This window comes from Lampetra planeri, chromosome 2, assembly GCF_965212315.1.
Source record: "Lampetra planeri chromosome 2, kcLamPlan1.2.h2, whole genome shotgun sequence".
Lineage (NCBI taxonomy): Eukaryota > Metazoa > Chordata > Hyperoartia > Petromyzontiformes > Petromyzontidae > Lampetra > Lampetra planeri.
Window position 1 is genome coordinate 34,921,446 of NC_136108.1, and position 103,770 is coordinate 35,025,215.

Below are 103,770 nucleotides of genomic sequence, written 5' to 3' on the forward strand. Positions count from 1 at the left end.
ATGCCGGAAGATTAACTCGAACCGACCAGCTCTGGATTGCAAGCTGTGGGAGCTAACCATGAACATCATGGCATCATTCCGCTGATATAATTACAGATGCAGATCTATAGCCAGCTCGAAGCAGAAAACCAATAAAAGCGAATGTCGTTTGCTTTGCGGCAAAGATAGGGTACAAGAGTGACCATGTCATTTTGGCGCTGTAATGATTGCCATTGTATGATCTGGTGGTGCTTTGCAGCAGATGTTTTAAACTGTAAACCAACTTTGAAACCCCATCCCCTTTCGAGGAAACAATGCTGGTAGGGAAAGCACTGCGAGTTGCATCTTCAGTGGGTCTGCCACCTGCTCTGGAAATGTGGTGCCTTGTTTATGGCACAAATATTTTGCCTTCTGCCATAGCTAGTTTCTAGCCCCAAGAAGACACGAGCTCTTACCATATGAAGTGCTTTGTTGAATAAGCTGCCGTAGCAAGTGGTGTGTGGAAATGCCATGTTTTTTTTAAGGCGACGCTGTCTCAAAAGTGGTTGGCTGATGTGACGTTTAATACTGGTAGAAACCTGGTTACACCAGCCCACGGGATTATTGTGTCCGTCCGTCGTGTAGGGAGGGGCTGGGTGGGGAGGGAGGGGCTGGGAGGGGATGGGTGGGGAGAGGCTGGGTGGGGAGGGGCTGGGTGGGGAGGGGCTGTTCACTCCGTGGTGTCCTTATAAAACTCAACGTTTTACCGACTCACGCCGGCTTGTGCCTGCCCTCCCAGTCGGCCATATTTGCGGAATACACCACGCCGCCGTTGACCCTGGCCATTGACCGAGCAACCCAACGTTCCTACCAGCTCCCTCCACAGGAATGTGTTTTATTGTTGGCCTTAGTCGGGGCCAAACTATCCCCACGGTGGAGAATGATGCTTTGTGCCCTTGGGACACAAAGCATCAGTGGAGAATGAAGACTATGCAGCACTGATGGTCCTAACAGCGATGAAGCTGGTCTATCTACAGTTGTCTTAAATAAATGCCTTTTACTATTGTGGCATCAAATTCCCTGTGGAGGGAATGTCTGTCCATCTGCAGTGACAAACACCACAACAAAAACAAAACAGGTGCGATGGCACAACCGCGTATGCGCGAACATTTTGTCGAGGCAGGTGCACGATAGGTCGCGTTTGCGGTTAAGTCACGTGTACTGTTTAGGAATAACAAAGGCAAATTCTTGCTGCAGAAATACACACTTTGGATAGAAGTGAGAAGAGCTCAATGAATGTGCAGGTAAAGCTGATATACATGTCAAGTGTTTATTTGGTGAATGGTATCATTAACTTAGTGGCAACAATTCCACGTGGGTCGAGATTGAAACATATAGCAGGCTGGAGTAATTTTGGACGTGCCCATGACGGGTAATATATCAACGTGTCTTAAAAATAACGTGTTGATAACTGCGTACCGCCGGTTGTATAACACTGGTCAACACATTTTTTTCTGGCATAAGGTATTCCAACGGGTTTTAATGTAATTTTGGGGTGCTGATTCCAAATCTGGCATCAGTTTTTGTCTATCACAGCAGGTTTTTGAGATATCAAATATTGCATTTTCAATAAAAGCTGCAGAAGAAAAATATAAAATAAATGTAGATATCTACCCGGAGTACCGTAAGGGGGCCCTGCGCTAGCTCGGCTCGGATGCGCCAGTGGAAAAAATGTGGGGGGGGGGGGGGTGAAGCATTGGAAACACGCTGACTCCTCGTAGTCGCTTTGTGTAGCGGGCGCGTCTGCTGCACCTGGGACGAGGGCGAGGGCTGTCATTGTTGTATTGTTTCTGTAAACGGACATCTGCTGGGCAAATAATAAAGTTACACAAACGCATTTCATAAATCAACCGCCTTGGGTTGTTTATTTACGGAACCGCACGACAGACTCGGCCGCTTCAAGTTCTGCTTTGGCTGGGAAGGAAGCTTTAGTGTCTCAAGTTGCGTGTTTGTGTTGCTTACCCTGGGGGAAGTTGTTCGCTGTTGTTGTTGTTGAGCTTACTTAAACTAAGGTCTTACTTTTAACAAAAAATAAGCCCAATGGTCTCATTGAACTATTGCTTTCATTGCAAAAAAAAGTAATCCATAATTTATGACGGTCCTTCTGCTCGCAGTGGCGTGACCAAGTAATTGATGGCCTGTGCCTTTGCCTGTACTGTAAGTTGTGGTCTATTTGGTGGCACAATCGTTTAACGCACTGCACCGTGAACCAAGCAAGGATAGTCCGATTTCCCGTCACGACTAACATCAGTTGCGAGAAGACATTCGATCTGATACGGCTGCCCCCTATTCAACAACTCACACTAACCAGCGTGGTGAAGTATGGTCGAACAACCCCCATGCACGACACTGCGTGGAGATGCCTTCATCCAGCAGTGGATTGAAAGGATTGGACGGAAATCTGTATGGACCTGTACGAATCATTGCTTATTGTTGGTTATGAGTCGATCCAGGCTTGCACATTGCAAAGTAGAATCCCATCGCACTGTCCCTGGATTACCACTATAATCTATTTTTTTATTTGACCAGGTAATGTCCACTGGACCATGTAGTTCTTTTTCAAAAGCGACCTGGCCACAAGTGATAGTTCAACAAAGTGGCTTTTCGCGTGGAAATGTATCACAGCCAAACACTAAACGCGTGTTTCTAAATGTGGTGGAACACGCCACCACGTTGTGAGAGAGAGAACACGCAAACTCCAAATACACAGCAGCAGGCGTCAGGGTTGGGATCGAACCCACGACCTCCTGCATACCAGGCGAGGTAGTCAACATCTCCTAGCCACCGCGTCAACACCCGCAATGTGTGCCCCGTGTTGGTCAGATGGTGGAAGATCTGCGAGGTGAGACGCGCAGCTAAGGGCTGCTGCGTGGCGCCGTGGTGGGCAGCAGAGGGCAGTGCAGCATCACCCATTCGTGTAGTCCTGGTGGACCTCATCCAGCAGTGGATTAGCCCCGTATCATGGGGGGGGGGTTAACCCCCCACACTCACTTCCCGCATACACAGGGGGTGAGTGGCCAGAGTAGAAGTCACTAGAGATAGAAGCAGACCACATCGGGGACTCATGTTGTTTAGCGTTTGACAATTGTTTAAAAAAAAATTGCACTGAGTTTGTATTCCCCCCCCCACCTTATTTAAATACGGTCACGCTGCAGGACTGATCGTAGCTACGTTTAAATAATTAAATGAAACAAGACAAAGATCCCCCGTATGGAATTGAATAGACTGTTGAGGCAAGTGCTGTTCGCGAGCACCTGGAACGGCACGCGATGGGGCGGGGTGGCCAACACCACGCACAGCCACCTTTGTCTCCCCAGTGCCGATGCCTTACGCACCACACCAGGTACTCATTTAAGGCTGAGTCGACCTAGGTTGAATTAAGAACTCACACGCACAGACAGCGCGCGCGGCGTGTTTGTGTGTGGAGGAGGCTCGTGAAGGACGCTGCTACTGGGTGGTTGGAGGCAGTCGCCCTCCAACAACAACGGAGGGCGGAGGAACGACGCTCACAACAACGAGCGGAGCGCCGGGTGGCTAAAGCACAGCAAGTTGGCACAGTAGGGGGCACAGGTGGTGCATCAGCCATTCATCTCAGTTCAGTCGACCCGTGGCACCTGCTGGGTCTGCCCCGTGACCTCCAGCCGGCGGGCGTTCGACACTCCACGTGGCCTCAACGTGCACATAGTCTGGCACAAGCGTCGTGGTGACGTCACCGCCACTTAGTGGCGAATTGCGCTTGTTGTTAGTGCGTGCGTGTGTGCGTGCGTGTGTGCGTGCGTGCGCGTGTGTGTGCGTGTGTGCGTGCGTGTGCGTGTGTGTGCGCGTGTGTGTGCGTGCTTGTGTGTGCATGCGTGCGTGTGCGTGTGTGTGCGCGTGTGTGTGTGTGCGTGTTTGTGCGGGTGCATGCGTGTGTGCGCGTGTGTGTGTGTGTGCGCGTGTGTGTGCGTGTGCGTGTGTGCGCGTGTGTGTGAGCGCGTGTGTGAGCGCGTGTGTGTGTGTGTGCGGGTTTGTGCATGTGTGTGTGTGTGCGTGTGTGTGCGCGCTCCGATCTGTGAGCGGGGAAGGGAGTCTGGCACATCAGATGCTGGGTGGGTGTGGAGGGGTCACACGGCTAGCAACCCCCAACAGCATCTTAGGGGGTCCGTGCTGGGGGGGGGTGGTGGGTGGGTGGGGGTCCCACTGGGGGACCCCATCCCTCACCCCCCCCCCCCCGTTTCTCCCCCCCCTCTCCCCTCGCCTCTCATCGATTGTGAAAGGAGTGACGTGGGAGGTCGTCACGTGGCCACACTTTTAGAAACTTTTTCGGAAGTTTCTGCGGCGAGTTGCGTGCAGCCGGAAAAAAAAATAAACTTCACTTTTTTTTCTCCCTGTTCTAGTCCCCATTCTGCTTCTTCTTCTAGTTTATATATACACACATTACGCAGTATAGTTATATTATTTTATATTAGTTCGTAAAAAAACACACGCAAGTGGAACATACAAACAACAAAGTAAAGATCAGCCTACGCCGGTTAGTGCCTTCGTAAGTGTGTTATATGCTGCTGCTGCTGTGTGTGTGTTGTGTGTGCGCGCTTCTTGGCTTGGGGTGATTGACGTTGTTGGGTGGTCAATGTTGCTCTGGGAGGGGGGGGGGGGTTGCTCGTGCCGTCGTAGTTGCTCGCTTCAACTTCGTGAAGTTGTAAGCGCCTCCGATGAGCGCCGTTGGCTACGTACGGTGCGAAAGAAGTTCAACGTTCACACGCGTGCGGCGGGAACGTCCGCGAACCGTTAGAGTAACGGGCAGGCGAGATCTGATAAGATTATCAGCTCTTGTGCAATGTCTCTATAAGCCTTCGAGTATACAGTATTACCATACCGTATATATACTCATAACAATATATACACGGTACACACTCCAGTATTTAAATAATATTATATGCATTACGGTATAAATACACAACAGTTTACTTACTTCCGTATATACACTACAGTCTGTGTATAACCTAGAGTTTTTACACGACAGTATATAAACTACAGTTTATATATCTATCCGACAGGAACTATTACAATACACATTATACAGAATATACTCTTGAGTAGTATATTACCATACCGTACACAAACACACACTTCAGCATGTACCCTACAGTACATACAGGATACCACACCAAACTCTGCGCATTGCAGTTATCGATTGAAGCAAATAGCTCATTTCAGTCACGATATATCCACCGCTGGATGAAGGCAGTGGCCATCCCTTCACACGTCTGCGATGTTAACCATCCACCTTCCGCACCCGCTCAACACGGAGCCGGGTCAGATCCATCGCTCCATCTCCCTCGAATTCCGCGTCCTGCCTTACGACGATGCCCTCGATATCCACGCGCTCTGTAGACGGCGGCTGTCACGAGCATCAAACGGCGCGCGTGGCGAGCGTAGAGAAGAGGCACCGATAGCGTGGGGAGAAGTCACAGGGAGTAGCGGCCACACGACGACCCGTTTGTGAATCCACTCTCTCACTCTCTGTCTCTCACTCTCTCTGGGGCACTCACCCGCACGTGTCTCGTTCTCTGACTTGCGTCTTCCCGAGCGCACTGCTCTACTTTAAAAAAAGTATCTTTCCCTAACCTCCCCACACCACCATCATCATCGTCGCTTCTTTTTCCAAGCCTATTTTGCTCTTTCCCGAACACATTACCCTACCCAAGAATGTAATCGACCCCTTTCTCCGTTCAAGAAGGGCATCAGCTGCTGTATGTGTTTTAAACTTCTTTCGCACCGTACGTAGCCAACCGTGATAATCGGAAGTGCGGGGGAAAGACAACAAACTAAACATTAAACGCAGTTCTAAAGACACGAGTTTTCAAGCTGGATCTAAAAGTGCATATCTCCAGTTGCTTCCTAATATCGGAAGAGCGTTCCAGACGGCCGCAGCAAAAATGCACCTTCGTTCAACGGTGCACTTTGTTGCTGACCGCTTGGCGTTTTGGTCCTGTGCTCAGCAACCCGCGGTATCCTTCACTTGGCCCTGGGCCAAATGACCGGGGTGGGGTGGGTTGCTCCCCAATCCGGTCAGACCTCGCAAGCCAAGCAGATGTCAAGCCTGGACAATGCTGTGAGTGAGTGGCCACGTCGAGCAGGAGAAAACGCTGGGGCGCTCTTGGCATTGTGGGCAGCAGAGGAATGCATTGCTCTTCTGTACTCTCAACGTTTACCAACCTGCACTGACCAGTGTCGTGAAGTACGGTCATGGGCAATGGATTCCCCAATGGGCTGTACTTATTTATATGTTGGGATTTGTTTGGGATTCCGTCCACGTGTGTGCGTGATATGTGTTCAACCGAAGATGGCAAGTGACACGTGGATAATTTTGCGAAGTTGAATGAACTCAAAACCACGGGAAGTATTTTGCTCGCTGATACATAAAAATAAATACTCAACAGGTTCGTCAATAACACTGTGGTGAAGAGGACACCATACAATAGGTAACGTTTCGAGTAATCGCCATTCTTCATGGCAGGGAGATAAAGAATGAGGGGACGAGTGTATGCGTGGTGAACACTTCCAATGCAGGTGTTTCAGAATCAGAATCTGTATGCATACTGGAGGGATCCATTGAGCCATGAGAGATGCCCACCATGGGGCCCCTGGTAGACACACTCGGCCTTAATCAACGTCTTGGCGGACAGGCCATCAAGGAAGTGGGTTGTGTCAGCCACTTGAGATGGCAGCTGCGTTAGAAAGCTCTAGAATTCCAAAGTGCGGAGAGGGAGCAAGGGGGCGAGCGGTTTGGTGCCAGTGGTTAGCGCACTGCTTGCTCACGGAACCCCACGATTACAAGAACCGAGTTAGATTCCCGGCCACGGCGGTTACACGAGTGGCGAGTGAGGTATGGTCAACATCACTCCCACGACCCCGCACAACGTGGCAAGGCCTTCATACAGCAGTGGATTGACAAATGGACTGTTTAGTAATAATACTTACAGGTTGCACTGTACAGGTATATTGTTATAGATACCGTGATGTATTGGAGGCACGTAAGGGGCCATCCATTTAGTCCGTACGCATGGATGGGGTGGTTAACCCAAATGCGTATACACTTGCGTATGGGGGGGTCTACTGACAATGTCCGCATAGAAAACGGGGGGGGGGGGGGGGAGGGCGGGTTGAAGCCTCTATAATAATTTGTCTACATTGGCCTTCAAATGAGCCACAGTTCAGTGTCTTCAGCTGTGAGACAACAAGTACTGCCGGAGAAGTGGGACTGTGGGAGAGGTGTCACTCGTGTGCCACCGTGCCCCTGACTGCAGCTATCACGCAGCTCAGCAAAATAAGTGGCCAAGGTACGCAACTTAATTCTTTAATGCAGCCGACGGTGGACTATCTGTTTGCTTAAACACGTTCATATTATTAATCCTTGATCGTTTCTGCGTGGATTAAATATCGGCCGTTCTATGGGATTCGGGGGGGGGGGTGTAAAAAGTCCGCGTGCGTACAGGGAGGGGGGGGGGGTCAAGTTTTGACAGATTTTTGAGAACCTACTCAATGGATGGCCCCTTACAGTACCCTACTGGAGATCTGTGAAAAAGAGCTTCATAGCTCATCGGAGTCCTCCCGGATAAATACAGAATCTGATGTACCTACCCGGCACACCACATATATTATACCTCTGATTAGCACGGTTTGCTACGTACGGTGCGAAAGAAGTTGAAAACACTCTACAGTGCACACCTCTCGCTCCGATTGTGGCTACCAAGTTACGTGCCACCTTTAGTTTTTCCAGTCGATGCCAGGCGACCCGAAAATAAAAATTGAGCCGTGGTTTTTGTTTGTGTTTTACCCTCAATTTGGGTCTCGTCGGCGCGTTCCGCACGGCTCGTTGTCGGCCGTGGGGTGAGAAAGAGGGGGCGGGAAGGACCTCGTCCAAGACATTTTCAGAAGGGGAAGGGGTTGGTGGTGAGGGTGGTGGTTAGGGGAGTTTTATAAAGACACAAGGGCCCCTGGGTTCGGGACAGATAGCAGATGCGGGGGCCCTGCAATGGGCCATTGTCATGCAAAGCCGAGAGCGATGTCCTTGCAAGGCGAGGGAGTCGATTTGGGACCGCAAAAGCGACCGCCTGAAAACTCACAGCGGGGTTTTGTTTTTGTTGTTGTGGGGGGTTTTCTTTTCTGGCGTTCCCTCGTTCATTTTGGTCCAGGGCTCATCAACATCAGAATCGTTCGATCCACTGCTGGACGAAGGCCCTCTCCAAAGAATCCGTCTCCGACGTCTCCCCCATGTGGAACGATTCCCACCCTCCCCCCGGTCTCGCCTCTCTCCGGCAGGCGCACCTCGCGCCGATTGCCACCGCTCCATCTCCTCAGCAGATGGTCCCGTTGGAGGACGCGTTCCACTCCTTTGACTGCCACTCCGTAACTACTCTTGACCGCCGTCACCCCAGGGGAAAGCGCCGTGGCTTTATGGCGCCGATATATTTAGACGTGGAATTCCGGATTTGTTGATGAAAATAAAAGTTCGTGTTTATATGATTGTCGTGTTCGCACGAGAGCTGGTCTCGTGTCGCTGTTATGTCACGAATGGATATCTGTCGATGACACGATTGTGCAATCGTTATTGCCACGGCAGACCGGTTATTACGCAACAAATTAGCGTATGATTACATAACCAGGCATGGATTTACGTTTTGTTCATCTCTACAAATCTGTAGGTTAAAAACTGAAACCGTTACGCACCGCACGCGCCTGATGATTGGTAAACACGCTGAACACACAACAATTTCAACATCCCTCAATAGCACTGTGGCCTTTAAACCAAACAACATATACGGCAACGTTTCGGGCAATAGCCCTTGTTCATAGCACACCACGTGCTGTATTGTACAAAAAAACGTATTCAAGCTAACAGCACTCGGGTCGTGTCGAGCAATCATGGGGCGCGTGAAGCGCGTGCAGGCGATGTACAACGTTACCGTATTTGCTTGGAGTCTGGTGAAACAAAGGCTTTTGGGTGCAGCAAGGCCGTAATTATAATATATATTGGGGTGGACACATCCCCCCCAATATTCAAATATGCTCAAAATGTCCCCCCCCCAATATATTGCTATAAACATATGTATAATTGCTATGCTATGTAAATAAAAACAAAAATTTGCTAAACTTTGGCCACAATATCTGGACTTGTCTTCACATAAATCAACGCATAGATTTATGTTTATATTATTGTGGTTATGGTTGTTCTTTATTAATCCATAATCTCTGCCATTACATACAATGAAACAATAAATGGTAAAAAAGTTAAAACAGAGCAATGTAATACAATACACTATTAGACATTATTGTAAAAAATAAATAAAAAGTCCATTCCATGTGTTAGTGAATTTTTAAATATTTTTGGCAGAAAATTCGTTTTCAAATGTCGATATTTTTCTGGATTGGGACCCCCAGACACCCTCCCTGGAAGATTTGGTCCACCCCAATGTTGACTCCAAGGCTCCGCGGCCTTGGGGTGCAGTACCGCATTGAATGAACACGTGATTGCACGCGCGGCGCAACACGTGACCCTGCCAAGTCACGCCGCCCATGGTGGCCATGTCAGTCCACTGCTGGATGAGTGGTGTGCGGGGGGTCGTACTTTACCACGCCGCGTTCGTAAAACCGCGTAGAGCAGCACAGAGAGGCGAGAGCACAGAGGTACATCGCTACAATTTTATTTTGACCGCGCTGTCGTTCTGCTGCCTCCCAATGACCGCGTCGGCAACCACCACCACCACGTGGCAGCTGCTGCTTCGAGGCCTCCGCTCACGGTAAAAGTACAAATCGCATTACAGCACCGCTCGGCTGGCAACACGGAACAAAGCGATTCAAACAAATTAACATTCCTGGCCACGGCTAACATCGGTGGGGCAAGTCATATCGGACACGGTGATGTCCTTCCCCCGAACCCTTCAACAACCCGTTACTGCTGGCGAGCTTGGCCAAGTAAGGTCAAGCAACTCCTACCCCCCATCATCACACTACGGCGTGGGGGAGGGGAATGTCTGGAGTTCATTTTGTGTTGTACAGCAAAGCGACGGTGCTTATAAACGCACGTGGCCTCCTCCATTCAATGAACACGAGGGGACGTCTCAGCCAAGGTTGGGGGTCTCGCAACCTTCGCAACAACGTTGCCGGGACCCTTTTACCCTCATCCAGGTGGCCCATGCTGATCAGATTGGCCTTGGACGTAAGAGTGGGTCCCTTTCTGTTGTGAACAGAGGCGAGCGAACCGTGTAACCGAAACTGGCCACTTCAAGTTGGATGCAGATGGGCCCTCTTTAGTCAGGGTGGTGGGGTGGGGGCCCAAGTTGTGGACATGCTCGGGGTTATCCATTGTTGGGTCCATTCTTATGTCATGGAAGGCGATGGGGGCAGTGCTTTTCTGTTCGTGTCGAAGTTGGTGAAGACTTGAGCGGGCGACCAGGGGCAGCGGCGTTGTGAATCCGTGGCCCGTGGATGGAGAGCGACAATTCGCACACACAGCAACAACAACAAGCGCCATTCGCCACTAAGTGGCGTTGACGTCACCACGACGCTTGTGCCAGGCCAAGTGCACCTTGAGGCCACGTGAAGTGTCGAACGCCCGCTGGCAGGAGGTCACGGGGCAGACCCAGCAGGTGCCACGGGTCGACTGACCGAGATGACTGGCTGATGCACCACCTGTGCCCCCTACTGTGCCAACTTGCTGTGCTTTAGCCACCCGGCGCAGACTGCGCACACAGACTCACAGACACGGCCATAGACGCCGTTCTGATCCACGTGGAGACCAAGAGACTCGCATAGCTACTCACAGACTCGCACACAGAGATCGGGGACTTGAAAAAGCCACTTATTTCGTCTGCTGGGGAGTTCATCAGCAACGTTGACATGCTGGTGTTGAGGTTGGTGTGTGAGCCAGTGGTAATAGTAGCCTGGTCGGGTAGAGAACTTTGAAGTTGGCACAACATGCCTCCGTTTGGGTATTCAGATAGGGAAATACTGTGGAGGCAGCATAGTTTGTAGAAAACAGAAGCATCGAGATAATGCCCACTTTACAAATTGTTATTGCCTCCGTACAGTGTTAGACAAAGACAACAGTTTAAAAGCCATCGCGTGCTATTGCACGTTTTTGAATGAATGACTAATACACCAAGTTAATACATAAAGTTAATTAAATTTGTGACACTGGTGGTGGCGTCTGAGTTCGATTTCCAAGTGATAAAATATCTCAACTATTTGTAGGATTCGCCTCTTGACCGCCTGTAGCTAATCAGCCTATGGTGGTGTGAAGTACTGTGGTTCAAACTAAACTTCCGTGACACTGCGTTGGCGAGGAAGGCCAACAGTAGATTGCCAGCCGTGTTAAAACATTCGTTTTTATTCAGTGTGGGTGTGTGTGCACGGCTGTGGTTTGCACACGCACGCACACACACGCTCACTCAACGTGAAAAACTTTCAAACAAAAAAAAGTTTGCCAAACCTTTTGGCAAGGCGCTCGTGTTGGCAGCACAAAGATCCCCCGTATAGCCTTAACAGACTGTAGGGGCAAGTACTGTTATAGCGAGCACCTATGAAGGCCGGAACGGTACACGAGGGGGTGGGTGGCCAGCACCACGCCCGACCGCCTTTGTCTCTCTAGCGGTGATGTTTACACACCGCACCAGGTACTTATTTGAGGCTGAGTCGACCTAGGGGAGACCCAGGACCGGTTCAGATAATCGTCACTGGTGTTTGCCGTGAGCGGGAATCGAACCCGGGTCGCCAGGTTCGTAGTGCAGCGCGCTAACCGCTACACTACCGCTCCTCACCCTGGCAGCACACACACGCACACACACGTGCGTGTGTGTGCGTGTGTGTAGGTGTAGTGGGACGTTTACTCAACTCCCGTGCGGTTTAACTGAGTGTGGGAGGAACTGCAAAGTTTGCCTTATCCGTTGGGCGCACATGGCACGGGCGATTGAGCCAGCCAGCAGGCCCCTGATAGGAGATCGCGCTCACGGTTCCTGCTCACTCCGATTGCAGCTCCTCGAGAAAACCCTGGCTCCAGTTTTCACCCCAAGCAGGGAACTTGACGCCACCCTGGAACGCAGCGTGCCTCGTGACTTGCCCACAACTGGAGGCAGCCGCACCTTCATTTGACCCCAGGATGGATGGGTAGGGGTCCCACGGTGGTGACAGTTTAACTCCATCGCCTGGTATGCAGGGGGTCGTGGGTTCCATCTCGACCCTGACGCCTCTATGTTTTGATTTTGCACGTCTCTCTCTCCCTGTGGTCGCGTGGATTTTTTTCCTCCAGTTTTTCCCTCCACTTCAGGAACACGCGCTTAGAGTGTTTGGCCGCTCTAAATGTGAAATGTCCACATGAGGATACGCCACTTTGTTGTGCAATCATTTGTGGCCAGGTCGCTTCTGAAAAAAGTGCTTCATAGCTCAGTTGGGATTTATCTGATAAAATAAAAATGTTCATTTTTAGATGAAACAGTCTGGAAGACCCGAATCCTCAAAGTGAGTGGAACAATCAATGAAAGAAGTTCATGGGAATAGTAACCATGGTGATAGCGATAGAAGAGTGATGGAGAGAGTACGTGGGAAGTGAAGGGGTAAGTGAGTGAGCAGATGGGTGAGTGAGTTTGTGAGTGAAATTCTTTCGAATGGTAACCATGGTAGTAGCTATAAATCGTGATAAGATCGTGTGGATGGCTGAGTGAGTGGATCAAGTGAGTGGATGAGTGAGTGAATGGATGGGCGAGTTGATCAGTGAGTGAGCGGAGGAGTGGGTTGGTGAGTGACATTCATAAAGTTTGGCTTGCATGCTTGCTGGGGCCGTTTGTAGGAGTGGTTTCCGCAGCTTGAGCGAGGTGCAGCGATACAGTTTCTCTCTTTGAGGAAGTAAACGAGGATAAAGTTGAAGTTCAGCGCTAAAGTTTTGCCCCGTGGTTTCGTGACTTTCAATTTGAATCCGCTCACCGATCAACTTGCTCACCTTCCACTCACTGATCCACTCACTGATCCACTCGCTCATCTACCTACTCACTGATCCACTCACTGATCCACTCACTCATCTACCTACTCACTGATCCACTGACTGATCCACTCACTCATCTACCTACTCACTGATCCACTCACTGATCCACTCGCTCATCTACCTACTCACTGATCCACTCACTGATCCACTCACTCATCTACCTACTCACTGATCCACTCACTCATCTACCTACTCACTGATCCACTGACTGATCCACTCACTCATCTACCTACTCACTGATCCACTGACTGATCCACTCAGTCATCTACCTACTCACTGATCCACTGACTGATCCACTCACTCATCTACCTACTCACTGATCCACTCACTGATCCACTCGCTCATCTACCTACTCACTGATCCACTCACTGATCCACTCACTCATCTACCTACTCACTGATCCACTCACTCATCTACCTACTCACTGATCCACTCACTGATCCACTCACTCATCTACCTACTCACTGATCCACTCACTGATCCACTCACTCATCTACCTACTCACTGATCCACTCACTGATCCACTCACTCATCTACCTACTCACTGATCCACTCACTGATCCACTCACTCATCTACCTACTCACTGATCCACTCACTGATCCACTCACTCATCTACCTACTCACTGATCCACTGACTGATCCACTCACTCATCTACCTACTCACTGATCCACTCACTCATCTACCTACTCACTGATCCACTCACTGATCCACTCACTCATCTACCTACTCACTGATCCACTGACTGATCCACTCACTCATCTACCTACTCACTGATCCACTCACTGATCCACTCACTCATCTACCTACTCACTGATCCACTCACTGATCCACTCGCTCACCACATTTATTCAATCGCCGTTACAATGGTTACCATTCCCATGAATTTCACTCACCACCTCACGCACTCACTCAACCCGTCACTTCTATACTTCCACGTGGTTAGCCGCAGGGGTGAGAAAACGCGGTGTGTTGAGCGAGCATATTCAGTCTGAAGATGCTGCTCCGGTGGCTTGTTTATAGCACGGATTGGCAATCCAGAGGTCACCGGTTGGATTCCGTCTCCTGGCTCGACGAGTTTCTAAAGTTCTCCCCCACCGCCGCTGTCCGCTGCAAATGGGCCAATCGCAGTTGGTTGATCCGCAGGTCACGTTTGGTGGGATGAAGTGTGGGGGATACTCCCACCGCTCTCGATACGTCTCGCCGATGTGGAAGCGTAGGCCAAAACTACCCACGAGAGGAGCTCTGTAGAGCTCCCTGTGGTGGAGGGATGCACGGTGACCCATTGTCTGCTCACGCTCTCAGACCTGCACCTTTTTCATCCAGAAAAACAAACAAACTCAGCCCCATCTGATGAAGCCCAAAGCGGTTTGAGTGAAGTGTCGTCGCCGCGCGTCGATTACGAAATTCGGTCGTGAGGACGTCTTGAGACGTCTTGAGACGTCCTCTGGCGAGGAGGTGGAGCAGCTTTGTCGGTCAGCACGTGATGAGTTGATGAGTTGATGATGACGTCACCATGCTGCTGCTGCTGCTCTATTTAAGACTGGGAGCCAGAGCAGAGCCTCACCATTCTGGCGAATTGCCCGATGATGCTGGATGCAATTACCAGCGAAACGTCGTACTCAAAAATTGTAAATGTTGTGGTTTCACGCTTCAACACACCGGTGGGCTAAAGCAGTGAACTATTTGTCTTTTGTCAACGTGACACTTTTTTGCTGATTGGCCGTGTCGGGTGGTGGAGGGTTACGACACATTTATAAATAACGCGATCTAAACCCAAAAACGTTGATTATGTGATCGATACGTCGGCGCTTACCAATAAGGCGTCTGGACACGTCACAATCACGTCGGGTGGTGGAGAGTTAATGACAAGCACCACCACCGCGTGGCCTCACCCCAAAACAAATACGCATCGTCGCACTGGCTGCGAAAACCTACGTTTTAAGTAAATGCAGAATTTGTATTACTAAAGTTTACCCTTTCGCGAGAGTGTGCGTTTTGCTGCGTGGATAATGCAAGCGCGCTGTTCTTAACGCCGAATGGAAAGTCACCGCAGACCTGCGGAAACATTTCTGCAAGATGACAGCGTTTACAAAAAACAATGCTTTTCGCAGAGCTTATCCCAACATTCAGTGTGCTCTAGATGTTCCCGTGATAAAATTGAGGTGCGTTTTAGTTTGTGGTGTGTTACTTGTGTAAATCTTGGGGCATGCAGGCTATTCATTTGAAGCTGTGTAGAGCTAACAGACAACACGAAAATAGTTTTGGGGGACAAAATAAACAAACAAATGTCTCACATCTTTTCTTCTCGCATGTGCCGCTGGACGGGAGGTGCGTGGGCAGGTTTTGGCGACGCCATCGGCATCAACCGCCCCAGCTTGCCGGGTGTGGCTCGTAAGGGGTTTCCCGCCTTTCCAGGAGGTTACGGGACGTCTGGAGTGGCCTCAGTTTTTTTGCAAGGGGCCTCAGTAATTGACCACAAAAATAAAAGTGGTAGATTCACATCTTTCGTTGGTTTAAACGGCCTAATGGCCAAATCATTCCAGCTCCACTCGTGACCCACAATTGCAGGGCTGGAACTGCCCACTGCTATTATTTCTGTGTGTGTGTGCGTGTATGTGCGAATCCTTTGCAAACACGCGCGGTGAAATATTTAGCACGGTTGGGTTGACATCGTTACGGAGTTTCGTGAGCGGTCTCCACTGTTGCGGTTATTCGCGAGTCCAGCGACCAAGGGGTGAGACCTCAGGCCAGACAGTGGTGGGAGGCCGTCGGGGTAGATTGTGGAGGTCGCCGCGTGTGCAGTGCAGCAGCTGCTGCTGTGGGATATGGCGGAGGGGAGAACGCGTTGGCGAGGAGGTGCGGAGAAGGTGGCATCGCCGGCTTTGGCCGTGATGGTGTCCTGATCCTGTGATTTGTTCGTGGTACAATCAAGCGAACCCACTTCTGAAAATCTACTTGCGAGTGTGGATGGGGGTGTGCGCAAGCAGTTGCTCGTGCATGGTTGGCTACGTACGGTGCAAAAGAAGTTCAATGTACATATATGTTAGCGTCTACATGAATGTGCAAACTATCAAGGCTACAGCAACACATTCCTGCGGAGGGAGCTAGTAGGAACGTTGGGTTGCTCGGTCAATGGCCAGGGTCAACGGTGGCGTGGTGTATTCCGCAAATATGCCCGACTGTGAGGGCGGGCACAAGCCGGCGTGAGTAGGTTTAACGTTGAGTTTTATAAGGGCACTATGGGGTGACCAGCCCCTCCCCACCTAGCCCCACCCCTCCCACTCCCCACCCAGCCCCACCCTCCCCACCAAGCCCCTCCCCACCCTCCCCACCCTCCCCTCCCCACCCAGCCCCACCCTCCCCACCCAGCCCCTCCCTGCACGACGGACGGACACAATAATCTCCTGTGGGCTGGTGTAACCAGGAGGTTCCTACCAGTATGATTTATTGGTAAGCAATACCACTTTCAATGGTCCAGAAGAGCCGTTGTATTCATCATACCCGGGTAACACAACATTATCATTAGCATTGTTGTGGAAAATTACAATTCACAAAGTAGATGAGCAGGCAGTTCCTCTCCTTCAAAGAGTCTATCTCTCTCTGCACAAAAAATAAAAGTACTTTTAACACAGCCCATCGACCCCACGGCCTTCTGGGAGTACGTGATGTCAGCAGCATTGATAGAAGTAAAACTGAACCGTTTTTGACATACAGTGTCTCATCAACAGTCAGGCTTTCGTAAATAATTGCAGGTGAACTGCCAGATGTTCTAGGCCAGGTCCCTGTCGTTAAGATACGGCTCCCTTTTTTGGTTATCTGGATGAGGTCCACCGCTCCTTGTGTTTGTAACTGCACTTGTCGACACAGCGCAGCGATCGAAGTTCACAGTTTGCGCTGCGTTTTTCTGTTTAAAGAGATATTGGAGGGAATTTAAAAAACACCCCAGTGCTTCGAGCGGCACCTCTCTTTGCCGTCCGTAGCAGCGAGCAGTCGGACGCCGTCAGCTTCCGCAGCGCCCACTCGTGAAGCCGGCGGTGCCCCACAAGCCTCGGTTCCCGGTCGTTGCCGGACACTTCACAGGCGCGCAGCGACCCGTCACCTTGGAACGCTCTCGTGAACGCCGTTGCCGTGCCGCGTGTGGTGCCGACGAACCCTGATCAAAAAACAAACAAACATATTACTCTTCTTGGTTCTTTCGGTAAAGTCACGTAATAAAAATAAAACATAATAAAATATTTTATGATGTTTTATTTTTATTGTTTTATTACCTCCCTAAAATATTTTATGTTTTATTTTTATTATTTTATTACCTCCCTTCTACGTGACTTTACTGAAAAAACCAAGAAGATGAATCCCTGCAGTCACGAAAGCTTTAAATCGAAACATATTACTGATTTAATGCTTTTGTGACTGCAGGGATTCATATTCTTGGTTCTTTCGGTAAAGTCACGTAGAAGGGATTATTGTTTCCCTTCTACGTGACTTTACCGAAATAACCAAGAATATGAAACGGATTACTATTATATTTTGGTGAGGCCGCTTCTGCTGCCGCTGCGTTGACGGTGCGCAAGCGCCGCAAACACAACGAACTCGACGCGTTTGTCACTAGCGGTGAACGTGGCCTCGCAAGTGACGACATGCGACGGACGGCGTTTCGGGCAATGGCCCTTTCTCCGTTGCGCACGAGTGGCGATTGAATGTACGCCGAGCTGATCTTGACCTTACCGTTCTTTAGTTAAGTGAAGTCTACTCAACTACCGGCTACCGACTCACGACTCGGCCTACAGGTAAATTGCGCGCCACTGTGTGCTTGCAAAGTTGCCGTCAGCAGCATAATCAGAATTTCCGCCACCTTTGCAAAGGGGAGCCAAACGGGGACTCAAAAAAATAAAAAAACCACGTCGGTTTTGTGTAGAATCAGAATCTTTTTTTATACTGGAGGAATCCTTAGATGTCTGGAAGGGGCGGGTCAGAAAGTTACAACAATAAACAATTCGACAACACGATAGGAGTGAAAATTATAGGAAAGGTCAGCAAATCACTTAAACAAAAAAAAATCCCACTGAGCTATCAGCTTCTTTTTCAGAAGCGACCCGGCCACAAATGACAGCTCAACGAAGCGGCTTACCGCGTGGAAATTGATAGCAGCCAAATAATCGAAGTAACGTTCCTTGAACTTCTTTCGCGTCTCTTGGCCGTATCTACGAAGGGCCGCGGATCGTGGTGTGTGGACACCCAACGACTCCCGCGGTCGTAGCCGCCCCGACCCCCCGCCCGGCAGACTTGATCTCCGTTGACTTTGAGACTCCAGTGGCTGGAGTTGAACGTCGTCGTCGTCGTCGTCGTGGTTCGATCGTAGCTCTTCAGATGTGGCGTGATGTCACCGCAAACAGGCAGAGTTACAAAGTGTTTTGAGACCCCGGAAAAAAACTCAAAATTCGGCCGAACCACTCACGACGCGCACCACGCAGCTGCGTGGCGTGCACAATGAGACGGCATCACTCTCGGCCATAAGCCACCAAAAAAATAGATAAACGCAGCGCAGTCCATATGTCTGTGCCGGCAGCTGCAGATCGGCGTGCAGATGCAGTGGCGCGGAGTGTGATTGGCATTACCCTCTGATTTCACTTTACAATTCATTCGTACGTGAAAGTTTACTTTTAAATCTAGATTGGGCACCGCGTGAGCCTTTTTGTACGTCCCGCACTGGCCCACCCGCCATAGTGGTCCGTGGTATCCTGGCGGTTAGCGAACTGCTCCTCGAACCCCACAAGCCGAGTTCGATTCCTGCTCACGGCTGGATTGCTTCCGTGGCAAAGTATCTGAAAGTTTTCTGCACCTCCCCTAGGTTGACACGGCCTACAATGGGCACCTGTGTGAACGAAGCACTGGGGAGACGAAGGCCGGTCGGCCGTGGTTCCGGCCACACCAGTGCATCGTGCACTGCCCCGGCCATCGAAGATGCTCGCCATCGAAGATGCTCGCCAACGTTACTCGCCCATAAACATCCTCTACGGCGGAACGGGGGATCTTTGTCTTTGTATGAATGTGGCAACCGTCCCGATCGGTACGAAACCAAAGCAGTTAATCAGCTCACAAACAACGCCGTCGTCGAATGGGTGAAGAACCCAGGCGTCGATTTATAACTTTTGTTGCAGTTCCAAAAGGCAGTCGCTTATCTCCGCAACGCACCTTACGAAATAGAAAGGACAAAACCATTTACATTTTATTGACTTTTCCCAGCACATCTGTGTCGACTACACGGGGGATCTGTGTCTTTGTCTCTGTCCCATGCCGGCACAAGCATGTAACCCGGGCGTTTGTCATCGGTGTTCGCTAACAAGTGCTTGCCCCAACAATCTGCGTAGGCTACGCAGGGGATCTTTGTCTTTGGTTTTTTTTTGTCCCATGGAAGTGCGAGCGAGCCAGCGAACCAGCGAGCAGCCCCGGCGCTTGTCCCTTGCACGAGAAACCATGGCAGCTGCCCACGGTTGCCAGGGGCGGCCCGTCTCTCGCGCCACTCCAGGCTCGTTGCCTTCCACGAGCGCCGGCGAGAGGGATCCGCGAGGTCGCAGTGCATGGGCGGATGCGTTTTTTTTCTCTCTTTCCCCCAACCCACTCGTGGCCGTTAATGAGCGCTAGACAATGCCGGGTGACGTTCCAGGAGCGCTGGTCGTGGCGTCGTCGCCTCTCTCTCCCTCGTGTTGCGGGGGTCACGACCTCCGCCCTAGGTGGTGTCCCACGCACGCGGCGGCGGCGGCGATGACGACGACGGCGCTCCCCGTTCCTCGATCGTGACGGACACACAGCGCTTGATGGAGCGGGTTGAGAGAGAGGCGGCGGTGTCCAAGGGAATAACTATTAAAAACTGTTTTATTTTACCAGGAGAGGCTTATCAAATACTGGAAATGCACGTGGATTCTAAATGCGGATGGAAAAACCGGAGGACCCGGAAAAAATTCCACGCGACCACGGGGTGAACTTGGGATTGAACCCACGCCCTCCAGTATACCAGGCGAGGTAGTTAACATCTCACCGTCGTTACACATTCTGCGCAACGTTATATTCTACAGCGGATAAAGCTGTAGAATACACGACGGCAGCTGACACAGGTTCCAACATCTCACCGCCTCTCTTCATCCGTAGATGGTTACACATCTGTGCCATTGTTGTCTTTGGGGGTCGAGCACTTGGGTTGGTCATGTGGCCTTCACCGACAAGCTGCGGGTAAGCTAGAGAGGGACTTCATCTGTACCTGGAGTTCATCTGTACCTTACCCCTGAGCGTGTGTCGATAACCACCTATGAAAATCCGATTGAACGCAAGTACTACAGTATAGAACTAAAAACATGTGCTGGTGTAAATACGACGTTGCGTGAAAGGTTATTCGAGTGCTGATGTTGCTGATCTAACATTAGGGACGCGCGTGGAGTGAAACTATTGAACCAGCCGTATCAAGTGGAATCTCGCTGCTTGGGACGCGTTCTAAGTGCTGGATGTCGTTCAATATCCATTACCGATAGCCACAAGCCGGCAGCAGGGTTTAGAGTGACGGGTGAGTTTGATTTACTTCTTCCTGCGCGTTTACCGGTTGTGCCGCGTGTAGTTCGGCACGGTGCCCCACATTTCGCGCCACCTTCCTCACCAGTCGGGAAGTTCGCTCGGTTTCTCGAAGAAGCTTGCCGACGCGCGGCGCGGCTCGAAAACGCCTCGGAGAGAGATGCGGCACAACGACCGTGAAGACCGCAGGTCCGCGCGACGCAGTGAAGCGTCCGGAACGGCGCCCACCGTCCCGGGGCGGCATCGCCACAGCTGAGTTGAACCTGCCGAAGAAGCTCGCAGCGATCGGGAATCGTGCTCAGGTGACCAAGTTCGTGGTGCAGCACGTGAACTTCTGTGCCACCGCTACCCCCGTCGCGCAAACGCAAAGGTCCCCTTGCGTAGCCTTGAACAGACTGTTGGGGCAAGTGCTATGAAGGCCGGCACGGAACACGAGGGGGTGGGGTGGTCAGCGCCATGCCCGGCCGCCTTTGTATCCCCAGTGCTGATGTTTACACACTGTACCAGGTACTCATTTGAGGCTGAGTCGACTCAGGGAAGGCCCGGGAATGGTTCAAACATATTCGCCACTGTTATTGATCGTGAGCGGGAAATCGAACATGGGTAGCCGGGTTCGTAGCGCACTGTGCTAACTGCTACGCCACCGCTCCTCTGCTACGTACGCGCACACGCGCGCGCGTGATACAACCAGAAACGATGCGAAACGACCCAAACGATGTCATTGCAAAGTTAGAAGTTTCCAAAGGGATTAAAAAACCACGCGCACACACACACACTCAGGCATGCGCGCACACATGCATACGTACACCGGCAAACCCAAAGCAAGTTAGTCTGTGCCAGATGGGGAGTTCATTAGGGAGAGCGCGAGTCTGCAGACAAGAGTCTGGCTTTAGAATAAAAGGCGCGGCGGCCGGCATTATGATGGGGGCTGCGAGGACACAGACACGTTCTGTCGGCCTGCCATCTGGCCCCCCTGACGGCGCCGCATAGCGAGGAGAGGAGTTCCCCTTTTACAAATGTCCTTTTGAACTTGCAAACCCCCTCGCCTCTGCGCCTTCTCACACAACAAAGGGAGCTGAGAGTTCACCGATGAATAATTCGGATCGCTGGAAAGTTGTTGTTGTTGCTACGACTTCTGAAAGTGAGCAGATTTTACACGTATGATGTGAAGCTAAACTCCCATGTAAGTTTCCGTGGGCACGCTGCTGCTGTGTAGCTTCACGCCGCGCTTTCCCGTCGTGTCTGGCATCCATAATAGAGGTTTTTTTTGGGTTAGATCGCGTAAATATAAATGTGTCGTTAAACCCTCCACCACCCGATGGTGCCAGTTGTAATTACTGGCGAAACGTCGTGCTCAGATTGTAAATGTTGTGGATTTCCTCTCCAACACACAACCGGTGTGCTGTACTAGTGACGAATTGGCCACGTTCTGTTTACGTGACAAACCTTACTAGTTGGCTGTGTCGGGTGGTGGCGGGTTTAACGACACATTTATATATTTACGCGATCTAACCCAGAAAACCCCTCTTATGGATGATATTGGTCGCGAAAGCCTACTACGTGTTGAACTGTATCTTGCATCGTTTGCCATTATTGTCCGACGTTTCGCCCCACGCACCGAGAGTTCCTTCAGTGACTGAGTCCTTCATAACAACAACAACAACCAGCCGCTGGCATGAAAGCCTCCCGACACCGCATCCGTCATCGGGGGGCTGTTTGACCATACTTCACCGCGCTGGTCAGCACGAGGCTGTCGTTTGACGTGGTCGGGAATCTCAAGTCATCGGATTTAATTCGTAGCAGTAACGGCGACGTTTTTGCCAAAGTTTCTAAAGCTTGTTCTGCTCCGTTAGCGGTGAGTTTTGTTGTTGGGGGCGAGTGAGAGCGGTGTTAACGCGGGAGATGGAGCGCCCTCTGCCAGCGCGATCTGCAGCGCGACGAGGAACCAAGACAACAGTGAGGGAGGGACATGCCGGGAGAAACGGGCGGCGTTTAGTTTCCTGACGCACTTAGCCGCCGCGCGTGCAGTTCGTCTTCAAGCTGAGAGTCGTCAGCGCTTGTACAATGTACAAGGACCATCGCCCCAAATGTATCCTCATACACATACACACACGGAGTGTATATGTATTTTGTATGAGAGCAGTCTTGTAATTGTCCCTATAATTAGATGAAATTAAAAATACTCAGCACATTCGTCAATATGTGAAAGAGGGGACGATGTATAATTGGCGCACCTTTGGGCAGGTTCCCTTCTTCATCTCTCTGCTATGGAGAAGATCCCTTGCCTAAAACGTAGCCTCTTATATATATTTTTTCCCCTTTTCAATACGTTGAGCTTTTGTTTTTTTGTGCTTGTCCACCACTGCTTGTTTCACGAAAGGGGTCCGCATTGTGGGTTGAGGGTTGAGTGCATTTTGAATAAAATAAAAACATTGACACCACGGCCGGTCGTGGTGAAGGGAGGTATCGTCAGAATCGGTCGCACCTTAGCGACAGCAGTGCCGCACATACAGTATGTGTGTTGAACTTCATTTGCACCGTACGTAGCCGAGCATGCTGATCTGAGGTGCGGGGGAAGGAACTCCTGGGGAGAGGTGCTGACATTAAACCCAGCTTTTCATAAATGCGTACGCTCCACATCTCCCTAAATGCACCCGCTCATCCAAGCACTGGTGAGTGTTTGAATGGGGGACCGCCCCGAAGGCTTGCCAGGCGTCGTGGGTCTGCCGAGGCCTGGCCAAGGTGGTGGCGGTGCTGAGGCTGCCGCCCCGCTGGTGCCCCCCAGTCCCCGGGTTCTCCAGTGTCCTCCCACAAGAAGCCGAGCTCTCGGTATTCACGACGGCCCGTCGAGCAACGTGCCCGGGGCTGCAGGACCCTCCCGACATCAACAACTAAAAGAGGCTTGAGACCCATCGAGGCTTTCCGGGGGATCAACAAATAATGGTCGCGAGCACGACGGCGTTCCACGGAGAACAAGTCCACGGAGCGATTCATTACAGAAGCAAAACAAATGCGGCTGCCTCCGCCGCGCCTCGTGCGGAATGCCTCGTGCGTAGCCGAAGAGCGCGCGGCGCAACGGCGGACTGGTCGCCGGGGGGTGGGGGGGGGGGCGGCTGCGGATTTAACATTTTGAGCCGCGACACGGAGATCGGCACGCGCAATCAAAAACATAGTTGGCTTTAGCCCCCCCCACCTTCCCGCAGCGAAAGCCTCGTCCTGCAGATAAGAGCTCGCGAAAAATTACCGGGCTCGTCACGGTTTAGCGGCTCCGCACCGTAACCCGGGACGTGCAAAATATGGGACGGTAATCCTTAAAATACAAAACGTTTACTTTGCCCTGCTGAATCGAGTTCGAATAATCCCGCAGTCTATATTCAAGCGTTATTGTTGTCTGACACAGGTTAATTTTCTCCCTCTCTCTGCCCGCCTCCCTCCCTCGCACCCCCCCCACCCCCCCCCCGCTTATAAATGGCAGCGTTACTGGCCGAGGGCGCAATCAACCATTGCGACCTGCGGGATAATGCACTGCTTTTCTAAAGAGCCACATTTGTGTGAGTGCATCAATCAAAGTCTCGGTGCGGGCCCCCATCCAGCATTTAAATGAGCGACTCGTGTTGTCTGTAGCGTCGCTGATAACATTTACAGCGGCTGCTTTGCTTGCTTGCTTCTTCTTTTTCTCGCTCTGCGTCTCTATGTCTCCCGCTCCCCCCTCGCATTCGCGGGAGGCTTACATCTGCCGCTGACACGGATGGCTTTGACTTTTTCGCGAAACAATATCCGTCAAAAAATGTCGCGTTCATCATTTGCCATTTGAGCAGAGCAGAAAAAAATAAAAGAACCCAACTCCCTTTGCAGTTACGCCTCAAACACGCGTGACAACAGTTTTGAGGCCGGAATAATTTATGGCTACCAAAAAAAAATAACGCAGCCGCCTCGGAATATAAAACGGTTTCCTAGAAAGCGGATAATTGGCGTCGGGGAGCTGTGCGTTTACGGCGAGAAAAATTTGGGCCTCGGCTGCCAGGTTTGGCCGCGAAGCGACGAGGGCCACGGGACCGGAATGATGTCATCTTGGGAGCGGCGGGGCTGGCACGAATAGGATTGCTTCCTTCGCTGAAAAGGGCCCCAGTGAATGGGCACCTTCCGTCTTTGTCGAGCTGTGAAAAAGCGTTGGCAGAGCGACAGAAAAGCCGGGGTCAACGCGGGCCCTTTATTGGCCTGTCTCATTCACCGGGGCCCCGGCCACCTCGGCCGGCCCGGTGGTGGTGGTGCCGTCGCTTTCAACGGGCGCCGGCGCGCCCCCCCCCCGCCCCGACCACCCCCCCCACCCGCCACCTCTCTTGTGTGGGCCCGATGTGAGGCCGCACTCTGCTAAAAGTGGGGTCTAGAGATGCTCAATCATGTAAATTACTGTAATTTACCGCAAGTCAATTCTGACTTCATTAATGTCCCATGGCTTATTTGTACACATTTCAGTTACGCCTTTCCAATTCCCGCCTTTGCCGCAAATAATGCGTCGCCGGTGTCCTGACAAAGTGGTGAGTGATTAGGTTCTAACAAAAAAAATAGCGAATTCAGTTTGTTTGCCCGGAGAACAAAAGCTATATTTATTTGCATTACCAAATTAAATCCGCCTGAATTAGCTGGGCCCCGGCTGCTTTTTTGATGAACTCCATGCAATTAAAAGTCGCTATTATTATTGTTGCTGTCTGTCCCGACTCTCTCAAGTAACTACTGAAATTAATTACGCAGGGGAAAAAAACCATAGCATTTGAAGAAAACATCATCAGTCATGATCATTCCACTGCTGGATGAAGGCCTCCCCAAGTCATCGGCGTCTATCTTGCGCCCTCACATGACGCGATTTCACCGCTCCGTCTCTTCGGCTGCCACTGTTGTTGACCATCGGACGTCATCCCTTTTGATGACGTTTTCAGCGCAAGCCCATTCACTTTCATTGAATGTGTGAATGACCATGTTTCTAAGCCATATGTCATAATTCTTACACGGTTAGGTGAAATTTCGCCGTCAGTTTAAGGTTTCAATTTGCATCTCTCCAACATTTTATCTTTGATTAAATAAAATCCCTTTCGCTGGGACATAAAGGCTTGGTGCGATATGAACGGAATGCAATTTGCTGTGGCTGCTCTGTGTATACGAGGAATTTCCTTGGCCCAGTGTTCAACCACAATAGGTAAAGGTGCAGCCCTGCAATTGCTTGCCGATACCACGACTGGCGGAAGGGGCCTCCACTAGAGGGCGTTCTAGAGAGCCCCTCTCTCGAGTGCCTCTACAGAAGGTACTTGGCCTACTCCTCCACGCTGGCCAGACGTCTTGGAAGAGGTGGAAGGACCCACACTTTACCCCACCACACTACGACCTACTAGCTAACCCAGCCACCGTCATGCGCTCCTCTCTGCGACCCGTGTTCAATTCCCTCCCCGTCGTCTCTTCCCCCCCCCGAGCACTCGTTTGCGTCCTCGCTCAAATTCGAAGAAGACGTGACGAACTCTCCTCGGTTTGACTTGTCGATGGCGCCCTCGCCCGCTTGTCCCGCGAGCCGGTGCCTCCGTTGTCCGGCGCCGGGACGCACACTCGGCCCGCTGGCACCACCGGTGTCATCCGCCAACGGCGTGCCCCTCCGCGCCCCCCCCCGTTGATCGGACCGCCCCCCCCCCTCCCCCCCGGCGAATCGGGAGGCGAATCCACCGGTTGGCCGCGGCGGCGGCGGCGTCGAGAGGGGTCGAGCGCGTGTTGGTGTTTGCGGGCGCTATCGTCCCGCAGATGGTAACGACGTGAGAACGCTCCCCTGCTTTGCTTCGTCAAAAGCTGCGTGCCCCCCCCCCCCGCCCGCTCCCCCCGCCCGCCTCTCGCTCCCAAGCCGTGCATTGTTTATCGGAGCGTTTGGGGCGAGTCGCGGGGGGGGGGGGGGCGGCTGCGGGGTTAGAACGCTGCGGACGAACAAAGGCGAAACTCACTTCTTCTGGGAGTGATCTCCCCCCCGCCACAGACGCCCCCACACCCTTGGCGGCCCTCGCCTGCTTGCCATGGCTGCCTTATCTTATTGTTGCAGGCTCTCGTGTCATAAAGCCGTGCGGCGGTGTGAACAACCAAAGAACGGGGGGCCGAAAGGCACCGCCCGAACTGTTGCGCTTCTACTCGGCATTATCGAGCAAACTGCGAGCTTTCCTGCTCGCGATTATCCACCCGGTTGATGGGCCGGTGTCGGCTGCGTGCGCGTGTGTGCGTGTGTGTGTGCGTGTGTGCGTGTGTGTGTGCGTGTGTGTGTGCGTGCGTGTGTGCGTGTGCGTGCGTGTGTGCGTACCGAGGACAAAAATGTAAATGTTGGTGAGCAGCTAAAATAAGCGCTTGTTGTGCGATAGCCGTTGCCGTCGTCGCAGCCAGAGGAAGCTTGCAATCGGCGACGTTGTCTGCGACTGCATCGCTCGCCTCCGCTTCTGTTCACGAGGTCGTTGCTGTAATTGGGGTCATCGCTGCGTGTGGCTGCCGCCAGGAATCCTGCCCTGTGGAGGCAGCGAGCGAGGGTTGGTGGATCACCGCACAAATGTTGCCTAATTCCCTTCCCGTAGGTGTCGAGGAGGAGCCGTGAACCTGGCTCGGTCAGGAGAAGGCGGTGCAGCAAAAATGTGGGCTAATGTCATCTGTCCCATCTGTTCCATCTGTCCCATCTGTATGAGATAGAATGCCACACGAGTGGTTTTTCTCTGGGTGTTCCGGTACCTTCCTGTATGTCAACACAACATTTTGGCTGATGACATCGTACGCGGTACGAGTACGCGGTACGACTACGGTACGGCGTGGTCAAAGTTGACGTGATTATAAAACGCATCGATGGAGAGAGATTTACGGTTTCAGACGCACGTATTTCGCACACGCGTCAGAGACGTCGGTGATTCTTGGTATCATCACAAAGTGGATTTTTGACTTGGGTATAGTATGCTAACCAGTTAGGAATTGCGTAACTAATTTGTCCACCTTTCTTGATACGGGCAAACAACTCTGAAAAATACCGCAGTGTCGGATGTACTCATTAAAACTTATATATTTTTTTTATCTACGCTGGGAAGGAGATGGTGCACACAATTTTGATTGTTTGTCAAAAACCACCGACTTCTTCCAAAAAGAATCCCTATTATCTAAAACAATAGATGTTGATATTGAAATGTTGGCTGCAGGGTCGCCTTATTTGTAAAACTACCCGAGACATTTTGTTCTCATCGTGTTCCGTGTGCCGCTGAAAGTGAGCAACGCGCCAACAACGCAACTCCAACGCGGATAATCCTTGGAAAGCCGAATAGAGTTCACGAGAAGTCACAAAAACACCTCGTGAAAGACCGGACGACGCTGAAGATCCCTGGCTTCGATCCTTTGTGAAGCTGCTGGACCACAATCCACTGCAGCCGCAGATGCGGATTACTGATGATGATGATGTTTATACAAAAATGTAACATTTAAATCTCTTCGGAGACCCAAGAGGGAGCTCGAAATTGCAGGGCTGCACCTTTAATTACAGTAATTGTTAATTAATTCCTTGTTTCACCCTGAATACAGACTTATAAATTTATGTTTAGTTTATGCAAAAAAGTCAGATTGTTGAGCAAATGATTCCCAATGTTGTGCCACATTGCCCTTTATTATGCACAGTTTATTCATATCTCATGAGCAGCGCTATGAATAGTTGCCGACATTGGGTGTTCGCAGGTGCAAAATGCCACTTTGATAACACAACATACTGATGATACAACATCTGAAAAACACGAAATATTCATAACACGAAATATGAATTCACCTTCACATATTTGTCCCTCCACTTAAATATAATCGGCCACACGGCATTCTGGGAGTGCATCATTGAACTGGGTCGCATACTTAGCAGAGAGGAGGATCCTTGCCAGGTCACCGGCATGGCTCAAGCAAGCAAGCGTGACTGCTGATGAGACATTGAATGTCGAAACTTGTCCACAAACTGTTCTTGTACTGAGCCGGTGCTTCTCAAAAATAATGCACTCCCACGGATAGCCGCGTGGCTGATGTGGTGTACATTTGTTTTGTATTTTGTATGTGGAGGGACAGATAATGCGAAAGGAAGCGTTGTTGTCTGTTTATTTTGCTAATTCAATGCCCCCTTGATTTTTCAATTCCTCGACTGCTTCAAACGTGTAGTTGCCATGCTCTGCACCGGAGAGAGAACGTTGTGTTTACCTTTAAATTATATTTTACAATTATAATTAACCAAAAATATTGCTTTTGAGATGTAAAATACCCCATTTCAGGGTTCGGTCCCAAGGAGACGGAGCTCCATTCAACTGCAATCATTTAATGAAACGTGACTTTGTTTTTGTCACTCAAGGAACGTTCCAATTGTCTTTGTTTCGCGTGTGTGGTGGCACAGAGATAACAGCCAAACGCCCGCCGCTTTAATTACCGCCACTGCTGCTTCGTCTGTGCCGGTGTAACCGACCCCAAGATGCCGTTCGCGATTCGAGCTGGTTTAATTTCAGAAGCGCAGGCGACAAAAAAATCCAACGACCTCACCCTTTGTTGTCTTTCGTTATTGTCGTCGGCCGTGATCTATCCACCGCTGGATGAAGGCCTCCCCGAGGACGTCCCAATAACCTCGCGGAATCTTCTGACGCACTAATCCGTCCTTGCTCTTGGCACGCGAGCTGACCTCGGCGCTCCATCTCCACGGAGGACGTGCTCACGGGCCAAGAATGCCATCTTTTTTTTGTATTCCTGCCGTGGCAAGCAGCTTTTGCGCGGGCCGTAATCTATGCCCTGCTGGCGTTGTCGGTTTGAGCCGGGCTTTTATTATGGAATTTCAAGTGGGAAAATAAATCTAGTAAATCATCAGCATCCATCAACATCGGCTATGATCTGTCCACTACTGGACTATATGGCACGTCGGTGACGGGGGTTGTTGATTGGCTGATATTTTTCCGCGCTGGTCAGTGTGGGGGGACCCTGGCGAAGGAGTGGGGCGGGTGGGGGGGGTGCCCTGGAATGGATCAGATAGAGCCCACCGCTGATTTATGTAAGCTGTGGCCCAGAATCGGCTTGAGATCACAAGGTTCATAATGCATTATGCTAACCACTGCGCCGCCTCTCCCCCAAGCCATCGCAATCTTGCATAGTCTCGTGATGCGATAATTCACCGAGCACCTGTACACGAGCCGATGTCGTCGCTCCACCTCCGTGTGTGGACGTCTTCTTGGGCGCGATCGCTCCTTTGGCTGCCGCTCCAACGTTAGTCTCGACCGCCGGTCATCGTCCCCTCTAGCCGCGACGTGTCCTGACCAAGCCCACTTACTTTTACAAACTGTCATTGTTATGTCTCTGACTTGCGTGTGTTCTCCAAGCTACGGGTTTCCTTTCCTGGCTCAATTTAATTGCGAGCGTACACCCCTCGATGATTCTTTGCGCACTTTTCAGTTTTTTTTCCCCCATTTTTGTTTGGCCATGTCGTATGTTTCTGAACTATACGTACAATCTATAGGTATAGATGGACACAATTATCCATTAGGAATTCCTGTCTGTAATTAATGTCATGAAGAAGCTTCCAGCACGTGAAGTGAAACGTCGGACGTCATGCCAAACAACACGTGGCACAACCCGTAGCTGACTAACCGCATGCCCTGTCCCGCTTGTCCCGCGTGTAACGCGGTGCAGATGGTGGCCTTCGGCGTGCGCTGTGCGCTCATGGAGGGGGAGCAGGGAGCCGGTGGGGGGCTCCGTGCCCGCCGTGGGTCGCGGCCCGCGGCCCAGGGACCCCGCCGGAGTCTCGAAACCGACGGTGACGACGACGACGACGCTGGAGTTGGTGACTCCGCCGTCCAGGGTAACCGATCGCGAACTCGCGACCGTCCGATTGCGAGCCGCTCGCTCTAGCGCTCAGCTACCCAGGCCGGTTGCTCAAATCCAAACTCCGGGTGCATTTATTTGATACGGTCGAGTAGGCGGTCACAGTTGCTTGTTTGTACCCGCCACACACTTGTTGTCGTTGTTGTTTACCTCTAGATTTGAAGTTTTTGTGACTGCAAGGATTGATGCAGTAATTTTGCTGTGACGGTTCCACCTGAAGACGGCAGCTTGTGTTGCCTCCGAAACGTCGTGATTTAATTTATTTAATTTTTTTACCTATGTGACATTACCTAAAAAACCAAAGAGTATGTTGTTGTTTACCCTTTAGTTGCTAATCGCGGGGATTTCCTGGCTTCTGCTTTGTGTCTAGACGTGCGGGCAGCTCTTAGTCTCGTTACACCTCAACGAGTGGAGAATTATCGAGTCACCTTAGTTCATTCAAGTTGTTTAGCCAGGTGAGAAGTTGAGACACCAGGATGAGTCATTTGCTAGTGAATTGCCAAGCACAATCCACCTATATGAGCATGTGGGTATCCGTGGGTAATCTGTGTGAGTCTGGGTCTTAGTGAGAGTGTTGGTCTTTGTTGGAGTCTATGGGTTTCTTTGTGAGTCTACGGGTCTCTGTGTGAGTCTATGGGTCTCTGTGTGAGTCTATGGGTCTCTGTGTGAGTCTATAGGTCTCTGTTGTAGTCTATGGGTCTCTCTGCGATTCTATGGGTCTTTGTGTGAATCTTTGGGTCTCTGTGTGAGTCTTTGGGTCTCTGTGTGATTCTAAGGGTCTCTGCGAGTCGAGATACCTGTACATTTTTGGATCTCTGTGTGAGTCTTTGGGTCTCTGTGTGATTCTAAGGGTCTCTATGAGTCTAGATAACTACATTTTTGGGTCTTTGTGTGAGTCTTTGGGTCTCTGTGTAAGACTGTGGGTCTCTGTGTAAGTCTATGGGTCTCTGTGTGAGTCTTGGGGTCTCTGTGTGATTCTAAGGGTCTCTATGAGTCTAGATAACTGTACATTTTTGGGTCTTTATGTGAGTCTTGGGTCTCTGTGTAAGTCTATGGGTCTCTGTGTAAGTCTATGGGTCTCTGTGCGGTGTCTGTTCCATAGCGTGATGATCGCCGTTTGTATGGCGCTGGCCGACCTCCAATCTCACTCCCCCCCCCCCCACGCTGCTGTCATTGTGACAGACGTGCCCCTGCTTCTGTTTAACCCTCCGCCTCCTGTGTGTGTGTACATGGTGTGTGTCATATGCGTTTGTTGTGTGTATGATACGTGTATGTAGTGTGTGCAGGTGTGATGTGTGTGTATGTATGTGAAGTTAGAATGTGATGTGTGTATGTTCGCATGTGTTACGTGTTGTGTGCGATATGTGTGTCTGTGTGTGTGAGGGAGCGGTAGTGTAGTGGTTAGCCAACTACGCTACGAACCGGGCCACCCGAGTTTGATTCCCACTCATGGCCAACATCAGTGACGAATATCTGAATCTGTCCAAGGCCTCCCCTAGGTCAACTCAGCCTTAAATGAGTACCTGGTGTGGTGTGTAAACATAATAAATTGGGACAAAAAGGCGGCCGGGCATGATGTTGGGCACCCACCCCCTCGTGTGCCGTGCCGGCCTTCATAGGTGCTCGCTAACAGCACTTGCCCCATAAGTCTGTTGAGGCTACACGGGGGGATCTTTGTCTTGGTATATGGGACGTGTGCGTGCGTAAAGGAAGTAACGATGTGATGGCGATGGCCACATTGCACGATGACCTCGGTAACCGCGTCGCGAGTGAACGCGTTGAGTTGCGAAGAAGCTCCCGGGCACGCGAAGCGAAACGTCGGACGCGAGGAACGTCCGTGCGGGCAGCTCGCGGGTCGGCTCCCGTAACGGTGGGCGGCGGCAACGGTCCCCCGGCGACAACTCGCGTCCGCCAGGAGGCTGAGAGTTCCGCCGTGTTCGGTTTCACACGGCCCCCGGCGCTGGAGCTGAAGCAGCAGCAGTAGAAGCAGCAGCGGCGGCGGCGGCGTTGTCGCGAGGCGGCGTCCGTCTGGAACTCTGGCAGATGCGCGTCTCGCCGGCAATTAAGATCCAACGCTTGAACATTTTTTTTGTCAGTGAATAAAGTCATTAGGAGGATCTCGCGGGAGGTGTGGCCTGTAACGCGAGCTCCGCTCGTTTTGTCGCTGCACGGGGGGGCGGCCAGATTGGAACAAGCCTGGCTCCCGGCGATAAAATAAAAAGGGACCTCGTGGGACAAAGACCACCACCGAACCCTCCCCCCCCCACCACCACCACCCCTCCATCCGTTCCCCAAATCCCAAACCAAAGCCAAGCCTGCTCTTTACGGAGCACCCTCTGCCTTTCGAAAGCTAATTAAATATTTACCAGGGCAAAGTTTCAGGCGCGCTGCCACCTGGTCACTGAAGCCACAAACATTGGACAAGAAGAAAAAGAAAATGGAACAATTCCTACAATGAGAGCACGGTTCCGGCGTCCCACCACGCCTCACCGATCTGTGATTGTGTTTTGTTTAATGCTGAGAGTGCAAAACGTATATATTTTTTATGCTCAGAGTTTATAAAAGTGTAAGTCAGAAGTTGTTTTGAGCATTCAAAGTTGGGAACAGAATTTTTACAAAAACGTATTCCTAACAATTGCTGAAACACGAGTAGCCTTGATACTTGTAAAGTTTACTTGACAAGTTTTATTGGACCCTGGAACAAGCTGAAAATGTTATATTTGTGTGTGCGTGCGCGTGTGTGTGTTGTAAACTGAACAGTTTGCCGCGGCCTTTTGTGTTGGAAAGACAAATAGTGAAGAGGCTGTACTCTCTTCACTATTGTCGTTAAATCCTTCTCAAAGCTGTGTGCAGTCTCATCCTGCAGAGAGCAAAGCAAAATATTGGTAAAATACCCTTCAAGGAGGGACACTAACTCTTTGGCTATACAAATGCGTTAATCTGATAAGAGTATCTTTCCTTTGGAAACCTTGGCTTATCTGCTCTTGTGTAACCTGCTCTTCCACACAGTGACATATGGAGTCAACGCTGAGTGGGCGGCGAGGGAGGGGTGCAGGAAGAGAGAGGGTGGTGGTGGTGGTGGTGGAGAGAGGGGTAGTGGTAGCGGTTTGCACGCTGCGCTACGAACCCGGCCACCCGGGTTCGATTCCCGCTCACGGTCAACACCGGTGACGATTATCTGAACCGGTCCTGGGCCTCCCCTAGGTCGAATCAGCCTCAAATGAGTACCTGGTGCGGTGTGTAAACATCGCCACTGGTGCTGGCCACCCATCCCCTCGTGTACCGTTCCGGCCTTCATAGGTGCTCGCTAACAGCACTTGCCCCTACAGTCTGTTACAGGCTATACAGGGGATATTTGTCTTTGGAGAGAGTGGTGAGGAAAGATCGAAAAAGGCAAAGGTGAGGAGAGCGAAGCATGGGGAGGGCGAGGCAAGGGAAGGGTGAGGGGCGCGAGGAGATCAACAAGGTGACTGAGGGCGAGGAGAGCGAGGGTGGTGGAGGGCAAAGTTGGGGGCAGAGTGAGGCTGAGTGAAGCAAAGGGCGAGGGGGGAGTGAGGGTGAGGCGGGCGAGGAAGGCGAGGGCTGAGGGAGGCAATAGGTGAGGGGAGTGAGGTGCGAGGCGGCCCAGGCGGCCACCTGCTCAGGGTTGTTGCTGAGCCCGTTGTGGCACGCTCCCTCCGGCGCCTCCGGCCGAATGCCTGCGACGTCGTCGTCGTTGCCGTTGCTGCCCCTGTGTTTGTTGACGGTTTGTGTTTGTTGACGGTTTGTGTTTGTTGACGGTTTGGTTTGTTGACGGTTTGTGTTTGTTGACGGTTTGTGTTTGTTGACGGTTTGTGTTTGTTGACGGTTTGTGTTTGTCGACGGTGTGTGTTTGTTGACGGTTTGTGTTTGTTGACGGTTTGTGTTTGTTGACGGTTTGTGTTTGTCGACGGTTTGTGTTTGTTGACGGTTTGTGTTTGTTGACGGTTTGTGTTTGTTGACGGTTTGTGTTTGTCGACGGTTTGCGTTGTTGACGGTTTGTGTTGTTGACGGTTTGTGTTTGTTGACGGTTTGTGTTTGTTGACGGTTTGTGTTTGTCGACGGTTTGTGTTTGTTGACGGTTTGTGTTGTTGACGGTTTGTGTTTGTCGACGGTTTGTGTTTGTTGACGGTTTGTGTTTGTTGACGGTTTGTGTTTGTCGACGGTTTGTGTTTGTCGACGGTGTGTGTTTGTTGACGGTTTGTGTTTGTTGACGGTTTGTGTTTGTTGACGGTTTGTGTTTGTTGACGGTTTGTGTTGTTGACGGTTTGTGTTTGTCGACGGTTTGTGTTTGTTGACGGTTTGTGTTTGTCGACGGTTTGTGTTGTTGACGGTTTGTGTTTGTTGACGGTTTGTGTTTGTTGACGGTTTGTGTTTGTTGACGGTTTGTGTTTGTTGACGGTTTGTGTTTGTTGACGGTTTGTGTTTGTTGACGGTTTGTGTTTGTTGACGGTTTGTGTTTGTTGACGGTTTGTGTTTGTTGACGGTTTGTGTTTGTCGACGGTTTGTGTTTGTCGACGGTTTGTGTTTGTTGACGGTTTGTGTTTGTTGACGGTTTGTGTTGTTGACGGTTTGTGTTGTTGACGGTTTGTGTTTGTCGACGGTTTGTGTTTGTTGACGGTTTGTTGACGGTTTGTGTTTGTTGACGGTTTGTGTTTGTCGACGGTTTGTGTTGTTGACGGTTTGTGTTTGCTGACGGTTTGTGTTTGTCGACGGTTTGTGTTTGTTGACGGTTTGTGTTTGTTGACGGTTTGTGTCTGTTGACGCTTTGTGTCTGTTGACGCTTTGTGTCTGTTAACGGTTTGTGTTTGTTGACGGTGTGTGTTTGTTGACGGTTTGTTGACGGTTTGTGTTTGTTGACGGTTTGTGTTTGTTGACGGTTTGTGTTTGTTGACGCTTTGTGTTTGTTGACGCTTTGTGTTTGTTGACGCTTTGTGTTTGTTGACGGTTCTCCACCGCGGCGGGGCCAGGTGGCCGAGCGGCCGAAGGTTGCGAGTTCAGATCCTGAAAGGGGGGTTGGCTCGGTTCCATCATCTCTCCGCGGTGTGTAAACTGAGTACCACTTGTGGTCCATTGGCCCGGACCATATACTTGACCCGGGATGGCAACACTTGAGTTTGTACCCACGACATTTCGGTTCAAGTTTGCATTAACCGTGTTTAATAAGCACGTAATCGCGTCATCCACTTACTTGTATTAACCATATACAGAAAATGGTGACAGTTGCCACGTCTAGCGTTGGCACATTCTACCCTGGTGCATGGACTATTTGTGGGGGAAGCCAACACAGTGGCCATAGGAACGTGGAATTCTGTCACTGGCTCGCGGCCGAATGGAAATCACTTTGAGTTGTGTTGTGCGAGCAAGATTCGCCACAGTGGCGAGATGTTGACTCCCTCGCCTGGTATGCAGGAGGTCGTGGGTTCGATCTCCACCCTGACCCCTGCTGCTGTATATTTGTAGTTTGTGTGTCTCACTCCCCGTGGTCGCGTGGATTTTTCTCCAGGTCCTCTGGTTTTTCCCTCTACATTTAGACTCAACGTGTTTGGCCGTCATACATTTCCACGTGATGATGAGCCACGTCTGAAAAAGAGTGAGAAAGCTCGTTGGGCAGCACCTGGTAAAGTAAAAAATAGTTTTTAGTTGCTAAGTGAGGAACCGGGGGCGTCACAGCGCGGTGCGCCGACGCACGCCAGGTGCTGGCGGGGGGCTGGGTGGGGGGGTGGCCGGATTCCTTTGTTGTTGTTGTTGTGGTTTTGGCGGCAGATGGCAGAGTTACCTGATCCGTCAGGGCAGCGCCGTCGTCGCAGGCCGGGGCCGTGAATGGGCGCGAGACAAACAATGAGCAGGTGAATCCCGGGCAGGCGCGAGCTCACGCTTCACCGGCCCAGCTCGCAGTGCGTTGGCGGGCGAGGGCAGCTGGAACTCTGGCTCGCCCCTCTCGCTCGCCCCTCTCGCTCGCCCCCCTCGCTCCCTCCTCACGGCCATCGGACAACCCGGTCAGCCGGCCGACCCAGCCGACACGGCACAATTACATTTGGCGCACAAAGCACCGGTCGGGGCTGGGGGGGGGGGGGTGCTGTGGCCGATATGATTAGCAACTGTTTAACTTTCGCACCTGCTTTAAAACACGCCGACAGGTGTCCCTTATCTTTGTGGTAGATAATAAAGAAATACGGAATGACAACAAAGAAATGAGGAATGGCATCGGTGCCGCGCGCCTGCGGTGTGTGTGTGTGTTTTCTACAATTGACGGACTTTTTTTTGGGAGCGCTGTAGGAGGCCAGGTGTTGGGTGCCGGTGGAGCTGTAGCCGGTGGGACCATTGAGGACAGTGAATGTTATGTAGTGAATGGTACGTAGTGAATACCACACTGAATGCGGCGGGAACCCCAGCAGAGTTCGTCACGCGTAGTTTCCCCTCCCTCTTTATGTTCATTTATTTTAACGCAGGGAAATTTGATTTGATTATTTCAGCAAACAAAAAACACTTAAGCTTGCCACCTGCTTTAAAGGAAAACGCAAAACCCGTCGCGAGCCAGACGGTGAACTTTGAATGCTCCGCGGAAACTTTGCACCGCGGACATCAAGACGCGACCCAGCTGCAGCTGCGATGTGCAAAGGATCGAAATCGGTGTCCCTGCAACTTGTCGGTAGCCTCCGCTCCACGCACGCGCTCTGTATATAAAGCAAAGCGAGTTAAATGCCTGGCCGTTGGCTGACGCATGTGGCAAGCGATTTGTACCGGAACCTGGTCCAGGGCTCCCCCCTTCGTAAGCCCGCACTGACCAGTCGGTGGTGAAGAAATGAAGAGGCCTTCATTAAGAAGTGGATTTGCAAAGGAATGATAATTATTCTAATTCTATATCTCACCGTCATCAACAACCACGATCTACCGAGCGCTGGATAAAGGCCTTCGAAAGCTGTCGCCATCTCTCACGATGGAGCAACCCACCCGTGTCGTTGACACGGGCTGGTTTCATCGCTCCGTTGACGCTTTAAGCGAAGTGCTGTACAGGGGCTCCCCGCTTATACAACGTTACAATGCGTTCGTTGAAACCCCGTTGTCGAAAATCGGACCATCGGAAATCTGACCCCTGTTTTCCCACAGAGACAGTAGAGACAGTAGAAACGTCACTTGCCGATGTGCTGTTCCATTTGCCAGCCACATTTAACGGGGTTTCATTGGTAAAATTCCACAAAAAAACACTTGGAAATAACAAAAGCTCCATGCCAAATCACATCGGAAAGAAAACCGACGTGTCGTAAATCAAGTTTCTGAGTCGTAAATCGGTCCACGGTGGCGCTATATAAACGTAGATGCGGATCATTATCAGTCGGACTGTCGTAAACTGGAGACCGCCTGTACATATATTATCGTGCAAAAAAGTTGTATCTCGGCTTGACTTCCAGATTTTTTTGGGGACTTAATCAGAAATTCTCTCTTATAGTTGTGTGAGCGAGAGTATAAGGTGTCTCCCTGTGGGCCAAAACTAAAGTTTTGGTGACAAAGGCTTTAACCCTTTACTCCCCCCCCCCCCCCCCAGCGGACATGTGGACAGACAGAAGGGAGGGAGTTGCCTGCGGGAGATGAGCAGAGTCGTCGGGGAAATTATTTTTGGACAAATGTCGAAGGCTGCTTAACAGAAGCTACCCTGAGGACTGCGTCTCGTTGGGCGAATTCCCCGTAGCCCGTAGCCGCAGCTCAAACGCGTTCGTCAATAGCACGGCCCTGGAAGGGGAAGAAGACCCGTTGCCCGATTGCGATTCCGGCGCGCTCATCGTCCTCATGCGATGCGTTAAGTCTCGGGGTGATGTGTGACGCAGAGCCCGCACGTGAAGTTGCCGGGATGTGTGTTTGCGGTTGGCGTGTGAGCGGTCACGGGGACTGCAAGATCCGACCGTGTCCATCCAGTGCTTGCCGAGCTGCATTGGCTTACACTTTGTGTGCACTCATTGCACACAAAGTGCTGATCACAAATGAACCACAATCCTTTGTTGATCTCGTCAAAGAGCATAAACCATCATCTCGCGAACTCCGGTCATCCTCGCAGCGGCTTTTGACGAACCATCAAACAAAGACGGTGGTCACCGCATTGCGCACTTGCAGATGAGCTCCTGCAGCCGTCTGGAATGCTCTTCCTTCTGATATTAGGAAGCCACTGGAGCTAACCACTTTTAAATAATCATCTAGATTGACAAACTAATTTCTTTGGAACTGCTTTTTGTGTTAAGTTTGTTCTTCCCCCATATGTAGCAAAACCTCCGATTAGCACGGTTGGCTACATATGGTCTGAAAGAGCTTCAACATGCACACATATACACACACGCTCACGCTCACGCGTCACGCTGTCGTGGACCGAGCGGATGCTGTTGAGATGGTGCCGCGTCGTCTGACCGGCCGCGTCACCCGCTTTGTTCCCACCGCCACCGCCGCCACCGTGTGTCGTTACCGTATCGGAGTTCCAACGTGATCAGCATTGCCGTGGATTACCGTGCGCCCGCAGACGCCACCTCGTTGCAACGCGGCACTGTTTGTAAATGAGCATTGTTCAGCGGCGAGCGGCGAGGGGTAGTTCGTGCTGCTGGCCGTTGAACGTACGCGTGGCGCCGTCTGTCTCAGATTAATTGCGTCAATCTTTTGGGTTCGCGTTGATTTTTTGTAAATCATATATTTTCAACAACAACGAAAACGTCAGTTTGTTTTTGTTTAGGAGAAAAAAGCAAGTGCTCTGTTTTATTTCTCAATTCATAAAAAAAATACTGTTAAAGTTTGTCCTTGAACTGGAATGTGCTGTCCCCTTAATGCCTAAATCAGTGGTTACCTGAAGGGATATCAAGAGTTAGCCCTGTGATAGCCACTTCCGTGGGCTGTTTTCTGCGAGAGATGCGATTGTGTCGTTCGTTTCACGGCACAACGCCGAGAGCGCTATCGGGATAAACTTGACGGGAAAGTGACAAAATAAATAAACCCTTAAGACTCGCGATGGAGGAGCGTCAGATCCCAGTGATTCTTGCAGCTGAACCGGGATTTCTCTGTGCCCCCTACATCTCAATTTTGCGCCACAGTCGGTGAACAAAACAGACCACGGTGTTTAAGTTCATAAACTCGTCCTAAGTTTCAGGCAACAGCTGATCGCTCCTATTAGCTTTTAATATTCTATTTGGGGCCCTTAAAAACAAATCTTGTTTTACAGAACGGTGTCCTGTGTTGTCAGCGGTCTGCAGAGAGAGTTTTTTTTTTATCGAGATAAGAGCCCGATTCGAAATCAGCGACAAGGGATCTCTTTGTTTGGGGCCCAAATGGCCAAAAAACTGGAGTTACAATTAGAAAATGTTGGAGCTTATCTGGACACAGCCGGCTGCTGTTTAATACATGATAATCCCACTCTCGGCTTTCACCCAGACATATGCCTGGCCCCTGAGGGGCTGTGTGGCGCGTGGGTGACCGCGAGGGTGATGGATCAGGCGGCATGGCCTCGGGGAAGCAGAAGAGAGGGAGAGATGCAAGAGGGAGAGATGCGTGAGGGAGAGAGAGAGTAGCGCAGGCCGGTGAGATGTCTCTCGTCCTCCACAAATCCCCACGCGCCCTTCCGGGAGGGATCCTTTGTGAGCGCCCAAGTTTTCCGTGTGTGTACGTGTTTGCGTGCGTGCATCTGCGTGCACTTGCGCTGGCTGACATCTGCCTGGCTGATTAGCGCCCGCGAGAGGGATCATTATCTCCGAAAGTGGACAATTAGGAAGCGAGAAAAAGAAAGAAACCCTTACACACAACGTTCACCGTCGCGCGCATTGACATGCGAGTCCCTTTTTTGTCCGATGTTGAATGCTTCATTTTCACAATTATGTCCTGGCTCACGTCCACCGCCGTTCGTCGCTGGCGCCGAGGGGAGGGGAAGCGCCGTGCAGCGAGTTGAAGGGTCGCTCGCGTAGATTTCGCTGTCGGTCTTCGCGCGATTCAACGAGGCAGTGAAGGTCCGCGGAACGCGTAGCGACGTCTTTTATTTCAAAACAAATCTCTACGCTGAATATGGCGACGCGATACGATGCCGCCGCCGCTGCTGCTCCTCGTGAGGGCACAGAACCAGCATTTTAATCCAAGCGAGAAGAAACGCGAAATGCAGCAAATGCAAGAAAAGATCCTCTGCGTTTCAATGACGAAGTGTTTTTGCTTCTCCCACGACTGTTTCTCGCGGTTGGCGCTGCACGCCTCTCCGTCGGGTTTCCGGAACTTTACCCCGAGAACGAACGACACGCGGCGCAGCCTGCAAACGCAGCGGACAGCTCCGGGGGCGTGGCGCGAAACGTCGGACAACGCACGACGCAAACACCGCATCGGAGAGCCCTTTGCGACGTTTATTTCTTGCTGGGGAGGGCGAAGGTCTGGAGGGGGGGGGGGGGCGGCAAGGGGGAGGCGGTGGTTGGGGGAGGGGGGTGGCGAGGGGGAGGGGCGGGGGAGGCGGTGGTTGGGGGGGGGGGCCGCGAGGTGTTTTGGAAACGCGACGGCGGCGCGAGTTGGAATTCGTCTCTGCTCGTTGTGGCGGCGGACGCTGCTGCTGGCTGCCTCCTCGCCACTCTCCACCGCCTCTCCTCCTCTCTCTCGTCCGGCGGGGCCAGCCCCTCGCCCCTCCGCAATCACCGTTCATTGAGCTGCCACTAATGTCTTCTTGCACGGGCGGGAGCTTATTCCCCGAGTCGAGCGGCATTGTCCTGCCATCAATCAGGAGCCCCCCCCCCACCCTCGCCAGCAGGTGAAGGCTGCGCCCACAGATTACGCCATTTCTACACGGCGCACAAAAGCAGATTAAAAAAGACAAATTACACACCACGGGGACCCGGGGCTGCCCTTTTGTGCATCCCCCCGGCCCAGCTGGGGTGGCTGGGCAGCACTCGACAGGCTCCATCTCCGGAGGGGAGGCCCCTGCCCCCACCACCATCACCACCACCACCACCCCCCCAAACCACAACTCCGTTTCCACGCGTGACCCAGCGCTGGCAATCCGGTGTGACGCGGTGTGCGCGATCCGCGCCGCTGGCGACGCCGATGGCGGGGGGAGGGGGGGGCAGCGTCTGCCCTGTAACCCAGCGCCGCCCACGGCAGGACACGGATACCAACGCGTCCGCTGGTCGCGTGGCGCGCGCCGACCACGGTACAGGTGGCTGCGTGCAGGCGATCGCGATGGAGGCGTAAGTGGCTGCGATCGCTCGTGCCACTGAGGGTGGGCAGGGTCTCCACGAGGGTTCTCTCTTTGTCGAGGGTGTGTAGCCGGCCTACTTCTCATGCCGGCCGAACGTCTTGGGAAAGGTGGGCATACCCACACTGTGTATAGTGGCCGCGATATGGATAGAGAGGACTTCATCCGACGGCTGATGAGGCTTATTACTGAGCGGTTACACAGTAATAAGCACCGTCTCCATTCCTGGCCACGGCTACGATCAGTGGTGAGTGATGACCGAACTGCCCATTGGTTCCCTTCCACGCGGCCAGCAGTTCCTGCAGAAGCTCCCAGCACGTGGAGCGTAAACGTCGGGGATTGCGCCAATCAGCTCGCGCTACAAACATTTGCCAGTGTGGGCAGCTCGCGCATGCCACTTAGAGCACCGCAGTGGCGATGCTGGCCCACTGGGGGCCCTTAATTCCATTCTTTAACTCCGGGCGAGGTGGCAGAGGGGATATCAGCAACAGAGAGAGAGAGAGATGCGGTGAGAAGAGAGATTACAGATGAGATAGAGATGGAGTGATATGAGAAGAGATTTTGTCAGACGAGTAACAGATATTTAATAAGATGAGAGAAGAGAGCTATAGACAAGATAGTGATAAAAGAGATTAATTAGCTGCTGATGATCATTGGCTTTTGATGTTCATAGGATATCAATTCCATTTCATATTACTCTGGGGGGCCCTTGCACTGCTTGGGGTCCTCATCTGTTGCTCAGTGTGGTTTTATATTTACTGTATATGGTGGCAGGATGTTAATTACCGCACCTGGTATACAGGAGGTCGTGGGTGCGATCCCGACCCTGACGCCTGCTGCTGCTGCTGTATATTTGGAGTTTGCGTGTCTCGCTCCCTGTGGTCACGTGGACTTTTCACCAGCTTCTCTAGTTTTCCCCTTCACTTTTAGAATCAACGTCACACGTTTAGAGTATTTGGCTGCAATACATTTCCACGTGAAAAGCCACTTTGTTGAGCTATCATTTGTGGCCAGGTCGCTTCTGACAAATAACTACATAGCTCAGTGGGCCTTACCTGGTAAAATGATAGTTTATAGTTTTTATAGTGTGCAGTTAATACAGAACACGGCTAGAGCCACTTCTGAGAAACCGTGGAAGTTTGTGTTGAGGAGGGCTTCAGGCGGTGAGCGTGCGAGAGCTCTCTGTGGTCTCCAGCAGTGCGTGTGTGTGTGTGTGCGTAGTCGTGATCGCGGTCCAAGGGGAGAGAGGTCGTGTTTTTATGTTGAACTTATTTCGCGCCGCACGTAGCCGGCCATGCTAATCGGAGGCCTTGTCAGCGAGAGGACAGTGTGCGTCTGTGCTCACGTGTGTGAGGTTTACGATAAAGAATTACAATTTTCAAATCGAGTGTTTTTATTACTTTGCGAATTTACCCAGCAAAGCCTCACTGAGTCGAGCAGAAGCAGTGGCTTCCTCTGTACATTGAGCCCCCTCCGCTCCTTCCTGTCCCTGAGTCAACCTAGGGGAGGCACAGAACCTGTTCAGATAATCGTCACTGGTGTTGGCCGTGAGCGGGAATCTGACTCGGGTTCGTAGCGCAGTGCGCTAACCGCTACACTACCGCCCCCCCAACTCTACACACTCTCACTGCCTCACCCTTACTCACTCACACACTCACCCACTCACTCATTCATACTCTGCAGAACAGGGGGGGGAGGACATACCAAAGCCACATGCAAACGGGATGATTGCTTGTGTTGCAATCGAAACGTCGTATGCTATTATTTAATATATTATTTTCTCTTTATACGTGACTTTACCGAAAGAACCAAAGAGTCATTCCTGCAGTCACGAAAGCTCCAAATTAAGTTTTATGCAAACGGGAATCGAACGTGGCCGCTTCCCTCTGCGAGGCCACGCTTTGCACACCGTGCTGCCAGGAATGACGCCGACGCGGCGATGCGCGTGCCGCGTGCCGTGTGCCGCGTGCCGCGTGCTGCCGGAGCCGCTGGCACTGCCTCCTCGCGTCCGCCAACGACGCTTCCTCCCCGCTCCGCGCCTCGTGCTCGCCCGCAATCTCTCTTCGTTTATTGTGACTGCAGGTGTTTGCGCGCGCGTGGTAGGTTTTATGGTCATTGTATTCATTTGAGAGCCCTTAAAACGTTATTTACCGACGGCTGAGTGCCCGCCGAGAGACCGTCAGTCCCGGCGGTTTAAAGAATTGGAATTGGCCAAGCGTCCCATCGGCGGAGCCTGCGGAATTGACATGAGTGCAAATATTAGTTATTTATTCATGCAGACTGCTCCGTTGCCGAGGCGAAGGCTCGAACGACTTAGGATCTTGCTTGAAACGTTTAGCCAATTCTGTTCCTCCCGCGCACGCTGTCGCGCTCGCGCTGTGCAGATCGACGTCACGTGGGTCACACAAGGTGATTTGATCACACTTCACCCCGGTCACTTGCGAGTTTTGCCGGAGGGGTGGAACATGCACACGGGAGCGTAGATGTGCAGTACAATTGAATGAGGGGTTTGCCACGAAGTGTCTGTGTAGAAGTTTAACGTACATGCATACATTCAAACAAAGAGCTATATAGCTCAGTGGGCTGTACCTGATGAAATAGAGGTAGTTTAGTTTGTGTTTGTTAAGATGAAAATTGTTTCGTTTTATGTCTATATATTTTTAAAGTGATTGGTTTAACTTTCTTATACTTTACTCTCCTATCGTGTTTTTGTATCATGTTTTGTATTGTTGGTTTTTGCAATGTTCTGAGCCACCCCGACTGGATGTCAGTGAAAAAAGAGTTTCATGGCTTATCGTATTTCCCTGGTATAAAGAAATATTCTGATTCTCATCTCGCGTGCGTGCTCGGGTTGAACTGTGTGTTTTCGGCACGATGTTTCTGACGTTTCAATCCGTGTGTTTGGAGCTTTGTCAGGAACTGGAAAAAAAACCTCCCAGCATTTCGACATTCATACACCGGTCATATAGATCCTATTTGCAGTGCGGCTGAGGCATGTCTGGTTAGCGCTCTGCGCTGTCAACACCGCAAACCAAGTTCGACTCCCGGCCACGGCTTGCATCAGTGGCGAGTTGGAGGTGATTCGATTTGTTGCGCGGATGATGATCCCGTTTAGGCAGTCGCCCGGCTATTTCACAAGGGAGATCCGTGGTGCGTGAGCACAGCAACAACAACAACAACACAAACAAAAGACAAAAAAAACATTATCAGTGTCACAGAGATCGAGTACAGGATCCTTACGGGATGTTGCACAACTAGAAAATGGAGTGATACCAGAACAGGTCCTTCCCTCTGCACATCATTCACCAACCTGCACTGTCCACCACGGTGAAGTATGGTAAAAAAGTGACAGTATTTTTTTTTTAATCAATAGTAGTGTTATGGTAATTGATTGATATGTATTCTCGGGTTTTTTCGGTTAGCTGCATCAAGGTGCAGCTAATTCGGCTGTGACGGTCCCACCTGATGACGGAGACTTGTGTTGCCTCCGAAACGTCGTGAATTTTATTTTTGTTTTGTTTTACTTTCATTAATTTTAATGTTTTTACCTACGTGACTTTACCGAAAAAACCCGAGAATATGAATCATTGCAGTCACGAAAGCTTCAAATCTAGAATGATTGATATGTGTGGAAGGGCACGCAGTTTTTCGAGGTAGGGTTGATGGATCACACACGTCAAACTTCAGAACCTATTGGGCTGTGACGCAGGAATAAGATGGGCTGTAGAGAGAGCGGGTGGTGAACCTATCTGTTTACTCCTGCCATTGTCCCTTGATATATGTGTGTGGAGTTCACGGCGCACATGCAAACCGCTCTTCACAAAGGGACTGCCCACGAATCTCGATGCGGGATCAGCTTTGGCAAGACAGAGGCTCGTAACTCACCGAGACCATTCTGGATCAATAAAATATGTTATTATTGTTGTTATTTAATCCGAACTTTTGTATCTCGCAAAGGCCAGATCAGCTTTCACAAGCTACCCAGAGTGTCTGGATTCTCAAAGCAAAACTTGGGGGGGAAGGGGGGGGAAGTGGGGAGTGTGCCTCCTACCAAACAACGGGGCACTTTGTGTCGCTGTAAATGAACACTCGTGATGGAATTGATTAAGACTACGATAGCTGAGCTTGCACAGAGCCTAATCACTTTTTCCGAGGCTCTGCTAACTCAATAACGCGCGCGGCCAGACGTGAGAAAAGGACAAATTCAAAAGAAGAAGCCAAATCTCCGCCGGCCATGACAGTCCAACGAAGGCCACGATTTTTTTTTACAAGCATGGTAGAACGTAAAAAAAAAGTTTTATAAACTCTCCGTCCTGTCCCGTTGTAAACTTAGAGGGGAGAGAGACAAAAACAATTCTAAACAAAAAGTGTAACTCCCTCCTCCACCACCACAAGCATAGCCTCAGTCCCTCCCAGCCCAGCGCAGTCCTCCAACAAAACCCCGCAAGTGCCAATCCCAATGATGTTGAGGGTGGCGGACAGTGGGTGGAGGGTCCTCACCCCCCACCACCCCTCTGGGTGCCCCTCTCTGCACCCCCCGAGACACAAGGGGGGTGAGAGCCCTGGCCCCGCTAGCATTGCGTGTCATTTAGGTGGCCCCCGTCACCATGGCGACAGGGTCAGGGCCCTGGCAGCCGCCCTCTCTGCCATTGAGGCCCACCTCACCATCTGTCGCGGGCGACAAACGCGGCCCCCCATTTGCATAAACAAAAGGTAAATTGAGCAAAAGCAGGGTTAGAGTTGTGGGGGGGAGGGAGGGAGGGAGGGGGCATTGGGGGTGAGAGGCTGGGGGAGTGAAGGAACCTCAGAATGAGACGGAGAGAGAGAGAGAGAGACAGCTGCCATGGATTTATGGCAGGGTTGAAAGGGCAACGCGTGCGGGGTCTTTATGGAAATCCCCGACCTCCCCCCCCCCCCCAGCAAATTAAAGCCGCGTATTAGAATGCATTATACGCAGCCAGCGCACGTCTGCTTATTAAGAAATGTGTTACGTGAGGGAAAAAAAAGTTCGGTGCACCCCATCTATGTATCTGTTCCACGCACGCACGGCGATTCACAGCGACACCGGCGATGAGAGGATGAGTCGGGCTGAGTCGGACTGGGGCGGACTGCCCTTCGAGCGATTAGAAACATTTGCAGCAAGGTTCAGCGCTCCGTTTTCTTTTTTCTGGTTTCAGCCCGACCGTCATCGTGCGCGCGCACGCTCACGCACGCCTCGAAGCGCACCTAGCCTGGCACCACAAGCACCGTCTGTGACGTCGTCGACACTTCGTGTCGAACATCGCCCCCCCCGCCCGCCGCCACCATCGTCGTCGTTGTTGTTGTTGTGTGCGCGTGGCACATAATGCGCGTGATTTTCTTTGGCGATAATAAAGAAACGCTCTGTGATGTCGCTCTGTGAAAGTCGCCGTCGTCCCCACCCCTCCTCCTCCTGCTCGGGCACGCGCGCGCGACATCAGCTGGGCAGGGCGCAAGCGTCGCCCTCTTTTGTTCGCAGTCGTCGCGCCGGGCGCCTGAACAATGACTCGGGGGTGGGCGATGGAAGGAGCAGCGGAGCGGGCTGGGGGAGCAGTCAGGGAGGGAGGGAGGCTGCGGCGGAGCAGGGGCAGCAGGAGGGGGGTGGGGGAGGCGACCTCCTCCTCCTCCTACTTCGTGTCGCGCTTCAGAGGAGCGGCGGCGGTGGCGGCTTCGCGAGTTTTTGGCACCGCGATTTGCTGCGGCGAGCGCGCAACGCGGGAGGGGTGGGGGATGTGGCGGAGGGGGGCGGGCGGTCTGGGGGCCGTGATTGGTGCCGTGGCTCCTTGAAAAAGCGTAGTGGAGAAGTTTGCCGACTTTAGTTACAAGGAGCGGGGGAGGCAAAAGTTTTGGTGTGCGAGCGTCGTCCCGAGTGGCCGTGTCCGCTCGCTTGCCGCGAACGATGTCGTGCGTGGAGCTGCAGAGGATGAGGCTGGGACCAAGCCTCCTCGGTGAGTTGTTGTCCGCAGGAGAGTAAAGCGGACTTTGTTTTTTTCTTTCACGAAACGGTCCGACCTACGTTGGTGATCTTTGGTTTCTCGCAAGTGCTCGGTGTGATTGCCCGAATTTTATCTTAGGATTTTAATGACAACGGTCGTCATCTGGTAACATATTTGGTCGGTTAATGATTACGATGCGTGGTCGACTTTCTCGATACCAGTTTCTCATACCTTCGTGACTTTGCAGTGTTGTATTATTTGTTTACGTTTTGTGTTTTCAGTATGCATAACAGAGATTGTTTATCATGTGCAGCTCCTTCAACATAACCCAGGCACGAGTCTTATAACTCTGGCAACTTTACAATCTAATTTGATTATAACGCACGCGCGGTCAGTTACACAAGAAAGAAATTGTTAAATGAATTACGAATATAGTTAAGTAAAAAATAGCCTTGCCATCAAGCACTCCAGATAAGCTTTAGCACAGCACAGATTTGATGGCTACCACCTATTTAGTTTAAACTTTAATTATTGCACTTGTTATTTCATCAATATTTCGTCCGGAAATAACATGTTTAAATATTTAATTAAATCAGCAGCGATGATTACGACATGATGATAATTTTCTAAAGGGACAATTTCCCTATCGTCGAGTCTACATCATGCGACATGTCGTTCAAGCACCGCCGTGTCACGGAAATCTCAGCCTCTCCTGTCGTTCAACTTCTTTACAAACGCGGCAGCCCCGTTGAGTTTCGTTATTCTGGCAACAGACGTGGTCACCATTGTGTCGTCGCGCTTTCAAAAAAGAGACGTCATGCTTAATTTGCTTATTGATGGAAAAGACTCCCAACAAGTGGATTATAGTTGATAACAACAACAACACATTCAAGTCCATTATCAATCCATTTCTGGTTGAAAGTCTCCCCGTGGATTGTATTTGACCATACTTCACCACGCTGGTCAGTGCCGGTTGGTGACGTGGGAGCAGCTGATGGTGGGGCAGGGGGCAGAGTGGCAGGACCTGTGGCCGGGAGACGAACTCGTGTTGCCGGCCTAGTAGCTTGAAGCAATTCCCACCGCGCCACCACCGCTCTCCACACAGTGGCGTCTGTGAAAATCATGACAAAAATCGGCTCAGGACAGGGATATGCGGCAGTACTTGTGCTGCACTCATTCCAGTGTTGGTGTCTTCATCTGTGTCCTCGTTGGCATGACAGCTTGTGACCAAAGTCGTAGCGATAGTGTAAAGGGCTCAATCTCTGCTTCCTCCTACACGGGGGATGCGACACGTTCACGTGAGGTGTTCGAGACCACAGCGTGCCACTCTGTGCTGCCCTGCGAGGCGGTCTTTCTGCGATAGCTTCGTGGCGCAGAGAGGTTTCGTCGGTTTAAATGTTTGAAGAAAAAAACCTCATTTTTACATCGAAAAGACTGAAGATCGATTCAAGTTTACATATGTGAAGCGGGCTATCATTAGTCATTTATAATTTGTAGCCCTTTGTCACTCGACTGCTGGATCAGGGCCTCCCTCCCCCAGGCCTTGTCAGCCATGGGGTTCGTTTGACCATACTTCAACTATTGGTGAAAGCGGTGGGGGGGGGGGGGCGGAGACCAATATCGCTCGCCACCGACGATAGCCATGGCCTGCCGTAGCTCATGTCGCCGGATTCGTAGCGCAGGGTGCTAACCACTGCGCCACCAATCCACCGTTATTTTCATAAATGCCTTAGTGTATAAATAATATTTGTTTAGCCATAGGTTGCTTGTAAGTATGTATGCATACGTGGTGGTGTGCAAGCTTTTATATCGTGTAGAATGAGTCAGCCATGGTTTCTGTGTAACTTAGGGTAATTCTTTTAAATGTGGTAGCGCAGTTTTTAGTAGGTTTATAACCTGCCAGCATTAGGTTAGGGTGTTATTTCCTTGCGTGTTTTGTTGTTGTTTTTAAAAAGTACATTAAACTTACTTTCTTCCTTGAGCACAATTGCACAAATACCAGAAGGTTTCCATTACAACCATCCTGAGACTTTTGTGGGCAAATTAATAACGCGCCAAAAAATATGTACTTTGCAAAAAAAATTTGAGTTTCATGCTGAAATCAATTGATGCAATTATTAATACTAATTTTGACGATGGCAATTAAAATGTTTACTTTAAGTTTTGTTTTAGAAAAGTTTATGAAGGACACGTGCATCCACTGGAGGGGATTAGGCTAGCGATGTTGATGTCGACGAGCTCGATCGGCTACGTACGGCGCGAAAGAAGTTCAACATACATACGACCACAATTTACGACCCCAAGTTCATCCGCTACCGGAGCTTTGCGGTTGACCCGTCCAGCGGCGGCGTTTGATGTCGTGCCCACGTCCGCTGACTCCGAATGCCCGCGATCATCGCTGACGCAGGACAATGGCCGACCGAACGGGTGACGCGCACGACAGCGCCCGTTCACGCGATTCTTGCAGATTTTCTAAAACAACAACAGAAAAAGTTGTTCCGTTCCTGTTCTTAAGAAAGTGAATTATTACATCATGGGATCTCCTTGTTGTTACAGTTAACGATTCCCTTTACTCCCGTTTCTTTTTACTTCCCTTCCCCATGTAAAAAAAAAAATCTACCATCCTGCTTTTGCAGGTCCTGCGTGAGCGGGGCAGAGAGCCCGATCTCCCCCCCCCCCCCCGGAGCTTCAGTCCACATCTTTTCTGTACCCCCCCCCCCCCCCTATTTGTTACGGTTTGTGCCTCGTACCAGAGTCGAGTCAAAGTATACAGTATATATAAGAATGATTCTTGCTAAAAGCGTTTCCAAACGGCACTCGGGTGGCAGCCGAAGGCACTGCACGGCGCCCAGTGGGGGGGGCAGCAAGGGGGTCGAGGCGGCTCGCTGCTCCGCGTCTCCCGGCGCTTCCTGCCGTTGGAGCTGTCCTTGGTACTCGCTCTGCCACTGAGGAACGCGCGGTTTTGTTCGTAAAGCCACCGCATTGTGTTGTCGTGCCGCAAAATCCATCCATATTGTTGCGTGTGCGTGCCTGTATAAATGTGTGTGTGTGTGTGTAAGAGGCTTTGTCTCTGTGGAATGTATTTAACGATTTTTTTTCTTGCTGTTGAACGACAGCGGGCGATGGGTGAATGATCATTGTAAGTTTTTTTGTATGCGTTCCGGAGTGTGCCGTTGCTTCGTGTTGCATGAAAGGTTTATTTGGAAAGATAAAATGGCAATTGCGCAACAATCGGAGACGCGGATGGGTCAAGGCACTGGGTCTCTCCGCCACGCTGCCAGGACACTCCGTTCCCCCATCACAACAATGGGACCGTAAATACTCAGCGGAACGTGACGAATGCGCACGAGATGAGGTTGAACACCCCCTGCAATCAATTCATGGCGCGGGGCGGACGGCAGACCCACATCGAGGCTGGCGCGTGCTTTCATTTGTAAAAAACGGACAGAGAGGGTGGTGGGGGCGTGAGGGGGTTGGCGATGGGAAGGGGGGTTTCTCTCCTTTGCAGGGATCGCACACGGTTGTAGGAAGATGTGCTCCCCTTACGTTGACGCGCTTCTGATCTCACTTTCCCCGCACTTCGTGTTGTTTTTCTTCGCCTGCCGCTGACCCCCCCCCGCTGCTTTTTCTTCTTCGTTCTCTCCTTCTCTCCCTGCTCCTTCTCCTTGCTTCTCTGTCGCCACCTACGACACCGCTGGGCACTGCTGCAGTTTGCGCCGACGTCGTGCGCCCTCCTGCCCGGGGGTCATCGGCGTTGTTGATGTTGTGGAAACATTTTGGGCAGGTGGATAAATTCACGGCTTTAATGCGAAATTTGAACGAGTTTAGATATTTTAAATTTTCCCCTGTACTAGATGGGATATTGTGGAGATTTCGTAAACAACACGAGAAACGAAAGGGCTTTTATTTTTTTAGGGCTCAGAGCATTGCCTAGTTTTTCTTCTTCTTCCAGATTAAGCGAGTTGTCAATGGAGCAGGCAGATACGGGCCTAGGCAATTTTGGTTGTTGCAGCTGATCACGTTACGTTTTGACCATCATCGAAAAAGCTTGTGCGGTCTGGCTAATGGCGATAAAATCAGGGAGGGCTTCTGAAAGTAAGTGGTGAGAGGTTGTCCCACGTGCTGCCCACCGATGCCGTGGTATTGGAAGCTGGATCGGTGTTTGCCGCGTGAACGGCGAAACGAATCGCGGTTACAAATCGTCTCGGAGGAAACAAAAACTGTCGGTTTACAATGTTTGTGTTGCCCCTTCTTTGTTGCAATCTTGATCGAGCTCGCTTTTGGAAAAATAACGTAGGATGGTAAAAACTAAGCTGGGTAATAATTCGATGGACACATTATATTGAGTTGTTTGATATTATTAAATATATTTAGGTGTTTATATAACGGTGATTGCTTTACAGAATATTGTTTACTTGCTTCTTGTCTTTTGAATTTCACTGCACACTATCGGCTTGGTGCGTACCGTTTTTTTTAGCGTCGGCACATAACAAAAAAAACTAGAAAACGGTATGTGTGCATCGTTTTATCTTTTTGTTATTACAAACCAGGTGCATTGCTGCGCTCTAACCTGCACACACAAAAAAAGACGCCGAATCGACCGTTGTTTTTATGCAACAAAAAATAAAATTTCACAACAAAAGAGGCACAGAGTGGTCTCGACGGCACAACGCTATGCGCAACTCGCGTCCCCCGCAACTCTCGCGCGCGCATGCCCTGAGCGGTCCCGGACGACGAGACCGGCGATAGGTCACAATTACGGCCGTCAGAAAGAAGCACAACGTGAGCCCTCCTCGTAAATGCTAATTCAGCACCTGAGCCTTGGGCCAGGCATGCAGGGAGGTTGGGGAGGGGGGTGCCGAAAGCACGGGGAAGGGGTGGGCTGACGGCTGGCGTCACGGCGCAGGGGCCCATGGGTAATTTCAGTGCATGAGGGAGAGGCATCAGCTGGCGGAGGGGAAGGCCAACCGCCCCTGATTGGCCACGAGCCGCATGACGGGCTGCGCTCGGAGCGTTAGCCGTACGTGCTATTATCTTTCGGGGCGTACGTGACGGCGATACGTGGCTGCCGGGAGCCTCCTGCAGACACCCGCGTTCTTGTATTGTTTTAACAGTGAACGACATCAGCGGAGCTGAGCCTGGAGGCTTGCACAAGGTAGGGACAGCCTGCTGCTGCTGCCGCTACTATCTCCCTTTCTTCTCTCTCTCAGCTGGCAGAGAAGCCCCATATGCCTGTGCGAGGTTTTAATAACGCGGGGTGGAATCGGCTGCCAGAGCCTACGTGCCTGTCCTGGAACAAAGATTTGGGAGGAACATTTTGTTTGGGGACGTCGTGTGTTTTGTGAAATTTCCGTGGGATTCGTCCCCGTTGCGCGCTCGCCGGCGAGGGAGGCGCGCGGATCTTTTGGCTCTGTTGAAGTTGAGCGTTGCGCGCAGCCATATTGTCATTGGAATGGAGCCCCATGTTTGTGGACTGCCACTCGAGTGCAGTAATAGCTGCGTCGTCCATGTTGTACGCTGGTAGTAGCCAGGCCTACGAGAAGGGGGGGGGGGGGTGAGCACCATTTACGGCATTAATTATTAATGACAGCGCCACTCCACCGCCTCTAAACTCCACGCACCCATCTGCCGGAGATTCATAATTCACCAAGCGGTGTTCGTTTTGTGGGGAACATAACGGAACCGGCCAGAGGAGCCGGGGCTGCTTGGGGGGGGGGGAGGGGGGGCTATCCTCCATCGCTTGTTTTTCCTGCATGGTTTTGCCGAGCTCGTAACTCTGGGCCGAGGAGTAGCATCGGCGTCGTGGCCTCCGTACCCGACAAAGCCAAGTTGCGCAGTTTACACTGCCGTGGCATGGACACTCATGCTGGCTTTAGGCCTCTTCTCTGCTTGTGCTTTATTATGAATTATTGGGCTTTGCTGTTTTGGAAGGTGATTCTTTTTTGTGTGCTAATTTTCCTGTTTTTGTGAGCCTTTTGCGAGTGGTCTCTAGAATTGTGAGTTTGTGAATGTGTGTTTATCCTCCTACCTGTTTAAATTCGATGTGTTACACAACTTTCAGAGTAGCAAAAAAAAAAACAGAAGTGAAAATCTATCTTAACAAAAGATGTTTGCCACCAGCTCTTTTGTGCGGTTTAATCGGCGATTGTTTAGATGAATTGTTTAGCGGCAGAAATGAAGACGCGCCGTTGGATTTTTCGTCGCTACATTTTGCTCGATTATTTTTCATAAAGAATAGGCAGTGACGCTGCAATACTTAACGCGTGGCAAGTGTCTAATCCGCAACCACATCCAGTTTCGTTCGGGCACATTCAGTACCAAGGACAGCTCCCCGCACTCAGCCGACGGGGCAAGCCCTCGTAGCGACGGTTCCCATTATTCAATCCCATTCACGTCTATGGTTCATCTTCTCATATCTGCTTGAGATTTAAACGTCGATTTTTTTTTTTGGGCCAGAAAGCCGTAGTCAGCTAAACATTTGGCAGATGGCACATCTGCATAGCCTCAATAGTCTGAGTAATTTGGTTTAAGGTCCTGTGTCTACATCTGCTCGAGCCTCCATCGCTTTAATTTTGACCTCCCTTGCTCCTCTTTGCTGCGAGAATGTAAAGTGTCACGGTTTCTTTGTTCGGGTGTTGGGGTGGCTGCGGGCATCGAGTTAGACAAAGAACTAATGCACTCACACTTCATACGCCGCTCACGCCTATAGACTGGGCTTACAAGCCCAGCGTGAAACATTGCCGGTACATTACCTTACACGTTAACGGAAAGAGAAAAACTGGTCGGTAGATTTTTGAAGTGCACTATCTGCAGTGTTATAGTTTCATGAATTATGTAACGAATGTGTGTGTGGCGCATATACTTACAAAAAAATAAATTGACATCCGTTGTATATTATGCCGTTGCTCACTTGTCCGTTTCAGAGTCAACGTGTCACTTTTGTAATTTCAGCTGAACACGGTCGCCGTGTTAAGAACGATACAACGACATTTGGGAACACCCTTTGCAGGGTCGTGGTGTAATAATACATAGCACATCTGTTCCCAGGCAGTTGTGACAGTTTTAACACTGAACAAAAAAAATGGTTAATTTAATTTTTTCTTTCATAATAACGTGGATTATTTGAAAGAACACTCCATTTCGACTTCATAACGCCACGTAATTGAGTTACTAGGTCAAGATAACCACATTATCTGCTCAGCAACGTAGATTAAAATAATATAAATTCACATTCTCCATCCACGCACAGGGGCCAGTGTGAGTGAATGTGAAAATAAACATCTGAAACACACGTTTAAAATAAATGTTCTTTTAAGTTGAAGGTTTTAATTAGGATTAAAAAAAATTCTGTATGTACTTTGTTGGTGTTGCTGTGTGTGGGGTGGGGAGTGGCAGATGTCGTGTCGTGGTTAATACAGTGGACTACAAACCCAGCGACCCGAGTTCTATTCCCGCTCACAACCAAAAGCAGTGGCGAATATTTGAACTGGGCCTCCCCTAGGTTAGTTGAGCCTTAAAAGAGTACCCGGTGAAGGGTGTAAACATCAGCACTGGGGAGACGAAGGCGGTCGGTGTGGTGCTGGCCACCCACCCCTTTGTGTGCCATGCCGGCTTTCATAGGTGCTCGATAACAGCTCTTGCCTCAACAGTTTGTTAAGGCTACTCTCTGATGTGGGGGAGCAGTGGCAGTACAGTGGTTAGCACACAACACAAAGAACCCGGTGACCTCGGTTTGATTGTCTGCTATAAATTTTCACATGATGATAATCCTCTGCGTTGAGCTTTCATTTGTGGCCAGGTCACGTCTGAAAAATAGCTACATAGCTCAGTGGGCCTTACCTGGTAAAATGAAAAGAGTTCAGTTTTAGTTTAGTATCCAAACTCTTCCTTAAATGAATGAGTGCCTGCTGTACTGTGTAAACATCAGCACGGTGTTAGCTTTACCACCCCTCACCTGTCCATTCCAGCCTTAATAGGGGCTCGCTAACAGCACCTGCCCCCAACAGTTTACGTGGCTAAAGTGAGAGTGCGTGTGTACGTGTGCAGTCCTAAAGTACAACTATAAAACGCTTGCTCTGTTTGGCTTGGGCACCGAGGTATGTGCGAGGATGTAATGAGTTGGTGTGCGGCAGATCTCTACCCAAGGGTTCCGGCGCGCGTGCGAGTGACTGGAAGTGCAGCGTGCGGGCAGACGCGGGTGATTTTGCCGTTTTGGTTTTGACCACTGCTCGTCCGATTCGAGGACTGGGACACGGGGACACGTTGCCGTGCGAGCGCCACTTCTGATTCGGCGCTTTGTGGCAGAGTAATGAACAGCGCACCCAAGAGTTGGTTAGTCAGCTGACGGATAATCGAGGATATACAATCCAAGTCAGTTGAAGACGAAGGCGCAGCCCTGCAATTGCTGGCTCATGCCGCTGTTGGTGGAATGGTCTCCGCTAGAGGGGTATTTGGAGTATTTGGCCTACTCTTCCACACTGCCTAGACATCTTACGAGCCAAATGGACTCAAGTTTCAATCTTTGGCCAAGTACAATATCATTGGCAAGTGGCATCTGAATGTAGCCTCGCTTTGTCCTCCCCAAGGTTGACTCAACCTCAAACGAATACCTGGTGAATTGTGGCAATAAAAAGACAAAGTTGGCTCCGCGTGCTGCTGGCCAAGTTTGGACTGGGAGGCTGGGTACATTCCAGTCCTGGAGACCGGAACGTACCACCTTGCACTTTAATCAATTGCCGACTGATTGATGTTGAGATGTAAGTTTGGCCGACGATATGACATTCAAACTCTGGCATTTGCTTACTCGGTGATTAGTCTGAGCCTGGTGCAGTGAAAGTTAATAGTTAAAGGGGGCAGCCCTGTCGGTGTCAATGCTGACAGAAGGGTTTCCCATAGATGGAGCTCTGTAGATCCCCTGTAGAGGGCATTTGGCCTACTATTCCATGCCGGTCATGTTCTGATTACCTTTCTGAGATAAAAAGACGTATGAAGGATTGTCCTTTACAACTTCAAGAGTCCTGATTGTTGCTGGCCACTTGTGGCTTTGGGCCCGTGCTCAGCAACCTCGACAGGAACAAAACAAAAGACGTCTTGAAAGGGGTGGGAGTATCCACGCTTAACCCCACTGCACGGGCAGCGTCAATCTGCGGTGCACCGATTTACACTTTCGGGTGGACACTAGTGGCGGCTTGGCGAGGGAGGTGGGGGGATTTAAGAAACTTGCTCCCCATTGTTTCAGCTGCCGTGGTGTGATGGTGGGGGACATTGAACCGAACCGACGACCTCTGGGATGCAGGTTCTGATGTGACAACCATGATACCGCCACAGTGGCATCGTCATCATCCCTCACAGTCTATCGAGTCACTTGTCTGCATGTTCTGTGTAGAGCAGCGGTTATGTGGATAGAGGCAGGCCTTCATCTAGAGGTGGATTGATCAAGCCGAACCAGGGGTGCCACGCAGAAGCCTGTAGCTGCATGTCTCACCTTCGCATAACTTCCACCATCTGACCGACACGGGGCTACCTTCAGGGTGTTGACGCGGTGGCGAGATGTTAACTACCTCGCCTGGTTTACAGGAGGTCGTGGGTTCGATCCAGACCCTGATGCCTGCTGTATATTTAGAGTTTGCGTGTTCTCTCTCTCCCCGTGGTCGCGTGGATTTTTCTCCAGGTCCTCCGGTTTTTTCCTCCACATTGAGAATCAACGTCGCATTTGGAGTATTTGGCTGCTATAAATTTCCACGCGATAAGCCACTTCGTTGAGCAATCATTTGTGGCCAGGTCGCTTCGGAAAGAAAGAGCTACGTTGCTTAAGTGGGCCTTGCGTGGTAAACAAAACAATGGTTTACTTTAATGGTTCCAGTGTGCTGACCGTTACACTCCGGCGGGAGGAGATAAATACAACCTCTACAGTGGACTGCTCCATATGGAGCGGGGTGTTTATTTGTCTGCTTGTGTGTCCGTGTGTGTGTGTGCGCGCGCATTGTGTTCGCCGCGGTGCAGAGAATGCCTTCGCCGGCGAGCTGCTGAGGCCGGGCCCCTGGGCGCGCAGCTGCCGGGAGAGAGTCCCAGCCGCCTGCCGCCTGGAGGCCAGCGCCGGCCCGTCCCTCCCCGCCGCTCGGCCTCCACTCCCTGCCCAGCACAGGGTGCGTGGTGGTGCCGCCACCGTCGCTCGCTCACTCGCTCACTCACTCACTCGCTCGCTGGCACCCCTCCCTTGGCCTGAACCGCGAGCCTCTGCGACAAGCGGCAAACGCTCACCCCCATTATCAACCACGTTCCCACCCAGATTGTCATGCGCACAGTACACAGTTCAGATGGGTCTTTTCGGCGCTACTTTGACTTATTTGAAGTCTTTTAATAGCTTTGCATGAATTAACATATTTGCCCCAAACACCAACTTGTCAGGATACGTGAAGCATAACACATCTATTGCGCGTGTCGTTGGTTTCCGTATTTTGTTACATTCAAATGTGGCGACCCTAATGATGATGACGATGACGATTGGATGCGGCAGTAGGTGTGTTGATGCGGCGACCTGGTATTGATATGGGGAATACTGGTGTTGGATTAGGGGTACAGTTAGAGTCGCTATTTGATTGGCCACAGAGTTATTTTTAGTCACTACGGGTTTTCTCTCTGCTGCCATGGAACGGCGGAGCCGGGGTTCTCAGCCCATTGGGTGGGTGGGGCTGGGCGGAGTGCGCAAGACCTTGAGGGGTGGGCACGGGCTGCGGCATGGATACCGTGCAGGATAAATGTCCACGGAGGAAGTCAGCACCGCGCTAACGGCAACAAAAAACACACACGAATGCGTGACATGAAACACATGCTTTATAAACACACGGCTGACTAACATCATGTTCAATCAGGGTGTGGGCACGTGGTCTCTTTCTCTCTGTCTCTGTATTGCGGCCTTCGTCCCCTTGGGCTGTGGGGGGGTACGGAGGGCAATGGTCTTGATTGGAGGGGGCCCGCCGTACAGGAAAAAGTTCAGAACTACTTTAGCGGAGCCTTGCTGTAGCAGCAAGGCTCTTGAACAACAATGCGGTGATGAGGAGGAGAATGGGCATGATGATGAGAGGGTTCTTTTATATGGCATTCATGCTTCCCACCTTCATCAACCCGCACTGACCAGAGTGGTGAAGTATGGCCAAATGACGCCCACGACCCACGTGACGGATCCTGCAGTCGAATGACAAAAGGCAGTATATAGATAAACCTCATTCCATTGAGAGGGATATCGTCATGATGTGATGTGTGGTATTCACCGGACTTGCAATCCAGATATCGCAGCTTGATCTCCTGGTGCGGCACACTTGAAACAACGAATTTATATTTCTTTAATCTCCTCCTCTGTCCGATCAAGCGGGGAACATGCACGCACCTCGATTGGCACGTTCACCTGGGCTGGGAACTCTCACCTCTTCCAAGACCAGCGTGGTAGAGTCTGCCAAATGCCCTCTCCACCACCTCGAAATCTCCCTCTAGTCAGGGCCCCTCCACCAGCAGTGGCGTAAGAACGTTTTTTGAGAACCTCTCTCTGCGTTTAGTTTGTCGCTGTCCTTCCCCCGCGCCTCCGAATGAATCACGCTTGGCTACGCGCGACGTACGCACACGAATGCAAAGGGAATTTGGGGCGAGCGCCGGTTGTGGTTTTGTTTGAAACGGCGGCACCGCCGCTGTTCTTGTGCTCTCGTGTCTGGCGCGCTTGCAGATGGATTTGGAAGCGGACGAGAACAGGCTGCACACTTGCTCGAAAGGGATGAAACGTGAGTCCGTGGCGCCCACTGCGCGCTGGCGCCCGTTATAAATTACGGAGGCGGTGGGGCGGGGGCGGGTGGGGGGGGGCAGGGGGGGCGGGGCGGGGGGGAGGGCGTGCCGTCGGCATGTTTTATTTTTCACTTCGTTAAAATGTAAAATCCATTGATGACACTCGTCTTTTTCAAACGCGTTTAAATCGTTGAAGCGAGCGGCCGCGTGGCGTTCGTACGGCGGAGTGTCGGTCTCGCAAGCTCTGATTGCTGTTTGCGTGATGTTGGGTTCTGCTTAATCCTCCTGTGTCGCTTGGCTAATTCGTCTCATTTCTTTAATCCCTCTCATTCCGTAGTGGATTCCATGGTTCAAGATGTATTCAGGTGAGTAGGCTCCCAACTTCCCCTTTCAAAGGACTTCACTCACAGTTGGAGATAATTGAGCATTTGTGCGCAAAAGCGCATTTTCAGTGCAACTTTTAACACACGTCTATATATTTATTTTATGGATCCTTTGCCCGTCTTGCCTGGCTATCGTAATTCAAAGGCTGTCAACGGAGCACAAACCTTTAACGATGAAGGGAAGGCGGAAAATTATACAACGTACACATGAGACAGAAATACACTTCTCTAACGATGCCTCCAAGACACACGTTCGGCACGGCGAGACGAGCCACAGAGGGAACATTTCTCCCCTCTGGCTCGGCTCCTTTGCCGAGGGGTCACGGCAAGGCGGTGCTCTTGCGGTGGTCGTTATTTTCCGGGGTGGATGGGCGGGGGGGGTGGCTGGGGAGGGGAGGGGAGGGCTCTTTGCGTTCGTGGGCCTGGCTCGTGGGAGAGGTGGGTGAGAGGCACAGGGCAGAAGGGGCATCAGTAGGGTTGCCACCAAAAAAAATGAATTCTAGATTTGAAGCTTTCGTGACTGCAAGGATTCATACTCTTAGGTTTTTTCGGTAAAGTCACGTAGGTAAAAAATATAATTAAAAGTTAATAAAAGTAATAATAGAAATAAAATAAAATAATAAATCACGACGTTTCGGAGGCAACACAAGTCTCCGTCATCAGGTGGGACCGTCACAGCTAAAATTACTGCATCAAGTGAGGAAAATTCCAAAAGACCAGCCCTTAAATATAAGTTAAAGGGGGAGGGGCTTATCTGAAAAAAATTGGTTCTTCTGAGACGTCTGGCTAGTGAGAAAGAGTCGGCCGAAACGCTCTCGAGAAGGGCTACTCTGGATGCCCCCCAGGTGTGGAAGGCCCTTCTGCACGCAGTGAAGTGAGCTCGCAATTCCAGGACAGCACCGTTCAATTTTTGAAATGTTAAGCCGTTGGTGATGTGTCTGCATGAAAATAAAATGGTTGCCCGGCATAATTTCAAAATGGCCCTGGCGTTGACTACGCGTGACCTGGATAAGGCCACCGTGACCGGGAGCACCTGGGCCTAATCCCCGTGGTTGATTATCTCCGCTAAGTGGCACGGCAGCAAATGGACCCTAAGATTTCCCGTTTGTCAAACCTAAAAGCTTACGTGGCACAACCTGTGTTAAATAAGTAATGCTTATCCTCTTCTGAGATCTTTAATTTATGACGCTAAATGCCTCCCTTTGTGCGATCTGTGCTCGCGGCTTCCCCGCCATGGCAGCTCACGTGCTCGGCCGCTCGAAATTTTGTGAGCGGGGTCCTTTTCAGAACTGTCCGTCGGCAGAAAAGGGGCAGCGCAGACCTCGAGTTAACCCTGCAGGCGGAGGTGTTTGCCGTGGGCCGTGTGTTTTGGCGGCCGATTGACCATCCGTGGGCGGTCGTCATTGCTGATTTGGACCCATCGCATGTTCCCACATGAGTTGCCTTGCTTATGATGATGACGATCATCATCACCACGGTGATCATCATCATGATCGCGGTGATGATGATGAAGCGGCACTAAGTCACCTGGAGGCCAGTACGAGCGTGGCCTGAGTGAGCCGAGCACGCCTTCCGGTGATGGTGCGCAGGGACTGAGCTTCTGTGCTCGTGGAGGATGAGAGGAGAGACGTTGAGCAAGGTGGAGGGACCGCAACTCTGGAGTAAAAACAGAGACGGTTGTATGTATGTTCAACTTCTCTCGCGCCGTATATGGCCAACCCGGGGAAGGACAACAAACAAAACACAAAAATAAGTTCTAAAGAGATGAGTTTTCAATCTAGATTTCAAAGTGCATAGCTCCAGTAGCTTCCTGATATCGGAGGAAGAGCTTTCCAGATAGCCGCAGAGGCGCACTACTGCGAATGAGATCATCCTGGCATTTTGAATGGCCACGAAAATCCGCGTGTTGTGGTCGTGGTGACTTGGTACATTGGATAACACGCTGTGTTATGAGCCCACCGACCACGGATGACATGAGTGGCGAGGGATATCTGAAGCCATCCTGGTACCCGCCAGCCGCTTCATTCACGACCCGGGTGAAGTATGATCAAACAACCCTCATGACAGATGCCGTCTGCAGAGAGCCCTCCGCTCAGCGGTGGATTGACAAAGGGCTGGACGTTTTTATTTTTTTATTTGATTAGGCGGGAAACAATATTTTGCGGATTTTGGCCGAGCGGCGCGTGACATTTAATTTGGATTTGATTCTGCGAAGGTCGACCGCGTTGTTTGCTCTTTCTAAAGACGCTCGCGCGCACGCCGCTGACGCCCGTTCCCCGCGGAACTCCCGACACCCGGACCCGGCTCCGCTGCAAGGGGCCGCCATGGTCACGAAGCCGTGGCACGAACGTTGACCCAATAACAACACCGCCTCCTCCACCACCTGCTGCGCTGGGAATGGCAGCGGGTTACTTGCAAAGCTGTGGCTCTGAGTTGAGGTGGAGTCAAACCGACCGCCCAACAAACTGAGACGTGGCAAAGAGATAGCGCCCAACATGTTTGGATGTGGCTGAGACACTCACAGCATATCGTGCCCTTTTTGAGTCCTCCCTTCAACCGGGCGATGTAAATGCCGATCGTGCTAACGACGGTACTTTTAAATGCACTTTTAAATGCACACGTAAAGACTCAGCGCAGCCGTCGCCAGGTAGGAGTGGGCGCACACTATGGTGCTGCAACTCGGCAGTTGCGTCGGCGATAGTCACAGCAGAACTCCTCTCCCCCGCGACAAAGTGGGGGGACGTGAATGCCCCTCCACCACCCCACTTGGAAACCCCTTCGGTGATGTAGCCGGCAAGCGGCGGAAACCGTTCCACGGTGCTCAAGGAGGCAACAGAAACATAACATGGAAATCCTTATTATGCTGAGCACGTGGAAGTCCCACAAACCCTCATTCTTATTGCAACGGAACAACGGCCCTGTAACGTATGCATGCATGTACATATGCTGAACTTATGTTGCACCAACCACGCTAATCGGAGGCGCGGGAAATCGGAGGTGCGTATCAGCTACAGCCTCCATCAATAGACGGGAGGCAGACTTCAAAAGAATGTGGAACCCATTCCTTCCCAACCCCATTTACACCGCCCTCACGTCTGGGAGCCACGGGCCCAGTGCCAACACGACGTGCTGCTTGTGGACCGCGTGAGACCTCCACCCCCCGGCTAATTTGAGGGGCCTCCCAGCCCGCCCACATGTCAGCCACTCCGCCCCCACCAACCCACCTTCTCCGCCCGTCTTGAGTTTGCCGAGGGAAAAGAACGGCCAACCGGGTGATGTTTTATCGATGGGCTCTGTGACCGAGCACGATTGACGACCTGCGACGTGTCGACGAAATGTAAATCGTAAGCGGTGGCTCTTGTCGGATGGATCAAGTGCTCATATCAAAGGGAATGGACGTGGCGCATCACGTCACGTGGGTCGTGAGCGCGTTGTTGTCCTTGACCTGGAGAGGAAAAAAAGAACACGGCAAGAACCTGCATCAAAATTGACATTTGAACATGGTGTCCCTAGGACTCTGGCGTAAATGTCAATTGCTGTGCGGAACACCCAGAGATACCACGCAAAAAAGTACATTATTGGGCAGAAGTAAAAAAGAATGTTCGCGACGCTTTGGCACGAATGTTGGCATATCGCGGAAAAAGCCCTTTATCGTCGAATAATAGAAGTTCACATCCTCTGGGATTTAGTGGCTGACATTTAAACCACATTGTGCAACTAAATAAAACAATGTTTTGTCTCCGCCAAGAGAGATAATGCACGTGAGATAGGATGCATTTTTCTGAGGAGGAGCAGGAGAAAGATGGCGGTGAGAGCGATAATCAGCCCTAACGATTAACAAAACCCACATCATAGTCATCATAATAAAAACGATTGCGTTTCCTGTCGGCACAGCTGTACGTGTGTTGGTGGCGGTGGTGGCAGCATTACGTGGGAGCGGCAGCGGCGGCAGCCACTAACGACGCTGGAGAGGGTGTCTGTTCATAACACTAAAAAAGAAAATTACAGTGGAACATCAAAACAGCAGGGGCTCGCAGATTATTCCGCAGAATTTGTTTCAAGCTAATAGGATCCTAGGGCAATGCAGTTCTCATTTGGAGATAATGTTCAGGTAATATGAGGATGAGAGCCTTTTTTCCTTCCAAGCAGAAAATGAATGTGCAAACTTTATTTTATCTGTTCAATTGAGCTCTTTCTTTCTCTTGGCACTGCCGCATTTCAAACGGCAGCGTTTTACTACTTTTTTCGTATTATCTCGAGGCGTATACAATACACACTGCAAGTGCGCGAGATACGATCTTTGTTTTATCGAACGAACCCAATTTTATATTGTCTCACCAACATCTTTGTCGGTTCAAGGAAGCCCAGCGCAGCCAAACGTTTGTGTGTGTGTTTTTTTTATTTCTCCCAACACGAAATGACAGCGAAAACAAAGCGATGAAATGGTCGAGACAATTACGGGAGTTGCAGGCAAGGAACGGAACGTGTCCTAAGTGTACGTCCGCCGAAGGAGATGGAACGATGAAATCAGTTCGGGCGCCTGTTGGTGTTTACATCGCAGGATCGTGAGAGGTGGTGACGGCTTTGGGCAGGTCTTCACCTGGCAGTGAATTGACCATGGCGGCTGCTGCTGATGATGACGATGTACACTGACCATTAAAAACAGATCAGAGTGAAACAGCGGTGGAGAATGTTTTGATGCTGTAGTTGGGAACGGCGATTTTGCAGTGCAGTGCCTTCGGGCCACTGCGGTATTGCTCTCTGTGCTTCTCAACTTCGATTTTTTTTTTTGCTGCCGTTGTAGAAGAATACATAGACTCGTGATTGATTTTTGAGTTCAGCCACAATGGTCTGGCCAAATATGTGTCTCGTAAGACCCTGCACCGTCTGACATAGCCACGCTAATAAAACAGCCACATGTAACGTGCACGCGTTTTAACGCACCAATTATTGTCACGGTTCACTTTAAGGGTAAGGCGAACGACAAATTTCACAGCCAAACAGCGTTAAGACGAGCGAAGTTTTGCTTGAAACTACACCAAGCATATTCTGGACAAGATTCAGGAAGTCAGAATAAGATCAAGGAATTCCGATTATGAGTTCCTGAATCTTGGGTGGTGGAATATCTTACGTGGCCTGATCAAAAAATCAATGGTGAGTCGTAACATAGTCCGTGAAAACCTAGGCGTTTATCTAAGAAGACTTGTGTTTAAACCGATGCTTCCTGCCCGCAGTGCGTATGGCTGCCCCTTGGCCAAGCGGAGGAAGGGGGAAGAGACGGACGAGGACGAGCCGCCCGTGAAGAGGTTGTCCTCGGAGGGCTCACCCCAGGGTGACACGAGACCCATGTCGCAACAGCAGCATCAAGAGGGAAATGCCAACGAGGTGGGCGAAACGACGGCCCAGGTCAAAGAGGGAGGCCGACCGCACCGGGTGGACTCGTGGGCGAGAAGGGATCCCGCGGAGCCGGGGCACGCGGCGCTGCTGCCCGAGAGGGGGTGCTCACGGGACGACCTGCGCTCCTCCTCCTCCTGCTGCTCCACCTCCTCCTCCTCGTCCGCTGCCGCCGCCGCCGTCGCCCGCGACGCTCCAGGTACCCTTTGCTCGCGACGCACGGCACCGCCGTCGCCGGCGCCTTGACGCGGCGACTTCCAGTAGAACGGTTCCAGTTTCACTGCGTAGGTTTCCGCGGTTGCTGTACGGTGCTCTGATGTGATGCCCGACGATTTGCTCCTCGTTCTAAGAGCTTTAGGAACTGTAATGAGCGGTTGACCTCCGCCCTCGTTGATAAAGCAGCACCGGCAGCTCCTGCTGCTGCTGGTGCTGCTGGTTCTCGAGCACAATCGGTGCTTTTGCATTCAGTAACGCTCAAGGGAGGGTGAGCTGAATTGACCCCGAACCCGGATGTGAACTTAACCTTGATTCTGACCTGTGCTCTGTTACTACGAACTGCAAACTTCATGAATGCGAGGGCAGCGTCGGGCGTTATTCCGCGGCTGTGGGAGTTTTCCGAGCGCGCGGTGCCGAGCCGCCCCCGCCAACGGCCACGCTCCTCGTTTCCGTTTTGGGCAGTGGGCGAGGCGAACGCCTGCGGCGGCGCGTGGACCGATTCGGAGGGCAAGGCCGTGGAGGACTACGACGAGATCGTGGCCAACTCCCTCCTCAACCTGGGCAACATCGCGGCCGGGAGCATGGCGTGCGCCCCTCCCCCGCCCGGCGGGATGGCGCCGTGCGACGGGAGCTCGCGGCTCGCGGCGCGCGAGGGCGGCGCCGACCAGGTCGCCTTTGGTCCCAACGGCGCTGTCGCCGCGCCGGACCGCGCCGGTGCCGCCGACGCCGCCGACGATCGCCCGGCCCTCTGCTGTCCGGACTCCGCCGCCGCCGCCGCCGCCGCTCCGGCCGCCACCCCGGCAGCCGCGCTACAGCGTTCCGGCCGCTCGTCGGACGTCGACGCCAAAAGCGCTCGCGTGTTCGCCGACCCGCTCAAGAACCGCGGCGGCCGCTTTGAGTGCCGCGGCGGCGGTGGCGCCGCGGCGGCGCGTTTCGGCGTCGCGCAGCCACCGAGCGACCTCCTCGACGGCCGGGGCCCCCGCCGCTCGCCACTGACGCCGGCCGGAGGGGGCGCGTCGCCCCGGCGGCACGCCGACGCGCCGGCGGCGCCGAAGCCCGAGGGCGGCCTCGTGTGCGAGGTGAAGCCCGGGCAGCACCTGACGGGACGCGGGCACGACGACGAGGACGACGACGACGAAGACGACGACGACGAGGAAGAGGAGGAGGAGGAGGAAGAGGAGGAGGAGGAAGAGGAGGAGGAAGAGGAGGAGGAGGAGGCGAGGGCCGCGTACGCACGCCGCTGCACGGAGCCCGCCGGCCCGGGCCACGAGGACTACGAGGACGGCGCGTCGGTCAAGTCGGACGGCTCGGACCGCTCGGAGGCCTTCGACATGGTGAGGGGCAACCTGAGCCTCCTGGAGAAGGCCATCGCGTTGGACGCGGAGCGGGCGCGCGTGCTCGAGGAGAAGCAGGCCAAGGAGGCCGCTCGTGCCGCCGCGGCCGCGGCGGCCGCGGCGGCCGCGACCGTCGTCATCGCCGACCGGGGAGGCAAGGGCCCCGAGGTCGACGGCAAGAAGCAGTCGTGCCCCAAAGGTAAAGGTACGGCGGACCCAGCCGGTGGAGACTCACTCTTTCCCAGGTCGCAGTCACTGCCTTTAACTAAACTGTTTTTATTTGACCAGGTAAGGCTCACTGAGCTATGTAACTCTTTTTCAGAAGCGACATGGCGACAAATGAAGTGGCTTATGACGTGGAAATATTTATAGCAGCCACGTGTAATGTTCATTCTAAATGTGGAGGGGAAAAACCGGAGGACCCGGAGAAAATTTCACGCGACTACGGGGTCGGGATCGAACCCACGACCGCTTGTATACCAGGCGAGGTAGTTAACATCTCGCCACCGTGACAGCCTACACGGGGCCATGCTGCATCTCGAAAGGTATCGCCGTTTCTATGGAGACACGTTCAGCTAGGGGTGGCCGCTGGTTGTAAGGCGATTGACCGTTACGCTGAGGGCTGCGGGCAGCTTCAAGGGGTAGTGGATTCATCACTTTGTCAGATCGATTTCGGAGCCCAATCAGCATAAACTTTCAATTAACATAAAAGTCACGACTGCCGCTGTCTTCTCCCACCTCACTACATCTCTATATTTTGTCCACATATCTCTTCTTTCATCTTCAGTAGGATGGATTGAGTGAGTCACTCTGTGTGAGTGAGTCACTCTGTGTGAGTGAGTCACTCTGTGTGAGTGAGTCACTCTGTGTGAGTCACTCTGAGTGAGTGAGTGAATCTCTCGGCCATCCAATCAGTGATTCTGTTGCAGCAGTGACGAGCTGCACGACGATCCGTCTTGACGATCGCAGACGCCGAGTACAAAACCACGCTGGTCTCGGTGCAGTGCATCTTGGGGCATTTTGAATTGTTGTGCATGGGTCTATATCAGCATCATCGCCATCATCATCATCATCGCCATCATCATCATCGCCATCATCATCGCTATCATCATCGCCATCGACTATCCTCCCCACGCTGTCACCAACTTTTCAAGTCCAGTCCTGCTCCCATCCATCTGACTCCTGTACGTGCACTCATCCTGATCCTTAGGCAGCAGGCTGACGCAGTGGACCTGGGTTCGATTCCCGACCTGGGCACACCTTTCTGCGTGGTGTTTGTATGTTCCCCCAGCCCCCTCCCCTGTTTTACGTGGGTTTCCTTCTGGGCTCTCCAGTTTCCTGCCAGCGGTCCAAAACATTCGGTGTAATTGGTGTTAGCAAAGCATCCGAATTCAGGAGTCGCTTGAAAAAGAGTCTTCCCACTCAGGGTGGCTCTCCTGGTTAAACAAGGTAAAATAAAATACAACCGTATATTTATATTCACGCGTATTCATCCCCGTGGTTCGTCGTTCGCACGCGACAACCGAAATCTGCGGTGTTTCCGAATTGTGGCCGTAAATCACCGCTTCGCCGAGCACGAGGGTCCCCACACCGCGGCGACGCGCTCATTAATAACGAGCCGGGGCGGGGGGGCGGGGATAGGGGGCAGGGAAGGGGGTGGGGATAGGGGGCAGGGGGGGCGGGGTGTGGGCAGGGAGGGGGGGCAGGGAGGGGGGGTGGGGATAGGGGGCAGGGAGGGGGGGCAGGAACAGGGAGGGGGACGGGGGGCTAATTCACGTCGGCGGCCGTGAGCTGCGACGTCACCGGAGCACGCGCCGCACAACGTGATCCAGACCACGGTCGCCACCGCCGCGCTGCAAAATAAACCGGGAGCTATCAGGGGAGGATGAATATCTCACAGGAGAGGAAAGAGGGGAGAACTCCGTGCATATGCATCGTCTTGAGCGTTGTAGTATTATTATTATTATTACCGCTACTACTGTTACACCGCCGATACGTGAAAAAACTTAACTTTTAACATCCCGGGAAGCTTTCCCGGGAGAGCATGTGTACTCTTTGGTTTTTTCGGTAAAGGCACGTAGGTAAAAATAAAATAAGTAAAAAATGAAAACAACTAAATTAAATCACGACGTTTCGGCCGCAACACAAGCGTCCGTCTTCAGGTGGGGACAAAACACAGCGAAAGAACAACCGCTTAAGTATGCCTAAGAGATGGCTGTGACGAGGGATTATATAGCTGCGGGAGGGGAGAGGGGGGGGAGCCAGTGTGAGTGTGGGGGCGGGGTGTAGGCTGGGAAGTTGTCATGAAATTCAAACTAAAGCTTTGTGATGCAGGGGGTGGACGGCGGAAGTTGAGCTGGTTAATAAGAAAGCTGAGTTAAGCCGATTCGAGATTTGAAGGATCCATGCTCTTTGTTTTTTTAGTCAAGTCACGTAGGTGAAAATAAAACAATTTACAAATGAAAACCACTAAATGAAATCACCAATACACTACACTATTATACTCTACACTATGCACTACACTATTATACTCTACACTATACACTACACTACCATAGACTACTATACATTACACTATTATACACTCCACAATTCACTACACTACTATACTCTACACTACACTATACACTACACTACCATAGACTACTATACATTACACTATTATACACTCCACAATACACTACACTACTATACTCTACACTACACTATACACTACACTACCATAGACTACTAAACATTACACTATTATACACTCCACAATACACTACACTGCTATACTCTACACTACACTACCATAGACTACTAAACATTACACTTTTATACACTCCACAATGCACTACACTACTATACTCTACACTATACACTACACTACTATACTCGATTGTTCTTCCGCTGTGTTTTGTCCCCACCTGCAGACGGACGCTTTTGTTGCGCCCGAAACGTCGTGATTTAATTTAGTTTTCATTTTTAACTTATTTTATTTTTACCTACGTGCCTTTACCGAAACAACCAAAGAGTATGGGTCCTTGCGAGAGAACGATCCCTGGGAAAACCAAGATAGGTGGCAACCCCGGGGCAGCAGTGACGCGCGGGCACCGTTTGGCTGCCCCCGCGTGAACCCGCGCCGTTCAATCCCTCCCGGAGACGCTCTCCGCCGACGACGGAGCGGCACGCGGCCGCCGTGACGAATGACGCTCGGCGCGGTGTAAACACACGTCTCGCCGTGATGGATTCGGCCCCGTGGCGAATCCCTCGCGCCGGCGATATGAAACCCTGGGCCCGCACGTTTATTGGCGTTGTTGAGAATATTACGGTACTTGGCTGTGGCTGCGAGTGGGGAGGAACGTGGTGGTGAAGAGAGGTTACCGTGGTGACGAGAGGTTACCACGGTGGAGAGAGGTTACCACGGCTAGCTTCATTGATTCACCAATTGTCCCCTAGTTTTGACTTTTTCGGTCAGAGCCAAATTAGGAGAACGACTCGCACATGTATCATTTGGGAAACAACACAGCGATGTTTGCTGCCTCCTGCACTAGCCTGGCAGGAGCCTCCTGAAAATGATCCTTGAGACTCGGTATGACCGGGGCTTGCGATCCCGAGGTCATCCGGTCCGATTCGATCTCTCCCGCATGGAACTTGAAACAATGCATGACCAAGCTCTAGGATACTTTTCATATTGAGATGTTTGACCAACTTCATTTTTGAAGTTTTTTTTTTTAATACGTGTGGAAGGAAACCTGCGGGAAAAAACAACATGCGCGCGATGGGGTATAACCCTCGATCCCCGTTCAGAGAGACCACGTGGACATTAACCCACTTGCTTTGCTACACTGCCATCATAGCCTCGTGGCGAGCCGGGAGACGTTGAGCTCGACTCCCACGGCGAGGGAGCTCCACCAATCCTTGCCGGGCGACGGCCGTGCGCCTCGGCCTGCTCTCGTTGAGCGGTCGTCCTTGAGGCGGGCGGCCCGTCGCCAAATGAGCGCGGAGCGCCGCTCCTGCATCCCGCTCACCTCGTCGCGAGCTGGGCCACGGCCCCCGGGGGCCGCCGTTGTCGCCGCTCTCGCCGCGCTTTCAAAGGGCACCGCTCTAAAAATGGCGCTCAAATCGTTTCGAACGATCAAGCCTCTCGCGGTGACCCTGGGAGCGGCCACGATCGTCGTTTTCCGTTGGCGCTTTCTGCCCCAAGTAATTGAGGCTCTCGAGCGAGGGGCCGTTCGGTGCGGCGCCTCACGGTGTTATAATTCAGTTTTGAATCGCGTTCCGTGACTTGGGCACGACGTTTTGCCCGCCGGCCTCTCTAAGCCGCTGGAAAATGACGTAATCTCCCTGAGAGACTGTCGTGTAAATGATTGCGAGGTGCTGGCCTGATGTGTTTTTGAGTGTGGTGGTAATGGATAGGGTTTGTTCGGCACGACTGAGCGATCGCACAAAAAAAGACAAAGATCCCCTGTGTAGCTTTAACAGACTGTTGGGGCAAGTGCTGTTAGTGAGCACCTATGAAGGCCGGTACGGCACATAAGGGCTGGGTGGCCAGCACCACGCCCGGCCGCTATTGTTTCCCCAGTGGCGATGTTTACACACCGCACCAGGTACTCATTTGAGGCTGAGTCGACCTAGGGGAGACCCAAGACCAGTTCAGATAATCGTCACTGGTGTTGTCTGTGAGCAGGAATCGAACTTGTGTCCTCAGGTTTGTAGCGCAGCGCGCTAACCGCGACACCACCGCTCCCCACCGCACACACAATCGGAGCAACGTTTCTGCTCTGTCATTTGTCTCACCGTCCGTATTTGGGGTTTGCACCTGTTTTGTTAGCCATCCTGAGCAATCCGTAACTCTTCCTGCGATGATAAATTCCCAATATTAGTCAGCCGCGTAGTAATAATACGAACACGGCGCTCGAGACGATGTGTTTACATGCAGTTCTCTGCTGTAGCGGCATTGGGAGATGGTCTTGCCATGATATGTTCGGTGTTATCTTTTAAAGTTTCATTATTATTCATCTTATTTACCCAGAAAAGCCTCCAATGAGTCTCCAGGCTGTCTTTCAGTAGAGCCCTGTCCAGTTTGTCGCTGCTGCTGCTGCTGTGTGTGCTCCCATTTGAGTAATTTGCAGGTGATTTTCTTAGCATTGGGATGCTTTGAGGCAATACCGGTTACATTGTATCGCTGATTTTCAACTATGGGAGGAAATCGGAGAAACCCATGGAAAACAGGAGGAGAGAAAACACACAAACTTCTCGTAGAAATACTCTTAGTTTTTTTCGGTAAGTCACGTAGGTAAAAAATAAAAAGTAAAATAATAATAGAAAGGCACCTGAGTCGGGAATCGAACCCAGGTCCTTCTTGCTGTGAGCCACGAAGGGCCCCCCCTTCCCTCCCCCCCTCCCCCCCTCTCCGACTCCCCCCCCCTCCCCCCTCCCAGTGATTGCGTAGCAGCTGCCCGTGCTGCGAAGGTCACCGCTTGAGGCTGCTGTGTATTATAAAAACCAACACGTCTTGACCTCATTCCCGAATGTACGAGGGGTTACTCAGCCGGTTAACATTCTTTAGGGGGGGGGGGGGGGGGGGCTGTGGGGTGGCGTCTCTGTAATTATGAGAAGGACCAGCAGCTGATTGCTTTGGAAGCCTTCAAGCAGAAGTTTCCCTTCTGTTGAATTTAAAGCGGAGCACTGTAACATGCTTATACCACAGGACACGGGGCGTCTGGATTCCCGTATTGTTCCAGCCCATTATCCACCCAAGATCAATGAACCCTTTCCCATTCCGATGACGAACGTGTACGCTAATCACCTTTTTTTTCCGATTTCGATCCGACGACGTCTTGACGAGCACTGCCGTAAGGAATAAAACCACGCTGGTCTCAATGCATTGCATCCAGGTGCATTTGAGTTTGTTGTGCGTGGGTCAATATCGTCATCATCATCATCATCATCGCCATCATCATTCATTGCCTCTTCACTGCCCAACGCCATCACCGACTTCCAAAGTCCAGTGCTGCTCCCATCCATCTCGCTCCTGTACGTGAACTCATACTTGTGCGGCAGGCTGACGCAGTGAACCTGGATTCGATTCCTGACCTGGGCACACCTTTTCTGTGTGGAGTTTGTATGTTTCTTCCCCCGTTTGACATGGGTTTCCTCCAATAATACGTCGTTCAAAATGACGACTCTATATCATGGCATCTGCATCGCTTCTACGGACCGCTTCCTGTGGCCTAGCGGACCACAGCTTGCGCACAAGAAACGTGCCGACACAGAGTTAGAAAGTGCTTGAGACTACCCGCTTGTTTAACTCTCCGACGTGTTATCTGAAATCCACATCGCATCGTCAAAGTATTACATCGCGGCAGCTCTACTCGCACATGCTGCCCCCCCCCCCGCCTTAACCCTTCCACCCCTTGCCCCCCCTACCCACCCCCCCTCGCTCCCCCCCACCGACCATGACAGAACCGCGGGTGGAGAAGAAGGAGAGCAAGTGCCCGACCCCAGGTTGTGACGGCACGGGTCACGTGACCGGGCTGTACCCGCACCACCGCAGCCTGTCGGGCTGCCCCCGCAAGGACCGTGTTCCCCCCGAGAGTGAGCGTCGCGCCCGCGGCACCGCGCACGCACCGGCGAGGCGACGGGGCGCGCTCCAAGCACGAGCGCTGTCCCCGTGATCCGTTATTCGCCTCGCCGTGGGGGAAATTGCACGAGCCGTTGTCCCGTGGAGAGGCAAGCCTCCGCCGTACGGATGTGGAATTGCGGCGTGCGCTCCGCCCTAGTAAGGGTGGCGGAGTCACTCTTCGGGTAAAAGGAAGCCAAGCGAAAGCGCAGGGGCCGCCCTTCCAAGTAGCTCAAGGTGTTACGGATTCACGGAGAAAACGGGTGTGCACCAAATATCAACTTGGATCTCATTATTTTAACACAATTACAATGCATGTCAATTGTAATTAGTCTCTTAGATGTTTAGAATTTCACGTGACTGTGATATTAGCAAGTAATGCAGCTTGTTCAGCATATGTTTGTAGTCATGTGATGCGAGTGGCGGCCGGTTGCTAAACTTATTGATCTATATGGCATGGAAATCAGTGGGGGTGGTGGTGCCAGCGACTACTGTGGTGGTGGTGGTGCCAGCGGGCTGGCACCACCACCACCACAGTAGTCGCGTCACACCGACTCGACTGTCGGTCGGTGAGTTGGGTTGCCGCTGTGACCAGGCCCCTCGCTAAGATGGATCGCATGTCTGTCTGTGCGTCGCCGTGCGCCGCAGTTCTGGCCATGCACGAGAGCACCCTCAAGTGCCCCACGCCGGGGTGCACCGGCAAGGGCCACGTCAACAGCAACCGGAACTCACACCGCAGGTGCGTCGCCGTCACCGCCGTCACAACACCACCAGCACATCACCAGCACCGCCACCAATATCGTTACAACACCACCACCACACCGCCACTGCCACCGCCACTGCCATACAACTGCCATAACACCGCCACCACATCACTGCCCCCACCACACCACCACCACCGCCACACCACCGCCACCACACCATCGACGCTGCCGCCATGCCACCACGCCATCACACCAGGGCCACATCACCGCTACCACACTGCCACCACCACCACCACCACGCGGCTCTGAGGTCAGCTTCACTTCAAGTGCCTGAATAGCCACTCATTCACACGCCTATTGAGCGGGATAATGCCGCTGACATAGCCGTGCCTCATTTACATGGCAGCATAAAGGGGCGGCAGAGTGGCTCAGAGGTCAGAGCGTTGAGCCGGAACCTTCTGAATCCTGGGTTCAAGCCAGGCCCGTGGTACAAACCGCGATCTCGAGTATTGTCTCAGCCCGGTCATCAATCATTGGACGGAAAAACTCGTCGTGTAAAATTTGGTCCCTTACTTAATTTGGCTAAATTCTTTACTTTGAGAATGAATGGCGATGGGTTTCACTGTCGTGTGATGAACATGCCTCTTGTGTGGAGGAAGTGCTGCCCTCTGCAGTGTGTACATCTCAAAGTTGCACTGCTCTGCACGAAATGCGAGTGGATTTTTGTCTAAGCCATGACACCGATAGCACCTCCGATTAGCACGGTTGGCTACGTACGGTGCAAAAGAAGTTCAACATACATACCAATCGCACGATCGGGATCAATTTGGGAGATGAATGACAAAAAATTTAAGGAAAAAACAGTTTGGCTTTTACCTAATTACCAACTGCTGTTGCTGTTCACAGTTCTTATGTTTGTGCTTCTTCTTTTAAAGGCAGTTTTAGTAATGTGTCATATCTAAGCAACAAAGTTACACGTTTCAAAAAAATATAGTAATTATGATGATTTAAATTTCGATTTAAAGCTTTCGTGACTGCAGGGATTCATCTTCTTGGTTCTTTCGGTAAAGTCACGTAGAAGGGAAGTAATAAAATAATAAAAATAAAAATTATGTTTTATTTTTATTATTTTATTACTTCCCTTCTACGTGACTTTACCGAAAGAACCAAGAAGATTATGATGATTTATTACAATTCATCGCTGTCACCGAGAAACCGTTCACACTGCAGTAGTTTGCGGTTTATTAGTACCGTGTTTTTGGTCTTCTGATGACAGATAAACAAAATAAAAGTTCAAACTTTGATGAATACCATGCAGTGGAGAAAGTGCAGCACTGCGTGTATTTTTCAGCAGCTCACAGATGTACTATTTGGTTCTTTCGGTAAAGTCACGTAGGTATAAAATAAAATAAATAATATCACTGTGATTTAATTTATTTTATTTTATTTCATACCTACGTGACTTTACCGAAAGAACCAAAGAGTATGGATCCCTGCAGTCACGAAAACTTCAAATCTAGATAGCTCACCGATCTGTTATTCTATATTCATACGTTTTTATTAAAACGTAGAAAGTTGGCACAGCGGGGAGCACGGCGATGCATTTTCCAGCCGAGCCAGCCAGTCAACCTGGCAGCGAGCCTTCAGCACTTCACATGGCCTTAAAGTGCACCCAGCCTGGCACGAAGCACTGTGGTGACATACAAGTGTTTGCCTCTGTGTGTGCGTGTGCCTTCGTGTGTGCCGCCCGCAGCCTGTCCGGGTGTCCCATCGCGGCAGCGAGGAAGTTGAACAAGACCCAGGAGAGGCATTCCAACGGGGACCCCCCAAAGAGCCTCAGCCCCACGGCCTCGGACCGCGTGCTCCGGTGGGTTCCCATGCCCCCCCACAACCATCTCGCCCCCCCCCTCCCCCTGCTCTGTCGACCAGAGGTCACTTGAAGTAGGGATCTCGGAGGTAGCCCCGTGATCTCCGCTTCTGTGGGCCGCTGCCTCACACGAAGGGTTGCACTGCGCTGTGGGAGTCGCCAGTGGTTACTCCATCTCAGGACGTGGCCGTGACGGTGCAATTGGGATATCGTTGGGGAAAAATTAAAACAAATTTGGACAAAAAAAATCAACGGGTGCACTCCGTGATCCAGGCTGCCATAGAAGTTAATAGTTTTGATTAATTGATCTTTAAGATCCACCATACCTCGCTGTGAACAAAAAAGAAGAAAGTAATTACTGTCCCTGAATGATGAAACTATGTTCATTAGATGTTTAATATCTTAAATGAATATTGATCACCTATTATGCAGTTCAGGCGCTTTTTTTGGGTTGCTTTAATGTGGACCAGGGCACCCTAATGAAAGTCTAAGATGTTCCTTGATTTTAGCTGTAAATATCAGATACTATTTTTTGGGTCTTTCGGTAAAGTCACGTAGATAAGTTCAAAGAATATAACAAAAAACTACGACGTTTCGATCGCAACACAAGCTGTTTTCATCGCTTTTGTTGCGATTGAAATTTCGTAGTTTTTGGTTATTTTCTTTGAACCTATCTACGTGACTTTACCGAAAGACCCAAAGAATATGAATTCCTGCAGCCACGAAAGCTTTAAGTCAAGATTTATATCAGATTCTTTAAAGATGTGGGTGATCATTAATATAACCATCAAGTGACTGTTCACTTGGGTGTAACATGTCAACCAATTAGGAATTCTCGAATTCAAATCGAAATAATTTGTCCACCTTTCTTGATACGGGAGTAATGCTCATAACATACCGCCGTGGTATTGGGCATACTTGGACGGACTGAATTTTTCATCCACCCTGGGACGGAGATGGTGACTCAATCCCTTGAGTTATTCCATAAATAATCCACATTATATAAAACTATAGATTGTTAACTTCAAAATAGCACTTCGTAAAGATAATTAAAAATGATTTTCGAGATTTTCACTACGAGGTTGTCTTAATTCGTGGACTGCTGTTCAGTGCAAGCAACACGTAGCCTACACGGTATCTTTATTATCCACCGTGGAGCAGACGGCGCGTAATTTATCTTTACGTTACGTGTGGAAGCGTGCACTGTGCATGGCATGAATGTTCCGACAAGAGCTGAGAAATCCATCCTTTGGTTTTTAAACTTACTCCCGGGCGTATCAATAATTCATCGACCGCACGCTTTTGTTTTACTCAAGCAGACGTGTCGGTAGCATTATTAAGTTTTGGTGGCCTGGGTTGCCAGCAAATGTTTGCCGCACAGCTGGCAGTATGCCGGCATGGGCTGTGCCACTGCACCACTGTAGCTGAGACATCATCGTGATGTTCAGTTGCTGCAGTTACTATTTGCATGCCTAACGCTCTATGAAATCCATTTTCGATTTCATTGTCCTCTGGACTCTCTTGGCTGTCGGCAGTTTTGAGTGCTCGAGTTGTATTACCCCACGTGGTCCGTGCTCCCTCCACCTCCGTGCTCTTGGTCGTGTTTTGTTTTTGTTTATCCGTGGTGCTCCCGTTCCTCTTTCATGATGTATTTTTGGGGGGATTTTAAGTGGTTTGCATGGTGGGTTCAAATGTTAAGCCTTTCGAGATGCATTTCGCATGATTGCCACTATATAATACTAATAATAATGATTTTTACTGTTCTGGCTTTTGCGTATTTACAAATATACATCTCATTTGGTTTAGCCCATTGGTCTATTATTGGCTTGCCAGACCAATATTATTCAGCAGCAGCAGCAGCATTTGTTTAACCAAGCAAACTCTGCAAACGTTTGGACCTTCCGGGTCTCATCAGCAGAGTCAGGCTTGCGGAAACAAATGCTGACTGAGGTTGCTCGATGTTATTGGCGAGAGCACTCCCGTCTAAACGGCGGGGAAATGCTTAACGCAAAAACCGCAGCACGCAGAGCGTGGCGAGTGGATTGAGAGTTGACCATGAGTGGCGGTACCGCCGCGTAGGTTCGCACTCTCGTGCTGCACGTGTCAGCTCTCTCCGGTGCGCTCGCCGGTTGCGCCGCGCGTCGACCGGCACGATGTCCGACGTTTCGCTCGCGGCGCGTGAACCGAATCGTTGGACTGTCGCGGCGTCGCGCGCCGTGACGTCGTGCCAAACGTGTTCGATCATTGTCGCCGTCACCGTCACATCCTTGTGTATTATTATGCATGTGTCCCAGCACGTGGAGCGAAACGTTGGACTTCGCGCCGAACAACACGCGGTACGAGCCGAAAACACATCGGAGAGCAATGTAGGTGATAATGAGCCTCCAGGTCCTGGTTCCCAACACTGAGATTCAGAATTGTTTCACTCGGTCAAAATTGCTGCCATTGTGAGCTTTTGGACTTTTAGAACGGATGTTCTCTAAGTGATGTTTTTCAGCGTACACTTTTGTATGTGTTCTGTATTTAAAACTGAAATGGCAGCTTAGGCTTTTTGTAGTAATTTTTTTAACGGTACATGTAGAGATAAAGGTGGTGTTGATGGCTCGTTACAGCGTTCGTACGCTGCCTACGTGAACGTACTGAATGCGTTGCATTGCTGTGTGTGCTTCGTCTCCATGTTGTGTGCCGTGCATGTTGCGTGTGTGTGCACGTACCATGCATGTGTGTGTCTACGTGCGTGTGTGCACGCGTGTGCATGCCTGTTGTAAGATTCTGCGATGTTAGGCCATCTGGGCTGGCATCATCACGATTTGATGCATAGTCACATTTTCTCTTGGCTTAGATCTTGTAGGTATGATGTAAATTTTAACCATACCTACGCAGTGATCTAACCCAAAAGAAACTGATTATGAATCACATCGCTTGTGAAAGCGGTACACGTAACAAGTGGTGATGACGATAATCGCGATGTTGACGACGACGACGATAATCACGATGCGTGGTGTGTCCCCGGTGGCGTGTGTGCAGGCCCATGTGCTTCGTGAAGCAACTGGAGATCCCCGAGTACGGCCAGAAGCCCAACGTGTCGCCCACGACGCCGCGCTCCAACTTGGCGCGCGAGCTCGAGAAGTACTCGCGGCCCGGCTACGACTCCCCGTCGGGCTGCGACGCGTACAAGCACGCCGCCGCCGCCTTCAAGCACGCGGACGGCAGCGTCGTCGTCGCCGCCGCCGCCTCCTCGGTGCACAAGGGGGACCCCAAGGCACCCGGTGAGAGGGGCCCCCACCCCCCCACTGGTTCACGTGATGATTTATCTTCTGCTGGATTTTTCGGGTCTTGCAATTATAAATTCGGGCAGACTATTACATGGCCTAAACAATACACTATTTATTAGTATTATTATGTGTGCACGTGTCCCCGTGTACCTTTCAAAAGAGATAACTGTGGCCCGTTTTATTTTCGACATGCACCAGTCAGACTAAGTCAGTAAAGACTACCTCATGATATATCTCTGAGGCATGATGGGCGGACCAACCAGGGCCACCCTGGAGGCCTGGGGCAGGCCCGGCACGGAGGGGCCCTCCTATGCGTGAGGCTCAGGGCACATTGCCACCCCCCACCCCTCCTACTCTGGGCGGGCCTGGAGGGCCGACGTTGGGGTCGCGACGAGGACGACGACGTTCCCCTCTCCCGCGCCGCAGGGAAGAGCTTCCGCAAGAGCGGCAGCCCCATGGGGAGCTACCCGAGCAGCCCGAGCCACCAGAGCTCCTACGACCTGACGCAGGACGCCGAGGCGGCTCACATCGCCGCCACCGCCATCCTCAACCTGTCGACGCGGTGCCGGGAAGCCACGCAGAGCCTGGCGCTGCAGCGCGGCGCTCTCACGGTGTGCACCCACGCACGGCACGGACCCCCCACCCCGCACCCCCCACCCCGCACCCCCCACCCCGCACCCCCCACCCCGCACCTCCCACCCACACCAACCCCCACCCGACGCGCCCATGCACGGAGACGGAGATCCGTATCCCAAGTGGGATTTTGCGGGTCGGGCCGCGTCGTTGAAAATCGATTGTCGCTAAGCTGTCGCCAACGTCTTCAACTTATGACGATAAAGAGTGGCGAAGCGCGGTTAAACCCGCTGCCCCCTCTCGCCCCCCACGACCGACACGGCATGGGGAGGCCTTCGGGCAGCGGTGAAATGGCAAGGGCTGTAAAATATAAAACAAATCTACATGTAGAATTATTCATGGCATAGTGAGAAAGTGCTTGGCACGTGATGTTAGCTTGCCACCTCTGAACTCTGCGAGCTGCGCGGAGTATCTCAGCGGAGGCTGCTGCGACGGGAAAGAGTCGTGAGAAACGCGACTCCGGTTACATGGATCCCGGACGCTAGGCTGGCTCCACGAGGGTTCTCGCCGCCTTCGGCTTTGCTCCCGTGTGCCAATCGTCGGTGAGAGATGCGCGCTCCTGACCCCGTCCGCCCCTCTCCTCCGTGGCGACGCAGAGCGGCGTGGCGGTGGAGGTGGACGAGAACGGCACGCTGGACCTGAGCATGAAGAAGCGCGTCGGCGCCGAGACGTCGAGCGGCGCGAGCAGTCCGGCGCCGCCCGGAGACCAGCAGCAGGGGTACGGTGCCCGGGGGGAGGCCCCCCCCGACCCGTCCCCCCGCCCCCCCACCACAGAGGCCGAAGCCCAGCCCCCGTGGGACTCTCCGCTCGACTACACCAAGTGCCGGGGCGGTGGGGACGACGAGCGGGACGACGCCGCGCCCGCCGAGGTGAGCCCCGCGACAGCGGCCCCGCAGGACGAACGCCGCACCGGCAAACCGACCCGCTCTGAGACGAGCAAGCCGTTAAACACACCACCCGGCCCTGAAACCATGCTGCCATCACGCCATTGTAACCGTCCGACCGCCCTGCAATCAAACCGTTTGTGCGTTTGTGCCGCGTTCAGGAGGAGGATGCAATGGTGATCGCCGAGGAGCTGGTGGAGGAGCGGCGTTACCCCGGCGACGTCACCACGCCCAGCCCCAAGGCCAAGTGCGGCCTAGCCAAGGAGGCGCGCAAGGAGCTACTGGCGTGAGTGGCACCGGGGTGGGGGAGGGGGGAGCCAGCCTGGCATCTCTGTGTCCTCTCTGTTGCCACCACCACCACACGTACTCATCGTCTCCATGCTTGTGGCCGCAGTCCCTCCCAGACTCGAGATCGATCGATCGAACTCCCCCCGCCCCTCCCAAACTCCGCACGACTCGCCGAAAGAAATCTCTCCCCCGCGGGGACAGTCCCGAAACTCTGTACGTGCAAGAAGAGTCCCACGAAAATACCGGCACTCCAAATTATCGAGTTGCATTGATTTGTTATTTCCTCTTCACGTACTCTTTAAGACTTCTTGGTCAAATCTATATTCACGGAATAAACGATACTTGTGTGTGGGAGATTGGCTGTGCTGGTGCCGAACCAATTACGCTGCCGAGAAAACACAAATAGTGTGCACGACTTTAGTCGTAAACCCAACTGTCGGTGCTGCGGCGACGAAACTTCAGGCAAAACTCGATAAACGAAATCCCCCCCATCAGAGCGCAATTGTATCCATGTAGCTTGGATATTTTGTTGTTCGAAACAAAACGGAGTTGGCTAGTGCGCGGGGGGTATCTTTGTTTCTTGCCTGGGAGGGATGTGGTCGCCCTCTGCCCCACCCCGCCCCCCAACCCCGCTGCTCCCCCGCTGCTCCCCCACCATCGTCATCACCGTCTTCCCCGAGCTGCATGGACCTATCGAGGACTCATGCCGTCTCCAGGCCACCACCGGGGCCACGTGGCCCTGGGCTCCCCCAGACTTCCCCGACCGTCCCTGGAGATGGTCAGGCGCAGAAATTCACGGGACAGCCCAAGCAGATCCACACCGGGTTTTGAATTGATGCGTTTATTGTCATTGTTATCATCACTCGCGGCGGTCAGTTGCTGCCTCCTTGGACGAGAGGAGCCCTTTCTGACGGGGGTCCCAGACGTAATTTGAGAGTGAAGTCAAGGAGTCTAGTCGGTCACAGGGGTTGCCACCTGTCCTGGTTTTCCCAGGAACATTCTTTTTGTTCAGGTAGCCGCTGCCCAGGGAAATCTGTTGAAGTCTTCTGGAACGCTAAAAGTTCCAGTTTTTTTTGTCAGTTGTGTAACATTGCCACAGTAAAGATGGCGCGTTTACGTGTGGTTCTCTCCTCCTCTGGGAATGGTGAGGTATCCCTCTGCCCGTGGTGCTTACGTCCCAGATTTTTTTTCTACATACCTCAGAGGTGGCAACCTTACCGGTCTCGTGTGCACGTGCCTCTGTGTCCCCCTGTCGGGGGCTGAGACCAGCGGCTGGCACTGCGTGTACTCCACATTGACCGCAACGTTACCGTAGAGGAACAAACAGCATCCTAAATGCCAGCTGATGGGCACTGACCTGTTCTAACTTCTATTGAATTCGACAAGCCATAGATGTGGTGATACTGCGAGATGTATACATTGCCACGTTTGAACAATGATCAAAGCGATGTCCTGCTCAGCTGAGCATTGAGGCGGTGCTCATCTCCCGTTTACAGCCCCGAGCCAGCGATGGAAATTCCACATTTCTATGGCAGGGTGTGGGAGGGGGGGCGAGTCTATGCAAAGGACAAAACCACTGTTAACTTCCCCACAAAGTGGTACTCATTTGATTAATCCCATAGAGATGATGGGCTGAGTCAACCCCCAACCAGGATATCAACTCGCAACATGCCGGAACTTTCCGCTAGCGAGCCGCCCTCTCTCCACCGAGCGACTTGGCCCTCTTACTGTTGCCACGATGGTCAGAGCGCCTGCAGTGTGCAGCAAAAGAAGGGGTGCAACATTGACCAAAATCACGTTCGTAAATGGATTACAAACAGAAGCACAATTCAAAACCCACGGACATCTCCACAGCTCTTGTGTGTGGCAGGTGTAGATGCGCTAGCGGGTAGCTACCCTACCTAGTTACGTCAACACTTCCATGTCCGTACAGCCCATTTATTTAACGTTGTCATTTGTAATTCTTTTTAAGCATTTTGTCCTTAAATTTTTTATGCGTGTCGTGCACATTCGTTTTTTTTTATTGATTCCCATCCCCCCCCCACGGAAAATAACCGCGTAAAAAAAACATTAAAGTGAAATTTAATCGAGAAGTGGAGATGGTGTGTTTGATCCATCGTTCTTGGAGCTCATGAGGGGGAGACTTACGCATGCCGTTACGGTGTGAATCGTCGGGTCATGTGACAAGCCACACGTGTCCTTCGTTAACTCTTCGTGCTTAACAGTGAAAAATTTTAACGCGATAAAGCGCAAAAAAAAAGCCGAATTTTATTTTTACTTAAAAGATAATATATTTTGTTTCCAGTAGCTGCCCAACTCCCGGCTGTGATGGCAGTGGTCATGTGACCGGCAACTATGCCTCACATCGGAGGTGAGTTAACGTTTGTTCTGTGAGCACCTCCGCCATCATCATCAACTCCATCATCCACAGTTCCTGTACACGATAGACAGTGACCCGTAAATGTGCTACGCCCTGTAGAAATGTCCCGGCGGATATGCTTGGGCTTCCAAAGGTACATGCTCGCGATCGCCCGCGACTACTGCCCCCCCTCCCCAATCCAGCAGCGAATTTCGCTGGAGAAGGGGGGGGGGTGGGAGGGACGCGCAGGGTCGAGTGGGGGGTCGCGAGGCTGTACCCCGGGCCGCGTGCCTTCAGTGCTGAGGTTGTTACATTGCCGGCGAATGCGATCGCAGCTTAAGTGGATGTGTCATTCCATTCCATTTCATGACGGCATTCTCCTTGATACGGTCGCCCCCCCCCTGCCCTGCCCCCGCCCCTCTCAGGTTGATGTGCGCGTTGTCATCGCTCCAGAGGGGGGGAAAAAAAAACTAAAAACGACGGCGTGGCGCACGAGAACGGCCGATGCCAAAAAAATTGGAATCGACTTCGACGCTCAGAAGCGCTGACCGCTCAGCCGACTCGCGACGCACGCCGCGTTTTTTTTGTATTTTCTTCCCTCTCCTGCAGCAGCCGTTGGACGTGTCCAGAGCTTAACTTCTCGCCGAATGTATTTTTACGGCTCACGGTTAGACCGCGGCAGGTTCTGTTCTACTCCCGGCCGTGTTGTCGGCAACAGCGACGTGTTCCGCAGCTAAGCGCGCTATGTGGGAGGCCTGCTGGCAGGAGAGAGCTCGCACGTAGTTCTGTGCTGTTCCTCCTCCTCTGTATGGTCCATCGTGTGGACCGTACAGAGTGGCGATTGCGTGGACGCAGTCGCCGCTACTGTGGCTAGTCTTTTACTGGAGTGGGTGGCATGTAGCTAGTGGCCACAGCCGATCGTGAAAGTTATCCTGGGTAATGGGGCACGGGGGCTTCGAAATAATTTCCGGTTGGCTAGTGGACTGGAGTAGCGGGCATGTGACCAGTGGCTGCAGCCGTATCGGGAGGTGTACAACGGGATGCGGCGTTCGGGACACAGACGTGTGTTCTGAGGTCGCCGGCCCGAACGGACAGACCCGGCTGAACTTAAACTCTGGACGTGTCGTTGTGTGCGTGCGTGCGCAATCGCGTGACCGCGCGTCCTCGTCTGCGGTCGTGTGCGAGGTTCTACCACAAGAGGAAATACCCTGGTTCCTACAGCGCAGCGGGTTTATATATATATATACTTGTTTTCTTTGGAACCCAACCTTAACCAACGATTGCATGCCTGCCATGTTACAGTCTGTCGGGCTGCCCTCTGGCGGACAAGAGCATTAGAAATATGATGGCCTCCAGCACGCAGGAGCTCAAGTAAGTGTGCTGAGCTTTTGACTGTGTTCAGCGGGCCGCCGGTTAATCACCACCTTGTCTCTATCACCAAAACAGGAGCGTTACAGACTGTGACCCAAAATACGACATGCTGTGAGTCAACAACAACAACAACATCATCCCATGAGAGAAGCCCTTGCATTAAAATGACAATAACCAAGCGAACAAAGCAAGTTGCTAAAGCGCTACTGCTGCCCGTGATGACGTGCCCGGTCTCACCAGACGTCGGGAGCTAAGCAGGATTTTTGAGCCTGGAAGGTGCTTGGGTGGGTTGGCCACTCGGCGCAAGAGACCTGCGTAATTGGCGGTGTGGGCAGCGCAGCAAAACCCATTGCTGTTCCGCAGTTGCCCCGCCCCCCCACACCACCTTCACCTTCCCGCGCTGACCAGCGTGGTGAAGTGTGGTCGAATATCCGTCACACCCCGCAAGGCGGTGGGGAGGCCCTCATCCAGTAGTCGATTGACACAAGCGGGGCTTTACATGTGCGTAACGTACCGGTGATTTTTACCTAAGCTAACGATTTGTACATTTAACCTACTCGGTACGGAATTCACGGCACCGTGAATATTCGAGCGCCGTGCTATCTAGTCTGGTGTTGTAAAGACATCAAAACCACGGATTTATCGATTGCCACGAGTTTTAAAAAAGAACTCTGTTGAAGCGGTGCACACTTGGCCACGCAGGCTGAACTGTAGCACCGCCACCGCTGTCCGGCTTCTAATAGTTGGCAGCCATCGTCACCCACACGGTGGCACTGTCGTGTTAACCGCAGCGCCGGCAGCCACACTCGGGGTTGCCACGATACGGTGACACCACGGCACATCTCATGCCGTGTACCATCCACGATAATCCTATTATCCGTTGAGCGAAATACCGCTGAGATTTTTGTAATTTGATTTGTTGCAATTCGTATTTTTATCTCCTGACCAAAAATAAACGAGATAACAAACTCAGGAATCAAAGTTGTAACTGAGTGGGTATTGTCCATTACGATTAGCGCATTGAAATTTTCCAGCCAAAGCAATTATGACAACGCCATCGTTTTTGCGCTTTTGTCTAATTGTTTTAATATGTTCAGGGTGACTGACAGTGTGCTCGTTATGAAGTGTTCTTGATGACAATGATTTTCTAATCGTTGAAGAAAACAAATCAAACACTTCTTGGTAAACTGATCTCGCGAAAATCGACATCGCGATCACCCTGGCACACACGATGCCCGGGTGTCGCAGGTCAATGCCGAGTGCGTGGCGACGGTCACCGTAGACCCCCACGGCACTTGTGCCCAGGTACGTGGAGATCGCGGCGTGACTCCGTTGTACACGTCACGTCAGTCACGCCGCTCGCCAAACCCGTGCCAAGACGCTGCGCATTAAACGTGGCTTTTGGCATTGCGAGTTTGTGAATAATTATTTAAATCAGCAATGGGACGTGCGCGCTGCCGGACTCTGGCTGGAAGCTCGTGACCAAATTGCCTGGAGTGCACCGAATCCCCGCAGATCTTGGAAGCTAAGCAGGTTAGAGCCTGGATAGCGCTCGGATAAGTGACCACCGTGCGTGCAACACACAGGTTTAGTCGGCGTGCATGGCCAAGTAGAGGGCAGTACAGCAGCAAATTCCGCTCTTGTTCTGCACCCCTCCCCCCGCCCACACCTTTACCAACCCACGCTGACCGGCGTGGTGAAGTATTGCCCGCAAGGTGTGGGGAGCCACCCCCATCCAGCAGTGGATTGACAAACCAGGCTGCACATGCACATGTGGGTAGTCTGTGGAAAGTCACGCTGTCAGCGGACGTGCGAGCGCATGAGTCGAACCCGTGTGCGTGGTGCTTGCTGGCAGGAAGCTGATAATACTTGAGCCTCATTGAATTCGTTGTTTCGCCCGCTCCCTCCTCCTTCAGGTGTCCCACGCCGGGCTGCGATGGCTCGGGGCACATCACGGGCAACTACACTTCGCACAGAAGGTTGGGAACGTTCGCTTGAATCGATCGTCGCCGAGTAAAGCACCGTCAGTGACCGTCATTTTAAAATAGCTCCGTTGACGCATCTGCTCAGTGTTGGTGGCCACGTGGTGTTTGGCACGATGTCCGACGTTTTGCTGCACGTGCCGGGAGATTAGATCTTTTTTTGGAACTCCCAAGCACGTGGCAGCGAAACGTCAGACATCGTGCCGAGCAAAACGCAGCACGAAACGCGGAACACTTTGGCGAGCAGTGCAGTACGATCGGTGAAACCTTAAGCGCCGTCGCTTTTAATACCAGATAAAATACCACCAGGCATAGCTATAAATAGAAGTAGTTTTATAAAGTCAGTGTGGCAATTTATTTATTTATTGCTGGTTAGAGTACATAATGTTTCTCAGCTAACGTTAAAATTTATGATTTCTCCAATCAGCCTGTCGGGTTGCCCACGTGCCAAGAAAAGTGGCATCAAGGTGGTGCCAATCAAGGAAGACAAGGAGGACCAGGAGAGCATCAGGTACAGAAGCAAGAGCCTTCTCTTCTCAGTACCTGAAGTGACCGGTCGTCCGGACTTCAGGTGACCCACACGTGTGGTCCAGCGCACTCACCTGGAGAGTCGGGGTCGCGTCGTGGTGCACGCTCCAAATTTTTGACACCGTTGTAAATTTCAATCTCAATTGGGAAGCCACAAAACAACTTCGCCGCTTACTGGGCAGACCGATGCCCAATCGCTTGGCGACAAATTTGATTTCATTTGATCTATTATAATTTTACCAGGTGAGGCCCACTGAGCTATATAGATCTTTTTTTAGAAGCGACCTGGCCACAAATGATAGTTCAAAGAAGTGGCTTATCATGTGGAAATGTATAGCAGCGAAATACTCTAAACGCACGTTTCTGAATGTGGAATGAAAAAAACGGAGGACCCGGAGAAAAATCAACGTGACCATGGGAAAAGAGACATGCAAACTCCAAATATACAGGCATCAGGGCTGGGATCGAATCCATGATCTCCTGTATACCAGGCGAAGTAGTTAACATCTCGCTCCCGTGGCACCCTCGGGGCACACAGTGAAGACATTCCTGAAGGAAACTCCTCTTATCGTTATTTACGTCTGTGCACTCAAATGTGTCTTTTGTTTTGCACTATATTATGACCTGTCTGGGCCTAGAGTCTCCTAAGCATAAATAACTGGCTTTCCATGCTATTTAAACAAGCATCACTTAAATACTGAGAAGGTGGCAAAGTTAACACAGCTCAAACCAAAAATATATATTGACATAGGTCGCCAAAGTGCAGCCTTTCAGGTTGCCCTGCACACTTCCACATCACAGGAGAGCCGGGTTAAGAGTTTCCCTTTGTTAAAATAATTTACCGCGCAGAGCAAGCAACGTTTACCCCTTGGGCCCATCCCATCGCCATCCCCGCCGCCCCCCGTTTCACGTCGGTTTAATTTCGCTGCTCGAGTGCGCAGGACACGTCACCTTCATCGGCTGCCGAGACGTCAATTAGGCGCTGAGACCCGGGCGCCGGCGTTCTCGCCGTTAACGACGAGCGGAGGACGAGGGAGGGGGGGAGGGGTCTCGCTCGTTAGGGTTGGGAGGCGAAACGGCCGCTCGGATTGTGACCCACGGCGTGATTAGTGTAAGGCGGGAGGAGTGGGCGGGGGGTGGTGGCACAGTGGTTAGCGCACCACGCTCAGTAGCCGACAGATCCGTGCTCTGCTTTTTCGTCGCGGCTGATATCCGTTGTGGGAGTGATGCTTGAACCCGTCCTGGTCACCAATCTATGGTGACCAGTGTGGTGAAGTATGGCAAAGCAACTACCACCGCCGATGCGTTGTGGGGAGGCCTTCGTTATTGGCGATAAGCGGGGCTACCTTGTGGGAATCCGAGAGCGGCACAGCAAAGTCCATTATTGTCCTGTACTGTGCTCTCGCATCTATGCTCCTTGTCGTCACTTGCTAGCGTGGTGAGGTGTGGTAAAATGACCCCCATGACTGCCATGGCGTGGAGAGGACTTTGTCGAGCGATGGATTGAAAAAGGGCTGAAAGTTTTCATGAATTATAGAGTTGACGGATCACTTGAAGACCCTGTTATGTGAGATGCTCCACACGAAGGGCCATTGGGGTCTCTGTAGGCCACAGTACAGCAAGTAGGCTGCTTACCCATCTGTGTGGAGTGCGTGGGTTGTTTCTAGGCACTCTGGTTTCCTGCCACACTTGCATCAGTCATCTGCTCGATGAGGGCCTCCCTGCGCCGTCTCAGCCATGAGGGTTATTTGACCATACTTCACCCACCACGCCGGTCAGTGCGGGGTTAGTGAAGGTGGAAAGAGTAAAGGAGAGAAGTTATTTTGCTGCACAGCTCTTTGCTGCCCACAGCATCTCACACACCTTTTATGTACGGTTCATGGTGCTCACCCATCTGAGCATTATCCGGGCTCATCCCTCATTAGCTTTCTAGGCGTGCGTTCCGCGTGAATGTTTGGTCACGTGCGATCAACATTTACTTTCTGAAAAAAACGCCGTTCGACTCAACGAGGTTAATCTGAAGAAAGTTTATTACTTTTGAAATGCTCCAGGCAGCAGCAGTTTGTGTTTAGATTTGTGCACTGAATCGTGACAGTCGTGGTGCTGAGCATTGGATTTTCGTTTATATTTAAGGTGAACTGGTAAAGGTGCAGCCCTGCAATTGCTAACTCATGCCACTGCTGGGACGATTTATCTTAGAGGCCCCCCAGAGGGTAAACAACAATAGAACACTGTGATTATTGTTAACATAATTCACGTTTGTGTGAAACGACAAAGTGATGTGGCCACATGTTTGTCGCTCAACAACAATATGCATAATTTTTGGTTCTTTCGGTAAAGTCACGTAGATAGAATAAAAAAAAAACTCACGACGTTTTGATCGTAACACCGCTTGTGTTGCGATCGAAACGTCGTCGTGAGTTTTTGGTTTTCATAAATTTTTGTAAATGTTTTAATTTCTTATTTTATTATTTTCTATCTACGTGACTTTACCGAAAGAACCAAACAATATGAATTCCTGCAGTCGCGAAAGTTTTAAATCTAAATTTAACACAGTATACAAGTATAACTTGTAATTCGAACGGTATTCACTCACTCGAGTAGAGTGAGAACAACCCTCGAGATGTGAGCAGCAACCTCGGACCAGCTGGTAAGCCAGCCACGCGGGGAGCCGGCGCCAACAATTTCCCAAGCTCTGCGGTCCGCTACATACGTAGTGGTTGTCGGCCAATTAACGAGTGTTCACGTGTGAGGAGGAAACGCTCTATCCTATACAGCCGGAACAGGTTGAGTCCACATTGTTTCTGTACTGCCTTCTCCTGGCGAGCCAGGGTATGGCAAACTCGACGCCCACGGGAAGGGAGTTGCACAACGCTCGCGTGCTGATCCACCAACCCTCGCTGCCTCCGCATTGCTGGATTACAGGCCACATGCGTAGCCACCACAGCCCAGCGAGCTTTTAACGCGTCGGTTGTTATCGGTTCAGTTCACCGGTGAGTAGAAGAACAAAATCCTCACCAACAAACTTAGCAGTTAGACACGCGCAAAGTTTCACCTGAAACTTCATCCTCGTGTCGTGCAACCCGAGAGTCAGAATGATCGCCACGTCTCCCAGCCTCAAAAATCAATTACGAATCATCAGCGCTGACCGTGAACCACTTTGCTCGTGACATTATCGCCGTCGTCGTTACTGTTAAACCTTTACACCTGCGCGGAATTGTAACGTCGCCCGGCGCCGCCCGTCGTGCCGCCCAGGTGTCCCGTGCCGGGCTGCGCGGGCCAGGGCCACGTGACGGGGAAGTACACGTCGCACCGCAGCGCGTCGGGCTGCCCGCTGGCGGCGAGGCGTCAGCGCGAGGGCTCGCTGCCCAGCCTGCCCTTCTCCTGGAAGGGCAGCAAGGTGGAGGGGGCGCAGTGCCCCACGCCGGGCTGCGACGGCTCGGGCCACGCCAGCGGCACCTTCCTCTCGCACCGCAGGTAGCGACGGTCGCCGCCCGTCCTCCCGACGACGGCGAGACGATTTGCTACGCGGACCGTGACCCGCCTGTTCCGTCGGTTGCCCCCGGCTGCTGGGCCATTAAAGCGACACCCAATAATGCAAATCGTTGTTTTAACACGCGGGCTTTCGCGACCAGTGTTATTATCCACAATAGAAGTTTCTTTGGGTTATATCAAGTCAATATAAATGTGTCGTTCAACCCGCCACCACCCGACAGAGCCAATTTGTAAGGTTGGTCATGTAAACAAATCCTTACCCTGATATATCTACACCGGGGTAGACGCACGATGCTGATTTTTGAGTTTAGTTCTTCTTCCCCCCACACCTCCGATTAATTATCAGGGTTGGCTACGTACGGTGCGAATGAAGTTCAACAATTATAAAATATATGTATTCAAATGTGGTGGGACACTCTTCGGGCAGATCTTGAAGGCCTTCTAGGCTACATCTCTGCCGTGCAGCGGCTGTGAGATTTGCGCGTTGGCTTTAGACCTTCCGAGGCCTGCACCCTGGGTGAATTGGTCACATGCAGTAAACGTCACCTTCCTGAGACTCGTGAGGCTTTTCTGAGGAAAAATCCACGACGTTTGACGTTTGTTCGCCGGCAGCTTTGCGCACCGGATAGCGAGAGGCGCGGTGTGGCGGCGTCGAAAGCTTTTTGGCCCCGATGGCATCCCAGGCGTGGAGCTTGGTGCTGAAACTCCGCTCTGTGCCGTTGTCGCTTGCAGCCTCTCGGGGTGCCCCAGGGCCACCTCGGCCATGAAGCGAGCGAAGCTGTCCGGGGAGGAGATGATGACCATCAAGCTGCGGGCAAGCAACGGTGAGGGTGCGCGCTCACACTCCCCACCTGCTGTGCGTTCTTCATCAACCCCTGCACTTTCTATCGCAGATTCACGACCCTGGGGCGCATTGCTTTTTTTTAAACAACCTCGCCGCCGATGTTATGCTTGAAAAACTCAACAAATGCATCAATACCAAACGCCGTGGCATTAAAAGTAAAAATATTAAATAGGTGATGTTATTGGCACATGAAGCGAGTAGACCTCTCTGCGGAAGATTATATTTGGATAATTTATTCAAAATGATAAAAACTGAAAAACTATTTTTATTCTACCAGCTAATGCCCACTGAGCTATATAGCTCTATTTCAGAAGCGACCTGGCTTTCACAAATGATAGCTCAACGAAGTGGCTTATCATCACGTGGAAATGTAGAGCAGCCAAATACTCTAAAAGCATGTTTCTAAATGTGGAGGGAAAAACCGGAGGACCCAGACAAAAATCTACGCGAGCACGGAGAGAGAGAGAGAGCGAGAGACACCGCCAACTCCAAATGTAGAGCAGATGTCAGGGAAAGAATCGAACCCACGACCTCCTGTATACCAGGCGAGGTAGTTAACATTTCCTAGCCACCGTGATGATGACGAGAGAGACACCGCAAACAACTAAAATACAGCAGGCGTCAGGGTACAGGATCGAACCCACGACCTCCTGTATACCAGGCGAGGTAGTTGACATTTCCTAGCCACCGTGATGATGACGAGAGAGACACCGCAAACGACAAACATACAGCAGGCGCCAGGGACGGGATCGAACCCACGACCTCCTGTACACCAGGCGAGGTTGTTGACATTTCCTAGCCACCGTGATGATGATGAGAGAGACACCGCAAACGACAAACATACAGCAGGCGTCAGGGACGGGATCGAACCCACGACCTCCTGTATACCAGGCGAGGTTGTTGACATTTCCTAGCCACCGTGATGATGACGAGAGAGACACCGCAAACGACTAACATACAGCAGGCGTCAGGGTACAGGATCGAACCCACGACCTCCTGTATACCAGGCGAGGTAGTTGACATTTCCTAGCCACCGTGATGATGACGAGAGAGACACCGCAAACGACAAACATACAGCAGGCGTCAGGGACGGGATCGAACCCACGACCTCCTGTATACCAGGCGAGGTAGTTGACATTTCCTAGCCACCGTGATGATGACGAGAGAGACACCGCAAACGACAAACATACAGCAGGCGCCAGGGACGGGATCGAACCCACGACCTCCTGTATACCAGGCGAGGTTGTTGACATTTCCTAGCCACCGTGATGATGATGAGAGAGACACCGCAAACGACAAACATACATCAGGCGTCAGGGACGGGATCGAACCCACGACCTCCTGTATACCAGGCGAGGTTGTTGACATTTCCTAGCCACCGTGATGATGACGAGAGAGACACCGCAAACGACAAACATACAGCAGGCGTCAGGGACGGGATCGAACCCACGACCTCCTGTATACCAGGCGAGGTAGTTGACATTTCCTAGCCACCGTGATGATGATGAGAGAGACACCGCAAACGACAAACATACAGCAGGCGTCAGGGTACGGGATCGAACCCACGACCTCCTCTACACCAGGCGAGGTAGTTAACATCTCGCCACCGTGTTTCATTATTTCTCCCCCGACACTCTCCGGGACGTTCGCCGGCGCCGCGTTGCCGTGCCGACCAGCAGGCGTGGAAAACGACGAGGAAATCCGGCAACTGGACGAGGAGATCAAGGAGCTGAACGAGTCCAACTCGCAGATGGAGGCCGACATGATTCGACTCAAGACACAGGTGGGGGACGCGGACCCGAGCTCAGGAGGAGACGATCACTCTCAGGCAATTAATTCACTGACTCTTGGGGGGTCGTCACTCCACCGTTGGTGCTGCGTGCCTGGCTTGTTGTTGTTGTCGTTATGCTCAAAACTAAAACCACAACAAACTATTTTCTATCTTCCCAATCATGGCCCACCTGTGCTCCGTAGCTTCTTTTTTTCTTAGAAGCGGACCTGGCCATCGCAAATGATAGCTCCACGAAGTGATTTATCATCGCGTTGAGATTTATAGCAGCCAAATACTCTAAACGCATGATGTCGATTCAAAATGCGGAGGGGAAAAACCGGAGGATGAAAATCCACACGACCACGGGAAGAACATGCAAACTCTGATTAAAGGGGAAAACCCTATTCTCATATTTTGGTACTGGCAAAGGAGGTCCCATGATGTAGATGCTCACCCCGAGCTCTCATTACTCTGATAGTGCATTGTCTTTGGGCAGTACGCCTTCAGGCGTCCTCTGGTCTAACACCATTTGAGACTAGGCTCAAAGAAGCTGTCTCTGGTGTGGACCAATCAGTTTCAAAGACAATGCATATATTATCAGAGTATGTTTTTTGTTTGCATTTTGACCACAAGTTTTGTGGTTAATGCAGTTACATGATTCTTTGTAAAAGGTTTCAGTTTGGTGTTTTAACAACCTGTTTTGTTGTCAGTTAAAACGGGAAAACCCTATTCTAATATTTTGGTACTGGCAAAGGAGTTCCCGTGATCTAAATATACAGGCGTCAGGGTCGGGATCGAACCCGGGGGAGGGAGTTAATATCTCGCCAACGTGGCACCCACATCTTCTTTCCCACGCGTCAACCCAGGAGCAGGGTTTGTTTGATTACTGGTAACCACATTGAGAAAAAAACGATAAAAGACGGTTAATACCAGTTTCCCGCACATCTATAAATGTCTCGCGATAAACACATCTTTAACGCGATAACTAAGAAACGTCAGGCGTCGTCGTCGTGTAATGGTTGCCACACTGGTCACCGGTTCTATTCCACTGAGTCTGGTCAGCATGGAACCGGCAATCGATGATGATAATGACGGTGTCCAGTTTGTCGTTGAAGAGCGCTACTTTGGGAGGCGCCGGACTGGTGTTTCCCCGCTTACGGCTTTGCGTTGAAACCTCCCTGCAGATCACGAGCATGGAGAACAGCCTACAGACGATGGAGCAGGAGAACCGCGTCATCGAGCAGCAGAACGAGGCTCTCCTCCAGGAGCTGAGCAGCCTGAGCCAGGCTCTCATCTGCAGCCTCTCCAACGTGCAGCTGCCCCACATGGTACCCGCTCAGGCGCGAGGGCATTGAACACATTTCCAGAAGTGTTGAGAGGGATGAGATATACACGTTTTGCTTATTATCATCATCACCATCAGCTATGATCGATCCACTGCTGGATGGATAACTCCCAAAGCCATCTCCTCAGTGGGTGTGATCCCTTCTTTGGCTCCCACCCAGTTTGGCCGTCGACCATCTAACCTTCTAACGGTCCGTCCTGCTCCAAGCCCACTATTTTTTACAGTTTTGATTATGTCATTAACCTGTGTTAGTCCTCGCCATGCGTCTTTGCGAGATGCATGCTCAGAATTACATTGAATGACTCAAAGAGGAACACGTGGGTTAAGAGACCGTAGTCAAATGAACATTTATTCAAATTAATATTAATCAACATATCTGGAGGAAGTAGTACTCGAAACTCTGCGCGGTTGGATTCCAAAAATTCCATTCTACTGTCTCCTAGGAATCTCTTAGTCCACCTCACAAATTCGCGTCGAGTTTTGTGTTTTATGAACGTCTATAGAGGACGAAGCGATGCTGCCGCACATGGTTCGGACACTGGACTTGCAATCCAGACATCGCCGGTTCGATCTCCCGACACGGTCGTTGAAAAAATGATGCCAGTTTCTTTAATCCCACCCCTCCGCCTCTGTCCACCCAGCAGTATAAACCAGAGTCAGTCGATCGGCAAGTCGCGAGCGGTGGGCTAAAGTGTGGGATCTCACGCCTCTTTTAAGGCGTCTGGCCGGCGTGGAAAAGTAGGCCACGTACCCCTTAGAGAGGGGCTCTCTCGTGCTCCCTCTACGTATACGTACGCTACGTTGAACTTCTTTCGCACCGTACTACGTAGCCAACCGTGCTAATCTCGCGGAGGCCGCTGCGTGAGTAAATCTCGCAGGGCTGCTCCGTCACCTTTCTCACCGCTCGAGTTTTATCCAGCGTCGTCTAGATTACGCGACTTTCGCGCAACGCTCAAGCCGACGCAGAGGAAGCCGAGACCTCTGCCTTAGAGGGGCGGCGTGCGACCCCTTCTGCTGCGTTGGCCAAATGGATTTGAGAAGGAGTACCAACGCTTCCCCCCACCGCTTGTGTAAATTTGCTGCTCAATTTGGTGGTCTCAGCCTGGTCTCCAAAAAAAAATCCCCCTTAATGTTAAATTCAGTTCTCCACTTAATGAGTCAACAATGGCACGGCTCTACCTGTACTTTACTTTTAGTTTTCTTTTACCTTTCCCTACAAGGAACGAACCGAGTGAGTGAGCGCACGTGCGTTTTTGCCTTTTCCTTTCAGGGTCCGATCAACGAGCAGAACTTTGACGCGTACGTCACCAAGCTGACGGACATGTACAGCAACCAGGACCACTACCAGAGTCCCGAGCAGAAGGCCCTGCTGGACACCATCCGCCAGGCTGTCAAGGGCATCCAGGTGTGAGGGGCGGGGTGCCTCTCACGGCCGCCCCTCTGCCGTGGCAGCCGCAGCGCACCGTCCACGCTGAGTTGCCGGGGAAGCGGGGTGCCCGAGCTGCTCGCCGTCGCCACCGTGGCAGCGCCGAAGGTGGATTGAAGTCTCGACCGACCGGCCGAGGGAAGGGACCTTGGACCAACTCCCTCCCGCCACCCCCCCACCCCCCACCTGTTCCGACGATGAGGTTTCATTTCCACCACCTCCTGCAGCAGCCGAGGTTTCTCAACCGCCTCTCGCAAAGGTTCTAGTCCACCGCCAGAAAAAAAACGAAAAGAGTTAAAATGTCAAATATTTTCGCGACGAAGCAAGGTAGACGTGTTAACGGAATGGACGGATCTCGGTTTAACGTCTGCGGAGAGAACGGCGCAAAGGGGTGGTTTTTTGGTTTGCGAAATATTCGACTGTGTTTGCTGGTGTGTTAGGCGTTGGACGAATCACTTTGTTGAGTGCCGTGCCGTGACGCGGCAGAGGATCGGCTCCGGCCACTTGGCTGGCGGTGGTGGCGGCGGCGTCGTTGGCGGTGGTGGCGGCGCCGCTTGTCGGAGGGGAAACGTTTTTGGGAAGGGGTCCTGTCGTAGTGTTCGAGAGAGAAAATAATTCGCTCAAAGAATCATGTTCTGTTTTAAACAAACAAAAATGTTTTACCAACTTAACATTGTCGTAGGTATTTAAGAATTTTCAGTAAGTGTTGGTGTCTTAAGAAAGTGAAAAAATGTAGAAGTTAGACATAGATTTCATAAAATAATACACAATTCTATTATCTCCCATAATACACTTGACCATGAGCAGCATTTTGACAATCCATTGCAGACAAAGACAATTGCTGTTTCACCGAGCCTGTGGGCTGAGTATATTCCGTTATGGAAAAGTAAAACAAGCGCTATAATCAATGCAAACGTTAATATAATCATTCCGATAGTTGCAAAATGGGAAAAAATGATACAATCAAACTGGAAATTGTGGCTTTTACACGAACATATTTGGATAATAATTTATTCTAGTTGCGGATTGTTTTCGTGAGTATTTATTTATTTATCGTTGCAGGCTTGAGCTCAGGATGATTTCAGCCGGGCGTTTCTAACGCGTCGAAATGGCGCAGATCGGTACGGAGAAACACGCGTCAGTACCTCCACCCCTGCCACTCTTCTCAATTCACATTTAACCCTGACGACGAACACGGGGCATACGTTAGCTAGCAACGCATATTTACACAAAGTAGAACTTTTTGTACGTGGCCTCAAAGAACACACAGTTTAAGCGGGAATACAGATTGCGTCTATGCACGTCGAAATGTCTGGCACTAAATCCACGCGTTTATTTACAGGTGTGTGTGTGTGTGCGTGCGCGCACGTGTGCGTTGTGCGTGTGTAGTTTATGTACAATCTGCCAGCGGACCCCACCTAAGGGTTTTCATGTCGCAATCAGGTGAAGCAGCTGTGAGCAAAACGAGAGAAGAGAGAGAGAGAGGAAAAATGCACAGCAAGGAGGAAGGCCTTGTGAAACTTTTCAGTACTGTAATTTTATCATGCAACTTAATATATATAAAACATAGTATATATAAGGAATGACAAAACTTAAAAAATTCAAAAGGACGCAGAGAGTAGGAGAAAAAAAAATTACATGGTTGCATCTTTTTGCCGTATTGAAATTATTTTTAAATTATTTTTATGGTATGAAGTGCTGGTAGCTTCCATTTTGAGTTTTGCTACCATTTATAAGTATTAACAGTAATGTGATGTTACAAAAGAATAATGGGTTTTAGCTTGATCCCAAAAACCAAAACTTTTGTCTTAGTATCAACATTTGAAGAAAACACCGCGGGTTTGTTGTGACACGAGATTTGTGTTTGTGCTCGGGATGGGTTCTTGAATAAGAAGAAGAAACATCACAATGAACACTTTGCAAATCAACTTTTACATTTCACCAATGCATGATAAGCCTTGTTACGCCATTATTATTTTTTTTACACTGGAGTATACTGTACTAGTAATCGTATTCTTCTCGCAAAAACCGTTGTGACAAAAAAAAAGTGAAAAAAACTTTTAAAAAATCGAACGAGCTAGATGAGAAGCGTAGAGGGAGGGGGGGAGGAGGAGGTCAATGGAACGTGCCGCGCTCGTGGTCATCGCTTAGGGAGCTGCTCGCGCACGACAAAGTCGCGGAGTGCTTTTTTGTTATGTTCGTCGCGGGCTCTGCCGTTGTCGCCACTCTCTCCGATCGGGGAATTTTTTTTATCTCGGGGGGGGGGGGGGGGGTCGGCGGGAGGGGGTCGTGCCCCCCCCCCCCCGGGCGCCGTCGGCGTCGTCGTCGCCAGACCGAGCGTGGCGCGGCACCCCGAGGAGAGCACGGCGGAGAGAGCGCGCTTGGCTTTTTGTTTCAGCTGCCCCCCCCCCCACCACACATGGCTTGTGGCTGAACCCACGGCCCCCCTCAAAGAGCCCGACAAGCTCCCCATGCCCCCCCCCCTCCCCACCTCCCCCGCGATAGCCACTCAGAACACTGAGCCTTCAAAAGCATTTATAATTGTTATTGTTGTCGTTGATTTGTTTTACAATGCAGTGTTTTAAAAATATATATTTATTACTATTTATTGCTAATATTATTGAATAACTTAAAAGCGGAGAGTAAATGTTCGTCGTTACTATTTATAGTTTTTTTTTCAGTGCTCTTTTTAAAAAAAAAAAGTTTTTTTTTTAATATAAACAAAAATCTGTACAAATAGAATTATTTTTCTTTAATTTTTTGTTGGCGACCGCCGATCGTTTTATTTTTTATTTTTCGAAATGCAGCAGGCGAACGTTGCAATACAGGAGGCTGTCGGTGTTGCGCGCGCCTGAGAGGGCGCGCGCGTGCGTGTGTGTCAAGTGAAGTGGCCACCTTTGGAGCCCAAGCCTTGTGTGCTTACAGCTTTGCAATCCATGCATGTTTCATACGGATACAAAGTATAACCATGAATAAAGTTGCTTCTGAAAGGTGCACTGCGTGTGTGTTTACACACGGGGGCAGTGCAATGCAACGCCAATGCTCGTCCGTGTGCAGCCTCTGTGGAAAGCAGAGGCAGGAGGTGGTCCGGGCCTATTTTGGGATGGTCAGGATCGCACAAAGCTTCACGGAGGCCCAAGGGTTGGAGGCCCAAAGGGAGAATGTCACATGGGACTCTTTTTTTGTAGCGAGGCCCAGAATAAAAAGCCTCTAAACTTAATTTGGAGCTTTCGTGACTGCAGGAATTACTCGTTGGTTCTTTCGGTAAAGTCACGTAACAAGATAAAATAATAAATTAAATACTAGCATACGACGTTTCGATTGCAACACAAGCAATCATCATCAGGTATAAATGAAATAGAAACACAAAAATAGTATACTTAGAAATGTAACGTAATACAACAGAGAGTCGGATAACATAACAGTCAACATCCTACCTGGTTAATTACGTTCTTCCTGAGAATGCTAAATTTGAGAGAGAGATCAAACAAAACCAGAGACATATAGACAGACATATAAGCAGACTATGTATGTGTCTCTCTATATATCTCTGTGAACGTCATCAACCAGGTAGGGTGTTGACTGTTATGTTATCCGACTCTCTGTTGTATTACATTACATTTCTAAGTAGACTAGATTTGTGTTTCTATTTAATTTATACCTGATGATGATTGCTTGTGTTGCAATCGAAACGTCGTATGCTAGTATTTAATTTATTATTGTCTCTTTATACGTGACTTTACCGAAAGAACCAACGAGTAAAATGCCTCTCTTCCCCTCCACCCCCACTCCCTCTCGAGATGGCCCTGGGTATGGTGGCCCACCAATCAAGACTGCTGGTGCCCATGCCTACACCCCACCACCCCATCACCCCATCAGCTCTACTAAGGTCACAATATAGAGCATGTGTCCACACCTCTAGTCAAGGCAGTGTTAGAAACACACACCTGTCAAGCCTTGCTCAGTGCCGACCTTATGACGGAACACAGAACAATTCAGACCTTATTGGTCACCCCGTGGTGCCCTTATAAATCTGAACGTTCATCCTACAAAGTCCCATCACAAGAGAGAAATACAAACACATAGACACGAACAATCTTTTGCTCACTTTCCTTGTACAAGAATACGGGTAAACCGGATGAGTTGACAGGTATGGAAACACGTTTCTCTCGTGTTGCGCATGAGCGTGTTGTGTCGCTGGACGTAGCGCTGATGTGTCACATTCAGAAATGACTCTTGCACAGCATCCATGCCCATGGCTTGCAGGAGGGGGGGGGGACCAGACCCACAGGTTGAGACCAGTTCGTGTGAATCGTAGACCAGTGCTGTCCCAGCATCCGGGCGATGCTACGCGTACATAGTCCGCCCACGTTCAGGACTCTTAAGTGACTCCACATTCAGCCACTGTGCAAATGGGGCTCAAAACACTTCCCCACTTTTGATTCCTCGGCTCACGTGGAGACCTTGGCCTACTCGAGTGTTGCCTCTCATCGGCGAGTGTTCAACGACTGCAGGGACACGTCGCGCTGCTCTTGAGCACCGCTTTATTTCGGAATTTACACACCTCAAATTGTTACGAATTTGCTCATTAAAAAACATGAACTTACCTATTATACCTTTAATCGTGCTTTTCGTTGCTGGACATTTGGGCCTGTGCTCATCAACACGAAATAAACAACATTTTAAGTGGCGGGCAATAATTCCACTGCAGCCTTTAATATTCTCAGGTTTTTTCGGTAAAGTCACGTAGGTAAAAACATTAAAATTATTTTAATTTTATTTTATTTTGTTTTGTTTTATTTTACTTTCATTAATTTTAATGTTTTTACCTACGTGACTTTACCGAAAAAACCTGAGAATATGAATCATTGCAGTCACGAAAGCTTCAAATCTAGAATTATGCAGCCTTTAAGTTTCTGCAGGAGAAAGTATCGCTGCCTTTGACATTTCTTGAATGTTCTTACAAAGAGCAGGCAGCGAACAAGGGAAGCCCTGAAAATAATATAATTGGAGCTACTAAGGTTAGGTCAGGAATAGAAAACGTCAATTTTTCGGGTCTATTGAGCATGCCCAATACAGCCACACTGAAATTAGCAATATATTCATCGTCGGCTATTTTCTATCCACTGCTGTATGAAGGCTGCCCCCACGTTGTTTCCCGATCCCTCGTGGTCCAGCGATCCGTCTCCTGCTCATGAGCTCATCTCATCACTCCATCTCATCTCATCACTCCATCTCATCTCATCACTCCATCTCAACGGTGATTCTCATCCCCTTGGGTGTGTTGCCTCCTTTGGCTGATATTCAATCATCAGCCTCATCCATCGGCTACGATTAAAGCGATGTCCTGCCCAAACCCACTTACGAAAACAATGAACATGTCCGACCCTACTTCCCTGTTGCCCTCTGACCTGTCGCTGCATGTTTTTTTTCCCACTCGGTGTAATTCCAAACACGCACATCTCCACGATTATTCGCTCGCTTTTCAACGTCTTCATTTGTCCATGACTCAAATCCACGTGTCGGAGCAGCTAAAGTTGACTGATTGAATTGTTCCTCTCTCGGCACGTTGTCATGCTTCTGTTCACTATGAATGTAGGAATTCACATTCTGATGGTGGTGCGGCTTTACCGTATGCATCTATGGCATTGGACATCGTTCTTTAGCGATATTGCATTTCGAGCAGTACATATTGTTCAAAATCAAAGGCTCCGTGCTGCAGCCCTTAAAGCCGCTGTGTTCATCCCCCAGTGCGCCTTTCGCATCCATCTCTGCCAAAGGTGGCATTGCATTGCCAACCCAGGCGTCATCGCCACACAACGCTCGAGCGTACATGACGGCCAAGTCATCGCAGCATTAATGAGTGTTGGCATTCATTAAGCCACTGTGAACGTCATCTATTAAATTATGAAATTACTATGCTGCACAGTCCGCTAATTATCACAATTGGGCCATAAATAAGCGGCGTAATTCCCACACCATGAAAAACACAATTTCGTGTGTTGGCTGCGTTCCCCCGACTGGCAGCTCAATTTTCATTGCTCCTCGGTTTTTTGCCGTTGTGTAGAAGGTTCAGACAGCACGGTCGTTCACCAAACAACAACGACGACGAATGGAACAAAAATAAGAAACATGCGCAAAGACGCTTGGAGAGATTTGCATGCTTGGAATTACGTTGAGAGACAGGATGAGGAAGACGTGGACGCGTGAACATACGCGGGTTAGTTACATATATAAGACGTAATTAGTTAAAAACGTAATTAGCAACGTTAATGGACTTTGGGCAGGACACGTCGTGGCTGGGAGGGATGACACAACTGTTGGTTTAGAACAGAGTGGGTAGCGATGGAACGGCAGCCAAGGGGAATGGAAGGCATCTGAGAGCACATTAAGCAACCGAGGAGATGGACCAATGAAATGAGTTGGCGTGCAAGTGCTCAGTGTGGTTTGTTGTTGCATCGCAGCACTGAGGCGTGGCGACTAATTGGGGGGAGGCCTTCATCCACCAGTGGATCGATCAATTCCATTTCAACAATGTTGTATTCACCCAACACAGTGGCGGCTCCTGCAAAATCTCTCAGGGGGGGCAAATGTCTGGATGATTGATAAGGATAAGGTCCACCCATGCAATGGATAAATTAACAGCTTAAGCATGTAAAGGCAACTTCACTTCTTTAATATTAATGAAAAATAAAGTGACTCTTACAATACATCTTGTTTGTTTCTATACTCACTATTAAAACAAACCACTCAAGTTTATTTTATTAAAGATTCCACTAGGTGGCGAAAAATTATATTGTTGGATGAAACGTGCTTACGTATGATGACGTAAGCACGTATGATGACGTAAGCACGTTAGGGCGAGCCCTCCCGGAAGCCATAGAGAATGCATTGCAGCGCCCCCGTTCGAAAAAAAACATCTTTGAATGTAAGTCTATGGGACCACTCGGGGCGATTCTCAGCTGGAGGGAAATCGCCCAAAAAGAGGCGGTACTCCACAGAACGTAGCATGACGCTGATTGGACTATATCCAGAGGCACAGTGACGGCTAGCGTGACTCTGTGGTTGAATTACATTGGTGGTGCGTCGCCCAATCGCCCTAATGAAGAAACCGCCCCTGACCCAACAGAGTCGGCGTTGAATGTCGTATGCGTAGCGATGATCAAATCCAGATGTGGTTCGCACCTGGAAATTCTCCCTGCTCCCACGCTCCATCCCAAAGTGGCTGGTGGATCCGGGGCTGCTAGGGACTCGGTGGTGTCGATGGGGCGACGGTATAGCGACATTATCTCTGACCCTGAACGAGTCGCCTGTGCGAGGCTGGGCATGGAGACGTGGCGAGGGGGTTGAGGTGGGCGGGGGGGGGGGTGAGCACAGCGGTGATGGCTGGGGACTGCAGCTGAATCTGCAGAGTGGAGAGCACCACGCCATCAGACGCAGCGCATGATGAGGCGGGGATTGTCCTTTGCACCTGGGGTGGCGAATGCTGCCAATATCCGCCATGTCAACGTCCACCACGGGCCGTGTCCACCACGGGCCGTGTCCACCATGAGCGGTGTTCACCAGAGGTGGGACAAAGTCATTGTTATGCAAGTCCAAGTCGAGTCGCAAGTCATCAAATTCATGACTCGAGTCTGACTCGAGTC

General features: G+C 51.3%; 1 protein-coding gene across 18 annotated transcripts; it reads left to right on the forward strand.

Moving 5' to 3' along the window:
* The first annotated feature begins 4,321 nt into the window (after window positions 1–4,321).
* LOC144732623 (myelin transcription factor 1-like) lies at window positions 4,322–97,740 on the forward strand. Of its 18 annotated transcripts, none has more exons than XM_078614131.1 (24): window positions 4,322–4,540; window positions 30,289–30,457; window positions 57,649–57,791; window positions 59,363–59,417; window positions 59,756–59,783; window positions 65,036–65,394; window positions 65,874–66,944; window positions 73,196–73,327; window positions 74,001–74,091; window positions 75,810–75,923; window positions 78,218–78,289; window positions 78,951–79,192; window positions 79,625–79,809; window positions 80,428–80,700; window positions 80,877–81,001; window positions 83,309–83,374; window positions 84,665–84,733; window positions 86,650–86,712; window positions 87,143–87,286; window positions 90,499–90,720; window positions 91,471–91,568; window positions 93,259–93,410; window positions 94,538–94,681; window positions 95,969–97,740. In XM_078614131.1, the coding sequence occupies exons 2-24, from the start codon at window positions 30,289–30,291 to the stop codon at window positions 96,107–96,109; spliced, it is 4,158 nt and encodes a 1,385-aa protein (XP_078470257.1). In that variant the 5' UTR covers window positions 4,322–4,540; the 3' UTR covers window positions 96,110–97,740. The 18 variants fall into 18 exon arrangements, with proteins under 18 accessions (XP_078470257.1, XP_078470249.1, XP_078470292.1 ...); XM_078614123.1 differs by having other exon boundaries at window positions 4,322–4,528; XM_078614166.1 differs by having other exon boundaries at window positions 4,322–4,528; window positions 93,259–93,365.
* Window positions 97,741–103,770: the final 6,030 nt, after the last annotated feature.

Bases quoted from the DNA above. Each gene is read 5' to 3' on its own strand.
- LOC144732623 (XM_078614131.1), top strand. From the start codon at position 30,289: ATGGTGGCCTTCGGCGTGCGCTGTGCGCTCATGGAGGGGGAGCAGGGA. The intron at 84,734-86,649 runs GTAAGTGTGCTG...CTCCTCCTTCAG, and splicing joins TCCAGCACGCAGGAGCTCAA to GTGTCCCACGCCGGGCTGCG. The intron at 90,721-91,470 runs GTAGCGACGGTC...TGTCGCTTGCAG, and splicing joins ACCTTCCTCTCGCACCGCAG to CCTCTCGGGGTGCCCCAGGG.